Here is a 144,179-nt window from a genome sequence, read left to right on the forward strand (position 1 = left end):
ATGTATGTTTTGCTATCTTGTTGAACAGGATGGGGAGCTTACTATTTACATGTAAATTGACTGCAATGACACAGTTTGTTGACAAGATTGTTTGTAAAAATGATGTGGCTATGGAGTTACCTTACATTGTGGTGATGGAATGCACTGAAATTTGGTATTTAAAAGATTTACTGAGGAAATGTTAATCTAGTGCTGGTTGTTGAGGTCCTCATTTGAGAAGCTACAAAGCACTGAGAAGAGTGCTACTGATACTCAAGTAAAGGACACTCGAACTGCATTGATGATGGCTTGCATCTCCCATCAGAATATACTAGCTAGGGTTAAGGATTGATCGAGTTGTATTCAACAAAAGAAAGTATATTTTCATGTAGATGTTTTTTCTAAGCCTTTTTTTTTTTTTTCCTAAGCTATTTTCATGTAGATTTATTCTATTAGGTTGGTTAATTCTGTTGCCTCAAACTGGCCTGTTATTATTTGCATTAATTATTCAAACAAAAGAACGAGATCGTTAAACTGGAAATCATTGTAGCCTACATTAGCAATGCCAGAGGTAGAGGTAGGGGTGAAAGTTTAGAACCGCTAACTGCTTTTATAACTGCTAACCGCTTTAACCGCTAATAAGCGGTTAGTAAAAATTGCTAACCGTAGTTGGCGGTTATTGAGTTTTTGAAAATCACTAACTACTAACCACTTTTTAAAAATATAATATATATTTATTATTTATATTATATATATAAATATTATCTAGTACATAACAATAAGGCATTGTAGTATAGTGGTAAGTATTCCCTTTTGTCATATGGGTGACCAGAGTTTGATCCCTGCTTATGATACCTTTTTTTTTTTTTTTTTTGTTCAAGTACAAATCTTGTTTTTTTTTTTTTTTTGGCGCATAGAATCTGGGGAAGCAACTGCCCACCTCCTTTCTTCCTTCTTTTTCCCCTTCCCTGCTGACGCTACGCACTCCCCTTTTCTTCTCCTCCTTCCATCTTCTCTTTCTCTATTTAATCCCCTTTACAGAGACAGAAACAGAGTGAGAAAGAGAGAGAGGTAGGGAGAAAGAGGTGGGGATTTCGAGAGATTGAGGGAGAGGGTGAGTGATTGATGAGAGGGAGGGTTGGGCAAGACAAAGAGGGGTGAGAGCGCATAAAATCTTTGCAGAATCTACACTCTATTCTCTACGTGATTCTTGAAAGAGAAGATTGTTATGCTTCTCTTTGGAAGAAAAGAACTTACGATCGTTTGAGTCTCCATTTAGCAAGAACACCTTAGAAGAAAGCATGGAAGTTTACAGTGCAGAGTTCTTGGTGGTGGCTACTGGCGAGAACTGTGTGAGTTTTAAACAAAGCATTTGATTTGTTTGAGAAAAAAAAGGCTCGTTCATTTAGGTGGAAAGAATGAAGAATTTGTTTGAGCCAGTGGCTCGTCCTCAGTGCAATCTGCAGAGCACAATTCTTCCTAGTTTTCCCACAAAATTAGTTGTCCCACATTGCTCAGTTAAAGCAACCACTCAACATTTATTATTTATAAATATGATGGGTTAGCCGAAAGCAAACACATAACTTGGTGCAAGCCCATCTGCAATCTAACTGGCTTTTTACTTGTGTTTAGTTTATTAAAGTTTAAAATTTATGCAAGCAAGCTTTTTGGCCCATGTGCAAGCTAACTAGCTTTTTAGCCCAGATTGAGTACTCGTGAGTTCACGCTTGCCCAAGGAACTTCCCTTGGTGAGTTTAGCTAAGCCTAATTTTTTTTTTTAAAAAAAACTAGCTAACCGCTAACCAAGCGGTTAACTGCCTAGCGGTTAGTGGAGGTAGTTAGTAAATTTTACTAACCGCCTAGGCGGTTGCGGTTAGTGATTTTAGCCACTAATCACTAACCGCAACCACCTTTTCACCCCTAACTAAAGGAACAAAGATAGAGAATTGGCAGTAGGTTAATTTTTCTTTTTTTAAAAAATATCATTATTTTATTAACCATAAGTAACTCAATCAAAATAGATACAATTATCTTCAAGAACAATACAAAGTACAAAATGTCCATACTTAGGGGTTGTTTGTTAAATAACATGTTATTTCCAAATACTGTTTATGTTTGGTGAGAAAAAAAATGAGCGCAATAACTTGTATAGAAAAGTGAAAATTTTTTGTTTTGTTGAGATATTTTTATTTGAATAAAAAAGTAAAAGAAGAAGAAAGCATTCATTTTCTTATCCATCTCCCATATAACACATATACATTATAAACTATGAACCTGTATAAAAACGGGTGGAAGTGAACAAGGAACAGTAACTATAAATGCAAAGCCCTACCTCTACTTCACTGGAGATCAGGGAAAAAATCCCACAGCTCCAAGGACTAAAAGAATATTTTGACAAGTCTGTACTCCACAAGTTTCCCTGCCAATATTGCAAATGTATAGCATCTCTTCTATGTGTCTTCTTCAAAAATCCTTCTTAAGAACCAAAAAAAGACCCCGCCGGACATCTCAAGTACAGGTGTATCTTTCAAGGCTCGGTTTCACCAGTGTGTTCTTGTATTGTTTGGTTATATTGATGAAGGCAATGGATGCTTGGTAATGACTCCAAGATCAATGCTACAATACCCAAAGATGCAGCAGCGGGGACCAAAATGAATAATGCGGCTCTGCACTTGTTCATCAAAAATAGAAAACAGTTAAGACATTGAGATGCATCCTTAATAAGGAAAATCCAAAAAGAAAAAACAAATTATAATTTCATAGGAAATAAGAGTAAATCAAATAAAATCTTTCCGGGCATACACAAAAGCCACCACTAAATCAGTTAACATTACCTAGTGAGAGAACAAATTAGACTGCTTTAGTAGATTTTCCACTCAGTTCTCTTTTTACAAGCTTCAGAATCTCAGTAATCTGCAACAAGCAAGGAGCTGGATAATTAGACTGATTTGTTTTTTTTGTTTTTGTTTTTGTTTTTGTTTTTTTTCTGCAACATACAAATATATTAGCACATTAAATTTTAGGATATAGGTAGAATTATTGATCAATTACCACAATATCATACTAGATTTGAAATTTTGGTCATGCTGACGAGAGTGCTCAATTCAAAACAATTTTATCACCCTTTTCAAACTGATGTCTACAATCGTTCATTTTAAAAATTATATCATATTTTAGCAACATATTTCAAGTGTCATGTCTGCAAGATTGAAATTGGTCAAATTACTGTGAATTTTCCATTGATATCTTTCTTTCAACCAGAAATACCTGTGCCATTCAACTCCATGCCAGAAGCATTCTTTACGTTAAACAACTGCTTCGAACATACATTGATGAAGATTGTTAAGGGGGAAAAACCCGTCTGACTATGATCTTGCATTCAAGCAAGTCTTGTCTTAATTGACACTTTACACAATGAAAAATCAAATTAACTTTAAAGTCGGTTGTTGAAGAGGAGTTTGAGCCCACACATGAGGAGGAGTGTTTGAATATTAATTTTTTAATTAAATCTACAATTTCCTATCAGTTTAAGCTTTGATAATTGGTGATTGAACAAAAAACTGCTCTTTTCCATTAGAAAAACTAGGTTTGGCATTAGAAAATTGCGACTTTTGAAGTTCTTGCATGTACTGACTCAAGAGGTAGCTCAATTGGTTGAGGACCATGTCTCATAAAATGAAGGTTGTTAGTTTGAATCTCCTGTTCTCCCTCTACTTGAGGCCAAAAAGTTACTTGTAAGAAATAATGTGATTTTTTTTTTTTTTTTTTTTTTTTTCAGAACTTTTAAAACTGAAGTTTTTAGCCTGCTTCAAGATTTTTTGTATATGCTTGCAATTTCCAGTTTTATGACAACACAATAACTCATAACTCTTCAACATAGATAAAGACTTCTGTTGTTGCAGCTTAAATTAGGACAGCAGGAAGCAGTAGTAAAAAGCTTAAATCACTACAATTGGCTAGATGAACAAAGTTAAGTCCTGGAATTAAAAGTCTGATCCTCCTGCAAGTTCTATTTCTATTATAAACTCAAGAAGCAGGTAATTTAGGAGGATTCTGGTTTTCCTCTTAGTTCCAGGAGATCACATCCAAGTAAAAGAGTGATTCTGTTGCAAGTGGTTTGCAAGTGTTTGGAACGGAAAGAAAAAGTGATTAGAGAAGATTTAAGCAATGCTGGAACAAGAACATGAAAAAGGATTTCATAATTGATTGATAAGAAACACTAATAATAGGTGTCAGAAAGTTGATTGCTTCCACACAATATCAAGGCCAAAGACTGCTAAAAATATAAAGTAATGTAACCAACGGGAAGTTAAAAATAATAATAAGAGAAAAAAAAACTTACCCCAGGATAATGCTGCAATATTGGCGAATAATGATCAAGTGCAATGTATATTTTCTCAAGAAGGCTTAAAAGAGTACCGACCTCATCACCCAAAAGATCAACCTGGAAGCCAAAAAAGAATCCAATGGTATTACAACAGATTTTTATTTTTTATTTTTAAAAAGGCCAATTTTTTAATCTATCTATGAAAACTTTTTTTTTGATAAGTAATCTATCTATGAAAACTTAAGATGTAATTAATGATTCTCAGCAAGATTTTCTGATTTTAACTTATTTTTCATAACTAGGGTACAAACTATAAATGAATATCTGTAATGAGATTTGATAGAATTATTTCAATTCCCACTTTACCAGATTTCTCTAGTGAATTGCCTGAGGTACACTATTTTGTTTTTCATTTTTCTCTCTAATTCTTTTCCAACTAAATGGAAAAAAATAGATACTTTCTAGTACTGGAGAGATAACAGACCAACATATCATCATCTGTAAGAGATAGCTTAAGTATTTTCTTCAAAATCGTATACTATGATGCTCGGAGGCAGATCCTAACCACTCATATAAATTCTTCTTGTTGATCCCCCACTAAAAATCATACCCCAATGGCTGAGTGATTATACGTGGTCATAAGACACTGATTGACTAAATCAATGTAGCATTGTAGAACCACCTTATATCAGGGTCCTCTATGTAGTGGAAAACAACATGCATTCATGTATGTGATATTGTTATCAACGGACTAATACATCTTCAGACCAGTTTTTTTCTAGAAGTAGAAAGCATGTGTTATATTCAATTCAATTTACACGTAAATGTTATCCCTTGAATGGAATAGATTATAAGAACTTAACATCAATTTGAAATACAGCTTGATGAAATAAAGCAATATGCATCACCTAAACCTACTGTAAACTTTCTGATACTTACCTCAGCTTCAGCCTTTTCAAGGTCAGAACATCTCCTTTCAAGCCTCTGCTTATACAACAATCCCGTTCTTCGGAGCACATTAGCATTAGGGATAAGCAAACGCGATTCAGAAATCAATCTTTCCAGCCTGAATACAAGGGCATGTTGCATAAAATGGCTTTCAAGTTAATAAACCCAATCTAAATTTCATCTGAAATCTTGCAAATGAACAAAACAAAGAACGAAGGAAAAGAAAAGAAATGAAATCAAACCACTAACAACATGTAATGTTATTGAACCCAGGGGGGGGGGGGGGGGGGTGTTCGGAATGAATCGCGATCTTCCCAAAAATGGGGAGGGAGTTGTAACTTCAAGCTCAGTTTATATGTTAATGAAAGTCAGTTATCTAAGTGAAGAAGATGGGCTGTGTACATAAGCTCGTTAGATCTACTCTTCCCAGCATCTAAAGAACAGTGCATGACGTGTTTTTCAATGTTATAACACGAGTATCCTATCAATTTAAAAAGAACGAAAGAAAAGAAAAGAAATGAAATCAAACCACTAACAACATGTCATGTTATTGAACCTGCGCGGGGGGGGGGGGGGGGGGGGGTGGTTGTGTGTTTGGAATGAATCGCAATCTTCCCGAAAATGGGGAGGGAGTTGTAACTTCAAGCTCAGTTTATATGTTAATGAAAGTCAGTTATCTAAGTGAAGAAGATGGGCTGTGTACATAAGCTCGTTAGATCTACTCTTCCCAGCATCTAAAGAACTAATATTTAACAAATCATAAGTGCATGACGTGTTTTTCAATGTTATAACACGAGTATCCTATCAATTTAACCAGCTATCCACAATCTTGATAATCATGCCTAATTCCAAAAAAACATATGCACAGCAGTCACAAGTAGCTCTAATACAGTCTATAAATAAAAAGTTAACAATGACAAGTACCTCAGACTGGTATTTGATATATTTTCCGTTGCTCTATTTTCAAAACCAGCAACTGATTTCAAAAATCCCTGGACAAGATTGGCTATTGCTTCCATTTGCTTTTGATGCTCCCTCTCTTTAACTTTGAACAATGATAAAGCCTTCTGCTTCTCTTGGGTAACAGCATCAAGCTTCTGATTTAACTTGACGTTTGACTCCTTACTTCTCTTAGAAAACAAGATCCACTGCTCTTTGAAAGCTAACTCAAATTGCTCCTTTTCTTGCTTTAATCTTTCCATTTCCAGAACCACCAATCTTGATTCTTCTTCTTTTTTTAGTGCCTCCGCTTCAAGAGAAACTCGTAGTTTGTTTTCGGTAATGTAGTTCATGTTCAAGTTACTGAATTTCTCTTCAGCATCCTTCAAGACTTCTCTGAATATTATCCCACCCAGCGCTTGCATGATAATTGACTCCATATCTGAATCTTCAATTTCATTCTTGCCTGCAGGTTCAGAAATATGAACAGCTTCTTTGAAGACAAGTTTAAAAATTTCTTGCATCATATTACACTGCAAGTCCGACTCTTCAGTGCTGCATTTAATTTGGCACAATAACTCCCTAAGAACACATTTATATACTTCTTCACTAATCGAATCTTTAATATGTCCATCTAATAAATTTGCCTCAATTAGATGTTGTTGTGACATTTTATATTCAGCATCAGAAACATGTGACGAGAGGCGGTTGACTTCCTTTTTCTTATCTGAAAGTGAATCTTTAAGCTGGCGATTTTCTGAAAGAAGGGACTCCATTCTTTCCTTCAAACTGCCAAGATTTTCAGCATTTTCGTTGAATGCAGGTAGTTTCTGATTTTCCACAAGAAAGTCGTCCAACTTTGAAATGAAATGGGGAATTTTTTTCTTTAACATGTCAAACTCCTTATCCTTCTTCAATGGCAAAGAAGATCCCTTTTCCCGCAGCTTCAATAATTCTCGCTTGAGGCTAAAGTTTAGTTCAGTCATCTCTTGCACTTTCTGCTCATGATTTCTCCTCATTGTGGTCATCTGAGTAATCAATTGATCTCTCTCCATGTGCATTAGATAGGCAGGATCTGAATTTTCTGAGATATTACCATTTGCATCTTCATGTTTGCCATTTTCTTCCCAAACCAAAGATGATGAAACCTGCTTGCTCAAAACTTTGCGGTGGAAATGATCAGCCCTTTTATCATTACTCCAATCATCACCAATCTCTAAGGACCCAAGAGAAGTTAGCTGCCCAAATTCATAAACAGACAGTGACTTAGAAATGGCATCCAATTCCTGCCGCAAACTTGAAATCTCTTCAATCTTTTCATGCCAATTCACACTTTCATTACCACAAAATCGAGCATTTTGATCCCAAAGTCTTTCTTCAAACTCTTCTTTGAGACTCCGGATGCAATTCTTAATTACCATACCTTCAATATCAGCCTGAAACTCTTGCTCTAGCTGCCATCGACAGTGTGACGCCTTTGATAACTGGAGCGTATCTTCCATCCATTTATAGACAGTGTCTGTTGTAGCTTTTAGATTTTCAAGCATTATATCCACATCAGTCCATCTTTCAGACACCTTATCTTGAAGAATACCACCCAATCCCAGCAGCTCAGAACCTGAACTAATCTTCCTGATCGAACTAACCCCTCTTAAGCGGTCAATTTCTTTCTTGAGCATCTTGAACTGATCTTTAGCAGCATTTCTGAGGCTGCCCAAAGATTTTCTCATGTTATCATTCTCTACAAACACATCTGAAAAGTTACAATACATCCTGCAGTGACTTGTGATTTTTGACTCATGGCATGATGAAGAAGATCCTAAGAATTCATTTTTATCCGCATCCATATGGTAAAGATGTAGCATATCCTTCAATCCAGCCACCTCCAATTCTTTCTGAGCAATTTTCTCATCCGCATCTTCTTTAACTGCATTAACCATGCCCCTTATGACAGAGTCACTCACCATCCTCGAAATGGTCAACCGATCATTAATATCTTCTAAATAAGAGTCTAAATCCTCAAGGAGCTCATCACCCATATTTTCATTTTCTAGAAGATTATCAACAAGCTGCATCGATCCATCACTGCATGGAGCAATGCCAGCATCCATAACCCTTAAACTCTCCATAACATATCAAAAATATTATTAACAGCCCCGTCAAATATGATATTCCATACCAGACTTGCAAAACTGCCAACATTTAACACACAATAAGGACCCGATTATAATAAACAGATTCAGAAATAGTATGATAGGTCCCAGTCAGAGTCAATAAGATAAATTGATAATCTCCACTTAGGGCTGGGGTAACCACAATACAAATCTCCACTTAGGGCTGGAGGAAGACCACAATACAAACACTTTCTTCTCTACTCTTCCTATTTTAATGACACAAATATATATAAACTTAATACAACAATGGTTACTACTTTTACTAAAGATAACTACCCACAACCAAACTAAACTACCCACTTAACTAAAGATAACTACCCACAATCTAAGTAAACTACCCACTACCCCATGTTAACAAATATTGACATTAAAAGATAAAGTTAACAATTGAAGCTAAGAACTACCACCCATGTCTTAACCCATGATGATGAGGTGGATGTTGAGTCCTATGAGACCTATCATAGTAATAAATCACATTTTGTTAAATAGTACACTACACTGAGTGACTAAATTTCTTGTAAATGTGAGCCAAATCACAAAAGGGTCTTTTGGTTACTGAGAAATTTCAAGAAACTAAAACAAATACAAAATCCTTAATCTTGTGTATTCGATTGTCTCCATTTCTACCTTGGTGCACGGAAGAAAAACTTTCCCCAGTTAGACAACCCAAGTGGTTGCTTTACGGCCCAGTTGAGTTCAAAAGTCTGTATTCTTTACTACTACTGGTTTCCCATATTTTCTCAGTAACCAAACACACCCAGAAGCTCAAACACCAAAATGAACTGAAAATTTAGCTCAAACCTTTACCAGACAAACAAAAAAGAACAGAAAGAGAATATTTGGCAACATGAAGACTTACTGGTGAAGAAGATGAAACCCAGCAAACAGTAAAATTGGGTTTTCTAGGAGAAAGTTTTTCCTCGACAATTAAAGGTCAGAAAGCCTTTGAAAATCCCAAGAAGGCCGTTGAATTGTGAAAAGACTTCTGGAACGAAAGCCAGTCTGTCGTCCAGTTTAGGTTTTTAGGGTTTTGAAGAAGAAAAAAGGTTGGGGTGGGGGGGATTTGGTGAGCGGGAGAGAGGAAGTAGATAATCAACCCCAAAACACGCTTAATTTACAGGGAATTGCCATTATGACTTCATATCCTACCCCTAATAAAAAATAATAAGACTTCTTTGTAAAATCCATTTGATGGAGGTTGACTAGGTTTTTTTTTTTTTTTTTTAATCATGAAAACAGTAAAATCTGTCTCGATTTTTTGTTTGTTTAACCATTTGACTAATTCTATGAATTTTCAATCACCATCATTATTTAGAAATGGGACCTCAAATTAAAATGGGTTGGATTGGCATGATGAGAATTGAGAGGGACTTCAACATAGATCACATGCAAGTCAATGAAAGATGATAGGATGGCCATTTCATAATGGAAACTTATATGGTTGTCATTTTTGGTTTTTAGATAAGTTTTGATGGAGAGATGGAATTGGGGTTGGATTTGTAATTTCAAAAATAACGATTTTTTAAAAATGCAACAATTTGGTAAAGTCGTTGTTTAGCCTTTTAAAGTGCATTTCTTTGCCTGTGATTAGAAAATTAGGGGTGTCAATTTCTATTTTTGTCGGGTTTAGATCGTGTCGAGATATAAGTATAAGACTATATAAGTCAACTTTAATCTGATCCATTTAATTAAATAGGTTAGACTCCTTAACCATAATCTACCAATTTCGTGTCAAGTTTGTGTTGAGTTTGGTAGTAAAATTGTCAACCGTAATGTCACGTGTCAGATTTTGGTCATGTCGAGTCCTAAGTATAAGACTGTATGGATAAACTATAACTTGAATCATTTAATTAATCTAGTGGTGAAAAAGCAGTGACGGTTAGCGGTTATTGACTAAAACCACTAACCGTAACCGCCTAGGCTGTTAATCGGTGGTTAGCAGTTAGTAACTTTAATAATCGCTAACTGCAAAAATTTTATTAATTGTTTTTTTTAAAAAAAAAAAAAAATTAAAACGATGTCATTTCTATGATAATACAATAATATCATATTACATACGGCATTGGTTTTAGATTTGTATACATTTTTATCTATATTTAAAATTTTAAACACAAAAACGACATTGTTTTATATATATGTGCGGTTAGCAGTTTTTGCTAACCATCTTCAAAAGCGGTTAGTGCGATTAGCAGTTAGATGAATCTCAATCTTAACTTACTATATATTGGGTTCGTGTTGAGTTTGCGGATTATGTTAAAAATCACCAACCCTATAGAAAACGCAATTTTTTTAACGTTTTAAACCGCAATTTTCTAAATAAGCCTTTTTAAACTATACATTTTCTTACAATTTTATTTAAATCAGACTTTTAATTTACAAAATACAATTTCAAATGGAAAGAGAATAAAGCAATGAGAATTTGGGACTTTAAAGAATTAAAGGTGGTGGTCCAAGCAAGAGTCCCATTTCTACTGTTGACTGGAGATGTAAGTAATTGTGTTGCTTTATTTATTTATTTTTACATTTCTTTATTAGTTAGACCAAGATTTAATTTAAGAATCTTTGACAGCACTTTGTCCAGTTGTTTATCTAACAATCATGTTCACCATCATCGCTAGCATTGTGTCTTTTTCTCCTTCCCCATTACTTTTGGTGCCATTTAACAAACAAGCTTGAAGCATTCGACCCACCAATAAAAGTTTTTTTGATGGGAATGTGGGACAGCATTGTGGAAGACTAATTTGCCCTCATTCTAATGATTCTCTGTTTCAAAATTTTGTTCAATGATGCTTTACCATAAAGTAAGTTCAAAAGGGATCGAGGGGGGGAAAAAACAATGGCTATATTAGTTGGGGTCCTCCTGAGGAAGCCCATCATTTAAATGATTTTGTTTTCTGTCATACCAATCAAGCAATGCAATAATGTTGTTGTTGCCTTTACAACTTGGGACTCTTAACTGAATTTTTTTTGTCATTTGTCATCGTCTTGTGCGGTCTTTAAAAATGCTCGGTTTGTTTACAGTTCTTTTGAGATCATGAATGAAACAATTACCTACTGTTTATTTTTATTTATGTACTGCGTTTTTCGTTTGGGTTTTAATATTGGGGTGCCCACCCTTTTGTGGTTGTTTAATCCCTTATAACCTGCTTTCTCTTATTTGAATAGAACCAAAAAAAAAAAAGACTTGCAAGCTTACATCATTACAATGTTTTGTACTTTTCTTTTTAGAGAAACTTTGTTTAGTCCCTTGAATTTTCACCGTCCTTGCAATCACCCCTAAAGTTCAAAAGCTCTCAATTTAATGTATCAAATTGTTTTTTATTTTTATTTATTTTTATTTTTTATTTTTATGTTTAATAATTATAAAGGGCAAATTTGATTTTTCAATAATCAAAGTGAGGGTATTTTCGAAGATTTTGGTCAAATTTGATTTTTTTTTTCATCCATTCTAACAGTTAATTTGATTGCATTGGTCTTTTCGACACAAAATAGTAGTTTGATGCAAGTGTCACACCTGTCAAATTGCGAAGTTTTTTTAAAATGACGGGTGGTTGAAGAGGCTTAAGAATATTTAACACATTGAGTGGATAAACATGGAAGATGAAGTGTTCTTTATTGTATATGGGGTACAACTTTTCCTAAAACAAAAGCACTAACCTTGCTTTTTGCCTGTGAATGCGCGGGCACGGGGCATACTAAGCTTTTATTAGCAACTAAGAAAACTAGAAAAAGGAAGTGAAGGCCCAATCTTGGAGGACCTCCAAAACCTTTTCCTTTTTCTTTTTACCCCCTTCTTTTCTTCAATCATGCGATTCAACAATGACATGACAATATTTAGACAACATAGCACATTCTCAATATTGGTCGATTGCCAAACCACTAATGTAAGGTTTTTTTTTTTTTTTTTTTGTCCTTTCTTTCTCGCTAAGTAAGAAGGGTACTCTCATGTTTGGAGAGTACTTTCATGTTCGGAGAATCTAACATTTCTTCCAGCATAAGAGTTGGCTCAAGCTTTAGTTTAGCTAGACGGTCGCCTAAGCCCATTGTTAAATAAAACCCTTGAAATCCAAATAGTAGCAGGAATGAAGAAAAAATTCTTAGTGTTATTCCATAAAAAGAATTAAAGAAATTAAAAAACAAATGCGAGTTAAATCCACTCATCTTTAATTGACAAAATCATGTACAAAGATATTTGATGTTATTCCCTTCTCTCTCTTTGTTTCACTTACCTTATTGATGTTTCGGCACTTTTGCAATCATAGTCTTAAAGTTTAAAAAGATGTAATGTCGGGTTTTCAAGTTCTAAACGTTTGCAATGTCACTCATCCGCAGTGGCGGAGCCAGACATTTCATAGTGTAGGTGCTGCTGATTTTTTTTTTTTTGGTTTTTTTTCTTAATTTGGAGCTTAGAATTGTGTCAAATTCTCCAATTAAATGTTTAAATTCAAACAATCAATATTCTCAATATTTAATAACCAAAATATCCAAATTATAAGACCACTTAAATTAGTAATTATTGTTGACAGGTAAGAAGATAAGAAAGTGAAAGTGAAAGGGAGAGAGAAAGAGAGAAAGAGAGGCTATCAAAAGGAAAAAGAGAGAGAGAGGGGCTGGGGTACGGGGGTGCCGTGTCCAAAGGAAAAAAAAGAATTTTTTTTAATTTTTTAATTTTTGGGGTGCCGCTAGTACCATTGGAGAAAAAAAAATTAAAAATCTTTGGGGGTGCACAAAGACTGCTATGGCTCCGCCACTGCTCACCCATCAAAATCCTAACAAAGGAGGTGAAAATCTTCAAAATATCCTCGAACTTGACCCACTATCAAGGTCATGCCATGGTTCAGCAGGTCCACAATCATATGCCTTTTTTCAATTAAGGGCAATTTTATATTTTTATTAGTTTTATAGGGACAAAATGGTCATTTGACATGTTTACCGTCTTATTTAAGCATAAACCCTAACAATATGAGTGAAATTGTAAAATTTTAAAATATGAGAAGTCGACACGGCAATCTTTTAAATTTCAAGAGTATCACTGTAAAAGTGCCAAATCATCAAGGAGGATAAGTCAAGCATTTCCTAAGAAAAAAAAAAAACAAGAGATTAGAGAAATCTAAAGAGGTGAATTAAAAGCCCGCTCATGTTTAATTGGCTACACCATTTACAGAGAGAGTTGGAATAAACCAATTACTATTATTGCTTCTCACTCTTTATGACTTTCCATATTTCTCTCTTAAAATTTCAATCTTTCATTGAATATTTTCCAATTTCATGATTTTCTTTGTCTTGGCTCTTCTTTTCCACGTTTTAGGTCATTTACTTTTTAACCTAGTCATTCCATATTTGATAGAAAGGTTAGTTAATGCTCTCTAATTACCAAAAATGCAACTTGGTAATTAGAGAGCAACTTGCTGGAAAAGTTGACCATTCGCCGGAAAAAATCCAATCTCGCAAAAACTAATGGGAACACTAGGGGGTGTAGCCTTTGGGGTGGTGCTACCTATTGTTCGTTAAGGCCATTAGGGAGAGATCGGATTTGCTGGACGGATGTTAGTCAGGAAGGCAAGCACTGAAATTCAAACCAGTTTTCTCGCTAGGATCTAATTCCAAATCAGTTTTCTCGCTAGGATCTACCTAGAGGAGAAGGAGCCGTTTTCCTTATCTTCTTGTGATATAGGAAGGACTACGTAATACTGCAATCGTTCAGGATAGCAGTATGGAGGGAGACCAAAACAAACCTTGGCCGAATCATCCCTTGTTGGACGAGGAGCACGAGGAGGTCGAAATTGAATCTGACGACGTACAAGTGGTAGCCGCACGGGGAAAACTGTGTGTGGTTGGAAAACTTGTAGCGGATCGGCTTGTGAGCAAGGAGACCATCAAAAAATCCCTGATGAGTTGGTGGAAACCTCTGGGATCCACTACTTGTAAGGTGCTGGGAGATAACGTATTCTTGATAGAATTTGACAATCACCGAGATAAAGTAAGGGTTCTTGAAGGAAGACCGTGGGTCTTTGAGGGATCACTGTTTTTAGTTGAGGACTTTGATGGCCGATCCTCCCCTTTATCTTTTCCTTTTGATCGGGCATCTTTTTGGGTACGTATGCTAAACCTGCCGCTGGTCTGCATGGGGCGAGAGGTTGGACGTAAGATTGGAGCAACGATGGGAGTTGTAGAGGAGATTGACACTGACGCGGATGGAGTAGGATGGGGGGAATGTCTAAGAGTTAAAGTCTCATTGGATCTGTTCAAACCTCTTTCAAGAGGAAGAATGGTGAAACTCCAGGGGGTCTCGAAGTGGATTACCTTCCAATATGAAAGACTACCAAAATATTGCTTTCAATGTGGAGTCATCCAACATGGTAGAGGAGGGTGCCAAAAGAGAAGCTCTTTGCGAAATAATGAAGCCATGGGTCACTGTGGCCCAGAACTTAGAGCACCGTCACCAACAAGGAGGGGGGAAAGGAATCACGGGAGACACCCAGCCCGTTCCGGAATGATGGGAGCCGAAAATTTGGTAGAAGATTATACAAGGAGAGCTTACAAAGACAAGAGATACCAAACCCAAAAATGACACCGGAGGAGAAGGGAGTGGCTTCAGACGTCTCCGGCGAGGATCTTCCGGTGAGCCCACATGCTCATTCCAACAAAGGAAAGCGCGGAAAAGACGGAACTGCTGGGGGGAAAGAAAATCGCAATGAATTTCATGGATCTGTAACGACTGAAAAATCTGCGAATTTCATGGAAGAAGTCAATGCTGGGTTACGAAGGAGGAATTCACGGGATTTATCTACGGAAAAATCTCCAATAGCTGCTGATATTGGAAAGGGTTTCCATTTAAAGGAGCAGGATTTCATTGGAGGCGCGGGTGAGCTGGGAGGGGACAGATTTAAGGAAAGTCTGCAGGAACCACCTAGAGAATCCAAAGGTGGAGTAGGGCCAAAGGCCAGCCCAGGAGGATCAGCCTTCAAAGGCCCATTAATTGCTGAAGTAACTAAGACTGTCCAAGCAGCCCAAGAAGCTAATAAAAATCCTGAAAAAGCTTTGGTGACATGGAAAAGAAAATATGATGAGGACACAGGCACACAGGGATCGAAAAAAAGAAGAGGTCTGGTGGGGGAAGGAAATCCAGCTGAAAAGGGTCGAAAAACAAACAGCTCCTTGACTGTTAATGGATCGGGATCGGCGGCGGTTGCTTTGCAGCCCCGCCAACCGCAATGAATTTTTTGAGTTGGAACTGTCGAGGGCTTGGGAACCCTCGAGCAGTTCGAGACCTTCGTCGGTTGGTGAAGGAAAAGAATCCCACTTTGGTTTTCCTTATGGAAACCAAACTTCGTCGAAACAAATTGGAATTAATCAGGTGCAACCTTGGTTACTTCGGATTATTTGTAGTGGATTGTATTGGAAAGGGAGGAGGCTTGGCAGTGCTATGGAAAGATACGATCAATGTGGAAATTCAGAATTTCAGCCAGTATCATATTAACGCTGAAATTCAAACTCGCCCAAATAGTATAAAATGGAAGTTCACCGGTTTTTATGGACATCCGGATGTGAACAAAAAAAATGAATCATGGGAACTCTTAAAAATCTTGGCGCATTTTAGCCCAATTCCATGGGTTTGCGTAGGAGATTTTAATGAGATCCTAACTCCATCGGAAAAATGTGGTGGCCGTAGGAAAAATAGAAGTCAAATGAGGCGTTTCCAACAAGCTTTGGAGGCATGTGACTTAACGGAATTAAGCTGGTTTGGACCCAAATATACATGGAATAACCGTAGAGATGGGGTGGCCTTCATTAAAGAAAAATTGGATAGAGGGGTGGCGAACCAAGAATGGAGGGATCTCTTTCCGGAGGCTGAGATTAATGTGGGTTTCGCTTTGGGTTCGGATCACCTACCAATTTTTTTGTGCTTAAGTGGAAAACAGGGGGGCCGGAAGACTTTCAAAAATTTTCGGCATGAAGCTAGTTGGGCGTTAGTGGAGGGCTATGCTGATTTAATTCAGCAAGCATGGGGATCAGAAAACCTTCATATCGACCAGTGGAGTAAGGTGGAGAAAAAATTGACTTTATGCAAGAATAGGCTAGTTGCATGGCAGAGAAATCTTAAAGACCCTGGGGGAAGAATGGCTTGGCTAAAGGGCAGAATTTTGGAACTTAATGAGTGTGAAGGCATTCGGACCAGTGAAGAGGAAAAAATTCTGCAAAATGAACTTCAACTTCTCCTAGACCAAGAAGATACCCACTGGAAACAAAGGGCTAAAGAGGCATGGCTCATCGACGGGGACCGCAATACACGGTATTTTCACGAATGTGCAAATATTAAAAGGAGGAGGAATTTTATTGAAGAAATCATTGATGAAACGGGGAAACGTTGGGAGTCAACCAATCTGGTGGAGAAGGCCTTTGTTAATTATTTTCAAGGCTTGTTTACAGCAGGGATTGAAGGAGACTTGGAACCTTGTCTCCAGAGCCTTACACCCAGAGTTTCTAGGGAAATGAATGCTGAATTGCTCAAGGCCTTTACAAAAGAAGAGGTTTACGCGGCTCTTGCTCAAATGAGTCCTCTCAAAGCACCGGGCCCGGATGGATTTACCGCTGATTTTTTCCAAAAAAATTGGAATGTTGTGGGAGATGAGGTATGTGATGCGGTTATTCATACTCTTAATTGTGGAAGAATGCCTGAAGCCCTGAATTTAACCCATATTGTTCTTATTCCCAAAATTAAAAATCCGTCGTGCGTAACGGAATTTAGGCCCATCAGTTTGTGCAATGTGTTGTATAAAATAATCTCTAAAGTTTTAGCCAACAAATTGAAAAAAGTGCTCCCAGAGATTATCTCCCCGACACAAAGCGCATTTATTCCGGGTCGGCTTATCTCCGACAATATTCTAGCGGCCTATGAAACACTCCACACCATGCATACGGGTATGAGGGGTAAGAAGGGCTTCATGGCGGTCAAACTCGATATGAGTAAAGCCTATGACCGGGTGGAATGGCACTTCTTGGCGGCAGTTATGGGGCGGATGGGCTTCGAAGATAGGTGGACCAATCTGATTATGATGTGTGTTACATCCGCAAAATATGCAGTCCTAGTTAATGGGATACCTTGTGGAAATATTACTCCATCGCGGGGTATTCGACAGGGGGATCCGATTTCTCCTTACCTGTTCTTAATTTGTGCGGAGGTGCTCAGTGCTATGGTGACGAGAGCAAATGGTGATGGTTTATTAACGGGAGTTCCCACCTCCAAGAGGGGACCCATTATTACTCACCTCCTTTTTGCCGACGATAGTTTACTTTTTTGCAGGGCAAGTATTACACAGTGGAGCAACTTGTCACATATTCTACACTTGTACGAGGTAGCTTCGGGACAAAAAATGAACCAAAACAAGACTGCGATTTTTTTCAGTCACAATACGCCCCCGGAAGAAAAATCTCAAATTGTGGAGTTTGCTCAGATCCCTGCCACACAACACTATGATACTTATTTGGGTCTCCCTGCCTTGGTAGGCAAATCGAGAACTGCCGCTTTTCGGAATATAGTGGAAAGGGTACGGAAACGACTCCAGGACTGGAAGCTAAAATTCCTTTCTCAAGCGGGAAAGGAAATTTTATTAAAGGCGGTAGTCCAAGCCATACCGACTTTTTGCATGAGTGTCTTTCGTCTACCGAAGGCTTTATGTTCGGAGATAAACTCACTTATGCAAAAGTTTTGGTGGGGCCAAAAGGATAAGGAGAGGCGAATTTCGTGGATGAGTTGGAGTCGTATGGGGGTGTCAAAGAGGCAGGGAGGAATGGGATTTAGAGATTTCACACAGTTTAATAAGGCCCTCCTCGCAAAACAATGTTGGAGAATGTGGAAGATGCCGGATAGCCTCATTGCTACGATAATGAAAGCAAAGTATTTCCCTGAGTGTTCAATCTTAGAAGCCAAACCAGGGAAGCGATCATCGTTTGCATGGCAAAGCATTCAGGGCTCTTGTGATTTACTTCGGGAAGGATTAATTTGGAGAGTGGGTAATGGAGAAAGTATTCGCATTTGGCAAGACCGATGGATCCCAAAATTCTCCACCTTTAAGATACAATCCCATCCTCGTGGGCTTGATCCAAATGCCACGGTCAGCAGCCTTATAGATGGAGAAACAAAGTGGTGGAATACGACATTGGTGGATCAGTTATTCTCTCCAGACGAGGCCCAGCTCATATTCTCTATCCCCATCAGCCGTAGTGACCAGCCAGATATTCTTATTTGGAGGGGTACAGCAAAGGGCACTTTTTCTGTCCGTAGTGCCTACCACTTGCAAAAGGAGATTGAAATGGCGAGACAAGCAACAGGTTCCTCTCAGAATATACTCGGTGGGGTGTGGGAGAGGTTATGGAAATTGCCAATACCAAATTCTGAGAAGAACTTTATGTGGAGAGCGTGCCATGACATTTTACCCACTCGAGCTAATCTATTCAAGCGGCAAATCACTGAATCACCAAATTGCCCAATCTCTGAACAAGAAGAGGAGACGACTATGCATATTTTGTGGCTCTGTCCCTCGGCTATGGACGTATGGAGTGAGGGCGCAAGAATTTTCCAGAAATGTTCATACAGGGAACCGTCTTTCCTCCAGCTAGTTGAGAAGATGCAGACGCGCTGTGATGCAGAGGAATTTCTGCAGTTTGTAGGTATTGCACGGAGACTCTGGCTACGCAGGAATGACCTGGTGCATGGGGGTAGTCTCTGGCATCCGAGAGAGATTATTCGCCATATGAATTCAGCCCGGTTAGATTACAAGGCTGTGCATGCATCGGTCCTTCCCACACGAGACAGAATTCACCAGGTCCAGTAGCTTGCTCCCCCAATAGGTTGGCTTATGGCCAATTGGGATGCTTCAGTGGATCGTTCACGAGGGTGTTGGGGTCTAGGCGTGATAATCCGGAACCATGCAGGGGATCCAGTTGCTGCGAAATGTTGTTTCAGAAAGGGATGTTTGGAACCCACGGATGCTGAAGCTATTGCTGCTCTGGAAGCGACTCAACTATGTTCTGACCTTGGGTATGACTGGATCAACTTTGTGGGAGATGCGAAAGTGATAGTGGAGGCGGTGACGTCTGGTGAACCGGATTGGAGTACGAAGGGACACATTATTGCTGGTATACGCTCAAATGTCCAGAGCTTCTCTCACTGGAGTTTCTCTCATGTTCCTAGGGAGGCAAACCGGGTAGCTCACGAGCTAGCCCGTTTAGCAATAACACAGAACAAAGATGAGTTGTGGATTTCTAATCCACCTAACTGTATTCAGAAGCTCATTGCTTCTGAGAAGGCTGTAATCCCTACTTGATTTGTTCAATAAAGTGATCTCACCCATTCAAAAAAAAAAAAAAACTAGCCACTTGCCTTAGTTTCCTTTTGTTTGATTATCATGAATTATTGAATTTATTTATATATTTGTTGCTGCTAATTGATCTTATGTTAGAGAAATGTCTTTCTTTGTGCAGGTTGGAAAAACTTGAATATGAAAATTTAATTAGTAATTTTGCATCTTAAAAATGGATAAAATTGATTTTTTTTTTAAAATTAATATTTAAATAGAATAAAAATGCCTCACCTAATTTTGTTGCCTTAGGCATCAAAATTTATCAAGCCGGCTTTGTCTAGCATTCACATTTTCAAGAATGTGATGCATGAAATTTAGATTCTTGAAAATCGAAAATGCGACTAAACCCACATTTGAAATAATTATGAATCTGATAGGATTCTATGGAATATAAAATTTTCATGTTTGATTTACTCCTAGGCATCCTATAAGAATTATTTATGCTTAACAAAATATCATTATGTTTCTCTCTTCAAGTACACTATATTTACATGATTTTGTTTTCTGTCATACCAATCAAGCAATGCATTAAAGTGGTTGTTGCCTTTATCCCTTGGAACTCTTTACCAAGTCTTTTTGCCATTTGTCACCGTCTTGTGCGGTATTTGAAAATGCTCTACTTGTTTATGGTTCATTTGAGATTATGAATAAAATCATTGCCTACTGTTCATTTCTGTTTCTATACTGCATGCGTTTTTCGTTTGGGCTTTGTTGTTGGGGTACCGATCCTTTTGTGGCTGTTCAATCTCTTATAACCTGCTTTTCCTAATTTGAATAGAACAAAAAAAGAAAAAAGAAAAAAAAAGAAAATGAAACTTGCAAGCTTACAACATTACAGTATTTTTTTTTCTTTTCTTATTTGAGAAACTTCATTTAATCTCATGAACTTTCATTGTCCTTGCAATCACCCCTAAAGTTTAAAAGCACTCAATTTGATGTATCAAATTATTATTTTTATTTTTATTTTATTTTATGTTTAATAATTATAAAGGGCAAATTTCATTTTTCAATAATCATAGAGAGGGTATTTTTGAAGATTTTGGTCAAATTTGATTTTTTTCATCCATTCTAACTAAGTTCTAACAATTAACTCTATTGCATTAGCCTTTTTGACACAAAATAGTAGTTTGATGCAAGTGTCACACCTATCAAATTGCAAAATTCTTTTTAAAATGACAGGTAGTTTAGAAGACTTAAGAATATTTAACACATTGTGTTAATAAGGAGTGGATAAACATGAAAGATGAAGTGTTCTTCATTCAATGCTAGGTTAATAAGGATGTTTGTGTTTGTGTATATGGGGAAACTTAGGAGCAAAGGCTTCAACCTTGTACAACTTTTCCAAAAACAAAAGCACTAACCTTGCTTTTTGCCTGTGAATGCGCGGGCATCCTAAGCTTTTATTACCAACTAAGAAAGCTAGAAAAGGAAGAAGGCCCAATCTTGGAGGACCTCCAAAACTTTTTCCTTTTTCTTTTTACCTCCTTCTTTTCTTCAATTATGCCATTCAACAATGACATGACAATATTTAGACAACATAGAACATTCTCAATATTGGTCGATTGCCAAACAACATAGTGTGTGTTTTTTTTTGCCCTTTCTTTCTCACTAAGAAAGAAGGGTACTCTCATGTGAGAGTACTTTCATGTTCGGAGAATCTAGCATTTTTTCTGACATAAGAGTTGGCTCAAGCTTTAGGTTAGTTAAATGGTTGCCTAAGCCCATTGTTAAATAAAGGCCCCGAAATCCAAATAGTAGCAGTAATGAAGAAAAAAAGTCTTATTGTTATTCGATAAAAAGAATTAAAGAAATAAAGTTAAATCCACTCATCTTTAATTGAGAACATCATATACAAAGATATTTGATGTTATTCCCTTCTCTCTCTTTGTTTCACTTACTTTCTTGATGTTTCAACAATTTTGCAATCATAATCTTAAAAGTTTAAAAAGATGAAATGTCGGGTTTTCAAGTTCTAAAAGTTTGGAATGTCACTCACCCATTAAAATCCTAACGAAGGAGGTCAAAACCTCCAAAATACCCTCGTACTTGACCCACTGTCAAGGTGAGACCATGTGTGTAACACCCCGCTCAAAGCGGTCCTACACAGTTTTATTATTGAGTTTACCTCAAAAGGCCTCATACCATTTAGAGAGATCAACAATTAAAAAGTTTTTGTAAGGTTTGAGGATTGCGAAAATGAAAATGTTTAGAAGGAAAAAAAAAGAATTCTAATGCAAAGGAAATGTGGATTCCCACATCTTTAAAGGGAATTTACATTCCCAACAAAAGACAATTAGGGGAGAATCTATATTCTAACAAACATCTAGATTTTTTTTTTTTTTTTTTTTTTTTTTAGTAAAATGCAACCCAATCATAATAATATTTTAAGATTCTCATTAATCTTAAAAAATAGGGGTGAAAAGGCGGACATTGTCCTCAAGAGGTACCTCAATTGGCTGGGACCACGCCTAATAAAGCGGAGATCTCTAGTTCGAATCCCCCTCCCTCCACTTGTGCGGACATGCGGTTACGGTTAGCAGCTTTAGGTTTTTTCAAAACCGCTAACCGCCTATATAAAAATACATGAAACAATGTCTTTTTTGTGTTTATATATATATATATATATATATGATGCCACATATTATATTACCATAGAAACGATATGTTTTTTTTAAAATTTTTTTTTTTTCTTTTAAAAAGCTGTTAACGGTTATTAGAGTTACTAATTGCTAACCGCCTAGGTAGTTACGATTAGCGGTTTTAACCAATAACTGTTAACTGCATTTTCAACCCTACTAAAAAAATTATCCCATCCAAAAGCTAGGTTAAGTTTAGGCAATTACAGATGTTCATTACCTAAAAAGAAAAAAAATTAGAGGTGTGATCATTCTTAAAAGGATGAGTGGAAGTATAGCATGCCTAAAAAAAATGTTGATTCCTATCATAACATATTTTTTTTGGTTAAATTAACTAGAGTAAGGAGTGCAGTAAATGAAACACATTAATTATCTAAACCCACTAAAAAAAGTGTATTCACTTCATTATGGTAGGTGCCCACCTACTAAAAAAGGGGCCTGTGATGGGTGTCAGTTGGCTCAATTAAAATCTATTGTCATCTAACGACGACGACGACGACAACAACAACAACAATAATAATAATAATAATAATAATAATTTTTTACTGCTAATCCCATTTACTTCTTGACTAACAAATTAATTTTGCCAAATAGAATTAATGACAACTTTCATTACCATATGACTAAAAGAAGTAAGCCTAGAAAAATTGAATGGTTTTTTATGTGGTCTCAAGTATGTTGGCTTGTGCCAGGTCATTTCTTTGGAAAACTCTGTCGTCTTTGTGTTTTATTTATTTTTTGTAATTTCCCTTTCCCCTTCCCCAACATTGAATAGATGAAAAAAAAAAAAAAAAAGTATGTTGGCTTGTGAAGGATTTGAGCATTCAATCTTGTTAGCATGTGTGTATATTTATTTGTGTCTATATATAGATTAATGCTAGATAGTATATTTTTATCTTATATAATTGTCCAATAATGTGGACATGGCACTCCAAATCAACTATTGAATCTTTTATTTATTTATTATTATTTTACAAAGATTAATTCAAGTGTTAGTTGAGAGTGTACGTCAGCCTTGTTGGATGGATGTTATATCTAGCATTTCTCTAATATATAAACACACAAATAATAGAATAGTTATATTTAATAAACTGTTATATAATTGGGATGACATGAAAATGAACATCAACGCTTTATTATTTTATTTTAATAAAGAACGATTCTAGTATTGGTTGAAACTGCCACGTTAACATTGTGTGATAGTTGTAGGATAAAAATATGGTTTCTAGTATTACTATGTACTTAATGTGCGCAAAGTATCACTTTACCTACAAGACCAGGTGCTATTTTGATGCATGGCAGTTTTCCATCATACTAGTCTTAGGAAAAAGTTCGTATCTCGTGATTTTGAAGTCGGATGGCAAGCTTGGTGGTATTAGAAAGTTGATTCGAAAGCCTACAAAGTCATGTTTTATAAAATTTTGCTAATTTCAATGTTTACTAGGTCAAAGCTACCTAAAAAGAGAAGATTGAAAAAGCTAGACATAATAGCTCGTTCCAAGATCAGTTCGAACGAGCTTTAGAACAAGCCTTGGCAGAATGGATCGTGCCAATTTCAGTTTGAATGAGACTTTGAACAAGTGAAGAAATTTTTACTAGTTTGAACTGGCTATGACAATTTTTCGTAAACCGGCTTTCTTTCAGTGTTTTATTAGGGTTAGGAGTCTAGGTAGTATAAATATATGCTATGGCATGCAGCCTTAGTTTAATAAAAAAAAACACTTGAGGATTGGTTTTCTAACCCTTTGGCCTCAATTCCTTGATTGACTCTTGGTTTTAGGAAGAGTTATGATTTTTGAATTGTCGTTTTTGCGAATCCACTACCCCAGGTTGTATCATGTTTCCACCAGTCAAAGTAAGTCATTCCACAGCACAATCATAGCATTGAACTCCTTTTAGACCTAAAATCACTATGTACTGCCTTTAGCCTTGTTTGCCAGATCCCTTAGCCAAGACAACATAAAACCCTATACATGCTCCTCATTCTCCTTAGGTTCAACCATCAACTGACGCCACATAACTGGGATTTTCAGAATCTTATCCTCACTTGCATCTGATTATCTGATTCATACACAAACCTAGCAGACTTAAGAGTCACTTAAAGATTTTCAGCCTAACTACCAGATAAGTGCTTTAGTAGAAAGAACTAATTCTTTAGAAATGGAGCTGAATATGCCATTCTCTGGTCATTTATTATTACAAAGAATACACATTATCGTCAAAAAGACTTCTGGAGTTGCTAGATCAGTCTAACTACAACATGAATATAGAAAAGTTAAAAAGAGAAAATTGAACTAATTATAGCATCCACTGTTCAAAACCAGCAGCTAGTCCTTTCAGATACGCGTGCTGGGTAGATTACTCACCTAAACATTTGGATATGGCACTCTGAACAATCAAGTGAGATAGTCACAGACTGCTAGGCAAGAATTGCAGGTGAGACATAACTTCACTTCGAACTTGGTCTCTTTTTACTTTCCCGGTCGTTGTGACTGGAAACGGTTTTCTCCATAAAATAAATGTCTTTGGTATCTTGAACCTTTGGAAGAACAAAAGGAAACACTAAGTTAGCCATCCATTTTAGTACACACATACATCACAAACACAGACATGTACTGCAGTCAACATCATTCATCTGAAGTACATACCCAGTTAGATTCTTTTCTCTACAATAGTGCCGAAGAATTTCACTGGATAAAACTAGCCCTTTATTTTCAGCTGAGTGTTTAAAGCTTTTATCAGACCAATACCAATTTTCACTCAACTGAATACAAGCAATAACCATCTCTGTCAGGCGAGCATCTGGAATTCCCACAATGACAATGCCAATCACTCCTGGATGTTGTAATAGGATTGCTTCCACCTAGTCATCACCAAACAACAACTATTACTAGTGTAAAAACAACATAGGAGTACATATCCACCAACACTAAAAAAATAAATTGAAGAAATGTAACTTGCATGAAAAGAAAATCCTAGTGAATCGTTTGACCCATTTTTTTGCTTCTTCCATGACCACTCCAAAAGAATGCAAAACGTAATTTTATTAATACCCTTTTCTTCTATTGATTTCCTCAATATGTAGAAAGAGAATAGAAATTAATTTAACTTATCTTACCTCTTCGGGGTAAACATTCTCCCCTCCGCTCTTAATTTGACCGTTTACTCGTCCAATGAGCCATAGATTACCATACTCATCAATGGACCCAACATCACCTGTGTCAAGCCAACTTTCATTGCTGGAGTCAGATGCCTTTTCTGGAATTTGACCCCAATATCTGAGCATTACATGTGGACCCCTAGTTAAAATTCTTCCAACATGAGAAGAGCCATCTACACATATCTTTAATTCTACATGGGGTGCAGGCTTTCCAACACAAACACCTTGTGATTGGTGAACCGAAGTATATCTCGTATTAGCAACTTTCTGAAGGTGCTGACTGGAGGTTTCCATTGTTGGGTCATAGAGTGTCATAAAGGTTAGCGAAGAGCATGCCTCTGTCATCCCTTTACAAATTAAACAGAACAAGGGAGAATAAGAGCAAGAAATTATTATATATTGTAAAGAGAATTTTTGGGGACAAATGTAAATTAATGTTCATAGAGTCAATAACCATCAACAGTAATATATCTGAAATTCATATAGTTGCAATCTTATGTTCAAGAGATATGTAGATACAGACAGTTTGACATAAGTGCTGGCTCTTTGAACTTGGCTTAGGAGGACTATAGGCTAGATGTAACTCATCTAGGTTGAGCTCAAGCTTGGCTAAAACTTTAGTAACCTTATTCAGCCTTAAGTTGTTTATATTTCCCTTGTTCACAACTAGTTGACCAAGCTCATCAATATAGATAGACATCCTAATTGTCAAATATCTATGGTTATTTCATCCATAGAACATCAATTCTAGCTATTCAGGAACCCAAGCTGATCCAGTATGGGAGAGGCTAGTAATTCAGTCAGTTACTACACATGGCAACTTACTTTAAGTTGCTTCCATACACATGCTAAGATCTGTAAATTCCATATTACTGCAAAGCAGGACTTATCATATTAAGTACCCGGGGGAGCAAAGGGGATAAGAGATAACCACCATAAGCTGAGGAAAGCTTAGCTCTTGGGAAGAATGCGGAGGCATCCTTGATAAGTTCAATTGACAGTCCCCCACCTCCGTTTAATATCTTGTTCACAGTCTCCTTCCCTTTCCAAGTTTCCTTCTGCCTGACAAAGCCTTCAAAAATGACTGAGAAAACTAGCATACATCATAAATACAATTTACTAGCATTAAGCTGTATTGTGGCAGGGCAGAGTATAAAATTCCAAAGTGAACTTGAAAATTGCACAAGGGCATTACATGGATGATTGAGAAGAGACAGCCCAGACAAAATAGTAAAACAGGGTTTATATAACTGTCTGCAAATAGTTAGGACAGGGTTAATTTGAGTAAACTTAGCAGGAACATTGACAAAAGAATTCATGTCTTAGTTGTATAGATATAGTACAAAAATTTATTATTGTAAAGCGCATAAACATGATATTTTAACACATAATTGAAATAGTTTATGCTAAAACATTGCATAAGATAACACACCCACATGAGAAACCTCGTCAAATATTTGTCCCAAAATATGTAGGATACTGTGGTTTACCTGATTAAAGAAATTATATCAGCCATGATTGTAGGGACTGTGATTAGAGAAGTCACTCCATATCTCTCTACAGCTTTGAGGGCTGATTTAGGCTCAAACTTAGGTATTATGACATGGCTACCTCCAACCATTAGCATGGCCATGGCTGATGAAAGACCACCAATATGGCACAATGGTGCAGTGTGCAAATAAACCTGCAAATACCCACACAACAAAGATTCAGAAGTCATTCTCCCTTGAGCTGTACTAATGGTTTGACCCTGCTAATATGTGAAACTATTATAACTCTAAAAAGAAAAAAAAATTGCATATCATGAGAAAAGGCATACATCATTCTCACTGTAACCGACAATGGCAATTTTTGCTAGGGATTGTATAATCAAAGCAGTATGGCTTAAGGTAATTCCCTTTGGCCTTCCGGTGGTACCTGAAGATAACAGAACAATCAGAACAAACAACTACAAATCTTAATCTTATATTTTTATTCAAATTTAAGATTCAGTTTAATATATATTTTTTGATAACGTCACTCATTTTCATTGTCGAAGTGATTCTTGGTGGAATAGTAACCATTGACTGAATAAAATTTAAGCAGACCAGAACTGGTGTGTGTATTCCATACAAGTTTTTGCCCAGACAATACTAGCACGAACTTTTAATATCTGATGAAACCCTACCAAGCTCTCAAACTTTACCACTGATGGTGCCTACCATTAGCTCAAACAATATTTTAATAATGCTGTACTTGGAATGTCCATGGTTCTGGTCACTGGCCGTTCTTCACACATCCTTCCAGAATTTATAGATTTGTGCAAATATATACTCATTGGAGCAACTTTAACACTGCCTTTGGCATTGGTTGCCAATTAATGGCTGAAAAATTATGATGCTGAATTCGACATAGTGCAGTGTGCGTGCATATAACAGAGTTGAAAGGAAGGGTGCAGCTATCTAGAACAGATTTCTATTTCAAGACAATAAGGGCCGTGTAAATTAGTCATGATAACCATCTATAATTTAGTTGTTGGAAGTTCTTGAAAAGTAAAAAATTATGCAAAGTATGTAATAACATTTTCTGACCCACATATCTTGCTTTCTTTGAGATTTCCTTAGAAAAGTCTGCTTTCAGAAATTATTTTAATGACATCAAAATCCACAAAATATATAAGAAAAAGGAAATAAAAAGACAAACTGAACTTATACCTGAAGTGAAGCATATTATAACAACGCCCTCATGTGCCCAGCAATAGTTCAGTGGTAGAGGCCTCATAGAATACTTCTTGAGCGTTTCTGTAGTTAATACTGGAAAAATGAAGGAAAATACTGTAAAATGGTAGATAAACTAAAGAAGCTGAGGCTTCATTCCTCATCATTTCTTCATATAAGGTCTTTAGATGACCATAAAAATTGCATACCATTCCATGTCTTCATGAAATCTGAGGAGGGGAAATTCAAAGAAACATGCCACCTAAGGGAAGGTAAGTCATTGTCTTGGAGTTTTGAATACCAGCGCTGACAGCTCTCATCAGTGACCAGCATAATCGGCTTCACAACCAGCATTGCCAATCTTGCCTCTTCTACGCTCTACAAGTTGAAGAAAACAAATCTAGATATTGCAGTACGTAAAATATGTAAAGGGTATTTTTCAAATCCTGTGTATAAAGAATTATTATTGAAAATTTCCACCTAGTTTCATACATTAAGTGTAACAGAAAAAACCATAATTAGGTTGATAGGTTAACTAACACAGCAGTCTTTTCATGGATCATAGCCTGGTTTTCTACGAGGTCTTTGGTTCCAATCTTAGTGACCCTATTCTAGTAATTTTCTTTTGTTAAGTCCAAACAAGGTCCACATTTGGATCAAGACTATGAGTAGGGTGTTAGCATATAGCATGCTTGACATACATTGTTGGACAGCTTCCTAGTAGCTTTCCCATCTAGCCTCACCAGGAAAATCTAGATTATTTTTCTTTCTTCTCAGTCCTTTGAGGATTTGGAATAAGGCCGTTCTTAGAGTGCGATTGGAAATGTGATTTCTCATACCAAGAGTGCAATTTTAAACTAAATCACAGAAAATGAATTGTTTGGAATTTCATTTTTAAGAAATTGCAATTTGAAAACGCATTTTCAAATCGCGGGTATGGGAGTGTGTTTTTAAAAACCCACGATTTTAAAGGTTAAACTGTAATTTTATCAAATACTGAAAAATTGTACTTTCAACTAGCACATTTTGAAATGCAAACATTAAAAAACTTGTATCTCCACAAGTTCCTTGCGTATGTAAACAGTAAAGAAACTAAAACATGGAAACCCAATTAATCACTGGAATCTCTATGGTCAACTGGACACAGTAATCCTGAAATGCAATTGCTACGAAACTTTTGAGTTTCAAGTCATCAAGGACAAAACATTCACCCATATCGAAAAAAGTCCAACTAAATCATACTCACCCAACGGTAATTTAGAGGAGCAGCAATTCCTCCAACAAATGCAATGGCTAGTAACCACTCCAAGTACAAATCACTGGAGCAAAAACCAAATGTTATTGGATTTCATACATCCTAAGGCTCTCAACATTCTAACAAACGCAACTCTTCAACGAATGGAACAAACAGGGGACTCGAACCTGTTGAAAGCAGAGATGGCAACAATGTCGCCGGCGCGGAGGCCGAGTTCGAACAGCCCACGAGCCAAACACAGCACTTCCTCCACAAATTGCTCTCCGGTCTTCTGCCGGTCGCCGGAGATTGTGACCACGGCATTACGTCGAGCGATTGCAAGGCGGCTGAGGCACTGGCAAATGTGGCCCTCTGAGTAATTACCCATTTCTCGTGGATGGATGGTATTCTTCTCCGTCGAATTCAGGAAGTCACTGCTCTGCGGCTCTATGGCGGTTTGAATAGGGAGCTGTAAACGACAGAGCGCGGTTCCATCGTCACCTTATCTGCTGAGGAAATTAGGAAACAAATGATTGGGTTACAGAGCAGTAACTTATCTGGTGCTTGATTTTCGTCGTTTAGTCGCACTTACTAAAGGAAACGACATCATTTCGCACAGTTTAGCGGAAACCTCAAACGACATCCTAGGTTGCTCTGTTAGCAGAAACCTCAAACTCCATTTTAATTTTTGGAAAATACTTTAACCCCTAAAAACTATTACCACATTTTTATTTACATCTTTAAACTTAAAATAAAAAATGATATCAAAATTCCCTGAATTAGCACCGCATGTCAAATTAAATATTTTTGCCTTTTTATTCCCAAAATATCCTTGAAGATATTAAAATAAAAAACTAAAGATAACTATTTGAAAATAAAAATAAAAATAAAGGGACTAATATCAAAAGGGCCACTTTTTTTTTTTTTTTTTGGTATTTTCTGTTTTTCTTCTTTTTTCTTTAATTTTAATTTTTTTAAAATTGTAATTTTTAAGAAATTTTAAAGGTCTTTTAGAAAGAAAAATGGAAAAATGTTTAATTTGACACGTGGTGACACAAAATGTTACTTTTAAAAGTTTAAAGGCGTAAATGAAAATGTAATAATAGTTGATGAGAAAAGTCTATTTTTTATTATTTCATGCTTCACTATTTAGCGTTTAATTTCTGTTGCATGTTGATTTTTAGATCGGCTAGGAAAAAAGAGGCCCAATAGCAGTTGATGTTGCATGTGAGTTGAACTCTCTCTATTTTGATCGTTTTGTACCTCATGGTAAACTTAAAGCATTAAATACCATTGGTCCCAATGGGTAGCTCAATCAGGTGAGGATCACGTCTCAGAAGCGGAGGTCGCTAGTTCGAATTTATCTTCCCCTCTTCTTGTATGGACATATTGCTGATTACAACTGGAGAGTTCATGTGATAAAAATTCACATACGATACATGTGACTGACATTCCGTTCAAAAAGACAGAAAGAAGTTAACATATAAGCTAACTTGCCAAAATTTGTGAACATGTAAGGGTTGATTGTCACAATTTAAATTTTGGAAGCTAAAATGCACAAATAATAATGCTTTAAGAGGGTTAAAAGTATTTTCCCCAAACAATTATAGTAAAAACTTTAATAGTCAATCATTATCCTAAAGTTTAAATGTTCTCCCCTTCTTTTGGTTGCTCCAATTTTACCCTATGTCTTCGAACAATAAAACAATAAACTTCGATTAAAATATCATCAAAGCTCTTAAAAAAATTAGGAGTGAAAATGTGGTTACGGTTAGCGGTTATTGGTTAAAACCACTAACCGCAACTGCCTAGACGGTTAGCAAAATTGGATAACCGTTAACCGCCAAATAATTGCTAACTGCTTTTTAAAAGAAAAAAATAGAAGAAAAAAAATCAGAAAAAACCAAAACGACATCGTTTCTACGGTAACACGGTAATACCGTACTACATACGACGTCGTTTCTAGAGTTTTATACATTTTTTTTTATATATATTTAAACATAAAAATAATGTCATTTCATATATATATATATATATATATATATATATATATATATATATATATAGGTGGTTAGCGGTAACCGTACCGTCCTAGACGGTTAGTGGTTAGCAATTAAGGCGGTTAACCCTATTAAAAATGGACAGAAATTTCCTCCAGTATGGAGGAAGTATCCTCCAACCCCCCCCTTTTTTTTTTTTTTTTGAAATGGAGTGCATATATTATTGATGGATAATCAAGCTGTAAGATCAGATTGCTCTGAATGAACAATCTCTCGAATACAACCAAGGGTAACCCCCAACCATAATCTGTCTACTCCATGAGACATCGCCAATTTGGCTAGAGTATGAGCGGCCTGATTGCCTTCACGACCCACAAAGTCTACCTTCTACTGAGAAAGGTTGTTTAACAGCTGGTGCATATCCTCCACAAGATGCCCAATCTTGCTCCAGTTCGGAACGCTTGAGTTGAACGCCTCTACCACATTCCGGGCGTCCCCTTCAAACTGGATCATCTTAAACCCCATCTCCAGTCCCCATCGTGCAGCCTGAACACCCGCCCAAGCCTCCGCAGCGCATGGATCCAAGGAACCCCGCCCCACCAGACTACGTGCCGCCACCACAGTGCCCACCTCATCCCGGGCCACAGCCCCCATGCCAATTATGCACTGTTTTGTACACACTGCGGCGTCCCAGTTGAGTTTGATCCATCCTGGACTAGGTCCAGCCCATTTGATAACATGTCCCCTGCTAGTCCCCACTCCTCCATGATCTGCTTGCGTATTGGCTGCTTTGAAAGCATTGAGAGCTTCCTTTGCACTTTGGACCAAGAGGGTTGGGTGGGTAAAAGGACCTACGTGGACCACTTCGTTTCTTCTTGCCCATATTTTTCTTGCTATCCCAACAAAGAGGTGTATATCCTCCTCTACACATTTTTGAAAGATCCCACTGACCACCTCCAAAAAATCTGGCCCATTGAAGACGCTCTTTTGAATCTTTCTCCCGCAAACGCTCCATACGTCCCGCGCAGAGGGGCAGTCCCATAGTGCATGATAACTGGATTCAATTTCCAGCTCACAGATTGGGCAAAGTAGATCATTTAATATCTTTCTGCAATGCAGATTTTCTTTTGTAGGGAGGATGTCGTGACAGGCTCTCCAAAGAAAGGTCTTCTCCGCATTAGGAATGTGTAGCTTCCAAAGAAGCCTCCAAACTTCACTGAACTGTGACCCTGCAGAGCTGCTTGCTCGTGCTCTCATCTCCATAGACTTGGCAATATAGTACGCACTTCTAACAGAGAAAGAACCCGTCGCCGTTCCCTTCCAAATTAAGACATCAGCTTGGTTTGTGTAGCTTATTGGCATAGTCAGTATGGCTTTAACCTCTTCCGGTCTGAATAATTGCTCAAGGCGCCCCACATTCCACCCAAGTGTATCCTGATCTATCAACTCGTTCACGGATGCATCAGGCTCAAGAAGCTGTGGCGGTGATTGAATAGAGAAACTGTCCGGGATTGGGACCCATTTGTCAATCCATATTTTAGTTGTAGAGCCGTTACCAATCCTCCACACCATTCCTTCCTTCAGCAGATCACCCGACCCCCATATGCTCCTCCATGCATAGGACGGTTTATTTCCCAATTGAGCCTCTAGGACAGATTCATGTGGGTAATATTTCGCCTTCATAATTTGAGAGACCAAACTATTCGGCGTATGCCACAATCTCCAATATTGCTTTGCCAAAAGTGCTTTGTTGAAGCACTTAAAATCCCGAAATCCCATGCCTCCACAGTTTTTTGCATCTCCCATTTTACTCCAATTCAACCAATGAATCCGAGAACCGTTAGTCTGATTTCCCCACTTTTCATTAAAGAATTGATTTCGGAACATAGCCCTTTGGGAAGCATAAAAAGACTCATACAATACGTCGGGATGGCTTGTATCACTGCCTTTAATAATATTTCCTTCCCCGCCTGCGAGAGTAGTTTAACCTTCCAGTCTTGAAGCCTTTTCCATACATGATCGATTATGCTCCTAAATTTTTTTGTTCTAGATTTCCCCACCAAGGCCGGGAGACCTAGATACTTTTCATATTTCTGGGAGCTAGGAATGCCTGACACCTCAAGAATATTTTGCTTTACCTCTAATCTAGTATTTTGGCTAAAGAGAATTGCCGTTTTTGAAGAGTTCAGTCTTTGTCCCGATGCGGCCTCATAAATATTAAGGATGTTAGATAGGCGGGTCCAATGGCTCAACTCTGCTCTACAAAAAAACAAACTGTCGTCAGCAAAAAATAGGTGATTGAGGCGGGGGCCTCGTCGAGAAGTAGGGACCCCTGTCAATACACCCTCACGGTCTGCTTGTGTCAATAATGAGCTTAGGGCCTCTGCACAAATAATAAACAAGTAAGGAGATATGGGGTCCCCTTGCCGAATGCCTCGGGTTGGGACAAAATTTCCCGTAGGAATCCCATTCACCAACACAGAATAATGAACTGACCGCACACACATCATCACTAAATTGATCCACTGTGGAGCAAACCCCATCCGAAGCATCACCTCTTGAAGAAACTGCCACTCCACCCTATCATATGCTTTGCTCATGTCAATCTTTACAGCCATATACCCTTTTTTACCCCGCATTCTGGATGTCATCGTATGAAGTGTCTCATAGGCGGCTAATACATTATCTATAATCAGACGCCCAGGTATGAAGGCACTCTAGGTTGGAGAAATAATGTGGGGTAGTATCATCTTCAATCTATTGGCTAAGATTTTGGAGATAATTTTATACATGACATTACACAAGCTAATTGGTCGAAATTCATTAACAACCAAGGGGTTTTTTGATTTTGGGATTAAAGCTATAAAAGTATCATTCAATTCATTGGGAATAATTCCACAGTCTAGAATATGAAGAATGACTTTACTAACCTCAGGTCCCACAGTGTTCCAATATTTTTGGAAAAAACCTGCCGTGAGTCCATCCGGTCCTGGCGCTTTAAGCGGTGCCATCTGAAAAAGGGCAGTCCTCACTTCATCCGTAGAGAAAGGTTTTAGCAAACATGCATTCATCTCCTCTGTGACCCGGCCCTCTATAGCACTCACATTCTTCCATATTCCCCATTTCTCCTGCCGTGAACAACCCCATAAAATAGTCCACAAAGATACCCCCAATCTCCTCTTGTGTCTCTGCAGTGCGCCCATTTTCATCCCGAATAGCATGGATTTTATTTCTAGCTCGCCTCTGATTAGCACATGCGTGAAAAAACTTTGAGTTTTTGTCACCATGTTTTAGCCATTCAATTTTTGCCCGTTGCTTCCATCGCCATTCTTCTTTTTCAATCAAACCGTGTATGTCTTCTTGGAGCTGATTGGTAGACTCCTTGTTCGGATTCTCTTCCTTGCCTTGCACCTCACTAAGCAGCTTCATTTTGTTTTCCAGGGACCGTTTTGGCTGGCCCACTTCTGCATTGTGCCATTTCTGGAGCCCCTTTTTACACCTCTCAATTCTCCTAACAAGATTCAGCCACGAGTCAGTTTGTGAGCCCCAATCCTCCCAAGCTTGTGTTATTATTTCATGGCACTTAGTCTCAGATTCCCATTGTGCTTCATACCTGAAAATTTTCTGACGTTGCAGCCCATAGACGCCTCCCAGTAGGTTTATGAAAATTGGTGAGTGATCCGAACTAAGTGCAGCCCTAACAACTACATCAACTTCCCGATATAAATCACACCAACTGCGGTTTGCAACGACACGGTCAAGTCGTTCTTTTGTGAACTAATTTTCTTCTCTACAATTAGTCCAAGTATACTTTGGACCCCTGTATCCCAAATCAGATAGTGAGCAGTCCTCCAATGTTTTCTGAAATGCTTCCATCAAGCCTCGCTGTCGCCCGCTTCCTCCCCATTTTTCAGATAGGCAAACAATTTCATTAAAGTCGCCAAAGCACACCCACGGCTCCGGCGCCATCCGTGAAATATAGGTTAGCAAATCCCAAGCTTCCGCCCTTTTACAAGCCTCGGGGTGCCCATAAAAACCGGTAAGCTTCCATGGAGGGATGCCCGCAGGATAGCTCATAGTCGCATTAATATGTCGGCGGCTGAAATTTTGAATATCCACCCCTGCTTCGTATCCTCCAACCCATTTAAAATAATGTCAAGTGTATATAAACACTTAAAAGACGCATTAAATTTACTCTAAGTTAGTAATAATGATGTTAAGAATTTAATATGTCTTTTAAATATTTATAGACACTTGGCACTATTTTAAATGGGTTGAGGATATTTTTTCCATACTGGTTTGGAGGAAATTTATGTTCATTAAAAAGAGAATAAGATCATTTACATGTCAACATATTTATTATATGTGACATCATCTGTACTGTTAAATATAAAAATATTAAATTCTTACCATTAAATGACTCCATTTCGAGGATTTTTTTTTATTTTTTTGGGAACAAATGCGAAATCTTATTCAATAATTGAAAGATCCAAAGGATCATAAAACAGCAAGGGAAGCTTCCTTCCTTACTATGCTACCGATATCAGATGGTAGGGAGTCCGACCAAGTAATCTCAGTAACAAGATTGAGAGCCAACCTTGCTAACCCATGGGCAGCACCGTTGGCAATTGGCATCTCTCTTTACATGGGTAAAACGTGAATTTCCCAACCCAACTAACCCAACAACAACTCCATCTACTAAATGACCGTAAGAACTCAAACAAGGTTGTTCTGAGTTTATAGCTGTAATAATCTGCTTGGCATCCCCCTCAAAGATAATGTTTATCAACCCAAGGTCCTTAACAAAAATCGTTGCATGAAGTGCTGCTTGAGCTTCAGCCAAAACCGGAGAAGGCTTACTGTTGTCAATGGGGATCCCAAGCTATTCACGCATATAAATAAAGGGATATTGCCTAGAGAGACAATAAATGGCATTGATTAGCATGAAATTTAGGATCATGATGTCAAGTGGTTGTAGCAAACTAATTGTGAGTTGCTAAAATTGCTAGATATCTCTATCTTATTCAATCTTTGTCTTTGTATTTTTGTACAATTAATTGTGTAACTTGTGGGACCATCTCCATATAAATAACTATCTAGTTTTTCATAAGATGCTCATATGCTTCTTGATAGATTTTTTTTTCATGCTTCTTAATAGATTAGTTTGAGTACAATTGTGATTGTATTTGCCTGCAGAAAAATCTTTCCTTTTTTTTTTTTTTTGGCAGTATATTCCTAAGGAATGTGGTATCCTCAATAAGTTAGAAATTTTAGGGAAATATATAATATAACCTTACATTTAACAATGTTATCTGGTTGCTGGTGGTGGAATAATGCCTATCAAATTGGAACTAAATCACTTAAAAAAATAGTCAACCACTCGGGACTCTTATCTGTTCTAATTGCAAGGGAAAAAAACAACCCTCTTTATGCACCTGTTCTTCAGCAGCTATTTTTTGTACACATTATATTGTAGGTATTGTTAGAATAATAAATACGCAGCGGAATATATATATTACTTCTCATGCACAATAAAAAGATTTTGTGTCGTTGTTTTGCGTGCCTGAGCTGAACTCTGTGTTCTAATATTTTCTTCTCCCAACAATGGAATACGCTACTAGAACAATATCTACAATGTTGTTATTATGAGTCTAGTAATAGAGATATTTTAGGATTAATTGTTTTTATAGAATTAGATTTATAATTTAAATATTAGAGGTAATATGTTTATTATTAAAGATAATTTATTATCACATTAGAAGTAGTTTATTTCTATTAGTCTTTTATATCTACCATGTGTTGTAAGTCTCTATTTAAAGAGACCAAGTTTATTAATGAAATGAAGCAAAGATTAATATAATTCAACCTTGAGTTAATTTGGGAGGCATTAGGATTCTTCGAACTACCCTTATTTATCCGTTACTGTGCTAACAAATGTCCACAGTCTAAATGCCTTACAAGTTCAGAAAACAAAGGTATATAGAAAAAGATTCTTCATTGATTTTCACTCACACACTTTGCAAGCATTCGACTAGGGACCACCTTCACATTACAAGGGTCACCATCCTAGAAAACAGGTATTACCCTCTTTCACTCAAAACTCTCTTTATTCATTTTTATTTTTAGAGTCATTTATTGACTTAAACGCCAAAGTCTCCCCGGTCTCTTAGAGATTGTTGCTTTTACGATGACTTTCTCTTTTGCTTTGCAAGAGCCCCATCGTTCGGTCCAACCGTGCAAAAATCTGCTTCAAATGTGGTATAAAGGAAAATTGGGAGATCTTATTAGTTGTTTCAACCATGCTTGATACTAATGATATTGTAGTACTCCAATTCCAAATGCCAATCATTTTAGACTTAGATGGTGCTTTGAGAGACTTTCTTCCGTACGTAACTTCATATGCCATATGATTTTTGTTAAGAGAAGTGCTAAATATCCGTGCTTTTTGTAAATTTATTATTGAATCTATGGACCTTATATATAGTCTACAAATTTAATAGTAAATTTGTCCATCTCTTGTACAGAGATGGACAAAAGACGAGTGAAAGATGAAAATCAAGCATTTCTCTTTTGTTACTGCGGGGGCTGCTCTAGTGGAGGTCAACAGATCTCACGGTTAAAATTATGTTGTTGGTAACAGATCAATGTTTCTGTTCTACTGAGAATTTCAGAAAGTTAATGTTTGATTATTCAAATAACTTAATGATGAGGAAATACTGCATGACTTTCATACTGTATTTCATCATGGCAAAATAAATTTAATTTAATTTAATTAAGGACGGCTGAGGAAATACTGCATGACTTTCATATGATTGTTTTATTTTGTCCTTTTTTTTCTTCTTGGCCAAGCAGGAATATCTTATGACATTCTTCGTAGACACGAAAACCTTGTTTAGAACATAAGGAAACAGAAAACATCCTTTTATGGATGATGTTTCCTCGAAATTTGGAACCAGCAGAAAGCAAATTTAATAGTGACAAAGAAATGAAGAAATTTTCCTTCCAACATTTCTTTACTTTTATTTCTTGTTTATTTGGAAAGGTCAACAAAGGGACATACTCTCATAACCCTATATTTTCCTTCATACTCGCAGAAATTTATGAGGAACAATAAAATATGGAGAGAAAAATCGGAAGAAAAGAGAAATAAAATACAGAATTTTAGGACGATTCGGTGTTAGATACTTATCTTTACTTTTAATTGCCTTAAGGGTTACACCTTTCTCTTATTGACTTGATTATTGTTTACAATATAAAAGTATCTATTTACGTTCACCATCCAATAATCACTAACCACTTATAACCATTAACTATTAGTTGCATAATCGCTTTTGTAAGCGGTTATAAAAATCACTAACTGTCTTCAAGAGGTAGCTCAATCGGCTAGGACCACTCCTAATAAAGCGGAGGTCACTAGTTCGAATCTCCTTCTCCCCCTCTTGTGCGGACATGTCAAAAAATAAAAAAATAAAAACCACTAATTACCTACCCTTATATATAATAATGTATATTTACTATAATTTTTTGGTGTTTTTGGATTGATTTTATATTTGTAATGTTTTAGATTTGTATTTGAATTTCCTAATGTTGGTGTTTATTTGGATTTGGCTTTCTGCAAGTTGGAGTTGAAATGTTGGTATTTTAAGCAAACCACCCATCACACTTATTGTGCATGCTGCTATTTAATTTCCTACTGCAATTTCTTTCAAGCCTTCATATTTTTATACTTGTATGCTAGAACACTTCACCTCTTCCTAGTTGATCAATTCGCCAAAGTAAGAAAAAACAGGCTAAAACAAATGAAAGAAGGCTTGGTCTCAGTGCATGTTGTATATATATTATGCACAACCTCTAGTCAAGTGTTTTAACAAACGCGTATGCTTATATGTGTATATATATATATATAAAAGTGAGTATGCACAAACTTATTATTTAAAAAAAAATCCAAAATTATTTAAAATAAGTCTGAAAAAGAAGGCACAAAGAAAGTCCAAAACATCATCAAAATGTCCAAAAGCCCATATATAAAAAAGGTCATCAACCAGCAGTTATTAGTTTTAATAACCACTAAACGCCTACGCGGAGTGGTTGCAGTTATTAAAATCCAATAACCGCCTTAGGCAGTTGTGGTTAGCAGTTAGAACTAATAATTGCTAACTACAACTGCTTGTACACTCATAGTGCACAGAACTTCTAAGACGCTCTTGGAGTTTAAAAAGTAATTTTAGTACTAAAAAAGTTGTAAAAAAAAAAAAAAAGTTAACCTATTTGGTAAAACATTTTAGGGAAACTTTAGAAAACCTCTATGAACTTCCATGGTTTTGACACTACTCTTCTAAAGTTTAAAAGCTCTCAATTAAAGGTATCTAACTTTCAATTTATTTCAATTACCCAATTTTCGTTAGTTTTGTCAAAATGTCCAAAATACCCCTATTTTTTATAATAAAAAATTGCAAAAATGTTTTTCTATAAAAAAAATAAACTCGTGAATCTTTACAATTTTTTTTTTATTTTTTTTTTATAATAAAAAACAGGGGTATTTAACGAAAAAATCTAATGGAATGGGGGTAGTTGAAAAAAAATTAAAAGTTTGATACCTTTAATTGAAAGTTTTTGAAATTTAAGAGTGTACTTTTAAAATGCGTTGAAGTTTATGAAGGTTTTGCGAAGTTTTTCCAAAATTTTAAAAACACTTATTTGACTTTTTCATTCTAAAAAGGGCTAAAACACTCTTTAAAAAAGCTTAAAAATGCTCATTTGATTTTAAAAGCTTTATGTCCCAATATAATCCCAAACATACTCAAATTGAGATTATGTTATAGGGAGCTTAAAATGTATTTTTTAGGGCTGAAATAGCGGTTGCGGTTAGCAGTTAGTGGCTAAAACTGCTAACCGCAACCGCCTAGGCGGTTAGTAATTTTTACGAACCGCCTCCGCTAACCGGATAGCGGTTAACCGCCCGGTTAGCGGTTAACTGCTTTGTGATAACCGCTTTTTTTTTTGACCGATTTTGGGCTGGTTTTGGGCTCACTTTAATATTTTTTTTTTGCTCATTTTGAACGGTTTTTTTTTTTTTTTTTTTAATTTTTTTTAATTTTTCAGTCTACGAGATATAGGCATGCTTGCTGTTTCGATTTGATCCTCCAAATGAATGAGACAAATCTTTTTTTATTTGGCACATTTTGTCAACATTTTTTTAAGGTTAATACTATAATCCATGTAAATCTCTCTTGTTTTAGAGAGAGAAGCTCTGGAAAAAAAAAAAAACCCTAGGTTTTTTTTTTTCTTCCCAGCCGCCTCCTTAGTGGGGTTTTTTCTGCCGCCTAGTGCGGCCTTTCCGGGGAGGAGGGAAAGGCTTTGCCTTTTCCTTTCTCCCCTCCCTTTTTCCATTTCCTCCTTGTTTCTCCTTCCTCTTCTCCTGGTTTTCTCTTGTTTTTCACTTTTCTCGCTTTCTTTTTCACAGTTCCTCTGCCATCTCCGTTCAGCGCCGACATCACCGCCCCTTTTTGTTGATCTGCCTTCGTCGTCCCTCCTCCGCCACAGATCAGCCACAGATCGGTCGAGCTTTCCACATATCCGCCATCGTCGTCCCATCTCCACCACAGATCCGTCCACCTTCTCTTCCTCGTGTGGCTCCTCTGATCTTCCCTCCGCCCGCCTTCCTCCGCCTCTGCCGGTGTTGGTTGCTGCTGTTTTGTGTTTTTGTTGTTGTGTTGTAATCTTTTTGTTTATTTGTTGTAATCTTGCTGTTATTTCCCTGTATTTTTTCTGTTTGGTTGTGCTGTTTTTCTTGTTTTCTGTGGGTTACTATCTCCCAGAACTGATATGGTTTGACCTTGTGGGGGAGGTTTTTGATGCCGGTGGTTGTCTTTCAGCGGCTCCTTTTCAGTTTTATGCAGCGCCATCCCTGCAACTTTCATTTTACAGTGATTGTTGCCTTTACCGCATAAGTCTCTTCACCGAAATTTTATGCACTTTAGAACCGCCTTGTGCGGCCCAGGAATAGGCCCGGCTTGTTTGTGGTTTTTCTGAGGCCATAGATGAAACCATTGCCTTCTGTTTGATCCTTTTGGATCATTCCCTGTATTTGGTCATTTTGGACTTTTCCATGTATCTCTGCTGCTTTAACTATTTGGGCTTTGTTGTTGGGGTGCCCACCATTTTGTTGTTGTTCGATCACATGTAACCCCTTTTCCTTTATTTGCTTAAAATATATATATATATAAGAGACTGCATTCAATGATGAAGTTTTCTTTCAATAAAAAATTTTTGAATTTAGTCTATTAAATTAACATTAGTTTTTAAAGTATGTGGACGGACTTTTTAATGCAGGTATTATTTATCAGGAATGTTTCAGATAAAATAACGGAGAACAATTATAGCTTAAAACCTCATTCACGAAATTCCTAAGAAACAGAGAAACTCATAATCTTAAACAAGACGAAATCAATAATAAATAATTATAAAGAAAATTCTCTAAATCCAAAAGAACCCCATTGTATGATCAAATTAAAAATAATGATCTAAATATTTCCAGGTCATATGAATATGAAAAAAAAAAAAAAAAAAAAGGAGCATGGATTTTTTTGTTCACCTATGCTGCAACGCATGGTGTCAATATGGAGGAAGAGAGAGAGAAATCTGGTGAAAATTTTTCTTTCGGAGCTTTTGGCTTGAGAGTTGAGAGCAAAGCCGCAGATGCAAGGATGGAGGTTGAGTCTCTGAGAAGTGAGAAATAGGTTTAGGATTAGAAAAGAGAGGAATATATTTAAGTGCTAAATGACGTCGTTTTGCACTTCTATATAATAAAAATAATAAAACTGAGGTTTTGGCCGTTGGGGGAATAGAACCCTGGAAATGCTGGTGAATATATCGTGCATGTACCACTACGCTACAACGCCTCATTATGATTTATTATATGAAATATATATATTATATTTACAAAAAAAGCGGTTAGCGGATTTCCAAAACCCACTAACCTCTAACCGCATAGGCGATTAGTAGTTTTTACTAACCGCTTTCAAAGCGGTTAGGCGGTTAGCGGTTAACGGTTATAGCGGTTGCGGTTAGGCAGTTTTAAATTTCAGTCCTAGTATTTTTAGTATCTAAAAAGTTGTGTTAAATAAAAAAGCTGTATTGTTTAATAAAATAAAAAATAAAAAAATTAAAAGTACTTATTTGATTTTTCACTCTAAATGACAGTTTTTTTTTTTTTTCCTAAACAAAAAAAAAGAAAGTGTACACTTCTCAAATTCCTTTTTTTTTTTTTTTCTTTTTTTTTTTCAAAAGTTGTTTCCTAAATGATATATCACCATCTCATAAATTTTATTATTTTATAAAATGTGTCACCAACTCATGGGATGAAGATATATAATTTGGAATTTAACTTAAAATAATAATAATAATAATAATAATAAATTAGAAAGTGTAACATTTCTCCTAAAAAGAACTCTTTAGCTTTAACAACTCAAACATGCTAGGCTTGTGAGAAGCCAGGTATCAAGACAAAATAAGATCTTTGGTCTATATTGTTTGGTGTTGAATCCAATTTTTATGGGAATTTAAAATATCTTATTGGCCTCCCTCTCTGAATTATTAATTGTGGCATTTTTGCACGCTCAGCTAATTGTCTTAGCTATTGTTGTAAACTTGGAGCATATTTCAATTGGTTCACAATTTTAAATGATGCACTATGATCACCAGCGTTGCCTTTCCTTTGCTATATAGCTTCTCAATGACATATGCAATTGGGAAATGGCTCAGGATTTTTTTTATTTATTATTATTATTAAAACTTGTGAGGAACAACTCCATATAAAAAACTATCCAGTTTTACATAAGATGCTCATATGCTTCTTGATAGATTTTTTTTAAACGTTAAAAGAGAGACAATGACGTTTATACCCCTGACTTTTTTTTTTATAAAATTTTAAATTTACTCTTCATTCCAAATTAAAAAATAAAGCTAAAAAAAATAAGGATATTTTGGTCTTTTAGGGGTAAATCAGGGAAGTTAACAGCTAAATCTGACGGAAAGGTTCAAATTGACTGTAATTGAAAGTTTAGGGATCCAAATTAAGATGTTTTAAAGTTTAGGAGCTCCTCAAATTGCATAGTAATTCAATGGTCTAAAGTAAAATTATCCATATATTTTTTTTCTTAATAGATTGGTTTGAGTACAATTGTGATTGTATATTTGGCTGCAGAAAATCTAGCTTTGTATATTCCTAAGGGAATGTGGTGTCTAGAAAAAGTTAGAAATTGTAGGCAACTATATAATGTAATTTCACATTAACAATCTTATCTGCTTGCTGGTGGCGGAATAATGCTTTCAAATTGGAGTTAAATCACTTAAAACATAGTCTACCGGCCACTTGTCTGTCCTTATGCACCTGTTTCCTCAACAGCAATTTTTTGTACGCATTATATTGCAAGTTCTAGTTTTTCATAATCAAACGTAGGGTTTGTTTGAGATTGTATATGAGGGGCATAAAAATGCTTTTAACATTTAAAAAGTTCATTTGAAAGAAAAAGAAAAAAAATTGTTTGGTAAAAAAAAATTAAAAACGTTTTTAAGGGTCCAAAAAGCTTAAAAATAGTTACAGAAGCTAAAATAAAGCTTTTGCCCAAAAACGCTTTTTGACTTAAAAGTTCGATTTGTCAAACACGCTCTTAATATGAGTGTTGTTAGAATAATATATATATAATTGTGGTTGTTCCGTGTATGAACTCCTGAGTTTAGGGCATATTTGAGTGTGCATTTGAGAGGCTTAAAAGTGCGTTTAATACTCAAAAAATCCATTTGAAGAAAAAAGTATCTGTTTGGTAAAAAAAATTGAAAGTGCTTTTAATTGTCTAAAAATACTAAAAATGATCAAAACGCACTTTTAGCAGAAGTTAAAAATGAAACTTTTGCCAAAAAACGTTTTTTTTTTTTTTTTACTTAAAAGCTATATTTTTCAAATACAATCCCAAACATATTCTTAGTATTTTTTTCTCCCAGTATTGAAACACACTATTAGAGCAATATTTACAATATTCACAATCTAAATGCCTCACAAGTTTAGAAAACAAGATAAGAGAGAGATTCTTCATTGATTTTCACTCATGCACTTGCAGGCTTTTTCCACACACACACCAACACAAAGCCCCACAACAAATGAAATTCTTGTTCTTGTTCACACATTGTTGCAGAATAATGACATTATATGTATGTCTTAGAGTAACGCTTCAAACAAGGCATTACTCTATGCTTTAATAGTTATAGATATAAATAATCAATGAGCCATACTCAAACATATCAACTACGTGGCAAATAATCAGGTAGTTCTTGCATAGATACAAGACTGCCCCATAGTATACAATCAAGCACTCGACCAAGGACCACCTTCACATTACAAGGGTCGCCATCCCAAAAAATAGGTATTATTCTTTTTTACTCAAAAGTCTCTTTATTCATTTTTATTTTTAAAGTTACTTATTGACTTAAGCATTAGAATCTCTCTAGTTTCTTCGAAGTTGGTGCTTTTACAATGACTTTCTCATTGCTTTGCAAGAGATCCCCATCGTTCGGTTCGACCTAAAACAGACAAGAGGAATTCTCTCCATGGCTTACTAGAAGTTCGGCCAACTCTTCCCTTTAGAGTGAGCTCTGTGGTTTTCTTTTGTTCTTGTTGAACAAATATCTAAAATCCCTCGACGGCTGTTGCTGTACCGTTCGGTCCAACCATGCAAAAATCTGCTTTAATGTGGTATAAAGGAAATCTGTTTTGAGAGACTATCTTCCCGTAACTTCATATGCCACATGATTTTTTTCATATAAGTGTTACACATCAATCTCTTTTGCAAATATATCATTAAATCTATGAGACTTACATGTGATCCTACAAATTTAAAGTAAATTTGTTAATTTCTTATACGGAGATAGGCAAAAAATAAGCAAAAAATGGAAACCAAACATTTCCCTTTTGTTAATGCGAGCGGAGGCTGATCTAGTGGAGGTCAACAGATCTCACATTTTTTTTCCTAATCAAATAAGGAAAATGGGTTACATGAGATCAAACAACAACAGAGGTTAATGGGTCCACCCCTACAACAAACCCAAATGACAATATTGTTGTTGTTTGTACTGGATCAATGTTTTTTTTTTTTTTTTTTTAAGATAACGTTAATGATTGATTATTCAAAGAAATTTTTTAATTTAATTAAGGACGGCTAAGGAAATACAGTATGACTTTCGTATGATTGTTTTATTTTGTCCTTTTCTCTTCTTGGCCAAACATGAATATCTTACGACATTCTTTGTAGACATGAAAACCTTGTTCAGAATATGTGGAAACAACGAGGAAAGAAACTAAAGTATGCAAAGGAGAAAACATCCTTTCATAGATGAACTTTCCTCGAAGCTTGGAACCAGCAGAAAGCAAATTTAATAGTGACAAAGAAATGAAGAAATTTTCCTTCCAACAAATTTCATTTTCTTGTTTATTTAAAAAGGTTTATATTTTCCTTGATACTTGTAGAAATTTACGAGGAACCATAAAATATGGAGAGACAGAAGCGGGAAGTAAAGAGTGAGAAAAAACACGAGAAATTTTATGATGGTTCAGTATTAGACAATTACGTTCTCCACGTCTAATTCCCTTAATTAGGTTTATATCTTTCTGGTATTAACTTTATTATTGTTGACAATATAAAGGTTTCTATTTATAGAGAAACTATGGCAAGCGCGAGAAATTGGGAATATAAGTATGGATCCGGCTTACATGTTGTTAAATAACAGAATGTATGCTATAGTTTAAACAACAGTCAAGATTGAATATCTCAAAATCTCTCTTCATTTTCTCTCTCTTATTAAAAGCTTCTAAAAGTAAGCTAACTTTGAAATTTAATCTTAACCACTGCTTAAACTACAACATACATGTTGTTATTAATAACAGCATGCATAGTAAGATTCGATTACAATCAAACCTAAATATATAATATTTTTGTATCAACCTAATATGAAAAATTTTAGCCTAATATGGAAAACATATATTCTAGGGTAAAGTCCACATATGACATACCCCCTCACACTACTACTTAATTGATAATGTATCCTTCAAACTTTCAATTGTGACAATGTTCTCCCAAACTACCAAAACATTATCAATGTCACCTGCAAGGCTAGCAAAAAGATAAAAATGTCCATATAAATTTTTTAATAAGACAAAAATACCCCTATAAATTAGGAAAAAAAAATTAATTATTTTAAAAAACGAAAATTTTAATTAAAAAAACGATTTATTTTTATTTTTTAAAAAGAAAATTTTTATTTTTTTTAATTTTTATTTAAAAAAAAACGAAATTTTTTTAAAAGAAAATTTTTAATTTTTTTTTAAAACGAAATTTTAATTGAAAAAATTATAAGAAAACGAAAATTTTCAATTTTCAATTTTTTTTTTTTTTTAAAAAAAAAATTGGCCACCCCTTGGATTTATTTTTTTATTTTTAGTTTTAGTTTTTTTTAGAAGTTTTATTATTTTTTGTTTTTATTTTACTAAGGGTAGTTTTGTTATTGAGAGGAACATTGACAAAGGGGTACATTGTCGCAATTGAAAGTTTGGTTGAACATTATCAATTGAGTAGTAGTCTGAGGGGGGTATGTAGACTTTTCCTTATATTCTAACATTCCCTTCAAACTCAAAGGGGAAGCTTGAATTTGGAAAGAAAAACATTATTTATTTTTTCTTACAAAAGTAGATATGAGGAGAATAGTGGATGAACGGGTTTGGGGGTGCCGACAAGTACTCTAGAGGTGCGATTGCCGTGAAGAACATTGAAAAATTAAAAGAGTTTTTGAATTCACGTAAAAGTTGTTGATTAGCTCTAATACCATGACGGACAATAAAATATGGAGAGGAAAAGCGAGAGCAAAGACAAAGAAAAGATATAAGGAATTTTGAAAATAGTGTGATATTAGACGCCCACTCCCACCACATTTAAGTCCTTTGTAGGAAAACTATGGTAGGTGAGAGGATACAAGTATAGTCTAAGATTTGATTAAAATCAAATCTAAATAAAGAATATTTTAATATAATATGATATGGAAAAGTCAATACTCTTACAAAAAATAATAACAATAAGAATAAAAAAAAATGGAGGCAAATTGGTGGCCGATGAGACAAGAAGAATTGTCAAAAACTTCATCATTTCTGTGGAAGTAAAGGCAGAATTTGATTATAATCGGATAAAAAAGTAGTCAAAAAGTCTAAGTAAAGCAACGGAAAGAAGACCAAAGTAAGCAAAACTAAAGAGAAAATGTATAAGGTGAAGATCTACATATACAAACACATGAAGAAGAAATCTAAACGTAAATCTCAATCATGGCAGTTTCACCATCATCAAAAACAAATGTCTGTTTCTCTTAAGAAATCTGAAAGAAGAAAATTGAAATCTGCCAAGTCTCAAGGTAAAAAAAATGGATACAAAAAAATCACTGAATTACATAAAGCTTATGCAGGTGAAATCACACCAATACAAGCAAAGAAGAGTTGAATTCTGCACTAAAATTTGTATATGTGAATTTACATCTCAAAGTACACACAGCTCAAGTATAGTTTGCCAACAAAATGGTTGGCGTTTCTATCACCACTGAGCTTTCCAGCATACACCTTTAAGGCTTCAGAAAAACTTCATCAGAAGCAAAACAACACTATCTCTATAAACAAAAAAAAGGGACCCAAAAAAGAAAAAAAGAAGAAAAAAATTGGTCTTTCTACCCAAAAATCTAGCTTGAGATCGAGACAGGACACCTGATCATAGGCACATCTACAGGCCTCCTCCGAGTTACAATCAATTTCAACATGAAACACCATGAAATTGTAACTCCCAGAGCTACAACTCGACCTCCTGCAAGTCCAGCAAGAACAATTACAAGGAGAGATAAATACACCCAATTTCCTTTTATTTCTCTCCCCTCCTTCTTTTTCAGTGCTGAGTCATTAGAACTATGGTTTCCATCATCAAGCACTTCTGGTAAAAGCGACAACGTCGGCGATCTATGTTGGCTTTCTCGCTCTTGCTGATCATCTTGCTCCTCAAGGCTATCATCCCCAAAAACACTAGACACCTCGCTGCTAGACTCCCCCTCCTTCATCCCCTGACTCTTTTTATCCTTCTTCGAATTACGCAACTTCTTCGGCAACAGTTTCTTTATAATCTTTGCTTTTACTCTAGCACTCCGGCTAAGCCGATCCCCACGTACCAATACTCGGCCTCCATCCATCTCTTCCTCCAAATCCTTGAAATTTTTCTCGTTATCCAAACAGCCCCATCGCTTATCACGGCTAAGCAACTCAAGCTCCGGTCCAATACTAGCAATCTCCCCCACACGCTGCTCTTCATTCACATCACAATTGGATTCTACAATCTGAATATCCTCCTCTGCAACCGAACCTTCATGAGTATTCACACTCTTCAAAACCAAGAAACCGGTTTCGATCCGCACAATTTGCGAAACCCTTTGGAACAAAAACTCGAACACCGTTCTGGCAGTACCACAAGGTCCCAAGAAACGAGCGTAGCGCTTCCACGCACGGTCGGCAAAAATAAGCAGAAACGCGGACATGGTAATACCAACGGCAAGCCGTTTGGTGCTCATGGCCAAAACCAGCAGCATCACAAACAGCTTGAAAGCCACCGCGTAAACCGCTCGTGGCAGATCACGACGATCCGCGCACAGAGGCTCGGTACTTTTATCTCCGTCGTGCACAACTTCTTCAAGCTCATTCAACGGCGTGGGATCAGCGTCACCGTCAAAACCGGAAGACCCAGAAACCGTCGACGAGTCAGACACCGACGGCGGCGGTGAAGGTGGGGGGAAACTGTGTTGGATCTGGAGATGGGTTTTGTTGGACTTGTTGATCTTCGAGCTCTTCTTCCTCAAACGGTCACGGTTCTTGACGAAGAGGTCAATTAGGGACGTGGGGAAGCCCGTCTCCACCACAAGCGACCCGCCGCGCTTCGGCGGAGACTGGAGATCCGCCACGATGCGCGAAATCCGCGTCCCCGTCCCCCTGTGATTCTTCTTCCAAGGAAGCGTCGGCATGGCTCGTTCGGTTGGAGATCTGGGATAACTTGGAATCGGTTATTCAGAGAAAATCAGGAAGCAAAAGGAATTGCTCAGATGTGAACACAAGATTTTCAACGGTAATTTTGAAGCATGCTTGTGAGAAAGAACTTGGAATTTACATCCTCTTTATACATTGCGTTTTGTGTTAATGGTCTGTGAGAGAGTGTCTTATTTTTTTATTTGTTTTTTATTCGGAAATCGAATCCTAGGAAATTATAAAAAAAAAATACAAAAATACAAAAACAATTGAGAACGCGGTGGGAGCGGGGGAGTAGGGCGCGTCTGAACAGGAGGGAGAGACAGACCGTTGAGGGTTGAAACTTGGACCATTGAAAGCTTTGTTTTGTTTTTGTTTTTGTTTTTGGTCTGAGAATTTATAATTTATGTGATTAGGTTTTTAGTTGAGATTTTGTTTACTACATGGGGTAGGGAAAAAAAAATGGCTCCCCAATTTATGGTAAAAGGAATGTATAAGCTGAAAAGAGTAATTTTAAGCTGGTTTTGTATGCTATTTTGGGCTTTTTTTTTATTATTATTTTTTATTTTGGGGTGTGGCTGTTATGTAGTTGATATTGGATGGATTTAGTTTTTTTTTACAGGGGTTAAAATTTTGTTATATTCACCTAACAAAATGAAATAGTTTACCCAAAAAAAAAAAAAAAAAGTAAAAGAAATAGTAAATCCGTTTTTTTCTTCTTATGTGTAGTTTATATTGGATGGATTTAGTTTTTTCTTATTTCTATACACTGAATGAGTGAATTTGTTATTGAATTGCGAAATTTGGGAAAATTACATTTTACCTTCTAAAGTTTGGGTTGATTTTTAATTTAATCTCTAATGTCTTAATTTTTGCAATGTACCTTCCAAATTTGTAAATTTTTTTTTTTTCAATTCGATCAATGTTATCTCAAAATTTTTATATTGCTCTTAATTTTTTTATTAAAAAAAAAAATAAAATTGGGAGTGCAAAAATGGCTAGATGGCCAAAGGGGTGGCCCTTTTTTTTTTTTTTATAAAAAAAAAAAATTAGGGACAATATAAGAATTTTGGGATAACATTGGTCGAATTAAAAAAAACTTGCAAGTTTGAAGGTGCATTGCAAAGATTGAAACATTGAACGTCGAATTGAAATTCGTTCAAAACTTTAGAAGGGTAAAGTGTACTTTTTCCACGGAATTTATATGCATGTGAATTTACAAATTCAATGATAAATTTACAAAAGAGATAATTAAAAAATGATTAAGAAAATGACGTGTATAATATATCATTAGTTTTACTTACCAAAAAAAAAAAGTTAAAATTTAGTTATATTCACCGAATAAAGTAAATGAAATAGTAAATCGGTTCTTAATTAATTGCTTATGAGGCAATCAATAATCAGTTTTTTCGGGTGGTAAAACTTCTCGGTTTTCACACCTGGAATTAAACGAGGGAATAATTTTTATTGGACACCTTCCTTCCATTTCTCTGGCAACGGTTTATTTATTTATTTTTTATAAAAATATACCATTTGTTAAGATTATTATTTTTTATCCTTTATTTTTATGCTCAAAATAAGTCAAATCAGAATATTTTTTCAAACCAAAAATAAAATTATTTCTCATAACACACTAACAGACAATGGCCCTTTTTTTTCTAAGTATTTAATAAACAATTTATTTTAAAAAGAAAAATAGAAAACATTTTTTTAAGAAAAACACAAAAATAGTTTTTGAAAAAACCTTTCACATCCTATATAAATACGTTGAGAAAACAATTGTGAAATTTTCTAGTGTAAGCACAAACATTATTTATAATTTTTCTTTTTTTTTTTTTTTAAAAAAAAAAAATCCGAAATCAGCCATTGCGGGTGGTTCTCCCAGTTGTCTCGTATGGCTAGAGGGGGCTCATCTACCCATCAATTTTTTTTTTTTGGGTGACATATGTCATAATATGATTGGTACTGAAGTAACATTTAACTGTTTTGTTTCAAATTTTTTATTAGGGATTTTTTGTTCTCTTTTTGGTTAATACAAAGAGCTATCAACCAACTTTTAAATTTTAGAGAGGTAATTGCAAATCAGTGCAATTTGAGAAAACCACTCTTAAAGACGTGACGTGATGTGATTGGTTTTCTAATTAAGACAGAGTCAGAATTCATTTGGACTAATTGCTATATATAATTTTCAAAGTTTATGTGACGTGATTTTTCAATTAAAAAACTAATCTTAAAAACAAGGTCGGCGAGGTTTCAAACCCTCGGTAATCCGTTTTAACAAGAAAAAGGAAAACCTCTTATGATGGGAGATTCTTTCTTCCTTGAGTTGGTCTTCTGATACATGATTGGGGCAAAATTGAGATTCTTTAAGTAAATTAGTGGAAAACAAGGTGTCTTTGCAATTATTTACTCTAATCGAAAGCAATAAAATAAAATAAAATTTAACCTAAAAATGAAAACGTGAAAATGAGAGGATAATTTATTAATTATATATATATATATATATATATATATATATATATATATATATATATATTTTAAACGGTGCCGTGCCATTTTTATCTTCTATATATATCACAAAAATTAAAAGAAAATAAACGCACGCGGTTTACATTTAATTCCACAAATTTGATTGAGCTACCAACCAACCAACCAACCAACCTAACAACAACATCTCTACAGTGTAGCCACGTGGGCTGTTTTTATTGGCTACAAATTTTCTTTTGGCTAACGTCAACGAGTTTTAATTGGCTATCTTTAAATAAGAGATAAGGGTTAAACACAAAATATTTTTTTTACTTTCATATCACATCAAAAGAGCTAAGAATTTTTATGAGCTTAAAATACTCTCCTTGGTGCTTTTTTCTTGCAATAGCTCTTCTCTTGGGTCGAACATCATATGCATTTTTTTGTGCTCTTGGTTGTGCCCTTTTTTATACCGCTATAGTTGATGGACCTTCAAACTATTTTTTTTGTGACCCCTCAAATGTAGGGATAAAAGTAGGGCTGACAATTTTGACACGACTCGACAACTTGACACGAACACAATATGAAATTACCAAGTTTGAATTTACCCTAAACAAGTCGACGCATTTATTTTGCTCTCAATGGGTTAGCCCGCGGGTCACCCGTGGGTGACCTGTTACACCCATTTATTTTTTAATTTTTAATTTTTTGGTTTACTCTTAATGGGTTTGGGTCATAAACGGGTCAATTGGCCGCCGTTTATGACCTAACTCATCACTTTTATTAAAAAAGAAAAATCATTTTCTAAGCAAAACGGGTTAAGTGGGTCGTGTTGGATGACTCGTGATATTGTTGTGTCATGTTTGGGTTTGGTGGAGCCGACCCGTTAGCTAAACGGGCCGTGTTTGAGTTTACCCTAAACAGGTAATGGGTCATTACGAGTCGTAAACGGGTCGACCCGCATACCTGTTTTGCCACCTCTAGGTAAAAAGCCGATTAGTAAAATTCACTAACCATTAACCCTTAAAAAAAAAAAAAAACTAAAAAAAAAATGTAATTTCTATGGTAATACGATAATATCTAAGAGTGAGAAGGCAGGTGGCTAACCACATTAACCGCTAACCGCTTTTAAAGGCTATTAAGAAAAATCACTTTTAAAGGCGATTAAGAAAAACTGCTGAGCGCCTAAACATGTAGAGTTAGCGGTTTTAAATTTTTTCAAAACCACCAACAGTAGGCTGTTAGCAATTTTTATTTTATTTTATTTTTTTGAAATACAATTTTTATTAATTAGCTTCAAAAGGGATTAGCAGTTATCCTTAATCAAATGAATCATTCATTGAACCTATTCCAAATTGTTTTAAGTTTTTTCTGCACCGATGATGATGTGATTGCTTTGAATTATTGTTGGTTTGCCTCAAACCTTTTTTTATTTTTTTTTATTTTTATTGGTATATTTTTTGTTTTGTTTTTATTTTTTATTTTTTTTGTGATGAATATATTCTGAGATCTTTTACATAAAAAATGATATAAAAAAACAAAAAGAAGAAGCTTTAAAATGCAGACACGTAGAGGGTAAAAATGATTTTGGCAGGCTTCCCATGTGAGCCGCCCCACTCCCACAATGATGAATTGGACACAGCTTGCTCCCATTGTTGGAACAAATGAAGATATTCCTTCGCCATTTTCCTCACAATAAGAAAAAAGAAAAAGATAAAAAAGATTTTAACTTTTTGGGGCAAAGTGGAGAAAATGATAGACTACAGAAGTAGGCATGCAGTGGGGGCAGGGGAATGTCACTGTGGGAGTGAGTGCAGTTAGTCTAAGGGTGGGACCCCATCTTTTTCTCTCTTTGCACACGTTGTTCATTTGTCTTTCATGTCTCTTTTCTCAATTATTAAAAATCAAAAAGACAAAAAAAAAAAAAAAAAAAAAGTTGGTGTAAAACACAAGTTAGAGGGACACTATGATAATGAGAAACACGTGGTATGATGAGATTTGACTGACATTTTGGTCTCCTATGATGCCTTTGTTTTTTTTTTTTTTATGGGTTGCTTTTTTAATCTGCCCAATTTCTTTTCATTCATTTTGAAAATCAACCCCGGTTAACTTCTTTTGCTGGCGTGCATTGGATTTCAATTGAGATTTCTTCCACTTTTAAGTTAATTTTAAGGGTGAGATTCTATTCAAAATTTGTATTATTTGGTATTAAAGTGTTACGAACTTACATTCGTAACGGAATAAATTAGATTTTAAGTGAACTTAGATCTTAAATTCTAATGGAACTTAAACCTTTCAAACACAAGGTTTTTGTGATTAATTCTTTTTTTGTTTTTTTTATTATTATTATTCATAACATAATGATCTTTAAATAGATAAACTATTATAATATTTTATAGAGTTGTGTCATTAGCTGTTATTAAAATATTTATTAGATAAATGTAGTTATTAAGTTTTACTGTATGTGATTTAGGTGTATTAATGAAATTAATGCATAGAAGATCTAAATCCTAATTTTTTTGTGACTTATGAATCCTAATTCGTAGTCGGTGATGAAATTTAACGTTTCATCTAATAAGACTATAACACATCAATCATGATGATATGTTTTAATCATGGAAATGGAGACTTCTGATTAATATATTGGTGTGTTTGAAATAACTAAACGAAATCACGTGAGTTGTTATTCTATAAATTACTATCGAGTAAATAATTTTAACTCACGACGACATATCGCATTGGGTTTCAATCCATAAAGGAATGTGAACTTAAAATGTAAAGTGCATGTTACTTTAATGCATTTAAGAGTGAGATATTGCATGGTCAATACCTCAATATATTGGTTGATCACATATAGTATTGTAAGAACAATATTCTTCAAGATGAAATTCATAATTTCTTAGAAGGATAAGAAACTACCACTTCATATAGATTTAATGCAAATGGATTATTCTGAGTCTAGGGCCTAAGGTATTTAGTAAAGAGTTACTAAAATAAATATCCTCGATGGAATTTGATTATAAGAGTATAAGAATAATCAAAAGATTAAATCAAGGACTCAAGGAATTAATCTGAAACCCAAACTCTTGTTTACTGTTTATTTTATTAACTTTTGTTTAATACCTTGTTTGGCTATTTGATTCCATGGATTTAGTTTGGGTTGGGTTGGGTTGCTTTTAAAGGAAAGGTGGGGACTTTAACTATTGCTTATGATTTCGTGGCTTCTTGTTGGTGTAAGATTAGGTCTGAGCCAGTGCCTTATGCACTCACAAATAACCCATTGTAGGTTGATGATGTTTTTAAAAATTGTTGGGTAATAAAGGAGACACCTTTAAGGGTTTCGTGCTAAAAGTAGAACTTTTGATATCTAAATGTATTTTAGGTTTGTAAAGTGTTTACCATGAGGATCTTAGGACCCTCTAATATGAGTGAATTTTAGTTAAGAGGTAGGACATGGAAATGGCCCAAAATGGGTTCAAGACAACCCATGGTCGATCAACCCTCGGCAATCATCAATCATTTCTCGTGAGTGACTGTCACCCTTAAGCTAGTGATCAATCACATCAGCCTAAAAAACACAGATTAAGTGTATAAAGTGTGTTTAGGATTTGTAGATAAGCATGGATTTACATAAGCGAGAATTTTGACCATTCAAAGCGTGAGGTTGGTTTTAGCCTTTGAGGTAAGTAATCACCCATGAAAATGCCAAAATATTTTGTTATCAAACATGAATATTTTATTTATAAACTGTGCACTTTTGACATAAATGTTTCTCTTGAAAATATGTCATGAGCCCTTAACACTATATAAATGTTGATTTACAATTGCATTGATATTCATTGTATATATTACTAATGAAATAAATTGTGTTATCAACTAGAAATATGATGTTGTGTGATGTATCACTATTGGAAAAAGGGGTAAAGAATCTGGGATGCGTACACATTAGTATATGGACTTGACCTTGTGGTTCAAGTTTACTTTAGCATTAATTGCTTTGGATTCAATGGTTGGAAGTGATTGGCACAATCATAGACAGGCAGTCGAACAACTAATGGTGGCCGGCCATCGTATTTACTAAGGCATTGGTGTGGTACCACATGTGCCACAAGGTGTACGAACCACACCGTACGAGAGTTAAGGGTACGGATAGGCCATGCCTAGGATGGTTATGGACTCTCACTGCATGGGCCACATTTTGTTGATGATCTACTTACTAAGTCATGGACTTACATAATACTTTTTCACCTATAAAACAATCAGCATGTGTTAACACGAGTGTAGATTAGAGTTCTTTTACAAGGACTTGAGTCATAGTGTGAGGACTCGTAGAGGAAGTGTTGGGTGTATTTTTTGTATATTGTTGTACTCATGCGAGCATAATATGTTGTTTTGAATAGTTATGTATTTCCGTTGAAGGCTTTAATTTGTATTTGAGTAAGAGATGTTACTAGCGTAATAATTTTCAGTTCATACTAACAGTTCGATCACTTTCCACTGCATTTTATCCTAATATTTCTTATCATGGGTATACCCATGATAAGGAACGTTACAAGTAACACTCCGAGTTAATTAATTTTGTGAGCGTTACATTATGCCTTAATTTAGTCTTTGTTTCGAGTGAGAGTTTAATTTTAATTTAACTCCTAACCTTGGAAGGATTAGGATTTTAATGTGATTAGAATCATAAACATAATGGTATTAGGATTCCAAAGCATTGGACCAAGTTTCCTAGTCGAATTATGGCTCCTCTTAGGGGTTAGATGCCTACATAGAGATGGGTCAGTGTGATGAGAGTCCACCCTCGTGGCCAACCAATAGTCATCAAGAAGAACATCCAGGAAGATCAAAAGGGCCCTAGCCAATTTTTTGTTCCCTTGCATGCATGCCAAAGTATGTGACTTCACCAATCAACATACCTATTTGTTGTGGTTTAAAATTAATAAATAAATCGTGTAGCATGCAAATATGAGCTCGGCTAGAATATATTGTGTGAGGTTTGATATTATGTGAAGATATTTGCATTGCTTGTAATTGATAAAATCAAATCAGAAACATTCAATACTAATTTGATTTTATAAATCATATCATTTTGTATTCTCTCCACATTCCTATAAGTAAAATCATTAAGTGAATAAGAGCAAATGTAGCCTTAGGGCTTTATCTGTGAACATAGGTCATAGACCTATTAATTTTGTATTTGAGTAAGAGATGTTACTAAAGTAATTTTTTTTGCTCGTACCAACAGTTCAATTTCCACTTCATTTTATCTTGATATTTGTTATTATGGGTAGCACTTCCATTTAATTATCAGGTAATTAAATTAGGGGTGCTACAAAGTTAACTGTTATTGTTAATTAATTTTTGAAGCGTTACATTCGGCCTTAATTTAATGTTTGTTTCGAGTGAGAGTTTGAACTCCTAACCTTCGAAGGATTAGGATTCTAAAGGGATTAGAATCATAAACATAATGGTATTAGGATTCCAAAGCGTTGGACCAAGTTTCCTAGTTGAATTAGGGCTCCTATTTTGGGTTAGACGCCTATTTAAAGATGGGTCAGTGTGATGAGAGTCCACACTTGTGGCAAAACAATAGTCATCGAGGAGAAGATCTTAAGGAACAAAAGTGCCATAGCCAATTTTTTGTTCCCTTTCATACCAAAGTATGTGACTTCACCAATGTGTTAGACTATTCGGTAAATGGTTAAATTCATCTCTTTCTATCAGTTTAAGCTTTTTGGATAAATGATGATTTAAGTATTTAACATGGTATCAAAGCAGATATCTTGAGTTCAGACCATGTCTTAATCAATTCACCCCTTATTTCAATTAAATATTCTACGTGTTTGGCATCACCTATTAAATTGCAGTTTTAGCTCACATGTGAGAAGGAATATTAAATTATTGATTAAATGATTAAGTTTAATCAATAAATGGATGTTAAAATATTGAGTAAATGATTAAATTAATTTATTTCTAGCCGTTTCAGCTTTTAGAATAAACAGTAATTTAACATCATCAGTATACCTATTTATTTTTCTTTATACTTTTTCAATGTGGGACAGAAATCTTACAAGTGCATGCACAACATTGAGGGTATAACTCACATTTGAAAACCAACTTGTAAATGAAGGATGCCCAAAAACTTATATACACAATTAGACTTAACCCATGTGGGACATAATGATTCTATTATATCAGTTCCTTTGGTGTTTATTTTCTGTTTGTTGGTTTTAATGAAGCTTTTTCATCCCAAATAATAATAGGGAAAATATAAAAAAAAACCCCCAAAATTTTCAGTTGTTTGCAATATAGCCCATAATGTTCAAAAGTTACTAAAGTAGCCTCCCAAACTACCAAAATGTATCAAAAAGACCACTTATTTTTTTTATATTCCTATAATATCCCTATTCTTTTAACAAATAAAATAATAAAATAATTGTAAAAAAAAAAATACAAAAAATTAGTGAAAAATACAAAAAAAAAAAGAAAGTTTTTTTGAATAAATAAATAATTAGTCACTGTAATTGGTCTAAATTACAAATTGCTTCATGTCGTATTAAAGTAAAATCAATGGGCGAATAAAAACAATTTTTTAACATAATTTGACTTCAGGAACTAATTTTTTTTTTTTTTTTTGAATATCTTAAGAACCGCTCCTTTGATTTTACTTTAATACGACATGAATAGTAACTGTAGTTGGCCTAAATTATTTATTTATTCCAAAAAAACATTTTTTTTTTATTTATTCGCTCATTGATTTTTTTTTTTTTTTTGTATTTTTAAAAAATTGTTTGCTTTTTTTACAATTATTTTATTATTTTATATGTTAAAAGAATAGGGGTATTATAGGAATATAAAAAAAAGTGACATTTTTGATACATTTTGGTAGTTTGGGGGCTACTTTAGTACCTTTTGAACATTGAAGTCTATATTGCGAACGACTTGTAGTTTGAGAAACTTTTTATGTTTTTCCCATAATAATAATAATAATAATAATAATAATTTTCACTGCATGAATTAAGGGTTCACATCTAGCAAATAATTTTATAATAAGGCTGATAAATACAAGTGAAAAAGTGACTTTTGGATAAGGCCAGAACAAGTTTGTGATACCTTTTCATTACCCATATTTTCACTTCACTTCATGTCCAACTCTGATAACGATGGCCTAATCATTTTTATTTCCTCTCCGTCAAGTCTTTGTGGCTAGTGGCGTAAGTCACGCTTATAATTCAGATTAGGAAGAATCTCATCTAAATGAATTAGACTTCAAAATAGGGACAAAAAGTTAAAATCGTAAACATCATATAAAAACAAAAATATTAAAACTCTATGGACAAAAAAGAATCATATATATATATATATATATATATATATGGATGGATTCAGCTTCCAATTTGGAGAGGGACTAATAGGCAAAAAATATATTAATTTTGTTTTTTTTTTTTTTGTCTTGTAATTTGGGGGGACCAGGGCAACTCCCAGTCCCCCCATTGATCTGTCTCTGATATATATATATATATGACACATTTATACACAATAAAACTACAAGAATTTGGGTATTTAATGGCTTCTTAGAGCATCTTAAGAAGTTCTAAAACTTCTATATTGTGTATATTTAGAGCATGTTTGAGATTGCATTTGAGAAATAAAGCTTTTAAGTCAAAAATAAAACTTTTGGGCAAAAGCTGCATTTTTAAGCTTTTGCCAAAAATGTGTTTTTGGCTATTTTTAGGCTTTTTGGACCCTTAAAAGCGCTTCTAATTTTTTTACCAAATAAGTATTATTTTCTTCAAACGAATTTTTTAAGTATTAAAAACACTTTTAGGCCCCTCAAACACAATCTCAAATAGGTCATTAGTTAACATGAGGCAAAAATCACGTCCAGCAACTTTCTTTCTAATTATGTAAAACACATTTTTTTGCTACACTGTAACAAAATGTTGGCTTTATTTTATTAATTCTCAGCAATACAATTTTTATCATCCGTGGTGGCGGTTTAGTGATCTTAAGGAAATCCTCAAAGTGGTTGAACATGTATTAGGATGAGAGTTGAACTCTCAAAATGAGAATCTTCAATCCTATTAATATTAGCTGCCTTGAGTCCCACTGATGCTCTGATGTAATTGGGTCAAGCTACGGCTTACTCGCATTTGAGAAAACGTTTGCAGTTCGCACCATCTAAGCCCTTTTTGTGTGTTTTCTAGTAGGTAGGTGTTATTATAGTCACGCCCATACAAAATGAATACAGTTGTCCTCCGCTCCCCCGCTTGCCCTTTTAATTCATTACTGATTCTCTTCCAAAAACTTCTACTAGGAAGATTAATTCAATGAGGGGCGAAACTGTGTATTAGCTTGAGGGGCTAATGTCCTTCTAAAATTTAATGATTTTTTATGATATGTCCCCTCAAAATTAAATTTTTAACCCCAAAATTTTTTAAAAAAATTTGTACCCCCACTCTTAAATGTCTAGAATTGGATCCTCTCCTCCGGTTCATATTCAGGTCCTTATAATTGAGGGATATTTTTATCATTTTACTTTATTAGAGATAAAGATACTCCTCAAATATTAATGAATCAGAGTGGATCCTATTTCTAAATGTGTAGTTCTGCCCATAAATTCAACGCAGAGCATTTCATTGCTCAAATCTCCATTGCCAAAGTGCTCAAGTTTGGAGCTTAATCTATTTTCCAAACCATCTCATCCTTTAGGACTAGTTTCTTTCTTTCTTTCTTTCTTTCTTTTTTTTTTTTTTAATTTTTTTTTTTTTAGGACTAGTTTCTAAGTGCTGGATATTAGACTCTTTCTTCTTGGAATAAATTCTTTTTATGTATGAAACATTACAATACCTTAGTCCTTTATAATTGAGTAAATTGATTATATTGAGAGAGAAAATGACTGCTGGTGAAAGCAAAGCAGGTTGGCGGATCGGATTTGGATCGACCTGCTTGACACGTCAACCCAAACATGACCTGTTTAGATAAATAAGTAAGATCCTTAAATTCAAACACGATTTGCGAGTGATGCAACATGACTCGCTTGACTCATTTAATAAATTGGTCAACCCTTGTTTGACCCATTTAAACTCAAATGCATATGTTTAACCCATTTGACCTAACTCAATACGACCCTTTTGACCCATTTCAACCCGAACATGATCCGTCTCACACATTTGACTCGTTTCAACATGTATTCATTATATAAAAAAATATGGAGGCAAGTGGGTCAATCCGTTTTTGCTAAACCATAACCCTATAATTTTATGTCGAATTCGTAAGTTGTATTAAAAATTACCAATATGATCGTTGGGAAAAAACCAGTAGTTAATGTTTGGGAAGCTTTTGTGTGCTAATCGAAACATGTGGGTTTCCCAATATGGGCTCAATGGAGAGAATCTCATGCATGTTAGCGTCTGTAATTGTGCTGGTCCAGCCCAGAAAAAGGTGTTGTGGGGGCCATATAAGAAGATAAGAGAGCATCGGATAACACATGAAATGAAGAAGGAATTTGGACGCCAGATGGCAACAAAAACGCTCTGCCACAAAGCTAGGCCCAGCAAATGGGAGAGATACTGCCACGGGACACGTGCGTCCTTCATATCAAAATATGATCCTCTTCAATTTATTTGAATCGGAGAATATTCAGTTAGTTATATTAGATCGGTATTTTTGTTCTCTAAACAAATAAAAAGACAAAAATACTGCCACGAGACACCTGCGCCCTTAATATCAAAATAGGATCCTCTCCAATTTATTAGAACGGGAGAATATTTAGTTAGTTATATTGGAGCGGTATTTTTGTCATCTAAAAGGTAAAAAAAGACAAAAATACTACCACGAGATACGTGTGCCCTTACTATCAAAATAGGATCCTCTCTAATTTATTTAAACGAGAGAATATTCAGTTAGTTATATTAGATCAGTATTCTTGTCATCTAAAAAAGTAAAAAGACAAAAATACTTATTAAAGATATTTTTCATGTTCCCTTAATATCCCCATTGAAAACTCACACACTTTATGAATCCACATAAATTTATTTCTTAAATTCACTTCATTAGTTTTTTTATTTATTTATTTAATTTTTTATAGATAAGAATGGGGAGATAGAAATTATAAAAGAGGATGTTTTATGATTAAAGAAAAAGGAAGCTGAGGAGAATTAAGGATATCACTTCCTTAAAAGAGTTTGCCATCTTATCAAGTTTGACTTGTAACCATGTAGGGATTAAGCAAATCAAGTTAACGTGGCATTTGGTTGGTTGGGGGGTAACTTTTAGAATTTTTTAAGATTTTAGGAAGAAGTATACTCACTTTTCTCAAAGTTTCAAACTATTATCTTATTATTAATGTCCTTCACACCGTCGATTATGTTAATATCTTCTTTTAAACTACTAAAAAATGTTAATGCTTCCTGGAAACCAGCAAAAAGAGAAAAATGACATTAAAAATTTTCAATAAAACACAAATATCTTTATAAATTTGGAAAAAAAACTAAAACTAAAAAAAAAAAAAAAAATTAAAAAAGGAGTCTTGGTTTTCAATTTTTTCAGTTTTTTTAAAAGAATTATACTCACTTTTTTAATTTTCTATTTTTTTTTTTGGTAGTTTTGGAAGGCATTAACAATGAGAGGATTCTAGAATTACTCTTCAAACTAAGTAATGCTATAAGTCCCTCCAAGAATAATGTGGCTATTAAAATCACAATTTGATCAAAATTCAATAATGATGAATCACAAGTCTAATGGTGATTTTAATAATCACTTCATTCTTAGAGGGACGCTACAAGTCTCTTTTGAATCCCTCCAAAAATGAAGTGGCTATTAAAATCACCATTGGGCTTGTGATTCATTATTATTTAGTTTTCTCAAAATTTTAAAATATTATTTAGTTTGGTTTCATTTAAGTGAAGAGAATCTAAGGTGGGGTTTATTAAACATCCCAAAATACTATTCACCTCATTTTTTTTAAAAATTCAACATAAAAACATAATCCCTTTTTATATTATATAATTTACTTTTTACTATTATTCAAATAAAAAAATCATTATATAACAAACAGTTCTATTTTTCAATACTACTTTTGTTTTTCACTTTTTTATACCAATCATTACTCACATTTTTTTTTTTTTTCACAAACTCATGAACAGTATTTGGCCGTTGCATGGTGTTTACCAAACAATGCCTAAGTGCCGATAGGTATCTCGATTTTCCCAGTTGCCTTCTTCCTAACAATGTAGATTCCTTTGTGGAGAGGTGGAAATTCACATTCTAAAAGACAAAAATTCTCATACATTTTTATTAACAAGACAGGCTAAACATACTCTTGATGCAAGCTGCAGCAAGAGATGAGAGTTAATAAATTATTTCAATTAAGTCTTGGTTGCCCATATAGCATTTAAATATCTGGTCAATGTCATATATTTGCTGGTCTTTTCGTTCTACTCACATTTCATCTTAAATATTTTGTCATTTCTCTTAAATATAAAAAAACTATTCCTTGCTTATGATTGCAGTGATAGTTGGACCACAACCAAATCATAAAAAAAATAAAATAATTTTAATGGTGTTTCTTCTCTATTTGGATATGATGCATCAAATGATGATGTTAGTATCCATGTGTGTAATAATGATTCTTTCAAGTGAGAATAGAGTTATAAGGGGGTGGGTGTCTTGGTGACCAACTATTAGAGAGAGTCAACTTGAAACTTTTGAGTATGCATAGAGTGGCTTAGATGGGTGAAAGTTGATGTAAAGTTTTTCTTCCATGTCATTGCTGGTTTAATTTTTGGGTAAATTGTACTTTGTTCTCCAAATTACCGATTCATTTGTACTCATATCTCTAAACTTTGACAAATTGCAACTTATCCCTATTTTGCTGTGAGTTATATCACAGGTCAAAGTAGACCGTTAAATGTGGGTGAAAAACATATCACGTGTGTGGGGTGAGTTAATGTAAGTCAAAGTTTAAAGGTGTTAGTGCAAATGAGGTTGTAATAGGATGGGGAGGGAGGGGAGAAGTGTAATTTACCCTATAATATAAGTATTGTGTATATATGACTCTACTCCATGTGAGACTCGTGTAATGGATTTTGTCAACTTTAATAGTCTAATATGACTCGAGGTGCAACTCAAAAGAAAATGATAGTTTGTATGAGAGAGTTGTAGTGAGTCGAAGCTTAGAGGCATGAGGGCAATATGAGAATCTTATATTATTAAGAATCCTATTAGATTTCCAATCATTCTTAGAGTTGAGTTTAGTTGTATTCTCAAGCATCTAGATTCTCAAGCTTCGCAATTTTTAAAATGTGGATGCTAATAGGAATATAATGTGTCTGTTTGGTTTGGTGGTTTCAAGACGTATGGTTTGAAAAAATAGCGATTTCGAAATATAGTAAATGAAAATGTGATTTCTTTTTTTTTTTTTTTAAAAAAAAGCACTTAGCGTTTAGTAGAGTAACAATTTAGGCTTTAAAATTGCGATTCAGCTTTTAAAAAAACACAGTAATTTTGTTTTCAAATCATCATATTTTGAAAATGCATTCTCAAATAAAATAGTATTTTTCGTGATTTTGTTTTAAAACACACTTTTGACTTGCACAATTGCACTGCCAAATAAGATTTAAATACCTTAAACCAAACGACACATTATGTGTATGAGAAGATTCACCAAGGGCTGGATTTTGGAACACAAGATTGTAGTAAGATAAAATCCCCTTCTATGGTGAAGTTACCCAATCCACTGAGAGAATTTGTTGTATATGTTAAATCACCACTTTTAAAAAAAACTTAAGTTGATATGAACAAATAAATTTAATACTTAATATATCATTACTTTAATGCTCACCCTCACATGTGAAATATTTAATTGAAATGAGAGGTAAATGATAGAGTCAAGGTTCACACTCTAGATCTTTGGCTCTGATACCATATTAAATTACCAGTTATTTCAAAAGCTTAAGCTGATAAGAAAAGGTAAATTTAATTATTTAATCAACAATTTAATACTCTCCTTCACGTGTGGGCTCAAACTCCCTTTAGGTGAGGCCTAACACGTAAAATATTTAATTGAAATGATAATTAAGTTTACCTCTTTCTATTAGCTTAACATTTTAAGAAAAATGGTGATTTAACATAGTATTAGAACCAAAGGTCCTTAGTTCGGATCTTGATTTCGTCATTTACCTCCAATTTTAATTAGATATTCTATACGTTGGACCTCATTTATTAAAAGGGAGTTTAAGCCCACACGTGAAAAAAAAGTATTAAAGTGTTGATTAAATAATTAAATATACCTCTTCCTATAAGCTTAATTTATTTATTTATTTATTATTATTATTTTTTTTTTAAAAAAAAGTGATGATTTAAGGGTATAGTCCTAAAGTTTCAAGGGCAACTCCTTTTTGGATGCTTTTATTCCTTTCCCTATTTGCTTAAAAGAAAAAACAAATTATCCTTTTGAGTTAGGATTACTGAGAGGACAGTCCTTGGTTCAAGCATGATGAAGACGTTGGCCATTAGCATCATGGCAAACACTTGCAACATCAAACCTAAATGTTGTAGAATCTTTGTTATTCTTTTTTATTTATTTTTTACTTTTTATTTTTATTTTTTATTTTTAAGATATGAAGGTTGAAGGTTGATGGGAATTGATCATGAAAATTACATTTAGTATAGGGGGAAAGGAAAGGCACATGTTGCATCAAGATTGAGTAAAGTTCTTCTATATATATGTATTGTTGTTCTTTCTATACTTCTTGTGGTCCCTTTAACATAGACATTCTAACTCCCACTCGATCTCTCTTGATCAAATTAGATGATATAACTAGAAATTGCAAAAATATGAAACCGTAGATATATACTTAAATTGCTGACAGGAATAATGAAGAGTGTCATTAGGGACACTGTAACTTTTATTGCAAGTTTCTTACATATTGACATGGCGGTTTACATGATATTTATCATATCAATCACTACAATATAGTCTATCATGTGACAATCTATATAACACTTTTCACGTTTACAAAATTGACGTGACAATCCATGTGGCATGTACCACGTCAACTTCTAAGATGTGAATTGCCATGTAATGCACTTTCTTTAAAATGTGAATTGCTACGTAAATTTATGGAAAAATTACAGTTTACTCCCCAAAGTCGACAGCGTTCTTCAATTCGAACATCAAAGTTTCAATTTTTGCAATCCACCCCCACAAAGTTTCAATTTTTTTTTTCAATTTGACCAATATTATCCCAAAATTTCCATATTGCCCAAGATTTTTATTTTTTATGAAAAAAAAAAATTTGGGACTGCAAAAATGGCCAAATGGCCACACCGAATTTTTTTTTAATTTTTTTTTATAAAAAAATAAAAAATAAAAATTAGGGGCAATATGGGAAGTTTTGAATACAATTGGTCAAATTGCAAAAAATTGGAAGTTTGTGGGAGTGGATTGCAAAATTTGAAACTTTAATATTCGAATTGAAAAACGTTGTCAACTTTGAGGGGGTAAACTGTAATTTTCCCTAAATTTATAAGAAAATTGTAATAAAAACTATAACACCCGAGCATTTTTTTGAGAATGAATAAATAAATAAATCACACAATTAATGTTTGATTGATTAGCCATCGTCATGCGTGATTTACTTATTTTTAAATTTATAAGAATAATTTTGTTTTCTTGAAATTTTTTTGAGATATTTTAACCTTTTGTTTTTTAAAAGGAAGACATTATAATTTTTTAGTAGTTTGAGGAACTTTTTTTTTTTTTTTTTTTTTGAGAAAGTAGTTTGAGAAACATTATTTTAAGGACATAACACCAATTTGCTCTATTAAATGCCAAATGCCCTCTAACATGTGAGATGAACATGTTTTTCTTAAGATTCTTAACCGTCATTTATTACTTTCTACTAACTTAAGAATTTAATCATTAATTTTTTAGGAACTTAAATATGTTAGAGAATACTTGACATTTATTATAGTCGGTTGAAGGAAGTTTATTAGAGTAGTTTCCTTCAAATCGGTTTAGAAAAAATTTATGTCCTTATTTTAATAGATAGCTTGAAAAAACATTGCAAATTTCTTAGTAATTTGAGAGGAGTTGGTGTACTGCTTCTCCTAAAATTATTAAATACATTATCCATAAAAAAATTATATTCGCATTTCAATAAACAACCATTGGAAAGTGGACTGTACCATGCCATTTGATCATAATAATTTATAAAATGGGGTGTTAATAAAATAAAATATCATAGGAGAGATGGTACAAAAACTTCCAAAATATGGAAAAATTACGGTTTATTCCTTAAAGTTGACAGCGTTTTTTAATTCGAACATCAAAGTTTTAATTTTTGCAATCTATCCCCTAAAGTTTCAAATTTTTACAATTTGACCAATTGTATCCAAAACTTCCATTGCCCACAATTTTTATTTTTTTATTTTTTATAAAAAAAATTCGGCTGTAGCCACCCCTTTGGCCATTTGGCAATTTTTGCACCCCAATTTTTTTCTTCATAAATAATAATAATAAAAAAAAATTAGGGATAATATGGGAATTTTGGGATAATATTGATAAAATTGAAAAAAATTGAAACTTTGTGGGAGTGAATTGCAAAAATTAAAACTTTGATGTTTGAATTGAAAAACACTGTCAACTTTGGGGAGTAAACTGTAATTTTCTCTTTTATCTTAGTAATGATAGGATCATCTTTTTATCTTCTTAAAGTTGATGTAACTTTTAAAATTACTATTAAATATTAGATGAATCATACTTAAATTTTAATCCAATGATAATTTTAAAAGCCACGTCAACTTAAATAGGATAAAAAATGATCCTTAACATTTCTCTTTTCTATTTATTTTATTTTTTATTAAATGTTTGCTTGACAAAAAATCTATAGTTAGTAACATTCCAAAAAAATCTTCTCACAATCAGATCTTTCGGATCGAACTGGATTCTAGAATATCTAGTTAATTATATTTTAAAGGTATTTTTATCTTTTTTATTTTTTAAAGGACAAAAATACCCTTTCAATATAACTAACTAGTAACTAGATATTTTTCTATGCATTTATCCTGATTTCTTGAGACAGGTTTAACCCAAAAATAAGAAAATAAAAAAATAAAAAGAGATGAGATGGGTGTTTCCAGAACAGTCTTTACAGCTCATTGGACCAAATTTAAAATTAAAACACCCGCAAAACCCATTGGTTCAGTGGTTATCCACATTTCCAAATATACCCCACGCCAGGTCACATATTTACACACCCAACCCCACCTATTTAGCCCTCCTCACACTACCCGTCTTTACCCTCCATCTATTTCCGACACAGCCAAACCCATTTCTCTGTGTTCCCCCCACTCACATCCCTCTCAACTTTCCCGAGAAACCGAAAGAGAAACAACCAGATAACGATGAGAGAAATCCTGCACATCCAGGGCGGGCAGTGCGGCAACCAGATCGGTGCCAAGTTCTGGGAGGTGATCTGCGACGAGCATGGCATCGACCACACGGGAAAGTACAGCGGCGACTCGGAGCTCCAGCTCGAGCGCATCAATGTCTATTACAACGAGGCCAGCGGCGGGCGGTACGTCCCTCGCGCGGTGCTCATGGATCTGGAGCCGGGGACCATGGACTCGGTCCGATCCGGGCCCTTCGGGCAGATCTTCAGGCCTGATAACTTCGTCTTCGGGCAGTCCGGTGCAGGGAACAACTGGGCCAAGGGACACTACACCGAGGGCGCTGAGCTCATCGACTCAGTTCTCGATGTTGTCAGGAAGGAGGCCGAGAATTGCGATTGCCTGCAGGGTAATGTGTTCTCCGAAAGCTTCTTTTTGCTTTGGAGTTCTTTTTCGTTTCTTTTGGAGTGTGTTGGTGTTTGGGTTTTAGGCGTTGTGCGTGTGTTTCCTACGGATCTGTTTGTGCATTATTTGGAATTGGTGTTTCGTCGTTGACTTGGTTGTTTAGGTTGAGGATAGCTTTGACTGAGCGTTGGCGTTGTAGGAATATGGATATTATGGTTCATTTCTTTGTGATTTATCGCCTTTTATTTATTCTAATTTTTGATTGCTAAGAAATTGTTTCTCTCTCATCATCATTGTATATATTTGAGGGTTTTTTTTTATTTTTTTTTGGTCGGAAAGTGTAGATCTGTCGCTTAGGATCGGGATTGATTCTCGAGTATTGAGACTTGGTCCAAACACTTTTGTGTAGCTTTCTAGCACTTATGCTTGGTTCTGATCACATGCGTATGGGTTCTGGTTTTGATAAAGCTTTGGTTGATTATTCCTCCGAATTTCACTTTTCTGTTGCTGCTTGCAAAGTTTATTATTCTTGGTTCGAACTGGTTATGTTTTTTTATCTCAGTTGTTTACTGAAGTAAATTGGTAGTCTGAGAATTCCATTTTGGTTATCTTAGTTGGTTGAATTGTGGTGTTTGATCACGGATTTATGGCCTCAATTGGGTGTCCTTTTCTTTTATTGCTAAATCTTTCTGTTTCATCGTTCATGTTTGCTCTTTCTGTTTATGGATTTTTCAACTCTAGTTTTCTCACCACCTGAGTTTATTTGTTATGTACTGGGATCTTAGTACTTTCTGCCCTGCAGATTTTCACCTTAGGTTGAAGGACAGTCAATATTGGTAATAAGTGAGCGGTCTATCCGTGCAGCGTAAAACTGTGAGGTCTATAGACCTGGGCTTTTTTCTCCAATAAGTTTTTGTTGAGATGGAAACATAAGCACTCTGGTTAAAGCATGACAATTGAGGAAATAATTTTAAAATAGTTCTCTTCTGTATCTAGGTGGCTGGTTTTAGTTGATGATTAATAAGGTCACTAATATGTAGGAGAAATGGATTATATTTTCATAGTAGCTGCCATTTCCATTTATCCTAATTTGAGTTCGTACTTTTTGTTTTGGTTTGTGTCAAATCTGATGCTAGATTTGAATTTTATGATTTGGGGCTTTGTACTGGATGATTATCATTAGGAGAGATGTCCAGGAATTTCTCTTTAGGAACTTTTTGAAGTATCTGGCGGGAGTTGCTTTAGCTCAGACTCTTACTGATATTGGGAGTTATCTTTTCTTAATCTTTATAGTTTTGCACTTCTCTGGTCTGTTTTGTGACCCCAGATTTTGTTCTGTAATATGATGCGTATAAAACACTTTTTTTTTTTTTTTTTTTTTGAATTATATGTGTTTTAGGGCTCAACAAAGTTTTGCTTTTATTGCTTGCTATCATCTTATATGCTGTGAATTTTATGTTGTTAGTGCTCAACAAAATTGTGGTGTAATTTGATTGCCATTGTCTTCTTTGTTTGCATAAGGAAAATATATTGTCAGAAATAAAAATGGTGTGGTAATCTTGTTATCGGATGTTATGACTGAACTCTATTCCCTCTTATGAATTATGTGATGTTCTCTGTTATACTTTTTGTAACATTTTACAGTCTATATCATATGAGAACTTTCTCACTCTCTCTCTTTCCCCCAGAGTTTATTAATGCTATAGCATTGCAGTATTCTAACTCCATATGTTTTTGAGCAGGATTTCAAGTCTGTCATTCTTTGGGTGGAGGAACGGGCTCTGGAATGGGAACCCTTCTTATTTCCAAGATCAGGGAGGAGTATCCAGATCGCATGATGCTGACATTTTCTGTCTTTCCTTCGCCCAAGGTTTCTGACACAGTTGTTGAACCATACAATGCCACCCTTTCTGTGCATCAGCTTGTTGAGAATGCTGACGAGTGCATGGTCCTGGACAACGAGGCCCTGTACGACATCTGCTTCCGTACACTGAAGCTTGCCACCCCTACCTGTAAGTTCAAAGTTCATATCTCTAAATTTTGACACGTATAGTAGATGTACATTGAAATTGAAAATTAGTCATTATCACTATCGTGATAGTACTAATTTCTATAATATTACTACGACCCTTACGCCTGTTCTAAGAAAGTATGAGATGGAAAATAATATGACAATGTGTTCTCCCTTCCAATATATTATTCCATTTATGAGGATTGATTATTATTATTATTATCTAGATAAGTTCGAATGAGTCTCACTAATTGGTGGTGGTTATGCTTAAATTTGAAGTAAGTTGCTTATAAGTTTCTTTTCATTTCTAGTTAATCTTTTATAATCAGTTGGTCATTAATCTCTTTCCTTCCACCTGCCTACCTACCTACCTTCCTACCTATCCACCTACCACCACCCACCCGCTTTCCTATCTGTTGTACACACTGATTCTTTCTGTTAACAAGTGATGGTGATGAAGATATCTTCTGTCTACATTTGTCTTTTCAATAACTGGAAATATGTCATTGTAATACATGTGGGAGAGCATAGCTGATCATTGACCTTTATACTTTTTGTTGTGTTCTGTTGTCTCATAACAGTTGGTGATCTCAATCACCTCATCTCTGCTACCATGAGTGGCGTCACATGCTGTCTTCGGTTCCCTGGACAGTTGAACTCCGACCTTCGGAAGCTTGCAGTCAATCTCATCCCATTCCCTCGTCTCCACTTCTTTATGGTTGGGTTTGCACCCTTAACATCAAGAGGATCACAGCAGTACCGTGCCCTGACTGTGCCTGAATTGACCCAACAAATGTGGGATGCCAAAAACATGATGTGTGCTGCTGACCCCCGACACGGTCGTTACCTAACTGCTTCTGCCATGTTCCGTGGTAAGATGAGTACGAAGGAAGTTGATGAACAGATGATCAATGTCCAGAACAAAAACTCATCGTACTTTGTTGAGTGGATACCCAACAATGTTAAGTCTAGTGTGTGTGACATCCCACCCAAGGGTTTGAAGATGGCATCGACTTTCATCGGGAACTCCACCTCAATCCAGGAGATGTTCAGGAGGGTTAGCGAGCAGTTTACAGCAATGTTCAGGCGCAAGGCTTTCTTGCATTGGTACACCGGGGAAGGGATGGACGAGATGGAGTTCACCGAAGCCGAGAGTAACATGAACGATCTGGTGGCTGAGTATCAGCAATACCAGGATGCAACTGCTGACGAGGAAGAGTACGAGGAGGAGGAGGAGGAAGAAGAGGAGGTTGTCGGTTGATCTTTGTAATTTTCAGTTTGCCCGAAAACTGTTGTGTTGTTGGCTTACTTCCTGGGAGTGATTATGTTCTGTTGTCGAGCAGTTGAAGTCAGATAGACAAAGTTGGTGATGTGTATGGATTGTGGGTCTATGTATAAGAGGTGGGTTTTGGTGACAATGCTTTAGTTTGTAATTCGAGTCATGGATCTCTGTACCCAGTAGATAGTCTTGTGACATGATTCTTATATATTGATGGTGTCTATATTATCATTTCATTTTTTGTTTTTTATTTTTTTTTATGGATTAGAGAAGGCTGCTGGCCGCAATTGCATTTAGTTAAGATTTTCAAATTAAATTAAATAGTTAAGATTTAATTATTGAATGTGTAGGATCACATGAATGAGAGATTGGAAAAGTAGCATTTCTCATAGTTTAATTTAAAAACAATGGCTGAAATTGAAAGAAATGAGAAAATATCCTAAAAATTTTAGAGTATCTTGATCCTTTTGTAAGCTTGCCTTTAATGCCAGGCTAACCAATCTTTTATTTTCTAATTTTTTCTTTTTCGGAATTTCGGCCAATCATAGGCGATACTATTTCCACACCAGCTTTGATTTCTTTTATTACATCTTGAAGTCAATAGTGAGAGACATCTTGTGAAAAAGGATGATGTAGAAGAAATTAAAAATTTGGTGTGGAAATATCATTACTCGTTAGTCTTTACCATATGAAATAAAAAAGAAGAAAGAAAATGAGATATATAGGTTTTATTTGTAGGAAAAAACAAAAAGAAACAGAGGCTCACAATGAATAAACCAATTATTTTGAATTTAGGGAATATATTTTAGGAGTAGTGCTACATACTACTTTTTTATTCGAATATCTTTAATCAGAATTGAGGAGAAAGTTTAAATGTCTCAAAAACCTTACCCACATGTGTTCTTTGAGTTCCATGAAGAGAATTCAAATTTTGCCTTTGCCTTGGTGATAGCCGGCTTTGTGATATCCTTGTCTTAGAAATTTTTGTTTGAAGAAACTTCGCTTAAATTTTTTTGAACTTTCATTGTTTTTATAATAATTTCTTAAAGTTCAAAAATTCTCAATTTAGTGTATTGAACTTTACAAAATTTGTAATCTCACTCCTCATCCTAATGGAGGGGGTAAATTTCCAAAATATCCCTACATTTTTCCTAGTTTTTTTTTTTTTTTTTTTTTTTTGTAATTTAAGGGTAATTTGTAATTCATAAAGTTATTTCACCCTTTGACAATCTCATCGAACCCCAAATTCTAACGGGAGGGGTGAGATTGCAAATTTTTTAAAGTTTGATAAACTACATTGAGAGTTTTTAAACTTCGGAAGAGATTGCACAATCGATGAAAGTCTAGGGGGGCTAAGTAAAGTTTTCCCATTTTGTTTTACACAATCTGATGCAATGCTTTCATGTTGCTTTTCTAAGGATGTTTTCTGCAGTTAATTTGCATCATAATCCCAACATATAAAGATCTTGTTAAGAGAGATTCACCAATTGTAACATAAGGAAGAAATGTTGATATAAGAACATAACCACCATGATTTATGTGCTGTAACTCTCTCTAAGTAAAACTAAAGTTTAGTAGTTTTTAATTAAGGTCATTCAATTTTAGTTACCCAAATGCTTTTAAAGATGTGTCAAGAGCCAAGTGAAAGAATATTAGAACACATCGCCTACAAGGAGATTTATAGTGGCACACGTCACATATATTATACATTATGCATTAAAAGATTTTTTATTAAAGTATAAGTTTTGGGTAATTAAAAGACAGATAAAGGTTCTTTCTGTGTTTCATTAAAAGTTGTTTCTCTTGATGGAAGGAAGCAATGTTAGATTATGGATAAGGCTCTTGGCCTATCTATAAATAAGTATGCAATTCTCCCTTAGTAACAACTCTATTGTGAGAAAAAGATAAGTGAAAAACTCTATCTATAACTCCCCATTTAGATATATTGTGAAAATTTCATAAACGTAAAATCTTGGTTCCTCAATTCAAGAACTTAAGCAATAATGGTAAGAGGTAAGTGTTTTTGTGATTCTCTTCTATGTCATATGCTCTTGTGATTTTCTTTTATGTTCATATGTTTAGGGTTTATGTTCATGTGTTTTTGTGATTCTCTTTTATGTCATATGTTTTTGTGATTCTCTTTTTAGACATATTGTGAACGTTCTAACATTCCACAAGTTCATAACCGTGCAATCTTGGCTCTTCAATTCAAGAACTTAAGCAATAATGGCCAGATGTAGGTGTTTATATAATTCTCTTTTATGTTCATATGTTACTTTTCTCCCAATAATAAGACTTTCACCTGTGAATGTAGGCCTATTGAAGAATCACATAATTTCCATGTCTTCGTTTTTCTACTTCCATCTCTTTACTTTATTATGAATTTCTATACGAACAATTACAATTAGGCACCTGAATAGAATATGTTAAAAGACAATGTTCAAGCAAAGGCAAATACACATCATGTGGTAGATAGTGTAACGCACTGGCTTATAAAATACAAGCTGCAAGTAGAAAATATATGGATTAAATACACATCATTGGGCTTGGTCGACCGAGTTTAATTTTTGAGTTGGCCCGATCTTAGCCAAATATGTGTCCTGACAACCCCATCTGCGCTATCACACGTCTAGTCAAACTGGGGCACCAATTGTCACCATGTCATCGCCACATCAGCAGCCACTCACGTGTGTTTACTATGACCCTCTGTTGACCGAGGTCCCTAGCTCAGTCGATCGAGCTTCAACATGCAGCAACACTCATTTTTACGCTCGGTTCAATTTCGGCCTATACTTAGTGAGTGCATTGAGGAGCCTTAAAATCCATCGTTTTCCTTTCTGAAAACCCCCATATTCTTTCGCACTTTAATTTACTAGGACATCATGTTATACAACCATCTCTAAATAATCTTTCAGCCATCTTATTTTACAAATTCAATAAATCAACCATTAGATTTGTGGACTTGACACAAATTCAGTAGTGAGTTCATCCATTCTCTATGGAGATGGTTGAAAAAGAATGAATTCTATCATTTCTTATTCCTATCAACGACTGAAACAGAGTCTAGGAATCTGGATCATCATATAAGGAGTAGTGTACATCTATAATTATTTTCACTATTAAAGTTAATCTCTATTGTAGATATCATGTAAAACAGAATGATAACATCTTGTAAACAAATCTGCTTACAAAAAGGCAACAGCCTTCACGGTATTGGTAATGCAGCTAGCCATAGCAATTTATTACAATCATATTGTAGAATCTTACAAAAGAAGACATAATATTCTATTGATTTTTGAAAAAAAGTAGCATAATCTTTACGTTACACTTGATTTCTACTTGTTTTATTAATGAAGCTCCTCCACCTCTAATTGATTGAAACCAAATTTCACGTAATTATGGTTTTCGTGGCGCGCGTGGCGTAGCACTATAATTAACTATGGTCCTCAAATTAATACAAATTGGTCGTAGCCAAGCCGGCCATAGATTGAGCTCCCACAATATTATAGAATGCTTGTTTGCTTGATGACTATTTCACTACTAATTTGGACGGCTCAGCATGCAGAGCTTCTCGATCAACCTCTCCCTATATAAATATATAAAGAAAGCATAATTGTTACTCTTCCTGGTCTTCCTCTGTTGACTGCATAACTTCATATATATATAGTTGAAGATTGCAAATGGAAAGTGATCGGATTATCTTATTTGGGCTTCTAGCATTATCTTTATCTGTTGCTTTAGCAACTGATCAAAGTTCTCTTCAGGATTTCTGTGTTGCAGACCAAAACAGCCGAGGTACGACTACCTTTTTTGTTTTTCTGTTTCTGTTCAATATGGGAGAAGGGAGAAGGGAAAAGGGTAAACCTTTCATTTATCGTTAAGTTCCTCTTCTTTGTGATTACTGTTGGTGCAAAGACTTGCAGCGAGCGACCGATCAAGATTGCATTTGAGGCTGCTCTCCGATGTTGATATATGAAGATGAGTATTTTGGAAAAAGTTTTGCTAAGGATTAGATTTCATACCAAGGCTTTTTATAGGCCGATGCTCTCCTAGGGTTTGAGGGACTTCCGCCAAGAGTTTGTTACTTGATGTGGAGCTTTCCTCCCTCAATCTGTTAGGAGGGGTAACATGGTGTGAACGTTCAGTTAATTAACTAAGTTGGAAGAAGGAGAGCCGTCTAATTGGTGGCATCTCCTTGATGAGGGTGTACTCGAATTTTGATGGCTAGCGGTGCCTATGGGGCGACAGCCTGTTAGGCTGTCGGGCCCTTGATGGCTTGCACCCTGCTTAGGGTCAGTTGGGCTTTCTGATGGACGGGCCGTCTCAGGAACCGTCAAGATCTTGGTTCTCCAACCACCGTGGTTAAAAATTAATAAAAACATATGGTCCTATGCTTTTGGCATATTATTCAAATCCCTTAGAAATTAAAAAAAAAAAAAAATTTTGCCTTTTCTTTTAGCTCCCTTCCCTTAAATTTTCTGAAGTCCCTGAGTTTATTGGCCCCAAATCTTACAGCGTTGAATGCTATATACATATATATCTTCACCAGGTTGCAAATCAAGATATTCTTTCAGCTAGTTTACCATGGAACATGTCGGTTTCAATATTAATTTCACTGTCATATGGTTCTTATATTGTTATGGTACATTAATTTTGGTTTTTTCCTCTCACCATAATTTTTGTTCAGTTTGCTTGTTTTTTTTCTGACAAGATGACTCCTTCCGAAATTACATGTTACTATTGTTGCAAGTTTCCCACATATATGATTACATTTCATGGCAGTGTTGGTGAATGGTCTGGCCTGCAAGGATCCCAAGCTGGCTGAAGCCAATGATTTCTTCTTTTCTGGGCTTCACTTAGCGGGCAACACATCAAATGCAGTGGGGTCTAGGGTGACCCCGGTGACCGTATCACAAATGCCAGGGCTAAACACTCTTGGCATCTCCATGGTGCGTATAGACTACGCACCGTGGGGCATCAATCCTCCCCACACACACCCTCGTGCCTCAGAAATCTTGACGGTCTTGGACGGCAGCCTTGAAGTCGGATTTGTCACGTCGAGCCCCGAAAACCATCACATAACGAAGGTGCTACAGAAGGGCGATGTCTTTGTCTTCCCCATTGGTCTCATCCATTACCAGAAAAATGCAGGCTCTACAAATGCCTCAGCTATTGCAGCTCTAACCAGCCAAAATCCTGGAGTCGTCACAATAGCTAATGCAGTTTTTGGGTCTGTGCCGGATATTGCTAGTGATGTTCTTGTGAAGGCTTTCCAAGTAGACAACAATGTTGTCACTTACCTGCAGTCCAATTTTTAAACAAGTCATTGGTTGTTTATAGTAATGGGAACATCTGCTTGTCTGCTTGTTATTAATTGGACGATTGAGTCCATCTGTTTTGGAATTTATCAATTTTATCTCTTTGAAGATTGATGATTCTTTCATTGTTGTGTGATATAATATGATTCCTGTATTTTCTGCAGTAACGCACAATTAAAACCCAAAAACACTTGGATTCCTATTGAATTTGTTTCTTTATCTTTTGTAAAAATTCATGTAGGATATAAAATAAGAGAACAAAAGTGGAAGCAAATAAAGAAAGAGACAAGAGATTTTGGGTGGCTCTGCCTTACAAGCATATGCCCACAGATGATAAGTGCTCTTAGGGCTAAGGCTTTCAGAATCAAGCCCATGAAACTTAGGCAGCAATTGGATTACCCCAAGTTAAATGTCAAAATTCTCTACATTGGCGGGAATCGCCACGTAGGAAGGGGTATTTGTCCTAATGGCCTGCAAGTAGTCTTTAGGGCTTTTGATAGGTTGGTCAATTGGGTTTCCAAAGTCATCCCCATGGTTACTCTCTTCATCATCAGCTATACATATAGAGTCGTTAAAAATTTCTTGGAAAGAATTAGGCAACTTTATAGGAAAAATATCTCACTCTACTTTACATAGCCTTTTCGTATGATCACGCTGCCAAACTGATGTAGATCAGGGTGCTTGGGGGAGTTCATGAGGAAGACCCGTGCGGATGTAAGTGTGAAGACACCCCAAAGAATGGTGATACGATCACAATCTTGCACAACAGCGGAAGACCGTTCGAACGGTAGTGAGGCCAGTTTGAACGTGTAGCTCTATTCTGAATAATCTGGAGAGGTTAGAGGGCTCTGTTTGAAGTCCCATTTGAACGCCTATGTTATTTTTCGCATTTTTACTTTCCAGTTCATTCCCTGTTCGAACGGCAGTTTGTCCCATTTGAACGTGTAGCCTTGTTTTGCTTAAACCGACTTTAATTCCTATTATTTTAGGTTTAAAGTTTTGGGGATCTAAAAATACATGCTTATAGCTTCCAGAAACACAACTTTTGATATTATTTCAGTTTTCATCAATAAGAAGTCTCAGAGCTGAGCTTTCTTCACATTTTCTTTCAAACCATAGATAGACTTTATAGTTTTGAGAAGAATTCTTAGATCTTTGATAAACTTAAGATCTAGAATTAGTTATCCTTCTTCTTGTTACTGTTTTCTTTGCATCCCACCAAATTAGGTTGCATCAGTTGGTATTAGAGCGCTAGTTGCGTTCCATGGCTCCAGTCACAAGAGGAAAGGGCAACCGCATGCAAGTTTGCACGACGTGTACGCCCGGGAGGAATCAGTTCGTGGAGAACAAGAGGCGACACAGTGGCAGCACGTGGAGAAGCAATTGAGGCTATGAGGGATCAGATTGAAGCCCTCACTACCCAATTATCCAACACACGTGTTCACAACGGGCGTCGTCATTGACCGCCACCGCACGCATCGGAGGAGGAAGATGAAGACGACTATGGGTATGTATCCGAGAACCCTTTTGTGGAGTGCCAAACGTAGGGATGTCGACCCCCTGTGTAAGCTCACGCTAATCGGTGAGAGAGCGGACTCAAACTCGATGTTCTAGAATTTCAAGGGGGTCTTCAACCTGAAGAATTTTTGGATTGGGTGGCGGCAATTAGAGAGGTTCTCGACTTCAAGGGGGTGCCTGAAGATCGGCGAGTTTCTTTGGTCGCATCCAAGTTCCAGGGTAGCAGTTGAAACAGTCTAGGGTGCGGCAAGGCAAGAGGAAGATCGATATTTGGGAGAAATTGTTGAAGCACATGCGGCCCGCCTTTTTGCCCCACAACTACACCCGAACCATGTACCAACGGCTACAGAATTGGAGTCAAGGTTTGAAGTCTGTGGATGAGTACACGGAAGAGTTCTACAAACTATTGACACAAGTAGATCTATACGAATCGGACGATCAACTAGTGTCTCGGTATATTGGAGGTTTGCGACAACAAATCCAAGATTCATTGAATCTCTTTGACTCTGCCAATGTTTCGGAGGCCTACCAAAGGGCGTTGCTACTTGAGAAGATGTTGACACGAGGTCCCTTAGGCATGTTTGGTCATGGAAATAGTGGGAGCTACAACCGATCGTGTGGTCCGTTCACAACTTGGGGTACCACTCAACTAGCCGGCCAAAATAGAGTCCCCATAACCGTGGGCAATCAAGCCAAATCAGGGCTGCTACCGGTCCCAAGTGCTTTTGATGTCGTGAACCGGGCCACCGGATGACAGATTGTTGCAAGGAAGAGAAGTATGGTAAGGGCCTATTTGTTGACTCGGGGGAAGCCTTAGATGAGCAAGGCGATGGAGAAGAACAAGAGGCAATTTATGACCGCGACGGAGAGGTTGATGAGGAGTTTGTCAATGGGGATCATGGTCCTCTCTTGATGGTTAGGAGGGTGTGCTTTACACGCCAGAAAGCGGAAGGTGAGGATGAGCAGCGCCACAATCTTTTTCACTCAACATGCATTATTGGGGCAAGGTCTGCAAACTCATTATTGATTCGGGTTGTTGCGAAAACGTCATGGCGGAAGACGTAGTACGAAAGTTGGCTCTAGAGATGGAGCAACACCCCACCTCCTACAGTTTGGAGTGGATCAAAAAGGGCATCGAGGTAATAGTATCTAAGCGTTTCCTTGTATCTTTTTCAATTGGGTCCAAATACAAGGATAAGGCATGGTGTGATGTGGTGGCCATGGATGCATGCCACTTGTTGTTAGGGAGACCGTGGCAATATGACTGGAGTGCTCACCATGATGGAAGAAAGAACACATATAGCTTCATGGTAGACAACGTGAAACTGACACTCCTACCAAGCTTGGGGGACGGACCTAAACCCGCAAAGGGGGCAGGCCACTCTCAATCCCTCTTGACAAAGCGGGAATTTATCACCGAGATGTTGGCATCGAAGGTTGTGTATGTGTTGTTGGGCAAGGAGGACGACACCTTGGAAGCGGTGCCAGAAGCGGCCAAGGGATTAGTGGAAGAGTTTGCCGATGTGTTTCCAGTGGAGTTACCCGAAGAGCTTCCCCCTCTTCGTGACATTCAACATCAAATTGACTTAGTGCCCAGTCTACCTAATCGACCACACTACCACATGAGCCCCAAAGAACATGAAGAATTGAGGCGACAAGTGGAGGGGTTATTGGCCAAGGGGCATATTCGAGAGAGTTTGAGTCCATGTGCAATACTAGCTTTGCTCACTCCCAAGAAGGATGGCACATAGAGGATGTGCGTGGATAGTCGAGCCATCAACAAGATCACTATGAGGTACAGATTTCCTATTCCTCGGTTGGATGATTTGTTGGATCAGTTGGGCAGGGCAACAATATTTACAAAACTTGACCTAAAGAGTAGGTATCATCAAATTTGGGTGCGGCCAAGTGATGAATGGAAGACGGTGTTTAAGATGCATGAGGGACTCTATGAATGGTTGGTAATGCCATTCGGGCTATCTAATGCTCCTATCACCTTCATGTGGGTAATGAATCAAGCATTTTGGCCTTTCATTGGGAAGTTCATAGTGGTATACTTTGATGACATCCTCATCAATAGCCCTGATAGAGAGACACACCTTCAACACGTGAGGGAAGTACTTCTTGTGTTACGGAAGGAGAAGTTCTTCGCATCGCCCGCAAAGTATTCATTCATGACAGATTCAGTTCTTTTCCTTGGCTATGTGGTGTCCAAGGACGGATTGGCGGTGGATGAGTCAAAGGTGGTAGCTGTTAGGGATTGGCCCATCCCCACTACACTACACGAGGTTAGAGGCTTCCATGGGTTGGTTTCATTTTATAGGCATTTCATCCATGACTTTAGCACCATCATGGCACCTGTCATGGAGTGCATGAACGTGGGAAGGTTCTCTTGGAGTGAGGCGGCTACAGAAGCCTTCGAGTTGATCAAAGTCAAGTGGATGATGGCCCCATTGCTTGTTCTCCCAAATTTTGAGTTGCCATTTGAGTTGCATTGTGACGCTTCCAAGGTCGGCATTGGAGCGGTGCTAAGTCAAGGGGGGAAACCGGTGGCATTCTTTACCAAAAATTTGAGTGGTTCAAGGCTCAACTATAGCACCTATGATGTGGACTTTTATGCATTGGTGCAATCATTAAGGCATTGAAGCTTTTACCTAGCCTACAATGACTTTATCTTATACTCGGACCATGAGGCTTTGAAGCACCTCAATAGTCAAGATAAACTCTCCTCTCAGCATGTGAAGTGGGCTGTGTATGTACAACAATTTTCCTTCACCATTAAGCACAAGTCGGGAGCTTTGAACAAGGTCACCGACGCCCTTAGATGGAAGTCGACACTCTTGACCACCATGAAAAGTGAGGTACTTGGTTTTGAATTCTTAAAAGATTATTTATCTACTAATCCTCTCTTTGGTCCTATTGTTGGTGATGTATCCTTGGGGATGTATCCTTGGGAGTGAGGGGAGACTTTGGGCTGCATAATGGGTTCCTATTCAAGGGTACTCAATTATGCATCCCTAACTGCAGCCTACGGTTGAAGATTATCCAAGAGCGCCATAATGAAGGACACATGGGGTGAGACAAAACGATTCAACTAGTGGTGGAACAGTTTTATTGGCTGAGCATGAGGAAGGAGGTGGAGAAGTTTGTGCGATGTTGCAGGGTGTGCCAAGTATCCAAGGGACGGCTACTAATGCCGGATTATATATGCCGCTTCCCATTCCGGAGGGCCCATGGCCCAACGTGAGCATGGACTTCGTGTTGGGTTTACCTCGAACCCAAAAGGGTAAAGATTCCATCTTTGTAGTAGTTGATCGATTCTCTAAGATGGTTCATTTCATTGCATGTAAGAAGACCGTCGATGCCGTGAGTGTGGCACAATTGTACTTCAGAGAGGTCTATCGACTCCATGGCTTACCATTGTCCATAGTCTCAGATCACGACACGCGATTCCTTAGCCACTTTTGGCACTGCTTGTGGCAACTGTCTCACATGAGGCTCCATTTTAGTAGCACCTATCATCCGAAGACCGACGGGCAAACGGAGGTCGTCAATCGGTCCTTGAGGGCATTGCTTCGGAGCTTGGTGGGGGTGAACCTTAAGTCATGGGATCAACAGTTGTACCAAGGCGAGTTCACCTACAATCGGTCAACTAATCGGAGCACCGGCCTTAGTCTATTTACCATCATCTATGGAAGTAATCCTCATGCATGGCTGAATTTAGCGCCTCTCCTCGATTTGAAGAGAACACACACCAAAGCGGTAGATCTTATTGCCCAAATACAAGCGGGCCACAAGCTGACCATCAAGAATCTGCAGGAGTCGATGGCAAAGTACAAAGCGGATGCGTACAAGAAGCAATGTGCCCTAGAGTTTGAAGAGAGTGACTTTGTGTGGGCAGTCCTAACCAAGGGTAGATTTCCTGTTGGGGAGTACAATAAGCTGGCGGCCAGCAAGATTGGTCTAGTAGAAATTGTGAAGAAGATCAACCCCAATGCTTATCAGTTGAAATTTGTTCATGCAACTAATAAAAATGTAAGGCAAATCTGGTAATGATATGAAGATCTTAAAGTGAAGCCTGAAGCAGCAACCATGCAAATCCTGCATTCTGGGAACAAGCTCATTATAAAAGTAATAATCGCGTAAGTCTAATGACTTAGTAAGTAAACCTCACGTTAGGGCATGACATGAGCTCATTATTATTAAACAGAAATAAACCTGCAATTTTTGGTAAACATTTAAAAGAGGTGTTGTCTCATGTTGGGTTTTGATTTGTCAAATTCAGTGACAAAATACATTCATCTGCAATCCCGTTTGCAGTGCATACATACAAGATGTTGTTTCAAGAGAAGACCTAAAAGATGTGGTTAAGCTTAACCAATCATAATAGAAGACCTATATGATGTTGTTAAGTTTAATCAAATCGGAATTCTTTAATTAGAGATAAAATTGGATTTGATTAAATTTTGATCCTGCACATGTCTCAGTATTTGGACATTAACTTTCGGTTCAAGAATCCGATTGTGGTGAAACCAGTGGCAATAGAAAGCTAACACAAAATTATACAAATCTTTGTGAAATAATATTTTCATAATTCGGAAGTTAGCTACGTCAAAATCGTCCCACAAGATAAGGACAAAAATCTGGATGAATCCTATTCCAACTAGAACTAGTTTTTCTTCCCATTTCAAGTAGTACTTGGTTTTCTTGTAGTCTATATATAGAGAGCTGTTATGCACAAAATTGTAAGGAATTCCACGTAAGAATTCCATGTTCTAAGAGAGCGTTTAAGATATTGAGCGTTAGAGTTAGTCTCTTTTGGAGTTAAAGGTTGTGTTTTCATCACAGATCACAAACAACCAAAGTCTATCGGAGTTCTGGTAAAGGAGATCAGATAGAAGGATTGTGCCAGATGTTTTGAAATGGGCTACTGTGGTAGAAGTCAAGTGGGTTGCTTGTCTTATACAAGAGAGTGTCAACTTCAAAGGTTTTATAAGTGTGAACTTCTTGTAATCCTTATTCGTTTGCTGATTTAGTTGATTTCCTAGGTTTGGCTGCCCCGGAGTGGTTTTATATTTTAGAGAGTTCTTTAAATGGTTTCCTCTTCGTAACCAAAATATTTGTGTCTCTGTGATTTATTGTTTTACATATTTTTGTTGTATGATTGTTTAATTTTTAATTCCGCGTATTGTTTGCATACACCTAGTCAACCCCCTTGTAGGTGTCGTTTGGAGTCATATATAGGTTTTTCTAATACACCATGAAAATATCGTTTGGTTTGATAAAGGGTGGTGTACGGGAGGTGGCAATCACCTAAGTGTTTTAATGCAGAAAAACTAATGCTTTATAGGTCGTAACTATCATGTATGGTCTACCCAAGATATTACCCATTCTTAGCAGGGTTGGTGCTGTCCCGAGGGACCTGTAATACAATACCGGTGCCCCAGATATTGTACGCTACCGTCCATAATACTAGCAGCCCAACTGAGTCCGATCTCGGCTGGCCCACACTACTCATGATGTACATCCTATAGTGACCGCCCGTTAAGGTTGCCCTGGTCACGAAACAACCATTGGATCCAAGACCCATATATCACACATACGGTTGACTATAAAATCAAGTCTATATAGTAAGCCCATGGCCATTATACCGCACATATCGGTGTACCATGTCATACAATGCATCTTAGCAACAAGTTATTAAACAGTTACAAAGTTATTATAAAAAGTAGACATGCTCATATCAAATGCGTGGTCAGTCAACCACATGTAGAACTTGCGAACTATCTAGATTGCAGCTGGTTGGTGATCCTCCATCATCGGCAACCATCCCTGCGTGTCGAGCGCAACCCTTATCCTTAGGGCGTGGTTGCCCACGTCGGGCACAATCATTCCTTTCTCAACGATGATGTTGCGACTGTTGTAGAAAGCGTTGTATCGGTGCTCCGCCTTGGCAACCCTAAAGCGTGTGCGGTCGTAAGAAAGTTGGGCGTCGCAGCTATTGGTGCCGGTACTGGCCTCAGCCGAAACATTCTGATCAGAGTTGTGAGCTGGAGACTCGTCTGTCATGGCTTCCTCCTCCGCCTCCTCTATCTCAAAATCAGAGTCGGAGTCAGGATCCTAGGCCTTCTGGAGCTGGGCCCGGGTCTTACGAAATTAGGTTGGGTAGGAAGAAGATGAAGCTTCCGTGCTTGCTCTTATTCGTGCCAAAAACCATCACTATCAATTCTAAGTGCAACCTTAATTGTGACCTCAAAATGCGAGGGCACCGAGGTACTTGATAAGTTATGGAAATTTTAGGTCTAGGCTTTGAGGATGTTTGGGTAAATTTGGTATTAAAAGTGGATAGCATCGAAACGAATGGTGACACCCTTGGGGTAGTCTAATATAACGGTGTTCTCAAGATGCGAGGATTCTGGGGTGATTGGGTAATTATATAAATTAGGATTTAGGTATCAGGGGTATTTTAGTAATTTTTGAATTCAGACAAAACACCGAAATTCATTTGGATTAAGGTCGATGGCTCGAGGTGTTGGTACTGCCCCAAGGGCAAGTCTTCACAGTGGCGACCTCAAGATGCAAGGTTACCAAGGTATGAAAGTCAGAGTTTTAGGGCTAAGGACATTTTTGGTGATTTTTGGGTTTGGACAAAATGCCAAAATTCAAATGAATAGATCCATAGGTTAGGCTTTCGATAAAAAAAAAAAGAAAGGTTGAGGCTCAATTCAATAGGTAGGCTCGACACTTTAACAAAATTGCGACGTCCCCAAATTAGGCGAAAAAATACCCAATTTAAGGGCGAGGGGTATTTTGGTCATTTTCAGATTCGGGCAAAAGGTCTAATATCCGATTGGCCTTTGATTAATGGGGTTGAAGCCCAATTGGTCATGGGGCTCAAGTGAGACCACCAAAACCTAGAATTTCGGATCTAGGGCAAAAATCCTAAATCCAAAGGGTTAGGGTTTAGGGTTGGTCAAAATCGATCAATGGAGTGAGTGGGTTTTGTTCATTGGTCATCTTAGAGGCATTTGAGTCGCAACCTATGCATCGATTGCATAGTGGGGTCAAGAATACATAGGGATTTTGGATTTAGGGCAAAAATCCCCAAATAAGGATGGGTAGTGATTCGGGAGAGGAAAGGAATTTCAACACAACCACAACTAATCTAACACAACAAGCAAACGTCTAGATGCTCAATCCTAACCCAAAAATCAAAGAAATATGCAAACCCAATTTGAAAACCCTAAAATCGCAAAATTGGAAATTTCGAATTTAAAACGGTTAGAATCACATACGTCATTTAAAAGATGGAATTGGAACTTAAAACTCAAGGAAATACGGCCAAAAATCACCTTGGAAGTGTTTGGTTTGAAAGAAAACTAAAGAAAATGGGTCTGAAATGGGTTTAAAGGGCACTTAGCCATCTTCTTAAAAGAGAACGCTTGGGGCTTTGGGCGAGTGCTCGGCCTGAGGCCTAAAAAAAATGTTGTTGTTTTTTTTTTTGAAACCAGCAGTTCAAAGGTAAGGTATTTTCTTAAAACAATTGGGGGTATCAAAACAAGGCTAGTTGAGATTGATTCGAAAATCGATTTTATGAAATCAAAGGTACGAGTGAAATTCATTTTCTTTTCGAAATTCATTTTGGGAAACACATGAGCATCTAATACAAAACGTATTGCTAAGTATGGTGCGTAGCCTAACCACTGTACTGCTAAGAATAGCGTGTAGCCTAACTACCTCATAACTGTCTATCCAAAAGCTACCCAACTTCTAAGTCTAGCATTCCCCGGTCGACTCTACTGACTGGTCTGTTTCGTCCTTGACCAACGCTTCGTAGTCCTTGTCAATGCTGGAGAGGAAAGCGGCCTTCTGTTTATCAGACCCAACTCGTAGTTGGATCTCTTATTGCTTCATCTTGGTGTTCTCGTCCGCGATCTGAGTCATGTGTTTGTGCATCTCCCGCTTCCTTCCCGAGGTATGGTAGGGATTATATCATCCAGGGACAGGCAAAAAATCCTGTACCACTGATATGCTGCGACGCTTCCATTTTGCCGCTGTTTGGCTGTTCTCGAACAGTTGCCTAGTGTCGGCATCCATTGCGCATCTAAATGTAAAGTAGGATCAAGTGCCCATAACACTAAGCAATCAAGGAGGCTGCTACCACAGTGTTGGCAAGACCGTATGCTCTGATACCATAGTGTAACGCCCCCAAAATTGACCTTAGGCAGCCTGGCAGGGTTACTGGCAATTACCCCAGTTTAACCAACTGGTGGTTAAATGGGGTAACACCCCTCTAAAGACTATCAGAGTTAGTGCATAAGAAGGTGAAACAAATTTGAGTGGTCTATAGGTCATTATGGTACAAGTACAATCCTCGAAATTTAATACATGGAGCAACTAATAACAATGTAAGGCAAACTTGGTAATGATATGAAGATCTTAAAGTAAAGCTTGAAGCAGCAAGCATGCAAATCTTGGATTCTAGGAACAAGCTACTAATAAGAGTAATAACCGCGTAAGTCTAATGACTTAGTAAGTAAACCTCACGTTAGGGGATGATATGAGCTCATTATTATTAAACAGAAATAAATGTGCAATTTTTGGTAAACATTTAAAAGAGGTGTTTTCTCCGTTAGTACACCTTGAAAATATTGTTTGGTTTGATAAAGGGTGGCGTACTCCCCATGGCAATCGCCTAAGTGTTTTAATGCAGAAAAACTAATGCTTTATAAGTTGTAACTATCATGTATGGTATACCCGTGATATTACCCCTTCTCGGAAGGGTTGGCACTGTCCTGAGGGACCTGTAATACAATTTTGGTGCCTCGGATATTGTACACTTCCGTCCATAACACTAGCAACCCGATTGTGTCCAACCTCAGGTGGCCCATACTATTAATGATGTATGTCCTGTAGTGACCGCTCGTGAAGGCTACGCCGGTCACGAAATAACTATTGGATCCAAGACCCATATATCACACACACGTTTAACCATAAAATCAAGTCTATATAGTAAGCCCATGGCCATTATACCGCACGTACCAGTGTACCATGTCATACAATGCATCTTATCAACAAGTTATTAAACAGTTACCAAGTTATTACAAAAAGTAGACATGCTCATATCATACGCGTAGTCAATCAACTGACATATCTCACGTTTTTAAGGAAAGTGTTCGTAAGTGTTTACTTACCTCGTATGCTCGCTTAAGTCCTCCAGCATCACGAATCCCTACTATAACAAAACATGATTCGTCGTCATAAGTAGCATTAGAGAACTTTATGAGGACCCATCTAATGAAAAGGGTTGCTAAAACCTGGTATCACACATTTGGGGTTAAGGGAACAGGTGTTTTGCTCTTTGGGCGAACGCTCATTCCCTAGGGCAAGCGTTCTAGAAAACCTTAAAAATATGTCTATGCTTCTATCTAAAGCTATGGGTTGGTTCCTACTTCCTAAGCTCTTAGTAAAGTATGTAAAACACAAGAATTTAGGAGGCGTTAAAGAACTTTCAAAAACACTTCTTTGCTTATAAGAAATAGGTTTGTTCCAGGCACAAAACATATTACAAGAGTCTTTAAGGGTGGTTTGGAAACACTTTTTGAACTAAGTCTTGTTAAACAAGGACATAGCGCAAAGGCTTGCTATAACGCTTAAAGCCTTGAAACATTGAAAAGAGTGATCATAACTTTATGAAGACGTATTTCTCCTAGGTATTGATATCTATGCCTTTGTAAATAAAGAAGCTTAACAATAAAATAGAAAGTGGGTGTAGTGATTACCTCAACAAGTAGGTCTCCCAAGAGTGCTTCTCCCTTCTCCAAGGTTACTCACAAAACTCACACACACTCAATCAACAAAGTAGCAAGGTTTTCTTGAGGCTTCACACACAAAATTGAGGGCTGGGTCGAGTGGGATATGGAGGTATTTATAGGAGAAGGAAGTTGAGGGCAAAAAGGGAATTCTGCTGAAAGGGGTGAGCGCTTGTGTGGTCCATGTGCGAGCACTCATGTACTGTTCACAACGAGGCAAAATGCTTTTCAGGTGTGCGTTTCGGGTATTAACCAAGGGTCTAAAAATTGGTCAACGAGTGTTCGTGTATTGTTCATGTGAGTTATCGTGTACTATTCACAAAAGCCAAAAGTGCTCAGAGGTACGATCACACGAGGGTAGCGTGATTTCCAAGCGAGCGCTCGTGTGGTCGCCAGGGCGAGCGCTTGGCCAGTGAGGGTAGTTTGGGGCTTTTTCTTCAAAAAGTTCTCAAGGGGTTTGGATTATTTGAAGAAGGTTTGGGGCTCTTGGTTTAAGGCTTTGTTTTAAGGGAACATTGACCTGTTAAGAATGTAACACCCCCGACCCAATAGGGAACATGTTTATTACTTTTTCTTTCTTTATTAAAAATAATATTGCAAAGATCTATAAGGTTTATCATAGTACTTTAATACAAGAATACGATGAATATATCATAAGAATATAATAACTCGTGGAATTTAGAAAGAGTACTTTAGTTATGGAAAGTCAAATCATGATGACATTTCTTATAATAATTTATTACACAATTAATGTGAAAAATATAATATTAATAAATTAATAATTATTCCCACCCCCATTCCAACCTCATATTCTAGCTTGCTCATTACCTGAGAATAAGAAATAAAACTGAATGAGCCCAAATGGGCCTAGTAAGCAAAATCCACAATCATAAATAGTTTTACTTCTTGTCCCCAGTTTTGAAAATCGGAACAGTATAATAATATATATACATGCTCCTAGTTTTGAAGTTATAAAGCACATAAACTATATATACAACCAGCCATAACAATATATATATATATATATATATATAAGTATGGTGGCAGCTCTCGTAGTATATACATACTGTTACATCTAGCAATAAATCATCATCATAAATTATCATCATAAATCATCAATTTAATTATCTTTAGTCATTATCTTATAATAGGACCTATGTACACTGTTACCTCTGTGTACGAGGGTTGCAGGTCCCTTTCGACCATGGCATTGAACTGCGGTCACAGCCATGCCCCACCGCCAATTAACTCTATTGGTGCACTTAGCGGTGTGTTGATGGAACCACCTTCTTGCAGAGCCTCCTTCAGTGGTTTCGCTTCCATCCGAGTATCAGTACAAAACTCCTCTCATTCTCACTTATCTTGGGGCCAAAAATACTCTCCTCCATACATGTGTCCTCATTTTAAAAACATTTATCTCATTTCTTGTACTTCTCTTGATTTATTTTAGGGCAACATGTAGGAGGGTTTATCATTATTCTTATTTCTTATAATCATCATCTTTTTCACAAAATTATTTTTCTCAAATTTGTCATGCATTGAACATAACTCCATAATATGTAGATAAAATGAATATTTACAGTTTGAAACAAGAATGCATAAATAGCATGACATGATAATTTAGAAGGGGTAGTGAATTTTTTACGTCTAGTCTGAAACTAAAAATAGTCTGAAGAATCTAGTTGTTCCAATTTGACTAACCCCCACTAGTCACTTTTTTGAATCTAATTTCTCAAATCCGTTCTCTCTCGTGTTGTTTCTTTCTTGCAATGCTTTGTCTCGCCCTTTCTCTCTCTGTTTTGTGTAAACACTCTCAGAAAGAAGAAAGACCGAGTAGAAAGCGGAAGAATGAAAAATATCTTGTTTTCTTTCTTGTAGTCCTTTCTCTTTCTGCTTTGTGTAAACACTCTCAGAAAGAAGAAAGAGGAAGAAGGAAAAATATCTTATTTTCTTTCTTGCAGCCCTTAGTCTTGCCCTTTTTCTTTCTGCTCTGTGTAAACACTCCTAGAAAGAAGAAAGACCAAGAAGATAGAGGAAGATGAAAATGTGTGACAGAGAATGGAGATGGAAGGTGTGGTAGATTTGTGAAGGGGAGGAGCTCTATTTATAGAAAAAAAAAAAAACCAAATACTATTCTACCTACATTCCATTTACTATTCTACCTACCATATACTATTTTACCTTACAAATAGTATTCTACCTACCATTTGCTATTCTACCTTCCATTTACTATTCTACCTTCCATTTACTATTCTACAAGTTAGCATTCCCTAATTACCACTCTCCGTAAATTCATATAACACCATAAATCCCTCAATTATTATCATTGACTAGCATATATTATTAATATTTCATAAAAAAATATTTCTCGGGTGCTACAATCTTCCTTCCTTATTGAAATTTCGTCCTCGAAATTAAAACTTCAATTATCACTTATCCTCGAATTCAAATTCTATTATATCCATCAATAATAAAAAAATTAATTATTTATAACTCTTCATAACTATGTTATCCTATGTACTTCAACCATAAATTAAGACTTTTACTAGAAACTTACCCAAACAGATGGGGGTATTTTTCACTCATGCTTTCTTCCAGTTCCCACGAAGCTTCCTCTACTAAGTGATTGCTCCATAAAACTTTCACTAATGGGATACATCTATTTCTAAGAACTTGATTCTTTCTATCCAGTATTCTTGTCGGTGTCTCTTCATAAGTTATGTTGGGTTGAATCTGAAGGGACTCGCTTTCCAAAACATGTGTTGCATCCGGAACATATTTTCTCAGCATTGATATACGAAATACGTCATGAATCTCGCTTAAGTTTAGTGGTAGTGCCAAACGATAAGCTGCTGTCCCAATTCTCTTGAGAATTTCAGAAGGACCAACAAGCTTAGGACTCAACTTTCCTTTTCTTCCGAATCTCATTACTCCTTTCATAGGAGTGACCTTGAGGAATACCTTTGGGCTGATATCAAATTCCAGCTCTCGTCTTCTTACGTCAGCGTAACTCTTTTGTTGACTTTGAACCGCTGTTAATCTCTGTTTTATTACCGTTATCTTCTCACAAGTATCTTGGATGATTTCTGGCCCAAATAGTTTCCGTTCTCCTACTTCGTCCTAGTATAATGGCGACCTACACTTCACTATTATCTTTTATCATATTGAAATTTCATTTCGGTGAAAATCTTATTCACAATCTAAAGTTTTGATTTCTGCAATCCTTCATCGGTTTACATTGAGAATCCTATCTCCCAATATCTTTTCCAAAAATTATTCTTTAATCAATCTCAATAGTACACAATTGAATTACTCATCAAATTTACAATTTCTATAATCAAGTCCTAAAACATCATATTAAAACAATCATGTGATCACTGTTCAAACCTCAAACATCATAATCTTCTTAGTAGGATCACAGTGGTTTCCTCGATCTGATTTAATCAATCTTATCAAAGAGTGTAAAAATCATATTTGCCTATATTTCCTTTAGTATCTCAATATTCCAAATCATGTACACGAAGTATTAATTTGATGCTTTAATAATTATCAACTTATCACCATCATAAATCCGTAAAAGTAAATAGAACCAACATTCTACAATTTATATCTCCCAAAAACGTCATTACATTAATATACCTTAAAAGTGACATCATAAATCGATTCATTCTAAATATACAACCATTTCTATTTCCTCATCTCAAATCTTGTACTACAATATCAATGAAAATCTTTATGTACAACAGCTTTACTTGATAAATTATAACTCAGCAAAAGAAACTTGTAATTATCAATCCAACTCAATCGAAATACACTATTACAGAAATGTAAGATTCTCTTCAACGTCACCAAAATACTTGTGTTCATTTACTTTAATGCATTACATATATTGGTGATTGATTGTTTCTTGCCTTATAATTTTAATTCCGTATTTTATTTGGCAAACACCTATTCACCCCCCTCTATGTGAGTTTGGAGTCGTTATTGTATTTTCAAAAATTCAAAAATTCAAAATTTTAACAATTATATTCAAAGTACCTTACCACAAAGCTATATCCCAATTCATGAAATCACTTTAACTACCCAAGAAAAAAAAAAAAAAAAAAAACTAGATGTTTGTAAAATCCTTGAAGCCGTTAGTTCTATTGTTATAGTGTTTGATGCTTTTCTTTTGCATTGTTACTTAAAAGCAGTAACTTTTTACATCAAAAAGATATATAAAGAAAGAAGACAATTTGGAGACATGAGGTATCAATCCTCAAGAAATCAAATATGCATTTTCTAATTACTCCACCATAGAGCTACATCCCCTTTTATGAAGTAATTGTGCGAACCCATGTAGAAGAACAAGATATTTGTAAAATAAATACAAATTGTTAATTTTATTGTACGAGTTTCTAGGGGTTGTGACAACCTTTTTTTTTTTTTTTTTTTTTTTAATTTTAATTTTATATTTTATATTTTAATATTTTCACTTATAAAAAAGTGATCATCAACGTCAACCCCACAGTCAACGTTGATAAATATGTATCAACGTCAACATTTGGAAGTTAACGCTCATAATAGGGCATCAATGTTGATTTTAACGTCGGCGTTGATGTGTTATTGTTTGATTTGAGTTTATACAGAGTTTTTGCTCATTTTGTACTCGGCATACAAACCGATGATTTATTGTTTTGTCCAATGGTTGTCAAAACAAGTCAACTTTACTTTCAATTGAAAAAAAAAAAGTTAAGAAAACTATTCGTGGACATTAGGGATCAATCCTCAAAAATTCAAAATTATAACAATTATATTCAAACTACCCAACCACAAAGCTATATCCCAATTGATGCAATCACTTTAACTACCCAAGGAGAAAAAAAAAAAAAAAAGCAGATGTTTGTAAAATCCTTGAAGACGTTAAATTCTATTTTAATAGTGTTTGATGCTTTTCTTCTCCATTGGTGCTTCAAAGCAAGAACTTTTTACCTCAGAAAGATATATAAAGAAAGAAGATAGTTTGGAGACGTGAGGTATCAATCCTCAAGAAATCAAATATGCATTTTCTATTTACTCTACCACAGAGCTACATCCCCTTTTATGAAGTAATTGTCTGAACCCATGTAGAAAAACAAGATATTTGTAAAATAAATATAAAAAGTTAATTTCATTGTAGGAGTTTCTAGGGGTTTTGACGACTTTTTTTTCTTTTTTTTTTTTTTTTCTTTTTTTTTTATTTTATTTTTTTTTAAAAATATTTTCACTTATAAGAAAGGCATCAACATCAACCCTACGATCAACGTTGATAAACATGTATCAACGTCAACTTTTGGAAGTTGACTCTGATAATAGGGCATCAACGTTAATTTTAAAGTCGGCGTTGATGTGTTATTGTTTGATTTTAGTTTATACAGAGTTTTTGCTCCTTTTGTACTCGGCATACAAGCCGATGATTTGTTGTTTTGTCCAATGGTTGTCAAAACAAGTCAACTTTACTTTTCAATTGCAAAAAAATAAGTTAAGAAAACTATTTGTTGACATCAGGGATCAATCCTCAAAAATTCAAAATTATAACAATTATATTCAAACTACCCAACCACAAAGCTATATCCAAATTGATGAAATCACTTTAACTACCCAAGGAAAAAAAAAAGTAGATGTTTGTAAAATCCTTGAAGCTGTTAATTCTATTGTAATAGTGTTTGATGCGTTTATTCTCCGTTGGTGCTTCAAAGCAGTAACTTTTTACATCAAAAAGATATATAAAGAAAGAAGACAGTTTGCAGACGTGAGGTATCAATCCTCAAGAAATCAAATATGCATTTTCTATTTACTCTACCATAGAGCTACATCCCGTTTTATGAAGTAATTGTGTGAACCCATGTAGAAAAACAAGACATTTGTAAAGTAAATATAAATTGTTAATTTCATTGTAGGAGTTTCTAGGGGTTTTGACGACTTTTTATGATTTCTTCTCTTTTATTTTTATTTTATTTTATTTTTTTAATATTTTCAGTTATAAGAAAGGCATCAATGTCAACCCTACGGTCAAGGCTGATAAACATGTATCAACGTGAACTTTTGGAAGTTGACGCTGATAATAGGGCATCAATATTGATTTTAAAGTTGACGTTGATGTGTTATTGTTTGATTCTAGTTTATACAGAGTTTTTGCTCTTATTTTTACTCGGCATACAAGCCGATGATTTTTTGTTTTGTCCAATGGTTGTAAAAACAAGTCAAATTTACTTTTAAATTGAAAAAAAAAATATGTCAAGAAAACTATTCAGAGACATCCAGTATCAATCCTCAAAAAAATCAAAATTATAACAATTATATTCATGAAATTAATTTAACTACCCAAGGAAAAAAAAAAAAAAACTACATGTTTGTAAAATCCTATAAGCCGTTAATTCTATTTTTATAGTAATTGATGCTTTTCTTCTCCATTGGTGCTTAAAAGAAGTAACTTTATACTTCAAAAAGATATATAAAGAAACAAGAAAATTTGGAGATGTGAGGTATCGATCCTCAAGAAATCAAAGATGCGCTTTTTGATTACTCTTCCTTAGAGCTACATCCCCTTTTATGAAGTAATTGTGCAAACCCTTGTAGAAAAACAAGACATTTGTAAAATAAATATAAATTGTTAATTTTATTGTAGGAGTTTCTAGGGGTTTTGACCACCTTTTATGATTTCTCCTTTCTTTTGTTTTTTTAATAAGAAAGGCATCAACGTCAACCCTATGGTCAACGCAGATAAACATGTATCAACGTCAACTTTTGGAAGTTGATGCATATAATAGGGCATGGACGTTGATTTTAAAGTCGACGTTGATGTGTAATTGTTTGATTTGAGTTTATAATAAGTTTTTACTCGTTTGGAACTCGGCATACAAGCCGATGATTTTTTGTTTTGTCCGTTGGTTGTCAAAACAAGTCAAATTTACTTTTAAATTAAAAAACAAAGGTCATGAAAACTATACGGAGACATCCGGTATCAATCCTAAAAAAATCAAAATTACAACAATTATATTCATGAAATTACTCTAACTACCCTAGGAAAAAAAAAAAAAAAAAACACTACATGTTTGTAAAATCCAAGAAGCCATTAATTCTATTGTTATAATGTTTGATGCTTTTCTTCTCCATTAGTGCTTAAAAGAAGTAACTTTTTACGTCAAAAAGATATATAAAGAAACAAGAAAATTTGGAGATGTGAGGTATCAATCCTCAAGAAATCAAAGATGCGATTTTTGATTACTCTTATTTAGAGTTACATCCCCTTTTATGAAGTAATTGTGCGAACACATGTAGAAGAACATGACATTTGTAAAATAAATATAAATTGTTAATTTTACTGTAGGAGTTTTTAGGGGTTTTGACCATCTTTTATAATTTTTTTTTAATTTAAATTTAAATTTAAATTTTTTAAATATTTTCATTTATAAGAAAGGCATCAACATCAACCCTACGGTCAATGCTGATAAACATGTATCAACGTCAACTTTTGGAAGTTGACGCTAATTGCTAGTTCTTGTGTTGGCTTAATTCAGTTCCAAAATGCAGAAGCTACTGTTTATGGGCTCAAACACTGATATAGAATGCTTAGAATCCAATCTCCACCGTAGATAATGTAGATACATGTGTAATGAACGTCCCTGCAAAATTTCAGCTCAATCGGACCACAAACGCCCATCGATTGGAGCTGTTGATGAAGGCTGGATAGCATTTCCAGAATGCTATTTTCTCCCCACTGCAAGCCATGTCCGGACACGATGCTAGGCTGTCCGGACAGGCTTTCCAAAAACTCTATTTTTGCTCTGCAAGGCCTTGTCCAGACAGCCCATTAACCTTTTCGGACACCCCGTACCTTTTATGCCCAAAAAAGTGTTTTTGGTGGGCCCAGGTCTAGGGTTTGATGTACTGATATATATATATCATTATAGAAGAGAGAGGCACGAATTTTCACCCTAGAGAGTTCGTCAAAGGCTGTGCTAAGAGAGATCATATGTGGTGAGCGTTAAATTAAATTTCTTAGAGTTAGTTATCCCTTTGATAAATCTATTGTTGAGAAGTCTATCGGAAGGTTCCGGTAAAAGGAAATCATATAGAAGAATTGTGCTCGATGTTCTGGAAAGGTCTACTGCGGTAGAAGTCAAGTGGGTCGCTTGTCGTGTGCAAGGAAGTATCAATTGCAAAGGTTTTGTAATCCTTCTTGTATTCCTTATTCTTCTTATAGTGGATTGATTTCCTAGGATTGGCTGCCCCGGAGAGGTTTTACATTTAGACAGTTCTCTAAATGGTTTTCTCTTCGTAACCAAATATCTGTGTTCTTGAATGTTCATTACATATCTGTGTTTGGTTGAATATTAACTATTAGGTTAGATCTTATCCGTATACTCTTTGTGAAACACCTAAACAATTTGAATAGGTGTCGTTTGGAGTTGTATTTAGTGTTTTGAATTGGTATCAGAGCAGGTTCACTCTGTCAAAGAATTAAATTCCTGAGTGTGATCCTATATACTTTCTAGATGTCCCAAACTCTTGATTGTTTCGAAATTGTTGATAATACTTTTTGTGAAACTATTATGTCTTCTGATAAATAGTATTATTCTGATTATGATTCTGATAATGAAATTGATCTTCAAGAGACTTATAATTGTTGTTTGTGAAATTCTCTGAGCTACAGGTTATTAATTCAAAGAATCTAAATAAACTCAGAGAGGCTAAACATGATAAATATGAGCTAATTGGTGAATTGAGTGATTCTCTTGATTTGTATAAAACATTGAAATCTGAAAAATCATGATCTTGCTAATAAAGTTGAGTCATTAGAGAATGAATTAAAGGAGTCCAAAACTTTATTGGAAAAATTCTCAAATGATAATCTTGACAAAATTTTGCATACCCAAAAATCTACTTGTGATAAACCTGGGATTGATTTTGACAAGATTATTGCTCCTTCCTCTAACCTTGCTTCTTCTTCCAAGAAAGTTTTTGTTGAAACAAAAAACTTGGAAGAGCCATTGGATAAAGATAAGCTAGTTGCTGTTCACTCCTCAAGAAGAATAGGAAAAGAAGTCTTAAAGAAAAAGAGGAAAACAACCATTGCGACCTCAAGAGGTAAGAAGGGTAAGAAAGGTAAGTACTCTCGTGCTGAGAACTTTTTACCTAGAAGCAACTCCAACTTTTTTTACCTTGCAAGAAACCAACCTTCTCAAAGGTTCATTCCTACATGTTATCACTGTGGTAAGATTGGGCATATTTGCCCTAATTGTTTTCAGTTGAATAATCATGAGTCAAAAAGAGATTATTTTCGTTCTAAGAATAGTCATGAGGAATTATTCAACATGCTAAGGGGTGTTATCACCCAGTTAAATGATTTGGACAAGAGTCGCACATTTGTCCCCAATATGAAGAAAGTTTGGATTAAGAAGGTAATACCATTCACCCATTAAGGGGGAGTGGTAGTGATCTGACCTAAATTTAGGTGAGTAAATAACATGTCTAGGAATGGTTGTTTTGCTTATTTTTGAAAATCCTAGAGCATGCTGTTTTTCTTTGCTTTGCATTTTTTTTTTTTGCTTTCTAGTTTATGCATAATTTTTTTTTTTTGTTACACATTTTGTGTGAAGAGTGTATACATGTTTATTTTGAGATTCTTGTTATGAGGCATATTCATAAAGGACTTTTCAAGAAATTCGTATGTTATGATCTTTTGAAGGTTTATAGATGAGATGTTGTGTTCGGACCCCCAAGATTTTTGTCTACTTGCTAATCAAGTGTTCATGAATGTGTAATGTCGTATGAAGACCTAGAAGTAGTTATTAAATCAAATCATTATTTTGTAGTGGGACCTATAAGATGTGACGAAAGTTTAATGTTAAAGAACATTCATGTATTGCCTGTTGTAATCTCAATTCAAACATATTGTTTTTCTTTGTTGCCCTTCTTTGTGGTTTATTTGTGTTAATAAATTTTTGAGAAAGGAATTGGTGTTGCAAAGATGTTTGAAATGGTAAGATGGATATATGCTTTAAATGCTTTTTAATTGCTTAATTGGAAATCCTCTTAATTTATGTACCTATGGAATACACTTATCATGCTTGAGTTGATTATATTTATAATGAACTGTCATCGATCCATTCAAGTATGTGTTTTTGTGATACATTTCATTTATGCTATCTCTATGCACTTAAGCTTCAAGATGGAATGTCAATCCATGACAAATTTGTTATGTTGAACAAACCATATGCATATGATGGATTTTTTTTTTGTGGGTTAAAATTGACCAAATTTTGGTTGAACCTAGAACCTATAAATTTCAGTTCAAATCCTTATGTCTTGTACTTTAATTTTTATGAAAGACACGTTCTCAAAGAGAAAATCTAAAGTGAAATGTGCAAAGTGCCAAAATATTCCAAAAAGGGAATTTTCACTGTGTCAATTTTTTGTGCTTGGCTCATCCATAATTAAAATTCCGGATGTAGTTTCTGAGCCTTGTGATAAGACTAAGGGGGAGAATATTGAATGAGGGTGACTAGGCCCTAGTAAGGTTTGACTTCTAACCTAACAAGATATGAATTTCTTTCATATGGTTTGGAAGTTTTAATATGCCTTCTTTGTCAATATATGTTTGTCCATTGCTTGACTCTTGACTGTGGCTTATCACACACAACACATGTAGCATAAATAGTGATGGTACCTAATGGCATGACATGAGTTGCAACAATGATTTTGTATATTCATCTTTCGATACTCTTGCATGCTTTGAGTATTTTTTTTGGCACATTCAACAAGAGTTTCTCATAATCTGCAATTTTTGATCATTTATTAGATATACTCTTCTTACAAATATTCTTGTTTGAAACATTTTTCCCTTGTTGATATTGAGTCACACATTGAGGGGGAGTTTTTACTGATGTTTCTTCATGATCTTGTATTACTTCATTCATGTTCTGTTATCTGTGATCATGAGTTCTATTTCTGTATTCCTGTTCCATATATGCCTTGATGTATTTTGTGAGGTGTTTCAGGAAACATGAAGACCTTTTGTCATTTTGTGACAAAAAGGGGGAGTAAATATGGGGAGATGATGGGATTGGCTTGGGCATTTTGGTTTTGTCATCGAATTGCCAAAGGGGGAGTTTGTTAGCTCTTCTGTTGGCTTAATTCAGTTCCAAAATGCAGAGGCTACTATTCATGGGCTCAAACACTGATATAGAATGCTCAGAATCCAATCTCCACTGTTCATAATGTAGATTCATGTGTCATGAACGTCCCTGCAAAATTTTAGCTCAATTGGACCACAAATGCCCATCGATCGGAGCTGTTGATCAAGACTGGATTGCATTTCCAGAATGCTGTTTTCTCCCCACTGCAGGCCGTGTCCGGACACGGTGCTAGGCTATCTGGACAGGCTTTCCAGAAACTCTATTTTTGCTCTGCAAGGCCCTGTCCGGACAGTTTATTAACCTGTCCGGACACCCCGTACATATTATGCCCAAAAACGTGTTTTTAGTGGGCCCAGGTCTAGTGTTTGATGTACTGATTATATACATCATTATAGAAGAGAGAGGAACAAATTTTCACCCCAAAAAGTTTGTCGGAGGCTGTGCTAAGAGAGATCATATGTGGTGAGCGATAAATTGAATCTCTTAGAGTTTTAATTATTCCTTTGATAAATCTATGGTTGAGAAGTCTATCGGAAGGTTCGGTAAAAGGAAATCATATAGAAGAATTGTGCCAGATGGTCTGGAAAGGGCTACTATGGTCGAAGTCAAGTAGGTCGCTTGTCGTGTGCAAGGAAGTATCAATTGCAAAGGTTTTGTAATTCTTCTTGTATTCCTTATTGTTCTTATAGTGGATTGATTTCTTAGGTTTGGCTACCGTGAAGAGGTTTTACATTTAAAGAGTTCTCTAAATGGTTTCCTCTTCGTAACCAAACATCTGTGTTCTTGAATATTCATTACATATCTGTGTTTGGTTGAATATTAACTATTAGGTTAGATCTTATCTGCATACTCTTTGTAAAACACCTAGACAATTCGAATAGGTGTCGTTTGGAGTCGTATTTAGGTTTTTCACTAATAATAGGGCATCAACATCGATTTTAAAGTCGGTGTTGATGTGTTACTATTTGATTTGAGTTTATATAGAGTTTTTTTCTAATTTAAAAGTAAATTTGACTTGTTTTGACAACCAAACCATAGGAAAAAAAAAAAAAAAACCCTAAATGATTGTAAAATCCTTGAAGCCGTTAATTCTATTGGTATAGTAATTGATGCTTTTCTTCCCCATTGGTGCTTAAAAGAAGTAACTTTTTCACCACAAAAAGATATATAAAGAAAGAAGAAAATTCGGAGACGAGAGGTAGCAATCCTCAAGAAATCAAAGATGCGCTTTTTGACTACTCTTCCTTAGAGCTACATCCCCTTTTATGAAGTAATTGTGCGAACCCATGTAGAAAAACAAATCATTTGTAAAATAAAAATAAACTGTTAATTTTGTTGTAGGAGTTTCTAGGGGTTTTGACAGCTTTTTCTTATTTCTTATTTTTTTTTTTTTTAATATTTTCACTTATAAGAAAGGCATCAACGTCAACCTTACGGTCAACGCTGATAAACATGTACCAATGCCAACTTGTTGATTTTGACGCTGATAAAACGACATCAACGTCGATTTTAAAGTCGGCGTTGATGTGTTATTGTTTGATTTGAGTTTATACTGAGTTTTTGGTCCTTTTGTACTCGGCATACAAGCCGATGACTTTTTGTTTTTTCCTTTAGTTGTCTAAACAAGTCAAATTTTCTTTTAAATTAAAAAAAAAAGTCAAGAAAACTATTCGGTGACGTTCGGTATCAATCCTCAAAAAATCAAAATTAAAACAATTATATTCATGAAATTACTTTAACTACCCAAGGAAAAAAAAAAAACCTAAATGATTGAAAAATCCTAGAAGCTCTTAATTGTATTGTGATATAGGGTTTGATGCTTTTCTTCTCAATTGGTACTTAAAAGAAGTAACTTTTTACCTCAAAAAGATATTTAAAGAAACAAGAAAATTTGGAGACTAGAGGTATCAATCCTCAAGAAATCAAAGATGCGCTTTTTGATTACTCTTCCTTAGAGCTACATCCCCTTTTATGAAGTAATTGTGCGAACCCATGTTGAAAAACAAGACATTTGTAAAATAAATATAAATTTTTAATCTGTTGTAGAAGTTTCTATAAGTTCAGACGACTTTTTTTTTTCATTCTTCTTTTTTTAATATTTCACTTATATGAAAGGCATCAACGTAAACCTTACAGTCAACGCTAATAAATATGTATCAACACCAACTTGTTGATGTTGACGCTGATAATACGACATCAATGTCGATTTTAAAGTTGGCGTTGATGTGTTATTAATTGATTAGAGTTTATATAGAGTTTTTGCTCCTTTTGTACTCGGCATACAAGCCGAAGATTTTTTTTATTTATTTATTTTTTATATTTTTATTTTTTATTTTTCCATTGGTTGTAAAAACAAGTCAAATTTCCTTTTAATTTTTTTTTTAAAAAAATGGTCAAGAAAACTATTCGCAGATATCCAGTATCAATCCTCAAAAAATCAAAATTACAACAATTATATTCATGAAATTACTTTAACTACACAAAGGAAAAAAAAAAAAAAAAAAACCCTAAATGATTGTCAAATCGTAGAAGCAGTTCATTGTATTGTTATAGTGTTTGATGGTTTTCGTCTCCAATGGTGCTTAAAAGAAGTAACTTTTTAACACAAAAAGATATATAAAGGAAAAAGAAAATTTGGAGACGTGAGGTATCGATCCTCAAGAAATCAAAGAGGCGCTTTTTGATTACTCTTCCTTTGAGCTACATCCCCTTTTATGAAGTAATTGTGCGAACCCAAGTTGAAAAACAAGACATTTGTAAAATAAATATAATTTGTTAGTTTTGTGGTAAGAGTTTCTAGGTTTTTTGACGACTTTTTTTTTTTCTTTCATTTTTTTTTTTTAATATTTTCACTTATAAGAAAGGCATCAACGTCAACCATACGGTCAATGCTGATAAACATGTATCAACGCCAACTTGTTGATGTTGACGCTGATAATATGACTTCAACGTCAATTTTAAAGTCGGCGTTGATGTGTTATTGTTTGATTTGAGTTTATACAGAGTTTGTGCTCCTTCTGTACTCGGCATACAAGCCGATGATTTTTTGTTTTTTCCCTTGGTTGTCAAAGCAAGTCAAATTTTAGTTTAAATTAAAAAAATATGTCAAGAAAACTATTTGGAGACATCCGGTATCTAGCCTCAAAAAATCAAATTTATAACAATTATATTCATGAAATTACTTTAACTACCCAAGGACAAAAAAAAAAAAACCTAATTGATTGTCAAATCGTGGAAGCTGTTAATTGTATTGTTATAGTGTTTCAAGGTTTTCTTCTCCATTGGTGCTTAAAAAAAGTAACTTTTTACCTCGAAAAGATATTTATTGAACCAAGAAGATTTGGAGACGTGAGGTATCGATCCTCAAGAAATCGAAGATGTGTTTGATGATTACTCTTGTGTTGAGCTACATCGCCTTTTATGAAGTAATTGTGCGAACCCAAGTAGAAAAACAAGACATTTGTAAAATAAATATAAATTTTTAATTTTGTTGAAGGAGTTTCTAGGGGTTCAGACGACTTCTATTTCTTTCTTCTTTTTTTAATATTTTCACTTATATGAAAGGCATCAACGTCAACCTTACGTTCAACGCTGATAAACATGTATCAACGCCAACTTGTGGATGTTGACGCTGATAATACGACTTCAACGTCAATTTTAAAGTCGACGTTCATGTGTTATTGTTTGATTTGAGTTTATACGGAGTTTGGGCTCGTTTTGTACTCGGCATACAAGCTGAAGATTTTTTGTTTTTTCCATTGGTTGTCAAAACAAGTCAAATTTTCTTTTAAATTAAAAAAAGAAGTCAAGAAAACTATTCGGAGACATCTGGTATCAACCCTCAAAAAATCAAATTTATAACAATTATATTCATGAAATTACTTTAACTACCCAAGGAAAAAAAAAAAAAACCTAAATGATTGTCAAATTGTGGAAGCCGTTAATTGTATTGTTGTAGTGTTTGATGCTTTTCTTCTTAATTGCTGTTTAAAAGAAGTAACTTTTTACCTCAAAAAGATATTTAAAGAAACAAGAAGATTTGGAGACGTGAGGTATCGATCCTCAAGAAATCGAGGATGTAATTTATGATTACTCTTGCTTTGAGCTACATCCCCTTTTATGAAGTAATTGTGCGAACCCATGTAGAAAAACAACACATATGTAAAATAAATATAAATTTTTAATTTTGTTGTAGGAGTTTCTAGGGGTTTAGACGACTTTTTTTTCTTTCTTCTTTGTTTAATATTTTTACTTATATGAATGGCGTCAACGTCAACCTTATAGTCAACGCTAATAAACTTGTATCAACGCCAACTTGTTGATGTTGACGCTGATAATACAACATCAAGGTCGATTTTAAAGTCGGCGTTGATGTGTTATTATTTGATTAGAGTTTATACAGAGTTTTTGCTCCTTTTGTACTCGACATACAAGCCGATGATTTTTTGTTTTTTCCATTGGTTGTCAAAACAAATCAAATTTTCTTTGAAATTAAAAAAAAAAAGTCAAGAAAACTATTCTGAGACATCTGGTATCAACCCTCAAAAAGTAAAATTTATAACAATTATATTCATGAAATTACTTTAACTAGCCAAGGAAAAAAAAAAAAAAACCTAAATGATTGTCAAATCATGGAAGCCGTTAACTGTATTGTTATAGTGTTTGATGCTATTCTTCTCAATTGGTGCTTAAAAGAAGTAACTTTTTACCTCAAAAAGATATTTAAAGGAAGAAGAAACTTTGGAGTCGAGAGGTATCGATCCTTAGGAAATCAAAGATGCGCTTTTTGATTACTGTTCCTTTGAGCTACATCCCCATTTATGAAGTAATTGTGCGAACCTATGTTGAAAAACAAGACATTTGTAAAATAAATATAAGTTGTCAATTTTGTGGTAAGAGTTTCTAGGTGTTTTGACGACTTTTTTATCTTTCTTTTATCCTTTTTTTTTTTTTTTTTTTTTTTTTTTTTTATATATATTTTCACTTATAAGAAAGGCATCAACGTCAACCATATGGTCAATGCTGTTAAACATATATCAACGCCAACTTGTTGATGTTGACGCTGATAATACGACATCAATGTCGATTTTAAAGTCGGCATTGATGTGTTATAATTTGATTAGAGTTTATACAGAGTTTGTGCTCCTTGTGTGCTCGGAATACAAGCTGATGATTTTTTGTTTTTTCCATTGGTTGTCAAAAGAAGTCAAATTTTCAATTAAGTTAAAAAAAGAAGTCAAGAAAACTATTTGGAGACATCCGGTTTCAACCCTCAAAAAATCAAATTTATAACAATTATATTCATGAAATTACTTTAACTACCCAAGGAAAAAAAGAAGAAGACCTAAATGATTGTCAAATCGTGGAAGCCTTTAATTGTAGTGTTATAGTGTTTGGAGGTTTTCTTCTCCATTGGTGCTTAAAAGAAGTAACTTTTTACCTCAAAAAGATATTTAAAGAAACAAGAAGATTTGGAGACGTGAGGTATCGATCCTCAAGAAATCGAGGATGCGTTTTATGATTACTCTTGCTTTGAGCTACATCTCCTATTATGAAGTAATTGTGCGAACCCTTGTAGAAAAACAACACATACGTAAAATAAATATAAATTTTTAATTTTGTTGTAGGAGTTTCTAGGGGTTTAGACGACTTTTTTTTCTTTTTTCTTTCTTCTTTGTTTAATATTTTTACTTATATGGAAGGCATCAACGTCAACCTTATAGTCAACACTAATAAACTTGTATCAACGCCAACTTGTTGATGTTGACGCTGATAATACGACATCAAGGTCGATTTTAATGTCGGTGTTGATGTGTTATTATTTGATTGGTTTTATATAGAGTTTGTGCTCCTTTTGTACTCGGCATAAAAGCCGATGATTTTTTGTTTTTTCCATTGGTTGTCAAAACAAATCAAATTTTCTTTTAAATTAAAAAAAAAAGTCACGAAAACTATCTGGAGACATCCGGTATCAACCCTCTAAAAATCAAATTTATAACAATTATATTCATGAAATTACTTTAACTAGCCAAGGAAAAAAAAAAAAAAAACCTAAATGATTGTCAAATCGTGGAAGCCGTTAATTGTATTGTTATAGTGTTTGATGCTATTCTTCTCAATTGGTGCTTAAAAGAAGTAACTTTTAACCTCAAAAGAAATTTAAAGGAACAAGAAAATTTGGGGACGAGAGGTATTGATACTCAAGAAATCAAAGATGCGCTTTTTGATTACTGTTCCTTTGAGCTACATCCCTATTTATGAAGTAATTGTGCGAGCCCATGTTGAAAAACAAGACATTTGTAAAATAAATATAATTTGTCAATTTTGTGGTAAGAGTTTCTAGGTGTTTTGACGACCTTTTTATCTTTCTTTCTTTTTTTATTTATTTATTATTATTTTTTTTAATATTTTCACTTATAAGAAAGGCTTCTACGTCAACCATACGGTCAACACTGTTAAACATGTATCAACGCCAACTTGTTGATGTTGATGCTGATAATACGACCTCAACGTCAATTTTTAAGTCGGCGTTGATGTGTTATTGTTTGATTTGAGTATATACAGAGTTTGTGCTCCTTTTGTACTCGGCATATAAGTCGATGATTTTTTGTTTTTTCCATTGGTTGTCAAACAAGTCAAATTTTCTTTTAAATTAAAAAAATAAGTCAAGAAAACTATTCGGAGACATCCGGTACCTACCCTCAAAAAATCAAATTTATAACAATTATATTCTTAAAATTACTTTAACTTCCCAAGGAAAAAAAAAAAAACCTAAATGATTGTCAAATCGTGGAAGCCGTTAATTGTATTGTTATAGTCTTTAAAGGTTTTCTTCTCCATTGGTGCTTAAAAGAAGTAACTTTTTACCTCAAAAAGATATTTATTGAACCAAGAAGATTTGGAGACGTGAGCTATCGATCCTCAAGAAATCGAAGATGCATTTTATGATTACCCTTGCTTTGAGCTACATCGCCTTTTATGAAGTAATTGTGCGAACCCATGTAGAAAAACAAGACATTGGTAAAGTAAATATAAATTTTTAATTTTGTTGTAGGAGTTTGTAGGGGTTCAGATGACTTTTTTTCTTTCTTCTTTTTTTAATATTTTCACTTATATGAAAGGCATGAACATCAACCTGATGGTCAACGCTGATAAACATGTATGAACGCCAACTTGTTGATGTTGACGCTGAGAATACAACTTCAACGTCAATTTTAAAGTCGGCGTTTATGTGTTATTAGTTGATTTGTGTTTATACAAAGTTTGTGCTCCGTTTGTACTTGGCATACAAGCTGAAGATTTTTTGTTTTTTCCATTGGTTGTCAAAACAAGTCAAATTTTCAATTAAGTTAAAAAATAAAAAGTCAAGAAAACTATTCGGAGACATCCGGTATCAACCCTCAAAAAATCAAATTTATAACATTTATATTCATGAAATTACTTTAACTACCCATGGAAAAAAAAAAAATCCTAAATGATTGTAAAATCCTTGAAGCCATTAATTGTATTGTTATAGTGTTTGATGCTTTTCTTCTCCATTGGTGCTTAAAAAAAGTGACTTTTTACGTCAAAAAGATATATAAAGAAACAAGAAAACTTGGAGACACGAGCTATCGATCCTCACGAAATTAGAGATGCGCTCTTTGATTACTCTTCCTTTGAGCTACATCCCCTTTTATGAAGTAATTGTGCGAACCCATGTTGAAAACAAGATATTTGTAAAAGAAATATAAATTTTTAATTTTGTAGTAGGAGTTTCTAGGGGTTCAGATGACTTTTTTTTCCTTGTTCTTTTTTTTTTAATATTTTCACTTATATGAAAGGCATCAACGTCAACCTTACAGGCAACGCTAATAAACATGTATCAACGCCAACTTGTTGATGTTGACACTGATAATACGACATCAATGTTGATTTTAAAGTCGGCATTGGATGTGTTATTGTTTGAATTGAGTTTATACAGAGTTTGTGCTCCTTTTGTGCTCGGCATACAAGCCGATGATTTTTTGTTTTTTCCATTGGTTGTCAAAACAAGTCAAATATTCTTTTAAATTAAAAAAAAAAAGTCAAAATAACTATTCGGAGACATCCGGTATCAATTCTCAAAAATCAAAATTATAACAGTTATATTCATGAAATTACTTTAACTACACAAGGAAAAAAAAAAAAAAAACCTAAATGATTGTAAAATCCTACAAGCCATTAATTGTATTGTTATAGAGTTTGATGCTTTTCTTCTCCATTGGTGCTTAAAAGAACTAACTTTTTACCTCAAAAAGATATCTAAAGAAACAAGAAAACTTGGAGACACGAGGTATCGATCCTCAAGAAATCAAAGATGCGCTTTTTGATTACTCTTCCTTTGAGCTACATCCCCTTTTATGGAGTAATTGTGAGAACCCATGTTGAAAAACGAGATATTTGTAAAATAAATATAAATTTTTAATTTTGTAGTAGGAGTTTCTAGGGGTTCAGACGACATTTTTTTTTTTTTTTTTCATTTGTTGTCAAAACAAGTAAATTTTCTAAAAAATGGTTTAGAAAACTATTTGGAGATATCCGGTAACAATCCTCAAAAAAATCAAAATTATAACAATTATATTCATAAAATTACTTTAACTACCCAAGGAAAAAAAAAAAAAAAAAACCTAAATGATTGTCAAATCGTAGAAGCCATTCATTCTATTGTTATAGTGTTTGATGGTTTTCGTCTCCATTGGTGCTTAAAAGAAGTAACTTTTTACCTCAAAAAGATATATAAAGAAAAAAGAAAATCTGGAGACGTGAGGTATCAATCCTCAAGAAATCAAAGATACGCTTTTTGATTACTCTTACTTTGAGCTACATCCCCTTTTATGAAGTAATTGTGTGAACCCATGTAGAAAAACAAGACATTGTAAAATGAATATAAATAGTTAAATTTGTTATAGGAGTTTGAAGGGGTTTAGGCAAACTTTTTTTTTTTTTTTTTTTTTTTTTTTTTTTTTCACTTTTAACAAAGGCATCAACGTCAACCTTACGGTCAACGCTAATACACATGTATCAACGCCAACTTGTTGATGTTGACGCTGATAATACGACATCAATGTCGATTTTAAAGTCGGCGTTGATGTGTTATTGTTTGAATTGAGTTGACACAGAGTTTGTGCTCCTTTTGTACTTGGCATACAAGCCGATGATTTTTAGTTTTTTCCATTGGTTGTCAAAACAAGTCAAATTTTCTCTTAAATTAAAAAAAAAAGTCAAGAAAACTACGCAGAGACATCCAGTATCAATTCTCAAAAATCAAAATTATAAGAATTATATTCATGAAATTCCTAGAAGCGGTTAATTGTATTGTTATAGTGTGTGATGCTTTTCTTCTCCATTGGTGCTTAAAAGAAGTAACTTTTTACCTAAAAAAGATATTTAAAGAACCAAGAAAATTCGAAGACGTGAGGTATCGATTTCAAGAAATCAAAGATGCGCTTTTTGATTACTCTTCCTTTGAGCTACATCCCTTTTTATGTAGTAATTGTGGGAACCCATGTTGGAAAACAAGACATTTGTAAAATAAAAATAATTTGTTAATTTTGTGGTAAGAGTTTCTAGGTGTTTTGACGATTTTTTTATCTTCTTCCTTTTTTTTTTTTTTTTTTTTTTAATATTTTCACTTATAAGAAAGGCATCAACGTCAAGCATACGGTCTACGCTGATAAACATGTATCAATGCCAACTTGTTGATGTTGACGCCGATAATACGACTTCAACGCCAATTTCAAAGTCGACGTTGATGTGTTATTTTTTGATTTGAGTTTATACAGAGTTTGTGCTCCTTTTGTACTCGGCATACAAGCCAATGAATTTTTGTTTTTTTCCATTGGTTGTCAAAACAAGTCAAATTTTCTTTTAAATTTTTTTTAGAAAATTCAAGAAAACTATTTGAAGACATCCGGCATAAATCCTCAAAAAATCAAAATTATATCAACTATATTAGTGAAATTACTTCAACTACCCAAGGAAAAAAAAAACCTAAATGATTGTCAAATCGTGGAAGTCGTTAATTGTATTGTTATAGTGTTTGATGGTTTTCTTCTCCATTAGTGTTTAAAAGAAGTAACTTTTTACCTCGAAAAGATATTTAAAGAAACAAGAAAATTTGGAGACGTGAGTTATCGATCCTCAAGAAATCAATGATGCGGTTCTTAATTAGTCTTCCTTTGAGTTACATCCCCTTTTATGAAGTAATTGTGCGAACCCATGTTGAAAAACAAAACATTTGTAAAATAAATGTAAATTTTTAATTTTGTTGTAGGAGTTTCTAGAAGTTCAGACATCTTTTTTTTTCATTCTTATTTTTTTAATATTTTCACTTATATGAAAGGCATCAACGTCAACCATATGGTCAACGTTGAGAAACATGTATCACCGCCAACTTGTTGATGTTGACGCTGATAATACGACATCAACGTTGATTTTAAAGTCGGCGTTTATGTGTTACTGTTTGATTTGAGTTTATACACAGTTTGTGCTCCTTTTGTACTCGGCATACAAGCCGATGATTTTTAGTTTTTTCCCTTGGTTGTCAAAACAAGTAAAATTTTCTTTTAAATTAGAAAAAAAAAGTCAAGAAAACTATTCGGAGACATTCGGTATCAATCCTCAAAAAATCAAAATTATAACAATTATATTCATGAAATTACTTTAACTGCCCAAGGAGAAGAAAAAAAACCTAAATGATTGTAAAATACTAGAAGCGGTTAATTGTATTGCTATTGTGTTTGATGCTTTTCTACTCCATTGGTGCTTAAAAGAAGTAACTTTTTACCTCAAAAAGAAATTTAAAGAAACAAGAAAATTTGGAGACGTGAGTTATCGATGCTCAAGAAATCAATGATGCGTTTCTTAATTAGCCTTCCTTTGAGCTACATCCCCTTTTATGAAGTAATTGTGCGAACCCATGTTGAAAAACAAAACATTTGTAAAATAAATGTAAATTTTTAATTTTGTTGTAGGAGTTTCTAGAAGTTCAGACGACTTTTTTTTTCATTCTCTTTTTTTAATATTTTCACTTGTATGAAAGGCATCAACACCAACCTGACAATTAACGCTGATAAACATGTATGAACGCCAACTTGTTGATGTTGACACTGATAATACGACAACAATATCGATTTTAATGTCGGCGTTGATGTGTTACTGTTTGATGTGAGTTTATACAGAGTTCGTGCTCCTTTTGTACTCGGCATACAAGCCGATGATTTTTAGTTTTTTCCCTTGGTTGTCAAAACAAGTAAAATTTTCTTTTAAATTAGAAAAAAAAGTCAAGAAAAAACTATTCGGAGACATCCGGTGTCAATCCTCAAAAAATTAAAATTATAACAATTATATTCATGAAATTACTTTAACTACCCAAGGGAAAAAAAAAAAAAAAAAAACCTTAATGATTGTCAAATCATAGAAGCCGTTCATTGTATTGTTGTAGTGTTTGGTGGTTTTCGTCTCCATTGGTGCTTAAAAGAAGTAGCTTTTTACCACAGAAAGATATATAAAGAAAAAAGAAAATTTGGAGACGTGAGGTATTGATCCTCAAGAAAAAAAAGATGCGCTTTTTGATTACTCTTCCTTTGAGCTACATCCCCTTTTATGAACTAATTGTGCGAACCCAAGTTGAAAAACAAGACATTTGTAAAATAAATATAAGTTGTTAGTTTTGTGGTAAGAGTTTCTAGGGTTTTTGACGACTTTTTTTTTTTTTTTTTTTTTGAATATTTTCACTTATATGAAAGGCATCAATGTCAACCTTACAAACAACGCTGATAAACATTTATCAACGCCAACTTGTTGATGTTGCCGCTGATAATACGACATCAATGTCGATTTTAATGTCGGTGATGATGTGTTATTATTTGATTTTAGTTTATGCAGAGTTTGTGCTCCTTTTGTACTCGGCATACAAGCCGATGATTTTTTGTTTTTTCCTTTGGTTGTCAAAACAAGTCAAATTTTCTTTTAAATTAAATAAAAAGTTAAGAGAACTATTCAAAGACATCCGGTATCAATCCTCAAAAAATCAAATTTATTACAATTATATTCGTGAAATTACTTTAACTACCCAAGGAAAAAAAAAAAAAAAAAAAAACCTAAATGATTGTAAAATCTTAGAAGCGGATAATTGTATTGCTATAGTGTTTGATGCTTTTCTTCTCCATTGGTGCTTAAAAGAAGTAACTTTTTACTTGAAAAAGATATTTAATGAAACAAGAAAATTGGAGACGTGAGGTATCGATCCTTAAGAAATCAAAGATGCGTTTTTTGATTACTCTTCGTTTGAGCTACATCCCCTTTTATGAAGTAATTGTGCGAACCCATGTTGAAAAACAAGACATTTGTACAATAAATATAATTTGTTAATTTTGTGGTAAGAGTTTCTGGGTGTTTTGACGACTTTTTTATTTTCTTTTTGTTAGTTTTTGTGTTGGCTTAATTCAGTTCCAAAATGCAGAGGCTACTATTTACGGGCTCAAACACTGATATAGATTGCTCAGAATCAAATCTTCACCGTCTATAATGTAGATTCATGTGTCGTGAACGTCCTTGCAAAATTTTAGCTCAATCGGACCACAATAGCCCATTACTCGGGGCTATTGATCAAGGCTGTACATCATTTCCAAAATGCTGTTTCATCCATTGCATGCCCAGTCCGGACAGGCCTTCCCTGTGTCCGGACCGCATTTCCAGAAACTTTATTTTTGCTCCGCAAGGCCGTGTCCGGACAGCCCATTAACCTGTCCAAACACACCGTACCTATTATGCCCAAAAACGTGTTTTTCGTGGGCTCATGTCTAGGGTTCGATGTACTGATATATATACATTATTATAGAAGAGGGAGGCACGAATTTTCGCCCCCTGAGAGTTCGTCAGAGGCTGTGCTAAGAGAGATCATATGTGGTGAGCGTTAAATTGAATCTCTTAGAGTTTTAGTTATTCCTTTTTATAAATCTATGGTTGAGAAGTCTATCGGAATGGTCCGGTAAAGGAGAATCACGTTAAAGAAGATTGTGCGCAAGGAGGCGAGTTATAGGCTTGTCTATCTTATAGAGCCAAGGTCTTGCAAAGGGTTGTAAGTGTTCCTAGTGTCTGTAAGCTCTGGATAATATTTTAATAGTGATTTTCTGGGTTTGGCTGCCCCATAAAGGTTTTACTTTTAGATCGGTTTCTAAAAGGTTTCCTCTTCGTAACCAAAATATTTGTGTCTGCCTCTTTATTGCTTTATATATTTTGGGTGATTGAATTGTTTATTGTTTCATAGTATTAATTCTGCATACATTGTGATAAACAAGTTTTTAGAGTCGGCATAGCGTTTTTCAACTGGTATCAGAGCGGGTTCACTCTGTTTGGATTAAATTTCTGAGTGAGATCTGTTGACTCCTGTTTGCTATGAATACTTCTCAAGGGGAATATGATCTTATAAACTCCTTCAACAATTTGTTGGAAAAATTCACTCTTTTGAGACATCAATACACAAATTGTTTGGAGGATTTTCAAGATCTTAAACATGTGAGAGAATCTATTGTAACTAAATTGTCTGAATCACATGCTTTAATTGATTCTTTAAAATCTGAAAATCTTGTTTTAGGTTCTAAAGTTGGTTTTTTAGAGAATAAATTAAAAGAGTCAGAAACTCAATTGGAAAAATACTCTAGCAATTCCCTTGAGAATATGTTGCATACTCAGAATTCTGATTGTGATAAATCTGAGTTAAGTTTTAGTTGTCATGTTGCTTTGTCTTCTAACAATAATTCTACTTCCGAGATAATATTTATTAAATCAAAAAAAGTAGAAGACTCTTTGGTTAAAAGAAAAACAGCAGCTGTCTCGACCTCACAAGGTAAGGAAGTTAAGAAAATTCATATTGAACCTTGTGTATCTTACCCTAAGTATAGAGTCCTCCATCCTCCAAGGAATCTACCTCCTAAAAGGTTTATCCCTACTTGTCACCATTGTGGAAAAGTTGGTCACATTCGACCCAACTGTTTTAACTTGAAACCTCATGTGTATAAAAATAAAAATTATGTTTCTAGGAAAGAACCTTTGGGGTTATGCACAATGATGATGGGAGGTTTGTCTATATTAGACAAGATTGAAAATGTTCATGTCTCTACACCTTCTTTCAAGAAGGTTTGGGTTAGGAAGGATTATACCATTCACCCATTGAGGGAGAGTGGTAGTGATTTCACCTAAATTTAGGTGAGTAAATAACATGTCTAGGAATGATTGTTTTACTTATTTTTGAAAATCAAGAAAACTATTCGGAGACATCCGGTATCAATCCTCAAAAACTCAAAATTATAGCAGTTATATTTATGAAATTTCTTTAACTACCCAAGGTAAATAAAAAAACATAAATGATTGTAAAATCCTAGAAGTGGTTAATTGTATTACTATAGTGTTTGATGCTTTTCTTCTCCATTGGTGCTTAAAAGAAGTAAATTTTACCTCAAAAAGATATTTGAAGAAACAAGAAAATTTGGAGACGTGAGGTATCGATCCTCAAGAAATCAAAGATGCGTTCTTTTGATTACTCTTCCTTTGAGCTACATCCCCTTTTATGAAGTAATTGTGCGAACCCATGTTGAAAAACATGACATTTGTAAAATAATTATAAATTATTAATTTTGTTGAAGGAGTTTCTCGGGGTTTAGACGACTTGTTTTTCCTTTTCATTCTTCTATTTTTAATATTTTCACTTATAAGAAAGGCATCAACATCAACCTTACAGTCAACGCTGATAAACATGTATCAACGCCAACTTGTTGATGTTGACGTTGATAATACGACATCAATGTCGATTCTAAAGTCGGCATTGATGTGTTATTATTTGATTAGAGTTTATACAGAGTTTGTGCTCGTGTGCTCGGAATACAAGCTGATGATTTTTTGTTTTTTCCATTGGCTGTCAAAACAAGACAAATTTTCTTTTAAATAAAAAAAAAAAAGGTCAAGAAAACTATTCGGAGACATCCGGTATGAATCGTCAAAAAATCAAAATTATTGCAATTATATTCATGAAATTTGTTTACCTACCCAAGGAAAATAAATAAACCTAAATGATTGTAAACTCCTAGAAGTGGTTAATTGTATTACTATAGTGTTTGATGCTTTTCTTCTCCTTTGGTGCTTAAAAGAAGTAAATTTTACCTCAAAAAGATATTTGAAGAAACAAGAAAATTTGGAGACGTGAGGTATCGATCCTCAAGAAATCAAAGATGCGTTCTTTTGATTACTATTCCTTTGAGCTACATCCCCTCTTATGAACTAATTGTGCGAACCCATGTTGAAAAACATGACATTTGTAAAATAATTATAAATTATTAATTTCGTTGAAGGAGTTTCTCGGGGTTCAGACGACTTTTTTTTTCTTTTCATTCTTCTATTTTTAATATTTTCAATTATAAGAAAGGCATCAACATCAACCTTACAGTCAACGCTGATACACATGTATCAACGCCAACTTGTTGATGTTGATGCTGATAATACGACATCAATGTCGATTTTAAAGTCAGCGTTGATGTGTTATTATTTGATTAGAGTTTATACAGAGTTTGTGCTCCTTGTGTGCTCGGAATAGAAGCTGATGATTTTTTGTTTTTTCCATTGGTTGTTAGAACAAGTCAAATTTTCTTCTAAATTAAAAAAAAAAAAAATGTCAAGAAAACTATTCGGAGACATCCGGTATCAATCCCGAAAAAATCAAAATTTTAGCAATTATATTCATGAAATTTGTTTAACTACCCAAGGAAAATAAAAAAACCTAAATGATTGTAAAATCCTACAAGCGGTTAATTGTATTGGTATAGGCTTTGATGCTTTTCTTCTCCATTGGTGCTTAAAAGAAGTAACCTTTTACATCAAAAATATATTTAATCAAACAAGAAAATTTGGAGACTTGAGGTATCGATCCTCAAGAAATCAAAGTTTTTTTTTTTTTTGATTACTCTTCCTTTGAGCTACATCCCCTTTTATGAAGTAATTGTGCGAACCCATGTTGAAAAACATGACATTTGTAAAATAATTATAAATTATGAATTTTGTTGAAGGAGTTTCTCGGGGTTCAGACGGCTTTTTTTTTCTTTTGATTCTTCTATTTTTAATATTTTCACTTATAAGAAAGGCATCAACATCAACCTTACAGTCAACGCTGATAAACATGTATCTACGCCAACTTGTTGATGTTGACGTTGATAATACGACATCAATGTCGATTCTAAAGTCGGCATTGATGTGTTATTATTTGATTAGAGTTTATACAGAGTTTGTGCCCCTTGTGTGCTCGGAATACAAACTGATGATTTTTTGTTTTTTCCATTGGCTGTCAAAACAAGTCAAATTTTCTTTTAAATTAAAAAAAAATAAAAAAATGTCAAGAAAACTATTCGGAGACAACCGGTATGAATCCTCAAAGAATCAAAATTATAGCTATTATATTCATGAAATTTGTTTAACTACGCAAGGAAAATAAATAAACCTAAATGATTGTAAAATCCTAGAAGTGGTTAATTGTATTACTATAGTGTTTGATGCTTTTCTTCCCCTTTGGTGCTTAAAAGAAGTAAATTTTACCTCAAAAAGATATTTGAAGAAACAAGAAAATTTGGAGACGTGAGGTATCGATCCTCAAGAAATCAAAGATGCGTTCTTTTGATTACTCTTCCTTTGAGCTACATCCCCTTTGATGAAGTAATTGTGCGAACCCATGTTGAAAAACATGACATTTGTAAAATAATTATAAATTATTAATTTTGTTGAAGGAGTTTCTCGGGGTTCAGACGAATTTTTTTTTTCTTTTCGTTCTTCTGTTTTTAATATTTTCACTTATAAGAAAGGCATCAACATCAACCTTACAGTCGACGCTGATAAACATGTATCAATGCCAGCTTGTCGATGTTGGCGCTGATAATACGACATCAATGTCGATTTTAAAGTCGGCGTTGATGTGTTATTATTTGATTAGAGTTTATACAGAGTTTGTGCTCCTTGTGTGCTCGGAATACAAGCTGATGATTTTTTGTTTTTTCCATTGGTTGTCAGAACAAGTCAAATTTTCTTTTAAATTGTTTTAATAAAAAAAGTCAAGAAAATTATTCGGAGACATCCGGTATCAATCCTCAAAAAATCAAAATTATAGCAGTTATATTTATGAAATTTCGTTAACTACCCAAGGTAAATAAAAAAACATAAATGATTGCAAAATCCTAGAAGTGGGTAATTGTATTACTATAGTGTTTGATCTCCATTGGTGCTTAAAAGATGTAAATTTTACCCCAAAATGATATTTGAAGAAACAAGAAAATTTGGATACTTGAGGTATCGATCCTCAAGAAACCAAAGATGCATTCTTTCGATTAGTCTTCCTTTGAGCTACATCCCCTTTTATGAAGTAATTATGTGAACCCATGTTGAAAAACATGACATTTGCAAAATAATTATAAATTATTAATTTTGTTGAAGGAGTTTCTCGGGGTTCAGACGACTTTTTTTTTTTTTTTTTTCATTTCATTCTTCTATTTTTAATATTTTCACTTATAAGAAAGGCATCAACATCAACCTTACAGTCAACGTTGATAAACATGTATCAACGCCAAGTTGTTGATGCTGACGCTCATAATACGACATCAATGTCGATTTTAAAAAGTCGGCATTGATGTGTTATTATTTGATTAGAGTTTATATAGAATTTGTGCTCCTTGTGTGCTCGAAATACAGCCTGATGATTTTTTGTTTTTTCCATTGGTTGTCGGAACAAGTTAAATTTTCTTTTAAATTAAAAAAAAAAAAAAAACGTGAAGAAAATTATTTGGAGAAATCCGGTATAATTCCTCAAAAAATCAAAATTATAGCAGTTATACTTATGAAATTTTGTTAACTACCCAAGGAAAAGAAAAAAACCTAAATGATTGTAAAATCCTACAAGCGGTTAATTGTATTGGTATAGTCTTTGATGCTTTTCTTCTCCATTGGTGCTTAAAAGAAGTAACTTTTTACATCAAAAATATATTCAAACAAACAAGAAAATTTGGAGACGTGAGGTTTCGATCCTCAAGAAATAAAAGTTGCGTTTTTTGATTACTCTTCCTTTGAGCTACATCTCCTTTTGTAAAGTAATTGTGCGAACCCTTGTTGAAAATGAAGACATGTGTAAAATAAATATAAATTTTTAATTTTGTTGAAGGAGTTTCTAGTGGTTCAGACGAATATTTTTTTTTTTTTTTTTTTAATATTTCCAGCTATATTAAAGGCATCAACATCAACCTTACAGTCAACGCTGATAAACATGTATCAACGCCAGCTTGTCGATGTTGGCGCTGATAATATGACATCAATGTCGATTTTAAAGTCGGCGTTGTTGTGTTATTATTTGATTAGAGTTTATAGAGAGTTTGTGCTCGTTGTGTGCCCGGAATACATGCTGATGATTTTCTGTTTTTTCCATGGGTTGTCAAAACAAGTTAAATTTTCTTTTAAATTAAAAAAAAAAAAAAAAACGTGAAGAAAATTATTCGGAGAAATCCGGAATAATTCCTCAAAAAATCAAAATTATAGCAGTTATATTTATGAAATTTTGTTAACTACCCAAGGAAAAGAAAAAAACCTAAATGATTGTAAATTCCTACAAGTGGTTAATTGTATTGGTATAGTCTTTGATGCTTTTCTTCTCCATTGGTGCTTAAAAGAAGTAACCTTTTACATCAAAAATATATTTAAACAAACAAGAAAATTTGAAGACGTGAGGTATCGATCCTCAAGAAATCAAAGTGCGTTTTTTGATTACTCTTCCTTTGAGCTACATCCCCTTTTATGAAGTAATGGTGCGAACCCATGTTGAAAAACATGACATTTGTAAAATAATTATAAATTATTAATTTTGTTGAAGGAGTTTCTCGGGGTTTAAACCACTTTTTTTTTTTTCTTTTCATTCTTCTATTTTTAATATTGTCACTTATAAGAAAGGCATCAACATCAACCTTACAGTCAACGCTGATAAACATGTATCAACGCCAGCTTGTCGATGTTGGCGCTGATAATATGACATCAATGTCGATTTTAAAGTTGGCGTTGTTGTGTTATTATTTGATTACAGTTTATAGAGAGTTTGTGCTCCTTGTGTGCTCGGAATACAAGCTGATGATTTTCTGTTTTTTCCATGGGTTGTCAAAACAAGTTAAATTTTCGTTTAAATTAAAAAAAAAAAAAAAACGTGAAGAAAATTATTCGGAGAAATCCGGTATAATTCCTCAAAAAATCAAAATTATAGCAGTTATATTTATGAAATTTTGTTAACTACCCAAGGAAAAGAAAAAAACCTAAATGATTGTAAAATCCTACAAGCGGTTAATTGTATTGGTATAGTCTTTGATGCTTTTCTTCTCTATTGGTGCTTAAAAGAAGTAACTTTTTACATCAAAAATATATTCAAACAAACAAGAAAATTTGGAGACGTGAGGTTTCGATCCTCAAGAAAGAAAAGTTGCGTTTTTTGATTACTCTTCCTTTGAGCTACATCTCCTTTTGTAAAGTAATTGTGCGAACACTTGTTGAAAATCAAGACATGTGTAAAATAAATATAAATTTTTAATTTTGTTGAAGGAGTTTCTAGTGGTTCAGACGAATTTTTTTTTTTCTTTCTTCTTTTTTTTTTTTTTTTTTTTTAATATTACCAGCTATATTAAAGGCATCAACATCAACCTTACAGTCAACGCTGATAAACTTGTATCAACGCCAGCTTGTCGATGTTGGCGCTGATAATATGACATCAATGTCGATTTTAAAGTCGGCGTTGTTGTGTTATTATTTGACTACAGTTTATAGAGAGTTTGTGCTCCTTGTGTGCTCGGAATACAAGCTGATGATTTTCTGTTTTTTCCATGGGTTGTCAAAACAAGTTAAATTTTCTTTTAAATGAAAAAAAAAAAAACGTGAAGAAAATTATTCGGAGAAATCCGGTATAATTCCTCAAAAAATCAAAATTATAGCAGTTATATTTATGAAATTTTGTTAACTAGCCAAGGAAAATAAAAAAACCTAAATGATTGTAAAATCCTACAAGCGGTTAATTGTATTGGTATAGTCTTTGATGCTTTTCTTCTCCATTGGTGCTAAAAAGAAGTAACCTTTTACATCAAAAATATATTTAAACAAACAAGAAAATTTGGAGACGTGAGGTATCGATCCTCAAGAAATCAAAGTGCGTTTTTTGATTACTCTTCCTTTGAGCTACATCCCCTTTTATGAAGTAATGGTGCGAACCCATGTTGAAAAACATGACATTTGTAAAATAATTATAAATTATTAATTTTGTTGAAGGAGTTTCTCGGGGTTTAAACCACTTTTTTTTTTTTTTTTCTTTTCATTCTTCTATTTTTAATATTTTCACTTATAAGAAAGGCATCAACATCAACCTTACAGTCAACGCTGATAAACATGTATCAACGCCAGCTTGTCGATGTTGGCACTGATAATATGACATCAATGTCGATTTTAAAGTCGGCGTTGTTGTGTTATTATATGATTAGAGTTTATAGAGAGTTTGTGCTCCTTGTGTGCTCGGAATACAAGCTGATGATTTTCTGTTTTTTCCATGGGTTGTCAAAACAAGTTAAATTTTCTTTTAAATGAAAAAAAAAAAAAAACGTGAAGAAAATTATTCGGAGAAATCCGGTATAACTCCTCAAAAAATCAAAATTATAGCAGTTATATTTATGAAATTTTGTTAACTACCCAAGGAAAATAAAAAAACCTAAATGATTGTAAAATCCTACAAGCGGTTAATTGTATTGGTATAGTCTTTGATGCTTTTCTTCTCCATTGGTGCTAAAAAGAAGTAACCTTTTACATCAAAAATATATTTAAACAAACAAGAAAATTTGGAGACGTGAGGTATCGATCCTCAAGAAATCAAAGTGCGTTTTTTGATTACTCTTCCTTTGAGCTACATCCCCTTTTATGAAGTAATGGTGCGAACCCATGTTGAAAAACAAGACATTTGTAAAATAATTATAAATTATTAATTTTGTTGAAGGAGTTTCTCGGGGTTTAAACCACTTTTTTTTTTCTTTTCATTCTTCTATTTTTAATATTTTCACTTATAAGAAAGGCATCAACATCAACCTTACAGTCAACGCTGATAAACATGTATCAACGCCAACTTGTTGAAGTTGACGTTGATAAATGTCGATTCTAAAGTCGGCGTTGATGTGTTATTATTTGAATAGAGTTTATACAGAGTTTGTGCTCCTTGTGTGCTCGGAATACAAGCTGATGATTTTTTTGTTTTTTACATTGGCTGTCAGAACAAGTCAAATTTTCTTTTAAATTAAAAAAAAAAAAAAGTGAAGAAAACTATTCGGAGACATCCGGTATCAATCCCCAAAAAATCAAAATTTTAGCAATTATATTCATGAAATTTGCTTAACTACCCAAGGAAAATAAAAAAACCTAAATGATTGTAAACTCCTACAAGCAGTTAATTGTATTGGTATAGTCTTTGATGCTTTTCTTCTCCATTGGTGCTTAAAAGAAGTAACCTTTTACATCAAAATTATATTTAAACAAACAAGGAAAGTTGGAGACGTGAGGTAGCGATCCTCAAGAAATCAAAGTTGCGTTTTTTGATAACTCTTCCTTTGAGCTACATCCCCTTTTATGAAGTAATTGTGCAAACCCATGTTGAAAAACTTGACATTTGTAAAATAATTATAAATTATTAATTTTGTTGAAGGAGTGTCTCGGGGTTCAGACGACTTTTTTTTTCTTTTCATTCTTCTATTTTTAATATTTTCACTTATAAGAAAGGCATCAACATCAACCTTACAGTCAACGCTGATAAACATGTATCAACGCCAACTTGTTGATGTTGACGTTGATAATACGACATCAATGTCGATTCTCAAGTCGGCATTGATTTGTTATTATTTGATTAGAGTTTAAACAGAGATTGTGCCCCTTGTGTGCTCGGAATACAAGCTGATGATTTTTTGTTTTTTCCATTGCCTGTCACAACAAGTCAAATTTTCTTTTAAATTAAAAAAAAAATGTTAAGAAAACTATTCGGAGACATCCGGTATGAATCCTCAATGAATCAAAATTATAGCAATTATATTTATGAAATCTTGTTAACTACCCAAGGAAAATGAAAAAACTTAAATGATTGTAAAATCCTACAAGCGGTTAATTGTATTGGTATAGTCTTTGATGCTTTTCTTCTCCATTGGTGCTTAAAAGAAGTAACCTTTTACATCAAAAATATATTTAAACAAACAAGAAAATTTGGAGACGTGAGGTATCGATCCTTAAGAAATCAAAGTGCGTTTTTTGATTACTCTTCCTTTGAGCTACATCCCCTTTTATGAAGTAATGGTGCGAACCCATGTTGAAAAACATGACATTTGTAAAATAATTATAAATTATTAATTTTGTTGAAGGAGTTTCTCGGGGTTTAAACCACTTTTTTTTTTCTTTTCATTCTTCTATTTTTAATATTTTCACTTATATGAAAGGCATCAACATCAACCTTACAGTCAACGCTGATAAACATGTATCAACGCCAGCTTGTCGATGTTGGCGTGGATAATATGACATCAATGTCGATTTTAAAGTCGGCGTTGTTGTGTTATTATTTGATTAGAGTTTATAGAGAGTTTGTGCTCCTTGTGTGCTCGGAATACAAACTGATGATTTTCTGTTTTTTCCATGGGTTGTCAAAACAAGTTAAATTTTCTTTTAAATTAAAAAAAAAAAAAAAAAAAAAACGTGAAGAAAATTATTCGGAGAAATCCGGTATAATTCCTCAAAAAATCAAAATTATAGCAGTTATATGTATGAAATTTTGTTAACTACCCAAGGAAAATAAAAAAACCTAAATGATTGTAAAATCCTACAAGCGGTTAATTGTATTGGTATAGTCTTTGATGCTTTTCTTCTCCATTGGTGCTAAAAAGAAGTAACCTTTTACATCAAAAATAGATTTAAACAAACAAGAAAATCTGGAGACGTGAGGTATCGATCCTCAAGAAATCAAAGTGCGTTTTTTGATTACTCTTCCTTTGAGCTACATCCCCTTTTATGAAGTAATGGTGCGAACCCATGTTGAAAAACATGACATTTGTAAAATAATTATGAATTATTAATTTTGTTCAAGGAGTTTCTCGGGGTTTAAACAACTTTTTTTTTTCTTTTCATTCTTCTATTTTTAATATTTTCACTTATAAGAAAGGCATCAACATCAACCTTACAGTCAACGCTGATAAACATGTATCAACGCCAGCTTGTCGATGTTGGCGTGGATAATATGACATCAATGTCGATTTTAAAGTCGGCGTTTTTGTGTTATTATTTGATTAGAGTTTATAGAGAGTTTGTGCTCCTTGTGTGCTCGGAATACAAGCTGATGATTAAATTTTCTTTTAAATGAAAAAAAAAAAAAACGTGAAGAAAATTATTCGGAGAAATCCGGTATAATTCCTCAAAAAATCAAAATTATAGCAGTTATATTTATGAAATTTTGTTAACTACCCAAGGAAAATAAAAAAACCTAAATGATTGTAAAATCCTACAAGCGGTTAATTGTATTGGTATAGTCTTTGATGCTTTTCTTCTCCATTGGTGCTAAAAAGAAGTAACCTTTTACATCAAAAATATATTTAAACAAACAAGAAAATTTGGAGACGTGAGGTATCGATCCTTAAGAAATCAAAGTGCGTTTTTTGATTACTCTTCCTTTGAGCTACATCCCCTTTTTTGAAGTAATGGTGCGAACCCATGTTGAAAAACATGACATTTGTAAAATAATTATAAATTATTAATTTTGTTGAAGGAGTTTCTCGGGGTTTAAACCACTTTTTTTTTTTTTCTTTTCATTCTTCTATTTTTAATATTTTCACTTATAAGAAAGGCATCAACATCAACCTTACAGTTAACGCTGATAAACATGTATCAACGCCAACTTGTTGAAGTTGACGTTGATAAATGTCGATTCGAAAGTCGGCGTTGATGTGTTGTTATTTGATTAGAGTTTATACAGAGTTTGTGCTCCTTGTGTGCTCGGAATACAAGCTGATGATTTTTTTGTTTTTTACATTGGCTGTAAGAACTAGTCAAATTTTCTTTTAAATTAAAAAAAAAAAAAAGTAAAGAAAACTATTCGGAGACATCCGGTATCAATCCCCAAAAAATCAAAATTTTAGCAATTATATTCATGAAATTTGCTTAACTACCCAAGGAAAATAAAAAAACCTAAATGATTGTAAACTCCTACAAGCAGTTAATTGTATTGGTATAGTCTTTGATGCTTTTCTTCTCCATTGGTGCTTAAAAGAAGTAACCTTTTACATCAAAAATATATTTAAACAAACAAGGAAATTTGGAGACGTGAGGTAGCGATCCTCAAGAAATCAAAGTTGCGTTTTTTGATAACTCTTCCTTTGAGCTACATCCCCTTTTATGAAGTAATTGTGCAAACCCATGTTGAAAAACTTGACATTTGTAAAATAATTATAAATTATTAATTTCGTTGAAGTAGTTTCTCGGGGTTCAGATGACTTTTTTTTTCTTTTCATTCTTCTATTTTTAATATTTTCAATTATAAGAAAGGCATCAACATCAACCTTTCAGTCAACGCCGATAAAGATGTATCAACGCCAACTTGTTGATGTTGACGCTGATAATACGACATCAATGTCGATTTTAAAGTGGGCGTTGATGTGTTATTATTTGATTAGAGTTTATACAGAGTTTGTGCTCCTTGTGTGCTCGGAATAGAAGCTGATGATTTTTTGTTTTTTTTCCATTGGTTGTCAGAACGAGTCAAATTTTCTTTTAAATTAAAAAAAAAAAAAAAATGTCAAGAAAAGTATTCGTAGACATCCGGTATGAATCCTCAAAAAATCAAAATTATAGCAATTATATTCATGAAATTTGTTGAACTACCCAAGGAAAATAAATAAACCTAAATGATTGTAAAATCCTAGAAGTGGTTAATTGTATTACTATAGTGTTTCATGCTTTTCTTCTGCTTTGGTGCTTAAAAGAAGTAAATTTTACCTCAAAAAGATATTTGAAGAAACAAGAAAATTTGGAGACGTGAGGTATCGATCCTCAAGAAATCAAAGATGCATTCTTTTGATTGCTCTTCCTTTGAGCTACATCCCCTTTTATGAAGTAATTGTACGAACCCATGTTGAAAAACATGACATTTGTAAAATAATTATAAATTATTAATTTTGTTGAAGGAGTTTCTCAGGTTCAGACGACTTTTTTTTTTCTTTTCATTCTTCTATTTTTAATATTTTCACTTATAAGAAAGCCATCAACATCAACATTACAGTCAACGCTGATAAACATGTATCAACGCCAACTTGTTGATGTTGACGCTCATAATACGACATCAATGTCGATTTTAAAAAGTCGGCATTGATGTGTTATTATTTGATTAGAGTTTATACAGACTTTGTGCTCCTTGTGTGCTCGTAATACAGGTTGGTGATTTTTTGTTTTTTCCATTGGTTGTTAGAACAAGTCAAATTTTCTTTTAAATTAAAAAAAAAAAAAATGTCAAGAAAACTATTCGGAGACATCCGGTATCAATCCCCAAAAAATCAAAATTTTAGCAATTATATTCATGAAATTTGTTTAACTACCCAAGGAAAATAAAAAAACATAAATGATTGTAAAATCCTACATGCGGTTAATTGTATTGGTATAGTCTTTGATGCTTTTCTTCTCCATTGGTGCTTAAAAGAAGTAACTTTTTACATCAAAAATATATTCAAACAAACAAGAAAATTTGGAGACATGAGGTTTCGATCCTCAAGAAATAAAAGTTGCGTTTTTTTATTACTCTTCCTTTGAGCTACATCTCCTTTTGTAAAGTAATTGTGCGAACCCTTGTTGAAAATCAAGACATGTGTAAAATAAATATAAATTTTTAATTTTGTTGAAGGAGTTTCTAGTGTTTAGACGAATTTTTTTTTTTTCTTTCTTCTTTTTTTTTTTTTTTTAATATTTCCAGCTATATTAAAGGCATCAACATCAACCTTACAGTCAACACTGATAAACATGTATCAACGCCAGCTTGTCGATGTTGGCGCTGATAATATGACATCAATGTCGATTTTAAAGTCGGCATTGTTGTGTTATTATTTGATTAGAGTTTATACAGAGTTTGTGCTCCTTGTGTGCTCGGAATACAAGCTGATGATTTTTTGTTTTTTCCATGGGTTGTCAAAACAAGTCAAATTTTCTATTAAATAAATAAAAAAAAACGTGAAGAAAATTATTCGGAGACATTCGGTATAATTCCTCAAAAAATCAAAATTATAGCAGTTATATTTATGAAATTTTGTTAACTACCCAAGGAAAATAAAAAAACCTAAATGATTGTAAAATCCTACATGCGGTTAATTGTATTGGTATAGTCTTTGATGCTTTTCTTCTCCATTGGTGCTTAAAAGAAGTAAGCTTTTTCATCAAAAATATATTTAAACAAACAAGAAAATTTGGAGACGTGAGGTATCGATCCTCAAGAAATCAAAGTTGCGTTTTTTGATTACTCTTCCTTTGAGCTACATCCCCTTTATGAAGTAATTGTGCGAACCCATGTTGAAAAACATGACATGTGTAAAATAATTATAAATTATTAATTTTGTTGAAGGAGTTTCTCGGGGTTCAGACCACTTTTTTTTTTTTCTTTTCATTCTCCTATTTTTAATGTTTTCACTTATAAGAAAGGCATCAACATCAACCTTACAGTTAACGCTGATAAACTTGTATCAACGCCAAGTTGTTGATGTTGACGTTGATAATACGACATCAATGTCGATTCTAAAGTCGGCATTGATCTTTTCAAAAATAAAGTCGGCATTGATGTGTTATTATTTGATTAGAGTTTATACAGAGTTTGTGCTCCTTGTGTGCTCGGAATACAAGCTGATGATTTTTTTGTTTTTTCCATGGGTTGTCAAAACAAGTTAAATTTTCTATTAAATAAATAAAAAAAAAAACGTGAAGAAAATTATTCGGAGACATTCGGTATAATTCCTCAAAAAATCAAAATTATAGCAGTTATATTTATGAAATTTTGTTAACTACCCAAGGAAAATAAAAAAACCTAAATGATTGTAAAATCCTACAAGCGGTTAATTGTATTGGTATAGTCTTTGATGCTTTTCTTCTCCATTGGTGCTTAAAAGAAGTAACCTTTTTCATCAAAAATATATTTAAACAAACAAGAAAATTTGGAGACGTGAGGTATCAATCCTCAAGAAATCAAAGTTGCGTTTTTTGATTACTCTTGCTTTGAGCTACATCCCCTTTTATGAAGTAATTGTACGAACCCATGTTGAAAAACATGACATGTGTAAAATAATTATAAATTATTAGTTTTGTTGATGGAGTTTCTCGGGGTTCAGACCACTTTTTTTTTTCTTTTCATTCTTCTATTTTTAATGTTTTCACTTATAAGAAAGGCATCAACATCAACCTTACAGTTATCGCTGATAAACACAATGAACGCCAAGTTGTTGATGTTGACGTTGATAATACGACATCAATGTCGATTCTAAAGTCGGCATTGATGTGTTATTATTTGATTAGAGTTTATACAGAGTTTGTGCTCCTTGTGTGCTCGGAATACAAGCTGATGATTTTTTGTTTTTTCCATGGGTTGTCAAAACAAGTTAAATTTTCTATTAAATAAATAAATAAAAAAAAACATGAAGAAAATTATTCGGTGACATTCGGTATAATTCCTCAAAAAATCAAAATTATAGCAGTTATATTTATGAAATTTTGTTAACTACCCAAGGAAAATAAAAAAACCTAAATGATTGTAAAATCCTACAAGCGGTTAATTGTATTGGTATAGTCTTTGATGCTTTTCTTCTCCATTGGTGCTTAAAAGAAGTAACCTTTTTCATCAAAAATATATTTAAACAAACAAGAAAATTTGGAGACCTGAGGTATCGATCCTCAAGAAATCAAAGTCGCGTTTTTTGATTACTCTTCCTTTGAGCTACATCCCTTTTTATGAAGTAATTGTGCGAACCCTTGTTGAAAAACATGACATGTGTAAAATAATTATAAATTATTAATTTTGTTGAAGGAGTTTCTAGTGGTTTAGACGAATTTTTTTTTTTCTTTCTTCTTTTTTTTTTTTAATATTTCCAGCTATATTAAAGGCATCGACATCAACCTTACAATCAACGCTGATAAACATGTATCAACGCCAGCTTGTCGATGTTGGCGCTGATAATATGACATCAATGTCGATTTTAAAGTCGGCGTTGTTGTGTTATTATTTGATTAGAGTTTATACAGAGTTTGTGCTCCTTGTGTGCTCGGAATACAAGCTGATGATTTTTTTTTTTTTTTCCATGGGTTGTCAAAACAAGTTAAATTTTCTATTAAATAAATAAAAAAAAAAACGTGAAGAAAATTATTCGGAGACATTCGGTATAATTCCTCAAAAAATCAAAATTAAAGCAGTTATATTTATGAAATTTTGTTAACTACCCAAGGAAAATAAAAAAACCTAAATGATTGTAAAATCCTACAAGCGGTTAATTGTATTGGTATAGTCTTTGATGCTTTTCTTCTCCATTGGTGCTTAAAAGAAGTAACCTTTTTCATCAAAAATATATTTAAACAAACAAGAAAATTTGGAGACGTGAGGTATCGATCCTCAAGAAATCAAAGTTGCGTTTTTTGATTACTCTTCCTTTGAGCTACATCCCCTTTATGAAGTAATTATGCGAACCCATGTTGAAAAACATGACATGTGTAAAATAATTATAAATTATTAATTTTGTTGAAGGAGTTTCTCGGGGTTCAGACCACTTTTTTTTTTCTTTTCATTCTTCTATTTTTAATTTTTTCACTTATAAGAAAGGCATCAACATCAACCTTACAGTTAACGCTGATAAACTTGTATCAACGCCAAGTTGTTGATGTTGACGTTGATAATACGACATCAATGTCGATTCTAAAGTCGGCATTGATGTGTTATTATTTGATTAGAGTTTATACAGAGTTTGTGCTCCTTGTGTGCTCGGAATACAAGCTGATGATTTTTTGTTTTTTCCATGGGTTGTCAAAACAAGTTAAATTTTCTATTAAATAAATAAAAAAAAAAACGTGAAGAAAATTATTCGGAGACATTCGGTATAATTCCTCAAAAAATCAAAATTATAGCAGTTATATTTATGAAATTTTGTTAACTACCCAAGGAAAATAAAAAAACCTAAATGATTGTAAAATCCTACAAGCGGTTAATTGTATTGGTATAGTCTTTGATGCTTTTCTTCTCCATTGGTGCTGAAAAGAAGTAACCTTTTACATCAAAAATATATTTAAACAAACAAGGAAATTTGGAGACGTGAGGTATCAATCCTCAAGAAATCAAAGATGCGTTCTTTTGATTACTCTTCCTTTGAGCTACATCCCCTTTTATGAAGTAATTGTGCGAACCCATGTTGAAAAACATGACATTTGTAAAATAATTATAAATTATTAATTTTGTTGAAGGAGTTTCTCGGGTTCAGACGACTTTTTTTTTCTTTTCATTATTCTATTTTTAATATTTTCAGTTATAAGAAAGGCATCAACATCAACCTTACAGTCAACGCCGATAAACATGTATCAACGCCAACTTGTTGATGTTGACGTTGATAATACGACATCAATGTCGATTCTAAAGTCGGCATTGATGTGTTATTATTTGATTAGATTTTATACAGAGTTTGTGCCCCTTGTGTGCTCGGAATACAAGCTGATGATTTTTTGTTTTTTCCATTGACTATCAAAAGAAGTCAAATTTTATTTTAAATTAAAAAAAAAATAAAAAAATGTCAAGAAAACTATTCGGAGACATCCGGTATGAATCCTCAAAGAATCAAAATTATAGCTATTATATTCATAAAATTTGTTTAACTACCCAAGGAAAATAAATAAACCTAAATGATTGTAAAATCCTACAAGTGGTTAATTGTATTACTATACTGTTTGGCGCTTTTCTTCTCCTTTGGTGCTTAAAAGAAGTAAATTTTACCTCAAAAAGATATTTGAAGAAACAAGAAAATTTGGAGACGTGAGGTATCGATCCTCAAGAAATCAAAGATGCGTTCTTTTGATTACTCTTCCTTTGAGCTACATCCCCTTTTATGAAGTAATTGTTCAAACCCATGTTGAAAAACATGACATTTGTAAAATAATTATAAATTATTAATTTTGTTGATGAAGTTTCTCGGGGTTCAAACGACTTTTTTTTTCTCTTTTCATTCTTCTATTTTTAATATTTTCACTTATAAAAAAGGCATCAACATCAACCTTACAATCAACGCTGATAAACATGTATCAACGCCAACTTGTTGATGTTGACACTCATAATACGACATCAACGTCGATTTTAAAGTCGGCATTGATGTGTTATTATTTGATTAGAGTTTATACAGAGTTTGTGCTCCTTGTGTGCTCGGAATAGAAGCTGATGATTTTTTGTTTTTTTCCATTGGTTGTCAAAACGAGTCAAATTTTCTTTAAATTTTTTTTTTTAGAAAAAAAATGTCAAGAAAAGTATTCAGAGACATCTGGTATGAGTCCTCAAAAAATCAAAATTATGGCAATTATATTCATGAAATTTTGTTAACTACCCAAGGTAAATAAAAAAACATAAATGATTGTAAAATCCTAGAAGTGGTTAATTGTATTACTATAGTGTTTGACGCTTTTCTTCACCTTTGGTGCTTAAAGAAGTAAATTTTACCACAAAAAGATATTTGAAGAAACAAGAAAATTTGGAGACGTGAGGTATTGATCCTCAAGAAATCAAAGATGCGTTCTTTTGATTACTCTTCCTTTGAGCTACATCCCCTTTTATGAAGTAATTGTGCAAACCCATGTTGAAAAACATGACATTTGTAAAATAATTATAAATTATTAATTTTGTTGAAGGAGTTTCTCGTGGTTCAGACGACTTATTTTTTTTTTCTTTTCATTCTTCTATTTTTTAATATCTTCACTTATAAGAAAGGCGTCAACATCAACCATACAGTCAACGCTGAGAAACATGTATGAACGCCAACTTGTTGATGTTGACGTTGGTAATGCGACATCAATGTCGATTCTAAAGTCAGCATTGATGTGTTATTATTTGATTAGAGTTTATACAGAGTTTGTGCTCCTTGTGTGCTCGGAATACAAGCTGATGATTTTTTGTTTTTTCCATTGGTTGTCAGAACAAATCAAATTTTCTTTTAAATTAAAAAAAAAAATGTCAAGAAAACTATTTGGGGACATCCGGTATCAATCCCCAAAAAATCAAAATTTTGGCAATTATATTCATGAAATTTGTTTAACTACCCAAGGAAAATAAATAAACCTAAATGATTGTAAAATCCTACAAGCGGTTAATTGTATTACTATAGTGTTTGATGCTTTTCTTCTCCATTGGTGCTTAAAAGAAGTAAATTTTACCCCAAAAAGATATTTGAAGAAACAAGGAAATTTGGAGACGTGAGGTATCGATCCTCAAGAAATCAAAGATGCGTTCTTTTGATTACTCTTCCTTTGAGCTACATCCCCTTTTATGAACTAATTCTGCGAAGCCATGCTGAAAAACATGACATTTGTAAAATAATTATAAATTATTAATTTTGTTGAAGGAGTTTCTCAGGGTTCAGACGACTTTTTTTTTTTTTTTTTTTTTCATTCTTCTATTTTTAATATTTTCACTTATAAGAAAGGCATCAACATCAACCTTACAGTCAACGCTGATAAACATGTATCCATGCCAACTTGTTGATGTTGACGTTGATAATACGACATCAATTTCGATTCTAAAGTCGGCATTGATGTGTTATTATTTGATTAGAGTTTATACAGAGTTTGTGCTCATTGTGTGCTCGGAATACAAGCTGATGATTTTTTGTTTTTTCCATTGGTTGTCAAAACAAGTCAAATTTTCTTTTAAATTTGGAGACATCCGGTATGAATCCTCAAAAAATGAAAATTATAGCAATTATATTCATGAAATTTGTTTAACTACCCAAGGAAAATTAATAAACCTAAATGATTGTAAAATCCTAGAAGTGGTTAATTGTATTGCTATAGTGTTTGATGCTTTTCTTCTCCATTGGTGCTTAAAAGAAGTAACTTTTTACCTGAAAAAGATATTTGGAGGAACAAGAAAATTTGGAGACATGAGGTATCAATCCTCAAGAAATCAAAGATGCGTTCTTTTGATTACTCATCCTTTGAGCTACATCCCCTTTTATTAAGTAGTTGTTCGAACCCATGTTGAAAAACATGACATTTGTAAAATAAATAAAAATTTTTAATTTTGTTGTAGGTGTTTCTAGAAGTTAAGACGACTTTTTTTAATGCATCTTTTTTTAATATTTTCACTTTTATGAAAGGCATCAACTTCAACCTTACAAACAACGCTGATAAACATGTGTCAATGCCAACTTGTTGATGTTGACACTGATAATACGTCATCATTGTCGATTCTAAAGTCGGCGATAATGTGTTATTGTTTGGTTTTAGTTTATGTAGAGTTTGTGCTCCTTTTGTACTCGGCATACAAGCCGATGATATTTTGTTTTCCCATTGGTTGTCAAAACAAGTCAAATTTTCTTTTAAATTAAAAGAAAAAAAAAAGTCAAGAAAACTATACGGAGACATCCCGTATCAATCCTCAAAAAATCAAATTTATAACAATTATTCATGAAGTTACTTTAACTACCCAAGGAAAAAAAAGAAAAAAAAAAACCTAAATGATTGGAAAATCCTACATGCGGTTAATTGTATTGGTATAGTGTTTGATGCTTTTCTTCTTCATAGGTGCTTAAAAGAAGTAACTTTTTACCTCAAAAATATATTTAAACAAACAAGAAAATTTGGAGACATGAGGTATCAATCCTCAAGATATCAAAGTTGCATTTTTTGATTACTCTTCCTTTGAGCTACATCCCCTTTCGTGAAGTAATTGTGCGAACCCATGTTGAAAAGCAACACATTTGTAAAATAAATATAAATTTTTAATTTTGTTGAAGGAGTTTCTAGGGGTTCAGGCGAGATCAGGTATCAATCCAGAAAAAATCAAATTTATCACAATTATATTCATGAAATTACATTAACTACCCAAGGAAAAAAAAAAAGAAACCTAAATGATTGTAAAATCCTAGAAGCGGTTAATTGTATTGCTATAGTGTTTGATGCAGTTCTTCTCCATTGGTGCTTAAAAGAAGTAACTTTTTAGCTCAAAAAGATATTTAAACAAACAAGAAAATTAGGAGACGTGAGGTATCGATCGTCAAGAAATCAAAGATGCGTTCTTTTGATTACTCTTCCTTTGGGCTACATCCCCTTTTATGATGTAATTGTGCGAACCCATGTTCTAAAACAAGACATTTGTAAAATAAATATAAATTTTTAATTTTGTTGTAGGAGTTTCTAGAAGTTAAGACGACTTTTTTTTTTTCATTCTTCTTTTTTTAATATTTTCACTTTTATGAAAGGCATCAACGTCAACATTACCGACAACGCTGATAAACATGTATCAACGCCAACTTGTTGATGTTGACACTGATAATACGACATCATTGTCGATTTTAAAGTCGGCGATAATGTGTTATTGTTAGGTTTTAGTTTATGCAGAGTTTGTGCTCCTTCTGTTTGCGGCATACCAGCCGATGATATTTTGTTTTACCCATTGGTTGTCAAAACAAGTCAAATTTTCTTTTAAATTAAAAGAAAAAAAAAAGTCAAGAAAACTATACGGAGACATCCCGTATCAATCCTCAAAAAATCAAATTTATAACAATTATTCATGAAGTTACTTTAACTACTCAAGGAAAAAAAAGAAAAAAAAAACTAAATGATTGGAAAATCCTACATGCGGTTAATTGTATTGGTATAGTGTTTGATGCTTTTCTTCTTCATTGGGGCTTAAAAGAAGTAACTTTTTACCTCAAAAATATATTTAAACAAACAAGAAAATTTGGAGACGTGAGGTATCAATCCTTAAGACATCAAAGTTGCGTTTTTTGATAACTCTTCCTTTGAGCTACATCCCCTTTTGTGAAGTAATTGTACGAACCCAGGTTGAAAAGCGAGATATTTGTAAAATAAATATAAATTTTTAATTTTGTTGAAGGAGTTTCTAGGGGTTCAGGTGAGATCAGGTATCAATCCAGAAAAAATGAAATTTATCACAATTATATTCATGAAATTACTTTAACTACCCAAGGAAAAAAAAAAAGAAACCTAAATGATTGTAAAATCCTAGAAGCGGTTAATTGTATTGCTATAGTGTTTGATGCAGTTCTTCTCCATTGGTGCTTAAAAGAAGTAACTTTTTAGCTCAAAAAGATATGTAAACAAACAAGAAAATTGGGAGACGTGAGGTATCGATCGTCAAGAAATCAAAGATGCGTTCTTTTGATTACTCTTCCTTTGACCTACATCCCCTTTTATGATGTAATTGTGCGAACCCATGTTCTGAAACGAGACATTTGTAAAATAAATATAAATTTTTAATTTTGTTGTAGGAGTTTCTAGAAGTTAAGACGACTTTTTTTTTCATTCTTCTTTTTTTAATATTTTCACTTTTATGGAAGGCATCGACGTCAAGATTACTGACAACGCTGATAAACATGTATCAACGCCAACTTGTTGATGTTGACACTGATAATACGACATCATTGTCGATTTTAAAGTCGGCGATAATGTGTTATTGTTAGGTTTTAGTTTATGCAGAGTTTCTGCTCCTTCTGTTCTCGGCATACCAGCCGATGATATTTTGTTTTTCCCATTGGTTGTCAAAACAAGTCAAATTTTCTTTTAAATTAAAAGAAAAAAAAAAAAGTCAAGAAAACTATACGGAGACATCCCGTATCTATCCTCAAAAAATCAAATGTATAACAATTATTCATGAAGTTACTTTAACTACCCAAGGAAAAAAAAGAAAAAAAAAAACCTAAATGATTGGAAAATCCTACATGCGGTTAATTGTATTGGTATAGTGTTTGATGCTTTTCTTCTTCATTGGTGCTTAAAAGAACTAACTTTTTACCTCAAAAATATATTTAAACAAACAAGAAAATTTGGAGACGTGAGGTATCAATCCTCAAGATATCAAAGTTGCGTTTTTTGATTACTCTTCCTTTGAGCTACATCCCCTTTTGTGAAGTAATTGTGCGAACCCATGTTGAAAAGCGAGACATTTGTAAAATAAAATAAATTTTTAATTTTGCTGAAGGAGTTTCTAGGGGTTCAGGCGAATTTTCTTTTTTCTTTCTTCTTTTTTTAATATTTTCAGCTATATGAAAGGCATCAACATCAACCTTACAGTCAACGCTGATAAACATGTATCAACGCCAACTTGTCGATGTTGACACTGGTAATACGACATCAATGTCGATTTTAAAGTCGGGGTTGATGTGTTATTATGAGATTAGACTTTATACAGAGTTTGTGCTCCTTGTGTGCTCGGAATACAAGCTGATGATTTTCTGTTCTTTCCATTGGTTGCCAAAACAAGTCAAATTTTCTTTTTTAAAAAAAAAAAAAAAAAAGTCAAGAAAACTATTCGGAGACATCCAGTATCAATCCTCAAAAAATCAAAATTATAGCAGTTATATTCATTAAATTTCTTTAACTACCTAAGGTAAATAAAAAAACATAAATGATTGTAAAATCTTAAAACTGGTTAATTGTATTGCTATAGTGTTTGATGCTTTTCTTTTCCATTGGTGCTTAAAAGAAGTAAATTTTACCTGAAAAAGATATTTGATGAAACAAGAAAATTTGGAGACGTGAGGTATCAATCCTTAAGAAATCAAAGATGCGTTCTTTTGATTACTCTTCCTTTGAGCTACATCCCCTTTTATGAAGTGAACCCATGTTGAAAAACATGACGTTTGTTAAATAATTATAGATTTTTAATTTTGTTGAAGGAGTTTCTCGGGGTTCAGACGACTTTTTTTTTTTCATTCTTCTTTTTTTAATATTTTCACTCATATGAAAGGCATCAACATCAACCTTACAGTCAACGCTGATAAACATGTATCAACGCCAACTTGTTGATGTTGACGCTGATAATACGGCATCAATGTCGATTTTAAAGTCAGCATTGACGTGTTATTATTTGATTAGAGTTTATACAGAGTTTGTGCTCCTTGTGTGCTCGGAATACAAGCCGATGATTTTTTGTTTCTTCCATTGGTTGTCAAAACAAGTCAAATTTTCTTTTAAATTAAAAAAAAAATAAAAAATAAAAAAAACGTCGAGAAAACTATTCGGAGACATCCGGTATCAATCCTCAAAAAATCAAAATTTTGGCAATTATATTCATGAAATTTGTTTAACTACCCAAGGAAAATGAATAAGCCTAAATGATTGTAAAATCCTAGAAGTGGTTAAGTGTATTGCTATAGTGTTTGATGCTTTTCTTCTTATTTGGTGCTTAAAAGAAGTAACTTTTTACCTCAAAAAGATGTTTAAACAAAGAAGAAAATTTGCAGACGTGAGGTATCGATCCTCAAGAAATCAAAGTTTCGGTTTTTGATTACTCTTCCTTTAAGCTACATCCCCTTTTATGAAGTAATTCTGCGAACTCATGTTGAAAAACAAGACATTTGTAAAATAAATATAAATTTTTAATTTTGTTGAATGAGTTTCTAGGGTTTCAGACAACTTGTTTTAATATTTTCACTTATATGAAAGGAATCAACATCAACCTTACAGTCAACGCTGATAAACATGTATCAACGCCAACTTGTTGAGGTTGACACTGATAATACGACATCATTGTCGATTTTAAAGTCGGCGATAATGTGTTATTGTTTGGTTTTAGTTTATGCAGAGTTTCTGCTCCTTCTGTACTCGGCAGACAAGCCGATGATATTTTGTTTTTCCCATTGGTTGTCAAAACAAGTCAAATTTTCTTTTAAATTAAAAAAAAAGTCAACAAAACTATTCGGAGACATCCCGTATCAATCCTCAAAAAATCAAAATTATAGCAATTATATTCATGAAATTTCTTTAACTATCCATGTAAAAAAAAAAAAAAAAAAAAAAAAACATAAATGATTGTAAAATCTTAGAAGTGGTTAATTGTATTGCTATAGTGTTTGATGCTTTTCTTCTCCATTGGTGCTTAAAAGAAGTAAATTTTACCTCAAAAAGATATTTGATGAAACAAGAAAATTTGGAGACGTGAGGTATCAATCCTTAATGTTAGTTCTTGTGTTGGCTTAATTTAGTTCCAAAATGTGTAGGCTACTGTTCATAGGCTGAAACACTGATATATAATGCTCAGAATCCAATCTTCACCGTTCATAATGTAGATTCATGTGTCATGAACGTCCCTGCAAAATTTAAGCTCAATCGGACCACTAACGGCCATCGATCCGAGCTGTTGATCAAGACTGGACAGCATTTCCAGAATGCCTGTCCGGACCGCCAGAAGTTGGGTCCGGACCCAAGTTCCAGAAACAGCAGTGTGAACAGGATGTCCGGACCGCCAGAAGCTGGGTCCGGACCCCATTTCCAGCAAGCCCTTTTTATATGGGCTGTCCGGACACAAGAGTTGGATGTCCGGACACCACTAGGTTACACATATGTAACCCTAGGCATGTCCGGACACCAACTTATCCATGTCCGGACATGGCTGCCGATTTGTTGTTTATTTTCTATTTAAACAATCTGTTTTGCCTATTATACGTACGTATTTTGAGAGCAAAAACAGAGAGCTTATAGAGAGATATTGTTCTAGTTTATGTGAGTAAAGATTAAATACGTGAAGCCAATCGGAGTTCCAGTGAAAGGAAATCTTATAGAAGAATTGTGCCAGATGTTCTGGAAAGGGCTACTGCAATAAAAGTCAAGTGGGTCGCTTGTCGTGTACAAGGAAGAGTAGATTGCAAAGGTTTTGTAATTCTTCTTGTATTCCTTATTCTTCTTATAGTGGATTGATTTCCTGAGTTTGGCTGCCCCGGAGAGGTTTTACATTTAGAGAGTTCTCTAAATGGTTTCCTCTTCGTAACCAAATATCTGTGTTCTTGTTTTTCATTACATATCTGAATTTGGTTGATTATTAATTGTTAGGTCAGATCTTATTCCGCTTAATATTTGTGAATCACCTAGACATTTGAATAGGTGTCGTTTGGAGTCGTTTTAAAATTTTCAATTGGTATCAGAGCGGGTTCACTTTGTCAAAGGATTAAATTCCTGAGTGTGATCCTATATACTTTCTAGATGTCCCAAACTCTTGATTGTTTTGAAACTATTATGTCTTCTGATAAACAGTATTATTTTGATTATAATTCTGATAATGAAATTGATCTTCAGGAGACTTATAATTTGTTGTTTGTGAAATTCTCTGAGCTACAAGTTATTAATTCCAAGAATCTAAAGAAACTCATAGAGGCTAAACATGATAAAGATGAGCTAATTGGTGAATTGAATGATTCTCTTGATTTGTGTAAAACATTGAAATCTGAAAATCATGACCTTGTTAATAAAGTTGAGTCATTAGAGAATGAATTAAAGGAGTCCAAAACTCTATTGGAAAAATTCTCTAATGATAATCTTGACAAAATTTTGCATACCCAAAAATCTACTTGTGATAAACCTGTGATTGATTTTGACAAGATTATTGCTCATTCCTCTAACCTTGCTTCTTCTTCCAAGAAAGTTTTTGTTGAAACAGAAAACTTGGAAGAGCCATTGGATAAAGATAAGCTAGTTGATGTTCACTCCTCAAGAAGAAGAGGAAAAGAAGTCTTAAAGAAAAAGAAGAAAACAGCTACTGCGACCTCAAGAGGTAAGAAGGGTAAGAAAGGTAAGTACTCTCGTGTTGAACACTTTTTACCTAGAGGCAACTCCAACTTTGTTTACCTTGGAAGGAACCAACATTCTCAAAGGTTCATTCCTACATGCCACCATTGTGGGATTATTGGTCATATTAGACCAAATTGTTCTAAGTTGAAATTCCAAAGACCTTGGAATAAAAAGGCTGCTCCTAAGAAAGAAAAAGGTGGTGTAGAGTCATATTTGTCTAGATCTAAGTATATGTATATCCCTCCTCATATGAGACAAGCTTGTCCGAAATTTGTCCATACCTGCCATCATTGTGGCAAAGTTGGTCATATTCGACCTAACTATTTTAAGTTGAGACCTCGTGAGCATAAGAGTGAGAATTCATATTCTAGGAAAGGTTTTGAGGGGCTATGCATAATGATGAAAGGGGTGTTATCTAGGTTAGATGAGTTTGACAAGAGTCACAAATCTGTACCTAGGGTTAAGAAGGTTTGGGTTAGGAAGGTCGATACCACTCACCCATTGAGGGGGAGTGGTAGTGATCTCACCTAAATTTAGGTGAGTAAATAACATGTCTAGGAATTGTTGTTTTGCTTATTTTTGAAAATCCTAGAACATGTTGTTTTTCTTTGCTTTGCATTTTTTTTCTTTCGCTTTCTAGTTTATGCATTGCAATTCTTTTGTTACATTTTTTGTGTGAAGAGTGTATACATGTTTGTTTGGAGATTCTTGTTATGAGGCATATTCATAAAGGACTTTTCAAGAAATTCATATGTTATGATCTTTGAAAGGCTTATAGATGAGATGTTGTGTGCGGGCCACCAAGATTTTTGTCTACTTGCTAATCAAGTGTTCATGAATGTGTAATGTCTTGTGAAGACCTAGAAGTAGTTATTAAACCAAATCATTATTTTGTAGTAGGACCTATAAGATGTGATGAAAGTTTAATGCTAAAGGACATTCATGTATTGCCTGTTGTAATCTCAACTCAAGCATGTTGTTTTTTCTTTATGCATTGCATTTTTGTTTGTTTTGCATTTGTTTTCGTTCATGTGCATTTCTTTTGTGAAAAATTTCAAAAAGACAAAAATATGTTACTTTGATTGTTTTCTTTTCTTTCTTTTGTCTTATGCACCTAGATAGTCCATTAATTTCTCATGTTGCTTTTTATGGATTTAATTCCTTGCGTCTTGGAATGTTCTTAATATGCATGAGATGAAAATTTGTGTCAATGGACTTGTGTTTGTGGTTACCTAAAGCCTGACTTATATGGTACATTTTGCCTATGCTTTATCTCTTGTGCACATTTAAGCTTAAATTGAGGTTTTGTTTCACTTTATTTGTGAGGTCTGTTAGGTATCCATATGAGGTTTTTGACTAGTCATATTTTTCAAATTGACCATATGCTAGTTGAACCTAGGGCTTAAAAATTCATGCTTTCTCTTTTGTGATAAGCACAAAAAGTTTAAGGACACTTTCTCAAAGAGAAAAATAAACAAGATAGTGAAACAAATAAAATCAAAAGATCATATTCCAAAAAGAATTTATTTCACTGTGTCAAACTTGTGCAAAATGTATTACAAAGAGAAATGTATAGGATGAGAGTGGCTAGGCCCTAGTATGATAAGGTTTGACTTTTGATTTGATATACTTGTCAAAACCTCATGGTGGTGAAACTTTCTCCTCATTTTGTAAGTCGAAAATTTTTCTCTTTGGATGGCTTACACACACACCACACAAACATGGGTTGAATGGAACATTTTTCTTTGCTTGGGTTAAGCAATATGAGTTTCTTGCAATTTCTAGTCTCAAGTATATTTTGCATATTTTGAGCATGTTTGGGATATTCATTGTGCAATACATGAGTCATTGATGTGTGTATCATGTGTGTTCATTTGACTTTTGAGGGAGAGAAACATGTTTTGTTTTTGTTAGCTTCTTATTAATTATTGAGTCATATGTTGAGGGGGAGTTTTTTTTTTTGTGATGTGTGTTCAGGATCTTGCATTCTACGTCATTTTTTTTATCAAGAGTTTTATTTCTGTATTCCTGTTCCACATATGCCTTGATGTATTTTGTGAAGTGTTTCAGGAAATATGAAGACCTTTTGTCATTCTGTGATAAAAAGCGAGAGTAAATATGGGGAGATGATGAGATTGGCTCGGCATTTTGGTTTTGTCACAGAATTGCCAAAGGGGGAGTTTGTTAGTTCTTGTGTTGGCTCAATTCAATTCCAAAATGCGTAGGCTACTGTTCATAGTCTCAAACACTGATATATAATGCTCAGAATCCAATCTCCACCGTTCATAATGTAGATTCATGTGTCATGAACGTTCCTGCAAAATTTTAGCTCAATCGGACCACAAACGCCCATCGATCCGAGCTGTTGATCAAGACTAGACAGCATTTCCAGAATGCTTGTCTGGACAGCCAGAAGCTGGGTCCGGACCCAAGTTCCAGAAACAGCAGTTTGAAGAGGAGGTCTAGACCGCCAGAAGTTGGGTCCGGACCCCATTTCCAGCAAGCCCTTTTTATATGGGATGTCCGGACACCACTAGGTTACGCATATGTAACCCTAGGCATGTCCGGACACCAACTTATCCATGTCCGGACATGGCTGCCGATTTGTTGTTTATTTTCTATTTAAACAATCTGTTTTGCCTATTATACGTACGTATTTTGAGTGCAAAAACAGAGAGCTTAGAGAGAGATATTGTTCTAGTTTATGTGAGTAAAGATTAAATACGTGAAGCCAATCAGAGTTCCGGTGAAAGGAAATCTTATAGAAGAATTGTGCCAGATGTTCTGGAAAGGGCTACTGCGGTAAAAGTCAAGTGGGTCGCTTGTCGTGTACAAGGAAGAGTAGATTGCAAATATTTTGTAATTCTTCTTGTATTCCTTATTCTTCTTATAGTGGATTGATTTCCTGAGTTTGGCTGCCCCGGAAAGGTTTTACATTTTGAGAGTTCTCTAAATGGTTTCCTCTTCGTAACCAAATATATGTGTTCTTGTTTTTCATTACATATCTAAATTTGGTTGATTATTAATTGTTAGGTCAGATCTTATTCCGCTTAATATTTGTGAATCACCTAGACATTTGAATAGGTGTCGTTTGGAGTCGTTTTAGAATTTTCACTTAAGAAATCAAAGATGCGTTCTTTTGATTACTCTTCCTTTGAGCTACATCCCCTTTTATGAAGTGAACCCATGTTGAAAAACAAGACGTTTGTTAAATAATTATAAATTTTTAATTTTGTTGAAGGAGTTTCTCGGGGTTCAGATGACTTTTTTTTTTTTTTTTCGTTCTTCTTTTTTTAATATTTTCACTCATAAGAAAGGCATCAACATCGACCTTATCGTCAACGCTGATAAACATGTATCAACGCCAACTTGTTGATGTTGACGCTGATAATACGACATCAATGTCGATTTTAAAGTCGGCATTGATGTGTTATTATTTGATTAGAGTTTATACAGAGTTTGTGCTCCTTGTATGCTTGGAATACAAGCCGATGATTTTTTGTTTCTTCCATTGGTTGTCAAAACAAGTCAAATTTTCTTTTAAATTAAAAAAAAAAAAAAAAAACCAGCACGAAAACTATTCGGAGACATCTGGTATCAATCCTCAAAAAATCAAAATTTTGGCAATTATATTCATGAAATTTGTTTAACTACCCAAGGAAAATAAATAAACCTAAATGATTGTAAAATCCTAGAAGTGGTTAAGTGTATTGCTATAGTGTTTGATGCTTTTCTTCTCATTTGGTGCTTAAAATAAGTAACTTTTTACCTCAAAAAGATATTTGAAGAAACAAGAAAATTTGGAGACGTGAGGTATCGATCCTCAAGAAATCAAAGATGCGTCCTTTTGATTACTCTTTGAGCTACATCCCCTTTTATGAAGTAATTGTGCGAACCCATGTTGAAAAACAAGACATTTGTAAAATAAATATAAAATTTTAATTTTGTCGTAGGAGTTTCTAGATGTTAAGACGAAGTTTTTTTCATTCTTCTCTTTTTAATATTTTCTCTTTTATGAAGGCATCAACTTCAACCTTATAGAAACCGCTGATAAACATGTATCAATGACAACTTGTTGATGTTGACGCTGATAATACGACATCATTGTCAATTTTAACGTCGGCGATGATGTGTTATTGTTTGATTTTTGTTTATGCAGAGTTTGTGCTTCTTCTGTACTCGGCATGCAAGCCGATGATATTTTGTTTTTCCCACTAGTTGTCAAAACAAGTCCTATTTTCTTTTAAATTAAAAAAAAAAAAAAAAAAAAAGAGTCAAGAAAACTATTTGGAGACATCCGGTATCAATCCACAAAAAATCAAATTTATAACAATTATATTCATGAAATTACTTTAACTACCCAAGGAAAAAAAAAACAAAAAAAAAAAAAAGAAACCTAAATGATTGTAAAATCCTAGAAGCGGTTAATTGTATTGCTATAGTGTTTGATGCTTTTATTCTCCATTGGTGCTTAAAAGAAGTAACTTTTGACCTCAAAAAGATATTTAAACAAACAAGAAAATTAGGAGACGTGAGGTATCGATCCTCAAAAAATCAAAGATGCGTTCTTTTGATTACTCTTCCTTTGAGCTATATCCCCTTTTATGAAGTAATTGTGCGAAGCCATGTTGAAAAACAAGACATTTGTAAAATAAAAATAAATTATTAATTTTGTTGTAGGAGTTTCTAGAAGTTAAGACGACCATTCTTCCTTTTTAAATATTTTCACTTTTATGAAAGGCATCAACATCAACCTTACAGACAACGCTGGTAAATATGTATCAACGCCAACTTGTTGATGTTGATGCTGATAATACGACATCATTGTCAATTTTAAATTCGGCGATGATGTGTTATTGATTGCTTTTAGTTTATGCAGAGTTTGTGCTCCTTCTGTACTCGGCATACAAGCCGATGCTATTTTGTTTTTCCCATTGGTTGTGAAACAAGTCAAATTTTCTTTTAAATTAAAAATAAATAAATAAATAAAAAATAAAAAGTTCAAGAAAACTATTCGGAGACATCTGGTATCAATCCTCAAAAAATCAAAATTATAGCATTTATATTCATGAAATTACTTTAACTACCCAAGGAAAAAAAAAGAAAAAGAAAAAAAAACCTAAATGATTGTAAAATCCTACAAGCGGTGAATTGTACTGGTATAGTGTTTGATGTTTTTCTTCTCCATTCGTGCTTAAAAGAAGTAACTTTTTACATCAAAAATATATTTAAACAAACAAGAAAATTTGGAGACATGAGCTATTGATCCTCAAGAAATCAAAGTTGCGTTTTTTGATTACTCTTCCTTTGAGCTAGATCCCCTTTATGAAGTAATTATGCAAACCCATGTAGAAAAAAGAGACATTTGAAAAATAAACAGAAATTGTTAATTTTG

General features: G+C 34.4%; 9 protein-coding genes across 9 annotated transcripts; 5 read left to right on the forward strand and 4 right to left on the reverse strand.

The window, feature by feature from the left end:
- Nucleotides 1–2,182: 2,182 nt before the first annotated feature.
- LOC132171246 (myosin heavy chain-like protein) lies at nucleotides 2,183–9,407 on the reverse strand. Its single transcript, XM_059582514.2, has 6 exons — nucleotides 9,227–9,407; nucleotides 6,179–8,385; nucleotides 5,246–5,372; nucleotides 4,322–4,423; nucleotides 2,814–2,892; nucleotides 2,183–2,645 (listed from the first exon to the last, which is right to left on the reverse strand). Exons 2-5 carry the CDS (start codon nucleotides 8,320–8,322, stop codon nucleotides 2,830–2,832), a joined length of 2,436 nt encoding a protein of 811 aa, XP_059438497.2. The 5' UTR covers nucleotides 8,323–8,385; nucleotides 9,227–9,407; the 3' UTR covers nucleotides 2,183–2,645; nucleotides 2,814–2,829.
- A 4,673-nt stretch (nucleotides 9,408–14,080) lies between these two features.
- On the forward strand, nucleotides 14,081–14,938 carry LOC148588177 (uncharacterized). Its single transcript, XM_088514551.1, has one exon. The coding sequence runs from the start codon at nucleotides 14,081–14,083 to the stop codon at nucleotides 14,936–14,938; it is 858 nt and encodes a 285-aa protein (XP_088370677.1).
- A 4,288-nt stretch (nucleotides 14,939–19,226) lies between these two features.
- LOC148588178 (uncharacterized) lies at nucleotides 19,227–19,694 on the forward strand. Its single transcript, XM_088514555.1, has one exon. The coding sequence runs from the start codon at nucleotides 19,227–19,229 to the stop codon at nucleotides 19,692–19,694; it is 468 nt and encodes a 155-aa protein (XP_088370681.1).
- A 4,841-nt stretch (nucleotides 19,695–24,535) lies between these two features.
- On the reverse strand, nucleotides 24,536–29,972 carry AAE14 (acyl-activating enzyme 14). The gene is made up of 10 exons (XM_059582977.2): nucleotides 29,645–29,972; nucleotides 29,469–29,541; nucleotides 28,432–28,600; nucleotides 28,220–28,318; nucleotides 27,346–27,443; nucleotides 27,017–27,210; nucleotides 26,461–26,588; nucleotides 25,485–25,873; nucleotides 25,015–25,229; nucleotides 24,536–24,905 (listed from the first exon to the last, which is right to left on the reverse strand). Exons 1-10 carry the CDS (start codon nucleotides 29,842–29,844, stop codon nucleotides 24,776–24,778), a joined length of 1,695 nt encoding a protein of 564 aa, XP_059438960.2. The 5' UTR covers nucleotides 29,845–29,972; the 3' UTR covers nucleotides 24,536–24,775.
- A 4,517-nt stretch (nucleotides 29,973–34,489) lies between these two features.
- On the reverse strand, nucleotides 34,490–35,533 carry LOC148588179 (uncharacterized). Its single transcript, XM_088514559.1, has 2 exons — nucleotides 35,268–35,533; nucleotides 34,490–35,153 (listed from the first exon to the last, which is right to left on the reverse strand). Exons 1-2 carry the CDS (start codon nucleotides 35,531–35,533, stop codon nucleotides 34,490–34,492), a joined length of 930 nt encoding a protein of 309 aa, XP_088370685.1.
- A 12,382-nt stretch (nucleotides 35,534–47,915) lies between these two features.
- Nucleotides 47,916–49,755, reverse strand: LOC132170834 (uncharacterized). Its single transcript, XM_059581955.2, has one exon. The coding sequence runs from the start codon at nucleotides 49,541–49,543 to the stop codon at nucleotides 48,224–48,226; it is 1,320 nt and encodes a 439-aa protein (XP_059437938.2). The 5' UTR covers nucleotides 49,544–49,755; the 3' UTR covers nucleotides 47,916–48,223.
- An 18,571-nt stretch (nucleotides 49,756–68,326) lies between these two features.
- Nucleotides 68,327–72,339, forward strand: LOC132168652 (tubulin beta-7 chain). Its single transcript, XM_059579655.2, has 3 exons — nucleotides 68,327–68,817; nucleotides 70,556–70,825; nucleotides 71,406–72,339. The coding sequence occupies exons 1-3, from the start codon at nucleotides 68,424–68,426 to the stop codon at nucleotides 72,083–72,085; spliced, it is 1,344 nt and encodes a 447-aa protein (XP_059435638.1). The 5' UTR covers nucleotides 68,327–68,423; the 3' UTR covers nucleotides 72,086–72,339.
- Nucleotides 72,340–75,783: 3,444 nt separating this feature from the next.
- LOC132172443 (putative germin-like protein 2-1) lies at nucleotides 75,784–77,421 on the forward strand. The gene is made up of 2 exons (XM_059583952.2): nucleotides 75,784–75,898; nucleotides 76,886–77,421. Exons 1-2 carry the CDS (start codon nucleotides 75,784–75,786, stop codon nucleotides 77,419–77,421), a joined length of 651 nt encoding a protein of 216 aa, XP_059439935.1.
- A 2,603-nt stretch (nucleotides 77,422–80,024) lies between these two features.
- Nucleotides 80,025–80,690, forward strand: LOC132169560 (uncharacterized). The gene has a single exon (XM_059580580.2). It carries the CDS (start codon nucleotides 80,025–80,027, stop codon nucleotides 80,688–80,690), a length of 666 nt encoding a protein of 221 aa, XP_059436563.2.
- Nucleotides 80,691–144,179: the final 63,489 nt, after the last annotated feature.

The sequence above is a fragment of the Corylus avellana genome, chromosome 1 (assembly GCF_965113065.1).
Source record: "Corylus avellana chromosome 1, dhCorAvel1.hap1.2, whole genome shotgun sequence".
In the NCBI taxonomy this organism is placed as follows: Eukaryota; Viridiplantae; Streptophyta; class Magnoliopsida; order Fagales; family Betulaceae; genus Corylus; species Corylus avellana.

What these genes read in the sequence shown, in the direction of transcription:
- AAE14 (XM_059582977.2), bottom strand. Translation starts at nt 29,844, where the DNA reads ATGGGTAATTACTCAGAGGGCCACATTTGCCAGTGCCTCAGCCGCCTT. An exon ending in GCCATCTCTGCTTTCAACAG is followed by an intron (nt 29,542 to 29,644) that starts GTTCGAGTCCCC and finishes TTTTTGCTCCAG; the next exon opens with TGATTTGTACTTGGAGTGGT. An exon ending in TCGGTTACAGTGAGAATGAT is followed by an intron (nt 27,211 to 27,345) that starts GTATGCCTTTTC and finishes GGGTATTTGCAG; the next exon opens with GTTTATTTGCACACTGCACC.
- LOC148588177 (XM_088514551.1), top strand. Translation starts at nt 14,081, where the DNA reads ATGGAGGGAGACCAAAACAAACCTTGGCCGAATCATCCCTTGTTGGAC.
- LOC132171246 (XM_059582514.2), bottom strand. Translation starts at nt 8,322, where the DNA reads ATGGAGAGTTTAAGGGTTATGGATGCTGGCATTGCTCCATGCAGTGAT. An exon ending in ATATCAAATACCAGTCTGAG is followed by an intron (nt 5,373 to 6,178) that starts GTACTTGTCATT and finishes CCTTGTATTCAG; the next exon opens with GCTGGAAAGATTGATTTCTG. An exon ending in TATTGCAGCATTATCCTGGG is followed by an intron (nt 2,893 to 4,321) that starts GTAAGTTTTTTT and finishes TGCTTGTTGCAG; the next exon opens with ATTACTGAGATTCTGAAGCT.
- LOC148588178 (XM_088514555.1), top strand. Translation starts at nt 19,227, where the DNA reads ATGGCCAATTGGGATGCTTCAGTGGATCGTTCACGAGGGTGTTGGGGT.
- LOC148588179 (XM_088514559.1), bottom strand. Translation starts at nt 35,533, where the DNA reads ATGAGCTATCCTGCGGGCATCCCTCCATGGAAGCTTACCGGTTTTTAT. An exon ending in TTGGGATACAGGGGTCCAAA is followed by an intron (nt 35,154 to 35,267) that starts GTATACTTGGAC and finishes TGTAGTTGTTAG; the next exon opens with GGCTGCACTTAGTTCGGATC.
- LOC132168652 (XM_059579655.2), top strand. Translation starts at nt 68,424, where the DNA reads ATGAGAGAAATCCTGCACATCCAGGGCGGGCAGTGCGGCAACCAGATC. An exon ending in GAATTGCGATTGCCTGCAGG is followed by an intron (nt 68,818 to 70,555) that starts GTAATGTGTTCT and finishes GTTTTTGAGCAG; the next exon opens with GATTTCAAGTCTGTCATTCT. An exon ending in GAAGCTTGCCACCCCTACCT is followed by an intron (nt 70,826 to 71,405) that starts GTAAGTTCAAAG and finishes GTCTCATAACAG; the next exon opens with TTGGTGATCTCAATCACCTC.
- LOC132169560 (XM_059580580.2), top strand. Translation starts at nt 80,025, where the DNA reads ATGGAGCAACACCCCACCTCCTACAGTTTGGAGTGGATCAAAAAGGGC.
- LOC132172443 (XM_059583952.2), top strand. Translation starts at nt 75,784, where the DNA reads ATGGAAAGTGATCGGATTATCTTATTTGGGCTTCTAGCATTATCTTTA. An exon ending in TGCAGACCAAAACAGCCGAG is followed by an intron (nt 75,899 to 76,885) that starts GTACGACTACCT and finishes ATTTCATGGCAG; the next exon opens with TGTTGGTGAATGGTCTGGCC.
- LOC132170834 (XM_059581955.2), bottom strand. Translation starts at nt 49,543, where the DNA reads ATGCCGACGCTTCCTTGGAAGAAGAATCACAGGGGGACGGGGACGCGG.